Below are 121,896 nucleotides of genomic sequence, written 5' to 3' on the forward strand. Positions count from 1 at the left end.
CAAGAAACTTGCAGCAAGATGGCGCGCAAGATGGCGCCCAACTTCGTACTTGCATGCAACAAACTTGCATGCAAGCTTGCATGCAAACTTGCATGCAAGTTCTTGCAAGCAAATTCTTGCATGCAAACTTGCATGCAAGTTTGCATGCAAGTTTGCATGCAAGTTCTTGTATGCAAGTTCTTGCATGCAAACTTGCATGCAAGTTCTTGCATGCAAACTTGCATGCAAACTTGCATGCAAACTTGCATGCAAACTTGCATGCAAACTTGCATGCAAGTTTGCATGCAAGAATTTGCTTGCAAGAACTTGCATGCAAGTTTGCATGCAAGCTTGCATGCAAGTTTGTTGCATGCAAGTACGAAGTTGGGCGCCATCTTGCGCGCCATCTTGCTGCAAGTTTCTTGCTTGCACCAAACTTGCATTGCAAGTTGGTTGCAAGGTTAGTGTATAAACATTGCATACCTTACGGCGCATTGCGTTGCAAGTTGGTTGCAAAGTTAGTGTATAAACATTGCATACCTTACGGCGCAGTACCAGGTGCTACCTCTTCCGTGCATGCTCTCCTGGTACTTTAAATTCGGAAACTGGTAGTTTTCGAAGAAATTTTTCTCGACCAACGGGAAAGTTAGTGTTTAAACATTGCATACCTTTCGGCGGTTTTCGAGCAAAATTGCTGTACTAGGTGCTACCTCTTCCGTGGATGCTCTCCTGGTATCGGCAATCTGAAAACAGCTGGTTTTGTATGGAATTTCGTACCAGCTAATGGCGATCCAAGTAGTGGCGTTATCGTTATCCTTAGCGCATAAAAACGTTTATATATAGAGACTAGCTTACTATGCCCGTTTACAGGGCTACGCAACAGAACGCTGAGATGTACGCAAGGGAGCTTTCTTTCCAAGACTTTGCTGGTGTTGTTACATCATGTTTGAAGTACATCTCCCTAACACCGATAATGCCGTAGCAAAATTATGGGCCCCCTTTGAAAAATTCCGCCCTGGGCCTCCAAGGGGATTGATCCTCCACTGCATTAGAATATGGCTAAGACCACTCAAATGTACGTTTACAGGAAAATATTAAATAAAGGATTAAAAACTTTATTAAACAACCCCATTTCCTCTAAATACCGAACATCGATCGTCACACTAAGTCTTCTGTATCTCATTCATTTTCTGCAGGGCCTGTGATCCGATCACGGCGCATGATTCGCGAGATTTACGTCGAAAACTCAGCAGCATCGCCGGCGGTGCCGGAAAGTACTTCCTCGGAAGTTCCCACCAGCAGTAGCAACAACGGTAAGTCACAGTCGTATGCGCTACCGCCCGATTCGTTTCAGTCGTGGCGCTAGTGACGGCGAGGAGCGTATCGACACGCTGAATTTGGCTTAATAAAAGTGAAAACTTTCATTAAAATTCCTTCCATCTCTATCTTTCTTTTTCGCTCCTGTGCTTTCTCCACTTCGTTCATGCCATCTGTGGCCGATTGACCGATCAACAATCACGCTGGACTTCCACAGCAACAGCAAGTGACATGTGCCTATACGATGGTTCCTACATTGAGCGATCAGCGATAGCATGCGAGAAGAAGCACGGTTGCCGTGCGATTCAGAAGACCGGTGAATGCTGTCCGGATTATCAGTGTGGTACGTATGGGAGGAAAAAGGAGGGGACACGTTAACAAGTTAGCGGGATTTGGGTATGGTACCGAGCCCTTTACCCTTTAGCCCACGACCATGAGCATAGCTGTCCATTTTATCAAGATGGACTATATTTATGTTATTAATTGGAGTGTGTTATTAAACAAACTTTTCCTTGCATCTGCAGAGTGTCAACGAGACGGCAAAACGTATACCAATGGTGAGAAAGTCTTCGACCCGAATACCCCGTGCCGTGCCTGTTATTGCCAGGGTAAGATGAATATTGGTTTTAATAAGTAGTGAAGTGATTTTTTTTTAAACAATTTCAACCCTTTCCGTCATGTAGCGCGAGATATTCGTTTCATCACAGTATTTTAGCCAAGGGCCCTTGTTATGTTTACACACATCACTGAATAACCGCGATTCATTCTACTTTCCAGGCGGCGAAATAACCTGCAGTGAGGTGAGCTGCTACAAACGCAACGACTGTGACCCGAAGTACATCCCTGGTCGGTGCTGTCCCGAGTACGATAATTGTCCTCCGCTAGGTAAGTTGCGGGAGGTGATAAAAATTATCCCTAAAACTGGACCCTCCAGCTAGTACGGTCTGCTGCACTTCCAACACATCGCTGAACATCGGAATCAGTCTGAGATTAAACCCTTTGCTTTTTACAGAAAATTTCAAAATTACCGAGTCGAGCAAGAATACAAAGGATGCAGTCGATGCCGAGCGGCACGATGAAGAAACGAACGAGGTGAAGGGAAACTATGCGGCCGAGGCGGAAGACCTGGCAGGACTTCAAAAGCAACAAACATCGACAACGACGACGACGCTTCCACCAGCCGTTACGCCATCGATGGCCAACGATAACCCACTCGGTATCAAGATCAAAGAAATCACTAAAGCGGAAGAAATTCGTCTGACCGACAATCGTCCCAGCGCGGAAGAACAGCAGCAGCAGCAACAGCAATTGATAGCTAGCCGTGAAACAACCGCCCAGCCATCTTCAACGCAAAGTGAGGAGCTCGTGAATCTCGAACACTTAGACGTCAATGTACCGGACGACGATGGCGAAAATGGGACGAAAATTGTCCGCCACACTGATGGCGATGGGATGCGATCGGATCTAGAAGAAGAGATGAAGGATTCCAGTGTAAGCGAAGAATCGCTGAAAACTACTTCAGCGGAAAATCGACTAGAATCGAACGAAGCATCAACCGTTGGTTCGGTGTCATCGACCTTATCCGAATCGGACGAATGGATGGATGTGAAGGAATTTGCCGACTCGTCTACCTGGTCTTCAAGTTCATTCGCTATCAGCACCCCCACTCAAGCACCCTCATTGGCACCCTCAACCAGTGGACCCCTACCACGTGACGAAGAAGTCGTGTCCGAGGGTAACATGAAGCCATCGAAGCAGGATAACGCCCTACCGGCCGTAGTACAGATTGGCGATAAACTTGTGATTGTAGATCATAACCAGCCGAAACCCATCACCGTGATACAAGTAGAGGAGGTGGAGGGCTTACAGCGAGGGGAAGACGATAGTGTGTACGACCAGGAGATGTACACTGAGCGCAGTCTTCCTGCAGCAGTCGAGGGTGGACGAGAATCATCAAAGAAACTAAAGCTGCACCATTCGGCCGATTTAGAACAGGAAACGCTATCAACCCAGGCGGATTCTAGCGCGGCTTATGAAACGGTCTACCATTCTGGATCCACGGAACACGCTGGAGGTGGCTCGTCTGAGGAGATTTTTGAAACGCAACTGTACACCGAAGGACCGGAGGATGCCGCTGTTTCGGCGGAACGAAACGATACACAGCAGGGAGAACCATTGTCGGTGAGCAGAGAAGAGTTTCTTCACATGGGAGACTCCCAAGAACCAGCAAAGATTCAGCTGGAAGAAGAACACACGACTGCGAGTGCTGCCGTCATTGGATCCAGTACGTCCTATAGCAGCATGGAGGAGGGCAGTACAACAATGTCTGACCTTCCAGTTTCCCTAAGCTCCGAAGCGTCAGGCGATGAGATGATCTACGATACTCATTTTTACACCGAAGGACCAAGCGCATCTTCTGAGGATCATGGACCAACGCTTGGAACCGGTTCGGAAGAAACGTCAACTGCTGGTTATATTCCGCGCCATCCTGCTCCCGTAGCGGACGAGTTGGCTCCTCAGCACGAAACCTACATTGAAGATAACGAGCATGAACTCATTCACCCGGGATTTCAGCCTATCCCGGAGGATTTCAGTCTACCCCAACTGGACCAACCGGCCATGGACATGGAAATGGAACATCATGCTGCATCTCCCAAAGATGCTCCAGCGAAGCAAGAAAAAATTCTCTCAGGAGTGCTAGATTTGAAGCACAATATGACCTCCACAACTTCAGCTCCATTGAGCAGCTCGGAGTCTTCCAATGTGGAAGGTGTTCCATCAAGTCAGGAAGAAACGTCAAACTCTCCCGCTTGGTTGAAGGAAGATCCGCAGCCTCAGTTGAGATCACCTGGCGAACCGCTTCTGATTCCCGAGTGGGAACGGAAGAATGGTACGGGCGGCAGTAGCAATAGCTCCTCGGAGGAAGAACTGGATCAGGAGGCCAGTGGAGCCGGTAGTGCACCCAGTGATTTCCAAGTGCTCAAGATGGGCTCGGAAGAGTACGTAGATGCTGGTGAGGGTAGTGGGTCAGCACCCTCAACACCTACCACTACATCGGCAAAGACATCAATGGCCGAAAATCGTTCGGAAGAAGAAGAGGACGAAGGTAAGGCGAAGGAACCAATATCTGGTGGGCTGGAATTAGGCTCTGTGGCAAATTCTCTGCTCGATATCGATTCTCCAGCGTCGACAAACGCCACAGACGACCAGTCGGACAGCGTCAAGCATAATCCAAAGAACGATGTGGAGAGTTTGAAGTATGATGAAGACGAAAACAATGCCACTGCGGAAGAAGTCATCCCGAAGAAGGTACAGCAACTGGAACCAAGTGAACGAGAAGTGACTGGCGGTGTACATGCGCCCACGCTGACTAGCGTCTGAGCACGATTTACCCAAATCAGCGGCAATGCAAGCCATGCATAAAATCTTGGTGCCAGTTTAACATTCCCTCTTAACACAGTGACGCTCCTCAAATTTGGTAAGGAGCACCAACTGCTGGCTGGTGTATGTGGTAGTATTTCTGCTCCAACGTGCAGACGTGCCATCAAATTGTAGATTTCCTCTAAAACGGCAAAGCTCATTCACCTCAAACAACGAGTTGTAAGGGGAGGGATAGAATGTAAATCTGAAAAAATAGCGCTCTTTATCCGTTTGGCCCTTGCAAGGTGTATGTACAGTCTTGTGTGATTGGTTCCAATTGTTTAAGTTAAAACATTCTGAAAGCCTTGTGCAAATTATTTATTCCCACACCACACATTGTTCCATTTGCCGTTCATCTGTGTGGTGTTTATGGCAATGGTTTGCATAGGATCGTGCGACGGTGAATGGTACGTCATACCGGGATGTACTGTAGATAAGCATAAGGCATTATTTTATCAATGTCCACATCGGTGCCCTGTATCGTTGACGACAACGGTAACGAAACAGAGATCGTTCTGTAGAACAGCCAGGTATGTGATAAGCGTGACGAAGGATCGGATAAGAGTTATTGGAAGCGTTCCGTTTTGTTTTCCGTAGCCATGCATACCGGTTTTACTTTACACTTAAGAGACTGTTGTGTTAGGCGCTAGCAAGTACGTATTTATTAATTGTCATGCTATTTATATACCGCCGGTACCGTTTCATCAAAACTTCATCCTGCCACGGCCATTTCCATCTGCAGTAGTGGGTGGACCACAAATTTCCTTTAAATAGTTCTCCTAGGGGCTCCTCAATGAGCAGATCGGAGCAGAAGCGAATTTCCTAGACTTAAGGCTAAACTTTAAAGCAAATGATACGTGAAATCAGAAGTCATACCTTAATCTAACCGGTAGTCTCTCTGCGGGGAACGGATGGTAAGTTAGTAGAACGATGGATCGAATGTTTCTCTCTGTTGCCTTATGCATGTATTTATGCACAGGGTGAATGTTGCTGGTGCTGATGCTACTTCAATGAACGGTCCATGCAATTGAGGAAACATGTAAACAATTTCCAGTAAAATTGGGAAAGAGGTTAGAAAAGAAGCATTTTTTATTCTGAAAAAAACATTAAAAACAAACAAATTTTACTAGTTTCTGGAGCATAATATAAATGAAGCAAAATTACATATTACAATTTCAAGTATAGTTATTATCATTAGTGCGTAAAACAGAGGTATCCGTTGAGAGGTAAAGGAACTACATGCAGTAAATAAGCCTAAGAGCATTGTAGTGTAGACGAAGGGTAGCTAGATAGTGAAATTAGCATTATTCAAACAAACTGTAAAAACAATCTATGGCTACATGCGGAATGGAATAAATATTTCTATGGCAAGGTATGACACCTATACAAAAAGAAAAAGAAACTATTTTAATTCAATACCAATTAAAGCTAAAAATGAAATTGAATTGAGACAATTTTAATAAGGGTATTCAAACGGTTATTGTGGTAATACGAAAATATTGAGAGAAACGCTTAAAGAAACGCTAGAGGGTATGGTATGCATGATTGTATACTTTTAGGCGCTTATCGTCGTTGAAGAAGGTTCGTCGCTTACAAATTGTGCCCAAGTCTTTTGTTTCTAATTTTATTTCCAGCTAGAAGAATCATTGCGTAAAACATTCATTTTGCAATTATTTCGTGTCATACACATTATTTAAAATGCATAAAAGAACATGCTTTGAATGCTTCCGGTGTAATTTTTTATAGTGATATTTTTATGATCGCGTGAAAACAACATTAACGCTTCTACATTTAACCCTGAAAAATGGCCTTAGATGAAATGCATTACACAGTGCTCATCAAATGTTTTCACTCCCGCCTGAGGACGAAATAAATTCGACCGAAATGATCTACCTAATGTCGACTGATGATGCCCGCTGCATTATCTTTTGGGCCTGGCGTCTGCCCACGAAAGGGTAACTGAAAACTCTTCAACAACCACCAGCGGCATTCCATCCGCCCGCTAGGAAACCATGACTTCCGAACTTTCCGAACAGCCGCTCAACACCCGTTGAGCCAAACCATGAAACGCTACCCTTCGAGCGGAAGGCCGTGCCTTGGGTGGGAAAAATGAGAGTGAAAGTTGACAGTTTATCACTTTTTGGATCGTGATCGACGTACGCGATCGATCGGAGGGAACTCGAGCGATAGGGCAACTAATACATTCAAGCAGGTTGTGGAAGGGGAGGAAAATGAGAACGTGTGAGTGTTTTTTTTTTCAACGCTGTCGAACCATTTCCAGCAGCACGCGCCATATTTACACGGTACGCATGCACCAACCAGTGCATGCTGCGATTGGATTGCTTTGATGCTCCTCATATCCGTAGGCGCTCAATAGGCAAATCGTGACGTTTCGCTTATGTATGGGGAGGCGATCGGTGGTGTTTCGCTTTCATTCAGTCGCGTTTTCGCTTCCGTTCCCGCGCAACGATTGATTTGCCGTACCGTACAATTTCTGCGAGCTTTAATGCACGCTGCGTCCCATTGCTTTGCTTTGTGCCCCTTGTTCCGTTGAGGTAATTGTGAACGCAGGTGAAGTATCGCAAACAGTCGGTTACAGGTTTCGGTGGCGATTGCGTATTATTTTAACAGTCATTTTTTCCTGTGCTCCAACGTCTGCCACTGAGATTATGCAACGGACGGACCAATTCGGACCGTAAGCCACTTTAATGGGCGCTAATCCTACTCGATCGCATTGCCCATTTCTTCGCTGCGCTTTTGAAGGTCAATTACAAAGATAAGCAGTTCTTGATAGATCTACCTCGATCGATCGTTTGTGTTCGTTTGGTTTTGATGCCATTAAGAGCAAACTGGATGCGATGCAATGTAATAAAATTTCAAACATCCAACAGAAGATGATTTCTATCAAGTCATATAACCGGTCCGAGTTGAGCTTTAAAGAATTGCCTCAAAGAACAGGCATGCGTCACCACCTGTAGCCTAAATGCAGGCTGAACGTATCCTAATCTTACACATTTGCTAGCATCCTTCAGCATGGTTTTAATAGTTTATTTATACCTCCAATCAAAGAACATTGATTTGCAAACTTTGTCTTTTTACTCAAACTTTAAAGATGACACAATCTATGGAGCGCTATTTTGTATGGTACATTGGGATATTTTAGCTTTTCTCGCTCCATATTAAAATTCTTCCAAAAACCTGTTTACGAGTAGGAAGACGCCACGTCAAGTGTTGTGGCTGTAGATCCAAAATTAACTCGAGATGATGTTAGCCTTGATTTCCGATATAATAAGAATGCTGCGCGATGTTAGGTGAGAAGAAAACTGTCCAAGATGTGATGCGGTTGCTGCTAGATACTATGTTTAACTGAAAAGATATTAACATGCAAAATTGAACAGCTTCCATCCACAACACGCCCATTCTGATTTAAAAATTCGTCCAATTCGTGCCTCGCCAGAAGATCACAAAAAAGAATATTTGATTGTTGGCTAATGCAAAATAGCTGCTGGGAGGGATGACATGTGACATCAACAATCAAAATGGTAGTTAAAACCAAATAAAAAAGGATATTTTGAGAGACACTCTCTAATTCCACACCTATCGTGAATAGAAATAGATGATGTCACGTAGCAAGTGATTGTTGATTTGCCGTGTATGTGAGCGTTACTCTTCCGGAACAAGCCAACATCATCGCGCACCATAACGAGTTCCAGCGATAAATCATCAAGAACGTTGATCCCTACACACCATACTCACAGAGAAACGTACAAGTAAAGAGGATCCTCCCTGCAGACCGCTCCAAATCGCTTTGCAGACATTCCAGAACCACAAAGCAGCGGGAAGGGAAAAACGAAGAACGTTTTCGATGGAATATTTTATTTCCAGATATTTTACATCCTGCGGACCAATAAACTTTGTGCATAAACTAACATGCAAAAAAGGAAGATGCTGACAGAAAATAAAAATCCAGCACCACAACAGGTTCATCTCTCAGTTCCTCTTCTTGCACGCCACGCTAGCGCAAGAGGATCGCCTCTCAAAAAGACACCTCAAAGCATCTAACTCTGCGCTAAGAAGCTGCGCAGCAAAGCAAAGAAGAAAAAAAATATCAGCAAGGTTGAAAAAAAGCCAACTGAAGTATATTGGTGTGGCAGCGTTGGGTTTTCATTTAAAAATCTCATCAATAAACGGTGCAAACAACAGTGGAACAACAAAAAAACGAAACGAAACACAAACAACCTAAAACTCGCTCTAAATAGTCGGTTTTTGCTGCTTTCGAATATTCTTCCCACTCTCGTATGCAAAATTTGTCTTCACGGCGGTTCACAGCATTGGTAGCGTGTGGCTTCGCAAGCACCCATACTGTCGCAGCGTTTCCCTGATTCTTTTTTCTTGTTTTTAATTGATCTTGGAACGCTGAAAGATGCAAATTAACTGCTCGATCGTCTCGCTTCTGCCCTCACGCTCGGTGGGAATGATCGCGGTGTTTACTCTTTTTCGCTGCTTGATTTCGGGTTTCGGTTGTTTGAACGAAAACCGTCTTCAGACGAACTCATCCTCCCAAACACAAACACACACACACAACCGTCACCATATCATATCCCATACACGGCGGCATGATATCAGTAGGTGATCAAGAATTTCGAGAGTGGGGAGCGATTCATATAAAGCCATCTATCGGCGAACCGCTGTTCTATCGTTTCGGATTACTGCACTGGATAAGGTAGGTACATCGTTGGGTCTCCAAGTCACCTGGAAAACAAAAAGCGGTGGCCTGGCCATTTCCCATCGAGCGTGCGGTGAACGGTGTGTAACTTATCCCGGGTGTTTTCTGCTTCCGTTATCCCCAACAGTATCCTACAGACGATGAAGGTTGCCCTTTGCCTGCTAGCAGTGCTGGCCGTCGCACTGGCTAGGCCACAAAATTACGCCGCAGAGTTCTTCCCGGAGGCACTACAGCGCGCCCAACAGCAGGGTATCTTACGGCCGGACGAGACACTCGTTTCCGGGCTGCAGGTGGCGCCACTCGTTAACCAGCTCGAGAACGTGCCGTTCGAGCGGCCCGTATCGATCGACCAGATCGTTGTGCCATTCGATGAGCCGCAGGTGTACGCATCGCTGCAGCGCAGCGTGAGCGAAAACTTGGCCACCTACTAAGCCCGTCCAGAGCACGGGGAATCCTTCCCGACGCTCCACACACTCAGGTTAACTAGGCTGCAAGCTTTAACGTGCGACATGATGTGAGAGATGGCAACCAGGTCGCCATCTGCAAACGATCCCGATCACTGACAACCGACACCCGGCCAACGAGATGGATTTATCAACCGCTAAGAAACACTCACCATACCGTTCCATACGCATCGTGTAAGAATGTGAGCGATGGTGGATACCTGCCCTTAAGGATAAATAAGGAATCGATACAACAAACGCTGGCTTCTTAACTGTAACCGTCAACTGTACAAATAAGGTGAAACGATCTCTTGCCGAACGATGGGCGATGGCAGCACTGTCGGAGTGCACAGCCGGATAACATCTACGGACATGCTGCCGCCGTTGACCGGCTTTTGTCGTTACGATCACTGGTTTAGTATCAAAGATAGCAAATACTAGAAAGGGAAAATAAATGTATTTTAGTTGTTACTCTACTGCGCTTCTGGTACTGGTTTCATTGGAAATTGCGTTTCCGCGCCGAGAGACGCGACTAGTTGAAAGAAAAGTCTTCTTTTGCTGTGCTTTTTTTCTTCTTTTAACGAAGATCTCGAGATATTGAATATAAATGAAGCTTAAGCTCGCTTCATGGCCATTAAGCCATTAATGTGTGCTTCCCCAACATATTTAGCGTTCTTAACATCACAAGTTCGCTTTTTATGGGGTTTAGCATCTGCTTGTGGTTTATTTTGTAAAAGCGACAAATTTATGTATTTGCCTGTATGTAATATTGACTTCAAGATTCTCATCTACTTAGTTACCTTATTTATAATTTTAAACCCATTCTAAACGAGTGTCCACCAAAGAATGGGAATAAAAGTCAAATCGTATCGATTATTCTTTGTGGAATTTGTTGGACAAATAAATTTAATGTCCATTATACAAAGAAGATCTAACAAAATGTATGTTATACATCTAAGTAATATGAAACTTTCGGTTGAACATGCTTCCAAGGAGCAAAGAAAGAACAAAACTAAACATCCCTTTATAGCATGCTAAGCAAAACTAAGTTTTAGTACAACTGTACTAAAAAAGAACCTGTCCACAAAAGGGATATTCTTTACATAAGTTTCAATGAAATGTAATTTTGTAATGAAGGTGTTAAAATAAACACTTTTCTCTGTGTTTAATTGATTTGTTAAGTAACTTTTACCCAAGAAGAAATGAAAGGAATCATCAATCAATAATAGCTACCGGTTTCGGCAGGTGTCATCCAATACTGTGACAATCGGCGACTGCTACCGTGTTGCACGGATTGCACATTCATCGATCAACAAGGATTTAGAGTCGCATGTACAACTTGTTGAATTTGTCACTTAAACATCAACTCATTTGATCGTCCCGGAATGGTGGTTGTTTAGCACCGTCGCTTCGATACCGGTTAGGCATGATGTCGGAATGATTCATGAAAGAGCGACACTGATGTCTTCTTCTGAGACTGTTGGTAGCTTCCTAGTGCATTGTGTGTGTGATTTTTTTAAACTTCAAACAGTCAAAACACCTTGAAAGCACACAGTATCACATTCCAATTCGTAAGTATTGTAATACTCACCGAATCGTTTATGTGATTGATGGTTATTGATTTCACGGATTGTGTTCGTGAGGTCTACGGTGCTCCCCTAAAAAAAGCCATCGTCGGTCCCATCAGGGATTACAACAAAACCTCACATTTTCATGTGCTATATGTCTACAGTCTATTCCCAAAACCCTTTGGGGATTCCGCTTCGAGGCGAACTCCAAACGATCATTAGCATCTAAATGAGTTGGAGACGCTTGAAGGAACGATGGGATGAAGCAAAAACCACAAGCATAAGCATTGCTATCTTGTGTGAAAGAGTGGAAGATGCAAACCAGGCAACGATGGAGGAAGCACTGGGATAGCACGTCGACGAGGAGCCATCTCTCCCTCCGAAAAACCTCAACCCAAACGCACACGGTCACTGCTGCCGAGATGGTGTGGCAATGGTGGGGATCGAAGATATAAAACCAACCGTACCGATGGCGCCAACACTTTAATCGTTACCTATACCGTGCGCCGTCACAGTCATCTCGTAGTCGATCGTCTCCAGGACTTTCCACAGGTACGTATCGTTGAAGGGCAGTTCGACTTCTTCAGCGCGCTGTAGTAGTAGCAGTAGTAGTAATGTGGTTATATCAGGCGGAATAAGTCCAAGCAGCGGTGAAGTTAAGTGAAGTTTTCCGTAGTGTTTGTTGCTAACGATCACGTGGACAATCCTTGTACAACAGTTGATTAATGAACGGTTTGTGTGCCGGCCAGATAGGCAGAGATAGAGTGCGCAGAAATTAACTACTCTAACGTAACCCGCAACCAAACCATCGATCTGGAATCGCAGCACGGAATACAAATCCACGGCAGGGAGAGAGAAAAAAAAAGCATAGACCGCGTGAAAGCTCAATGCCATCGAAAGTGAAATTGTTCAGCGTTCTCCCGTATGGACCGGCGGGAGTTGTGCGATGCCACGACGAAACGAACGAACGAAAGGAAAAGGAATCGTTCGTGGCCACCGGGCGCCGGGTTCAGATGGCGAGGAAAGGAACAAAAAATACACTCACCTACCTCCAATGCTGCCGTCTGTCGACAGTGCAACATAACGGCACGATCGCAGGAAGCAACACAGGTTTTTGGGTTTGATGCTTGTTTTTCGTCGGATAATGATGATCGGCAAAGGAACCACACGAAGAGGAGTGGGACATCCAGCGAGTCTCGAACGCTCGATTATGAAACTCTGTGGCCCCCAGACGAACCCGTTCGATTAGCTGCTTCGTGCGTTCGGTGCATTGCCTCGGGGGGATGCCCGGTTGCTTCACCTTCTCGAAGAACCCTGCAGTTGATCGCGTATTCCACATTCAGCGTCGTTTTGAACATCTCGGCATGCTGTGAAGGGTTTACGACTGGCGCCATTTTTGATGGAGCTTAATTTCGTTAGCTATAGAATCGGCTGTCTCTGGTGTTATAATTGATGCTAATTCCAATTCCTTATGTTTTGTGTTCTCCATGTTCCGTAGGTCTCATCATGAAGGTTGCTATCTGCCTGTTCGCTGTCATTGCCCTGGCCCTGGCTGCTCCCCAGCGAGACGGAGGTGCTCTCACCGATGAAGCTATCCGGCAGGCACAGTCCCAGCAGCTGATTCCACAGGACGCACAGATCCAGGGCGTTCAGCAGGGTATCCAGGTGGCCGCACTTGAATCGATCCCCGGAAGCCAGCGCGTCGATCTGTTCCAGCTGCTCGGAGATCAGGTTCCGCGTGAGGTCATCACCAACCTGCAGTCGCAGGTCGACCAAGTTGGCCAGGTCTAAGCCAACTACTCCCACCTACCATCTATCTACGAATCCCACTTTTCGGAGCACCTGCATTCTCCTCGTTCAACAAAACGGGACGGGGATTGCTCTATTGCCGAGCGCTGGCTATTCTTCCACGAAGGTGCCAACTGAAACTGTCTAATGTATAAGACCTTTTCGTACATTTGTACTACGAAAAAGGGTGTGCGTGCGTGCGTGTTTGTTTTTTTATTATGTTACAAATGTTGACTTTTTTACACTTAATGAGTGAGAGATGGAGAAAGGAAGGAACAGAAATATGAAAAAGTCAGAGATGAGGATAAATTGGAGATGAAACAATAACAACAACACCGTTCAAACAACTTTCGATGTGTTTTATTTACTTCTGTGCAGAAATTACGTGATCGGATGGATATATTTACACGATACGATCATCAGTGCAAACATCCATTTGCACATTCGATTGGCACTCGTCGAGAACCTTGAACATAGCAAACTAACCGTTACTGGACAAACAGCATAATCTACGAGCGATGAGATGAACTTGACCAAGGAACTTACTTAATATTCCGGGTTTTTTTTTTTGGTCCATTAGCCTTAATTCGTCTAACAATGTCGTCTAAATATAAAACCTTGGAGAATTCTGCGGTTTTTTTATGCAATTCCTTTGCAGCTTTATGAGTCTTCATGACTCTTTAAACGTTCACTGTACTAGTACAACTGTTCCAAGTTTAATGCCCCACTGGTGGTTAGAAAATGTCTGTTTCTGTAGTTTTACGACAACGTCCTAGTCTTCATCTTAGACATTTATAGCTCCCAGCAATTTAAAACTGTTGCACAGTAAAGCTAAGGGAGGTTAAGCTCATTGTTGTGGTCTCAGCTGAAAACCACAGCCTTAAGCATGGTAGTAGTAAGCAGAAGACTGCAAGATACATTTGAAAAAGTGTCACCTTTACAGGTGACGTAAATTGAGCTCCTGCCGGAATGCCCCATAGGAAGACACACCGAAAAGGACGGGGTTTCTTCATGGTGCAACAACGGATGTATTAATATGCAACTTTGTGTTTCTTAACCGGAAATGTTACCATCCTGAGCATAAAGTCGCCCAGACTTGGTGCCATTTTGCTCTGTTACATTTAACGTGGAGATTAACTTTTTTTTCCTGAATTATGCGAATTTGGACGCCATACAAATTAGACTTTTAAATGAGCGCTTGAGCATTGGCAAAACAATAAGGAAGTAAAACATTCAGCTCTCTTAGCGTTGCAATTGCTTATCAGGGGCAGGAGTGTCACACTGATGTTGCACAAGATGTCAAACATTTGTCTGATTGATATCCAGGCTTAGTAGTCAAGGGAGATCACTTTCGTTGGATTTGAGTATCTTTGGTTATGGGTGGTGATGAAGTGAGAGTATGCCAATAGGAACAATATTAGAAGGAAGGCTCTAATTTCCACCGCGCAATTATTCAACCGATTGCACCGGTCCCATTTGGTGGAACCATTGACTTTACTTTCTATCCAATCTTTGGTGAAGGTGTTACCCGCTGTCTGTCCTTGCGATCTTCCACACTTTGGCCACAGTGGTAAAACTTGGTTTTATTTTTGGAAGAAAAGGCACAGCAGGCTCCGAAAATTACCATAATCCTCATCTATCCAAGCCAAGGGCAAGTCGCGCCTGCTGCCTCGATCTTTACCATTTCTCTATTTCTCTCTCCCCTCTATGCAGCCGAGCCAAACTACTCCACCTTTCACATGGCCAGATCGTTGAAATCAAAAGTTTTATTGTGCGCTACTGCGTCCATCAATCGTTCGGGCGTCTACGGTCACTTTTACAATTCGTGACGTTTGTTTCACCGTTCGCCAAAGATGATGGCTTTCCCCTTGGCCGTGGTCAAAGATCTAATTAGTTGATAGAATTTAACAGACTCGTCGCGTTCATCGCCGCCGTCGCCGGCGGTGGTCTCATGCCGGGTGCCATATTTTATGCTAATTAGATTTCTATCTGCGCGCAGATGCGATCGTTCACGCAAAGTCAAGGAAAAACTGGCATCGTACAGAGACATAATAGCAGACCGAGATGGTTTAGGTGGGGATTGAATTTTGTTCTTTGATGGTGCGGAACGTCGATGGGACGATACTGAAGCCGGTAGGTAACACATGAGACCGGCAGATGTTGGATCCGGTTTGGATAAGTTGTTTTTTAGGAATAAACTAGTGTCTTACATCAAAAGTAGAAGATCTAGTTTTTTGTAGATCTTCAATATTTTCTACATGATTCTTATGATGATCGTCTGTACTTTAAATTTCTACATCGGATGGATCGATGATATTCCTTCTCAAAATGGAAAGAAAACTATTCCGGTGCTAGAACTCTGGCTCTGAATCCAATTCTATCAGTAAAATTCTAAACAATTTTCAAACATTTTTATTTCAAACAGGTTTTGGTGTTATCTTTGTCGGCATATTGTTTGTCTTGCATCTGTGCGAGTGGCGCTATTTAACGTGCTATTGCAATACAGCATTGCCGAGTGTAACTATATGTCATAATTGATAGTGATAACATACCAACCACAACCATAAATGATAACTTTTACTACCTTTTTTGAAAAAATCTGTTCATCGTCGTTTTTATTTGTCATCCAGTCGACCAGTCGAGAGCACATCTCAATCAAACAGTGAACACTCTGCTATAAACGGATGGAAATCAGATGGTAATCGGGACATTTTGACAACACAGAAAATAACACACCAAATTTGCAAGAAAATCGTACGGAATCGCAAAATTTGCGAATAAATTTAGCCTCAAGACCAGAAATTATAGTGCGTATGGCGGCTATCTGTAGCCGACGTAATTGAAAAAGTCTTTCAAAATACCTTAACGTAATAATTACTATCACTTATCGCTTGAATTATTCGGTAAAAGTGTAATCTGAATTCCGAAACACTCGCGCGTGAGTATTGATAGCGTGATAGGTGCTGCAATCGCAACAATCGATACCTTGTGGACGGTGGCCTTTACTTAGTGCGAAGTTTGTAACGCTTGCCGGAACTCTCGAACTCGAAATAATCGCGGGGCCCATCGAGGAGCCTATGCTATGTTGCATAGCGTTGCCAGACTCCCGCTAGCGAACTATTTACGTTGCTGCACACCGACCAACCATTTGCGAAAAGTTTCCCGCACCGGCGGCTTAAGCAGCAGCCAACTCGGTTTTCAGCCTGCGACAGTTGACTGTTGTTCCCTTTCAACAAGTTCCCCGTTGCTGTTTCACTCGATTCCTTCACCGCCGGCATCACCCCAACATCAGCCTTCCCATCCCCTAGCGACAACGCAAGTGCGGTAAGATTATGTGCACAACACCTGCAGCTGATTGACGCGTAGTTATCGATTTTTCATAACTAATCAAAACTGTTTCTGTTTTTATCTTCACCCTGTCTCGTGACCGGAACGAATCCCTAAACTAACGAACTGTGACGAAAATATGGGGCACCTGCCACGGCATTATGCAACCTACCCGTACGTTGGGTTCTCCATTCATCGTCGCTAGCTCTTGCTCGCAGCATTCGAAAGGACCGACCAGCGGCATGGAAGCGAACTCAAGCGGTGGTGCAGCAGCTGAACCAAAGTTTACCAACCGATTGAAGCAAGAGAAATCCCCCTATCTACTACAGCATGCGCACAATCCTGTCGAATGGTACCCGTGGGGCGAAGAAGCGATTCAACGGGCACGTGCCGAGAACAAACTGATTTTCCTCTCCGTCGGCTACAGCACCTGTCATTGGTGCCACGTGTTGGAGAAGGAATCGTTCGAGAATGAGGAGGTGGCCAAAATTATGAACGAACACTTTATCAACATCAAAGTGGACCGGGAGGAAAGACCAGACATCGACAAGCTGTACATGATGTTCATCCTGCTGATAAACAATTCCGGCGGATGGCCAATGTCGGTATGGCTAACACCGGAGCTGGCCCCAGTTACCGGTGGGACCTATTTTCCACCGAATGATCGCTGGGGTATGCCTGGGTTCACGACGGTTCTGACGAAGCTGGCTAGCAAGTGGTCCACGAACAAAGAGGATCTCGTTTCCACGGGTCGTTCCGTAATTGAGGCGATTCGGCGCAATGTGGACCATAAGCGGGCAGACGAAGCGGATGATGTGACGAACGTGGAGACCCTGGAAGCGAAGTTTAAACAGGCGGTCAACATGTACCAGCGCAACTACGATCCGGTGTGGGGTGGATCGCTCGGTGCGCCCAAATTCCCGGAAGCGTCTAAGCTCAACCTGATGTTCCATCTGCATGTACAGGAGCCGAAGCATAAGGTGCTTGGAGTGGTGTTGAACACGCTGGACAAGATGGCGGCCGGTGGTATACACGATCACGTGTTTGGAGGCTTTGCGCGATATTCGGTGGATAAAAAGTGGCACGTACCACATTTCGAAAAAATGCTGTACGATCAGGGCCAATTATTGTCCCTTTATGCGAACGGTTACCGACTGACAAGGAAACCTTCCTATCTGACTGTAGCGGATGCAATCTACCGCTATCTCTGCAAGGACCTGCGCCACCAGGACGGAGGATTTTACAGCGGCGAAGATGCAGATTCACTACCAACGGCGGACAGTGAGGATAAGATCGAAGGTGCCTTCTACGCGTGGACGCACGACGAAATCAAGCAGGTGCTGCAAACGAACGTGGAAAAGTTCGGTGATCTGGGTGGAGTCGATCCGGTGGCCGTGTATGCCGGACACTACGACGTGAAGGAAGAGGGCAACGTGAAACCGGCCAGCGATCCACACGGACATTTGCTAGGCAAGAACATTCTCATCGTGTACGGATCGGTGCGAGAAACGGCAGAAAAGTGTAACACGACGGTTGAAATCGTGGAGCGTATCTTGAAGACGGCTAATGAGCTGCTGCACGAGGTGCGTGACAAGCGACCGAGACCACATTTGGATACGAAAATTCTTTGCGCTTGGAATGGTCTGGTCCTGTCCGGATTGTCACAGTTGGCTTGCGTGAAGGATGCACCGGGAAGGAGCGAATATCTTGCAACGGCCGAACAGCTGGTAAAGTTTATCCGCGCAAATCTGTACGATGTGCATGCGAGAAAGTTACTTCGCTCGTGCTACGGTGGTGCAGAAGAGACGTTGACATCGTAAGTTGCGTTGTTCGGAACATTGGGAAGACAGAGATTTGATGTAGATTGAATTGGTTTCTTGCTATGTTTTTAAGGGAACGACCCATTTACGGGTTCATCGACGATTATGCCTTTCTGATCAAGGGTTTGATCGATTATTACGTTGCCTCGCTGGACGAGCACGCACTGCACTGGGCGAAGGAGCTTCAGGACATTCAGGATGAGCTGTTCTGGGATCCAAAGCATGGTGCCTACTTCTACTCGGAAGCGAACTCTCCGAACGTGGCCGTTCGATTGAAGGAAGGTAAGAAGAATTGAATCCAGAGCGCGGAAAGAGATGTAACTTACAATCTAATCGATGGTGTTTTTTTTTAAAATCCACTCACCAGAACACGATGGCGCTGAACCGTGCGGTAACAGTGTCGCCGCGCACAATCTCCTCCTGCTCAGCGATTACTTCGAGGAGGAACGGCTCAAAGAGAAAGCGCGCACACTGTTCGACTACTTTGCGCACACGGCTCACTTCGGGTACGTGCTGCCGGAAATGATGTCGGCCGCACTGCTGGAGGAACAGGGCCGTAACACACTGATCGTGGTCGGTCCGGAAAGCCCCGAGGCGACTGCACTCGTCGATTCGGTGCGCGAATTCTACGTGCCCGGTATGATCACCGTACAGCTAAAGATCGATCAACCACCACACATTGTGCGACGCCGCAAGTCGCTGGATAACTTCAAGATGGTAAAGAACATGCCGACTGCGTACATCTGCCACAACAAGGTGTGCCATCTGCCGGTGACGGAACCGGAACGCTTAACGGAAGAATTTCAGCCACGCTACACATTCGACTACCAAGAGTACGAGAACTGATTCTTCGAGGCCTAAGGTTTTCCAAGTAAGTAGCATTCCACTCACGGTGCTGGGTTAAATGGGGGGAATCGACTTTGGATGGAGGACTGGTGGCCGCAGCTGGCGATATCAAAGGAAAAAAGGCAGACACATTTCGGTAAGCGAAACGACAAGGACAACACTAACTGTGGACAATTAGGCTTTATAAGAAAACTACATGTGATGAATAGAAACGCGAGTCGAATATCAAACTAACGAAATCGAACCGCCAAGGGGAACCGCGAAAAAAGGGAATATTATGGAGATCGGAACGAGTTTCATATTAGCTAACAATCGTACAGGATTGAGACACACGGAGACATACACACTTTGTTAGCTGGCATGAAATACTGCGTCGAGATTTCACACCAACAAAAAGCAAAGCTTCTTCGTTCGTTAGTTCGGCTTCCGTTGCGAGTTCCCAGTTTTCATTGACATAACTAACCTCAACGAACCACTGATTACGACGGGTTTTAAAACGATAGAATTCGCATTCCGTCGGTATGTTTCTTTTTGTTTTGTTTTTGCTTTCACTCGGCACAGCACGGGGAAAGTAAACTCTATTCGTCGTTACCCAAGAACGTCTTTCTGCGCTGAAGGAGTAACATTGGTTTTATCGTTTTATTGTTGATAATTTATTATGCCCTGTGTGTAGTAGCGTGTAGAACAGTGCACTGGTGTATGTTTAGTTCGTGACGAATTATCGCTTTAATTGAGCGTTCCACATGTGTACGCATTAGTGCACAGGCGATGTTTTTGCATATAGGATATTAAACTGGATTTGGTACGGATGGTTAGGTTGATGAAAGAGAAAAAAAACACCCATTGCCAAACATGATTCAGTAGAGTAGTAGAGCGCAATCTGCTGACCGCTAATGTGTAGTGATCGATAATCGATTTCTTCCCCCCATTTTCTTATAGTTCACACGCGTCTCTCCACTTATAAGCCAAACAAAGCTACAGATATTAAAAGAGATAGATTTTACCAATTGAACCCAATACTTACCAGAGGTTTTTTACAAGCAGTGATCCATTTTTTAAATACACACAATGTTCAAGTAATTAGAGTGCTTGATAGAGTAAAGTGATGCACAATTTTGTAGTGAGTTTTAAAATTATCGAAAAAAATACATAATCAAAATACAGATCAAATAATGGCTTCTAGAAATCAAACCACCACCCAAGGGTAAGGAATCTCTAAAGAACCAAGCACACGACGTTGCAAGCTCCTTAGCGATGCGTTTTAATCGTTTTTAAGTCAAGTTTTGTAACTTGTTATTAGCACGCGAGATACAAAACGTAACGAATGTGGCAAAACTAGGCAGAAATGATAAATAAGACGGCGAAAGTCTCGAACGGATTGAACGGGCAAATTACCTGATCGGGCAACAAAAACTGTCGTTTTATCGATGGAGAAAAAACAGAAAACAACCTCCAGTCAACACACGCGCGCTGATTGATATTAAGCGATTTTATCTAGTTTTTAATCAATTTCTATTTCGATACTGTGAAACAAAACCGAAACGTATGAATAAAAGAAATCAATCCGAAGAGATGGTTTATCGGTTTGGTAATTATTTTAAGTATAACAATACGTTTGTATTATTATGTACAACAAATATTATCAAATACCGGAAGAGTGGTTCGTTGCTTGTCTTTTCGTTTAAGTCTCTGAAATGTCCCCTAGCAATCAGCGCTCCTACCAGGCACACATCCACAATAGGGATAACATTTGACAATTTCGGAACAGTGTGAAGTAATTTCTTATGAATTCCTCATTAAAACGCAATGCAAAACCATTTAAACCACCACACCACCACTCAACGTTGAAAGCAGCAACAAAGGTTACAATAATGTATCATACATTTATTTATATTTTTCATCATTTGCATGCTGTTGTTTTCTCGTTTTGTTTGTCCGATCCTTTTTACGTTTTTCAGTTCACGTTCACGCTTTTTTTGGGGGAGGGTTACTGTAATTAGTTTTCAGTGTTTTGTGTGTTTGTTCCTTTAGTTTACCATTTCCTACACAACAATACACACTTGCATGTGAACACAAAAAAATATAAGCCACCGCAGTTAAGTAAAAATGCTATGTCTCCCTCTCTCTCTCTCTCTTTCCTTCTTTTCCGCTCTAGTTTACAACACTTCGGGTCATCCGTTAACATGTTTCTCGGTGTAATGTATCCCAATAATATATAGCTAACATGTTACGTGTTTGCCTGCTATTAAGTAGTTTGCTTTCTTACATAGTCGCTCCCCACCCCTTCCCGTCCACCTAAAGATTATACTATTATTATTTTTTTCTCCCCATCTTATAATACAACCAACTGGTACGAGGCATATAAACCTCAAAGAAAAATACCCGCGGGATAATGTTATGTGCAACGTCGTTACCATTTTCTATTATTGCTCATTCTATACCATCTTGTGAGTGTTTCACAGCAATTGCATAAACGGTGGCCATTTTTTCGCATCTGTGCTTTAATTGTTAAGTACCAGTTTCCTATTTCCGTAACTCAACAGATGAGGTAATGGATATGCAAAAGACATAGAAAGAAATCAAAATAATAAATTAAACTAAAAGAAAGGCATACAAAAATCACTCGAACACGAACGAAAGAAAAACACATGAAGGAAACAATTACTAGCGCTTCTGGTTATATTTTTTTCGCACATGTCTTACACGAGAAAGAGTAGTAAAGAAAGATGGAAAGAGTGGTGATTTTTTGTGTACAGCCCTTAAAAGTGTATTTTTTGTCCCTGGTTACACACTCTTGCACATCCTTTCCATTTAATTCTCATACTCTTCGGGGTTTTGTTTTGTTTTTGTTTTTTGGACGGAAAACAACACCAGATCCGGTGGCGTGGCCACACTAGAACTATTCTCCTTTCAATCCGCAACCGGCGCAATATCTCTTCCGTATATTCACTAACGACTAACCTCACTTTCCTCTTTGCGATTCTTATGCGATCGGCACAAATGGAACTTGGCATCCCGCGTTCATTAGGGGCGCGCACTAGGAACGGCATGTTATGTTGGTTTGTGTGTCTATGTGTGTGTGTGGAAGATCGTTACAGAGGGATCGCGGCTTCATTGGACACTACACACAAACGCACTACACGAACACGCTAGGACCGAATGTGTGTGTCCGTGGGGCAGCTAAACAATCGAGGGTGGAGTCAACGGCCCCAACCCTCTGCAACACCAACAAGGACACAAAGCTGCTGCATCCCAAACACGATCAACAATCAATCTATCAAGCCTAGTGTGCATCTCCATTCTACATGCCCCATTTCTGAATCGCTTACATCCTGTTTTAGTACCTATTTATGTGGTTGGATGTGTGATTGATATTTATATTGTATGCTTCCCTAAAAGTGTTCTGCGTATATTTTCTAGGTTAACTCATTCTGGGTTTTTATAGTTCTTTTACAATATTTGCCTGCACTATTTCTTTTCCTTTCTAAAGCTTATATGTATAGGTTCCTTCTTATGCCATCGTTTTGTTACTTTCGTTTATGTTTTCTCCTTGTTTAGTGTAACAGACTGATTATTTACAGGGTTTTCTTGTGGACTTTCATATCAACACTTCATTCATACAACACCAATTTATCTTTTTACGCTCAAAAGATTCGTTTTGATTGTAACAGCATTACATTGAGATTATACAAATGTTACGTCGATATCAAATTCCGGCATATTAAACCCCTTTTGCGTTTTTTTAATATAAGCTATAATGAGAGGCGTTTCAATGTCTTTTACTCTTTCATCCACACTGTTTTCACACCGTGGCGCGCTGGAACAGTATAAATGTAGGATGTTAGGCAGGATAATAACATAATCAAAACCTTATGCACGTACAATTATCATTACTTGTGTTAATGTTCTCCCCCCTTTTTATCCATTTTTATTATGCACAGCAAATGTTGTTTTGTACAAACGTGTATCGCGTTGATACGTCGATTTCGCTCCAACAAAACACATTCATCAGACCGCAGCAACACATCCGAAACAAACACTTTGTTTCACACGGTACGTTGCAATTTTTTCTATCATTCTTTCTCTAACTATATGTTGCAGAGCTATACGGTTCCATCCAGAAAGCCATTTAATAGGTTAAGAGGATTACGAAATGAATGGGGGATAGTATCGAATTACACTTTAATGGCCTTTCCCTGCCGCAGTTTAACAAACGCTTTCCAACGACACGTTAACTGTTCACTATCCTATTCCTAACCGACCCTTTCCCGCCCAAAACACCTTGAGCAACCGTATCGTGTCGTATCGATGTGTTCTAAATTGCTTTCTAAATAGTGGTTCCATTGCTGCGCGGCTCGCAGGAAAAGGATACCAGGAAGTAGTGGGGGAAAGCAGAGTGGCGGTGGCCATCTCGGGGTAGCTTAAGCTTTTCATCTTTCTACACAGGCGCGTGAATGCGCGCGCGCTCGGAGAAAACATTATGCATTTGCTCCATAGTTTTAGCATATTACAAATAAAACAGTATTGCGTCGAATTCTTAAAACGTAAAATTGATGGATGGAAGTAGATAGTGAGATAAAACCTTGTTTTTTTTTCATATAAAGCTATTACAATCTATACAATTCAAAAACCCTAAGCGCGAAGCATTTGCAACAGGGCGCGGCAAACGCTTCGCATCAAATAACACAATAACATAAATTAAGCTCTTGAATTATGAAAGACGCGCACACTCATGCCCCCGGAAAGGGTTGGGTTATGTTTGGCAACGCAACTGCAAATTGATAGAGAACTTTTTTCCCCCATCCTTTCAAACAACCGCGGGCAATAGCAATGGCCTGACTGCCGATCGTGTGTGCTGTTGCAGCGCTGATGACGTTAGTGTATCGGACCGGTTCTCGTTTAGGTCTCATTCGGTAGGTTCTTCTGGAAAGCCGGACACTTCCGTTTGCTCTTGCACCGGATTGCCGTCCGATTGGTACGATATTCGGAGACGCATCCTTAACGTTGCCTGTGTGTTAAGCACAAAACAAATGTATAAATATGTATTTTATCGCATTAAGAAGCTTCATTACCTTAGCTGTGCTAGTAACACGCATTTCCTGCGTTATCGTTCCACCAGGCGGTAACGTGGAACCGGATGGCGAAAGCATCTGCAAGGAGAAACTTCTCGGAACGGCCGCCTGTAAGAGAGGAAAATAGAAGTGTTTAATAAAGTTAACCCCTCTTAAGAGAGCATGTTGTATCGTAATTGCACCATACCTGGAATAGATACTGTTCGAGGGTGGTGAGTGAATTGTTGGTTGCCGTCATGAGAATCTGCAATGCACCGCCCGTATGCTTCGCGGACAGTTGCACTAGGATGCCATTTTTATCCAGTGCCGTCAGCAGCTTCGCATGTTCCTAGATAATTGACACCATGATAATTAATCAATGTTAAAGCGTGTTAAAATGTTACGTACATCATTATTATTAATCGCTGCCGCCGAAAAGTCACTAAACAGACTGGCGCTTCCGTTCGTGGTGTTGCTCACCATCGCCGTCGGTGAGGTGGGACTGGTAAGGCTGCCCAGTCCCGCCAACGGTGATCCCATACCGGGCAGGACCGGCATTGTCGGCGAGAGGTTGGAATTTAGCAGATTATCGAGGCCACCGAAGGAGGAAGAGTTGGCCAGCAGGTTTGGTCCGCCGGTACCATTTTTAATGCTATTGTCATTGAGACTATTTAGATCGAGCCCGATTCCGCCGACACCGATTGGTGTGTTTGCACCGAGCGACGAATTAACGGCGGCCGGTGGTGTACTCGCCGGCATATCTAAGCTGCCGAGCAGATCGAGCAGATCTTGATTGTTGCCGGTTGCGGTGGGTAGACTGCCACCGACCGCCGGTTTACCGTTGGTGGTGGCTGTTGTGCTACCGGAAATCAGCACATCTGCGGTTGGGGCTAACCCAAGACCATCGATCGGATCGTCACCTCCACCGAGTAGATCGAGCAGTGCGCGCTACAAATTAAACCAACAAACGTCGATTAGAGAAGCGTCGATTTTCAGACGGGGAAACATATCCTTGACTTACCGAATCTGATCCAATCTTCCCAACCATACCACCGGTCGTGTTGATCATTAACGAAGAATCACCATCATCGCCACCTTCGATCAGATCGATACTCGGTTGCGGATCATCAAATGCGCCTCCACCGTCAACGTCGGTACCGTTTGGAAGTGTTTTCTGTATTTTGGGCATTTTTTCTAGCAAAGCCGGTCGAAGATGACTGTAATCCTTGAACAGCTGGGCGAATTCTACTCCTCGTTGCTGTAGATCGATGTTCAGATGGGAACCGAACGCTTCAATCATTTGTTTCACGCGCGCTTCCCTGAAAACAGTAAAGCGGTGCAATTAGTTGAAGAACTGCATGTACTCATTGTTTCTCTACTTACTCTTCCTTCGATCGGATGCGAGTGCTTAGCTTAGCCAGTGATACCAGTGCGTACTGTTTCGTCGTCGTCGAAACCGAGGTAGACCAGAGCAGCCGCTGGTAGACATCGACGAGCTGATGTTCTGCAGGGATTTCAACATCTTTGCGTGTTTAAATACCAGATATAGGGACAACGTGTTGGTGCGAGGGATGGTGATGAGATAGCAAGCAGTACCATACCGTATGCGGGGGTGTGTTGTGATGAAACAGAGCATGGGAAAGAAAAAAACACAAAACAAATACTACAGGATTCGGCAACTACAAGGTAGATAATCATCAACGGGAATGGTTTCCTGCCGTTATCTTATGCACTGTAAAGCTTGTACGAATCGCAAACTATCGCACGGTCTATTACTAATCAAAACAAGTTACGCATCACAAAGGCGATACTGAGGACAGCTACAAAATTATCTAAACAATGTCTCGTTTCGACTGATACGGAAGCACGTGCGGGAACGTTCCACCACCAGGGCTGTGTTGTCGATGTATTCCATGAGCAAATCCACAGTTCGTTTTCCCCTTCTAGCCCGCCAAAACCTACCTTCGATCCGTTCGGAACTGAGCACTAAATCACCGTACTCTCCGATCGTCCATACGGCCACCTGCAGGAGTGGTTGTTTCTCCTCCGAATTGGCCACATTGTGTACCGAGCTCCAGAGTCGCAACCCAATGTACGCTTGCTCTTCCGGTGGACTGTTGAGAATTAGGTGGATCGTTGACGACACCACATCATCGCGCACGTAATTACCGGCCTACGGAAATAAACAAAGGATATGCTTAGCGACCAGAAAGCTAAAAAAGCCCAAAGTACTCCACTTACCGCTATCAGCACACTCAATAGCGTATCCAACCGCCAGCGAATGGAAGTTGCGTACCGTTCCGCCACGTGCACCATACGGCTACTGCACTGGGCCTTAAACTCCGGGTCTGCTTTCTCCAAAAACACGAGCAACTCCTTCGACATTGCCCGTATGTTCTGGGAGTTGATTAGCGCAAACGAAAGTTCCATCGCGCGCCTCCTAATCGAAACGTCCGGATCCTTCAGGCACTCCAGTATCGTACTCCGGTGGCGCTGCACGGCCGAAATGTCGGCATGTACCGTCCGCAACAGTGTGTTGAGCGCGACGTATCGAATGTTTTTGTCACTGTTCAGCAAGAACCGGCCAAGAATGTTGACGGCCAACACGCGCAGGCCACCTTCGGATCTGTTTTGTGCATCAAAGAGAAAGTAAAAACAGGTCATGTAAAATAAATGCAGCAAGCAATTTCCAACAAGTCCTTACTTTATATCCATAATGGAAAGCACCGTCTCGTACAGGATGGTGTTGCCAACGTTTTTGCTCGTTTCCGTGTTGGTTGCCACCTGTGCCAGAATGTCGTTCATCGCCTCCGATGCGTCCGGATCGTTGTGTCCGAGAATTCTTAACAGGCGAAGGATTTTTACCTACAAGAAAACGGAGACGAAGATATGAATCAGCGTTCGAACTCACCATGCAACGTACAGTTAAAAATGTTGCAAAGCTTACCTGCAGAAATGGATCACTAACGCCGCTCACGTCGTGCTCCGGTGAGTATCCGGCCAGGATAAGATTTTTCAGAATTCGTACCAGATTCGGCACAATCTGCAGCCATCGCCATAAAACGGGAAGAGAAATAACACAGAGCACAGGAAAAAGAGAAAAACGTTAGCGTTCAGTGTTGGATGGCACCGTGAAGGCACACTTGCAGCAGGGGATAGTGAGTCGCTTGAAAACCCGGTCGGAGGGGACGGGATAAAAACACACGTGAAGGAGCACCATTGCGCTTTTAAAGCTTTTTTCTTTGCATATCCTTATTGCCTCTAGACAAAAGATGTATCGACTTTTGTCTTTTAGAGAGATGTATGATTCTTGTATTGCTACGTAAGAGCCATGTGGAGCCAGGATGATGACACACAGACACAAGAATGAAGTGTCTGTCGTTTCGTTCTGTAGTTTCTGTAGAGGATTTTGTTTCTTCTCGCCGTTATCCTTCTGCTTTTGTTTTAGAGAAGGCATCAACATGCAGGTAAGGGCACATGACATTTACATAGGATAGAGTCACGAACGATGGACGAATAGTGTGAGGCTGTGCGAATAGAGTTCGTACGAGTGTTCAGGGCACTTGAATGAATGGGATGGATGTGAAGACGTTTAGATGTTCTGTTGGAACATTGAATTTTTATAGCACACATACGCGGCACGGATTCGTTCGCTTTCGTGACGGTACTTTACGGGCGGATAGGTTCCACCAAAGTGCTGCTATATATTCACATATTTTCAACTCCATTTTACGCTTCAAAGTAAGCAAAAGCCAATTCATTCTTATTGAGGTGCGAGAAATCATTGATTCGTTTGCATACGTAAATCATACTCAATGGTATGTTTGTACGCTTTATACAAAATGGAATTTCTTATCTAAAACTGATACACTTGTTCATTATAAACATAACACCCCCATCCACTAATTGACGAGGGAGAAAAGCAACATTAAAGCTACACCTATTAGAAACGTCAATACACCGGCACACTAGCAGATAGAGCTGACCATTTGTCGGAATCAAGCCAAAACTGAGCTGAGCAGACTGAAAGAAAAACAAATTGCAACCATAAAAGCAGAAAAGTGATGCAGCAGCAGCTAGCATAATGGACGAAAAGCATTAGCTTTAGGAGGAAGGTATGAACATGAATAAATCATACTATGAAGCAGATGAACTAGAATCGTCCAGCATGAAGCCAATGTGCACGGTTCAACGGTGGCGAAGCGGCAAAAACGTCGAAAGGACGAATCGGAAGACCGGGAACGCGATCGCAAACGAAATTTAAAATCAAGTCACAAAATAAAACCAACAAAAAAAAACTCGTTGACCATTTCATTCGCAGGACGAAACGAAAAACCGAACCGAGCGAAGGAAAAACAAACAGAGAGAGAGAGAAGGGAGAGTGAATAAAAAAGGACGAATTCAATGAAAAATGTTTTTCCAGCGTAAAAGCCTGTCTCAGAAGCAGCAGCAGCAGCAGCAGCATTGCCGGTAGACGAACCGACAAGCACGGCCAAATAAATCCCGATGAACATGATGGGGTGGTCACGGGTGGGGACAGACAGACCCGTTTGAGCATAACTCTTGCTGCTGCACACGTATGCATTGTGAAAATGATGAATATTTTAAGCGCATCAGCAGCCCACACGAGGCGGCACAACATCGAAACGATACTGAAACATACACACATGGCTGAATGGTCATGCTTATGCTCGAGAGAAGGTGACCGAAGAATTGGCATGCAATTGAGCGGACGGTGACCCGGAAACGCAACCAGCAGTAACGAGGTGTCGGGTGTGAGGAAGAAGTGTACTAAAGGGCCACTAGCATCGGTTTTGATTGATTGGCGTAAGCTATCAGTTATGACTGATCATGGAGCGGCGGCACACGGCATAAACATCAATTATCGGTGGATTTGCTAATCTACATTTAAACAGCAATCTTATTTGTATCGATAAACGATTTTAAAAGAAAATGACATGGAATAAGAGCTCATTTAGTTGGGGTGTGTTAAACGAAAATGGTATTTTATTTTTAAACACAACATTAAACCCGAATTTAAATACATTCAACACAGTTATACCAATCCAAAAAAAGACCCGACCCCCCCCCAACAAACGAATCAAAATCACAAAAACCGTACGAAAGCAACTTTTGGGAAGCCGTCCAGCAGAAACGGATAAACAACACCATAAACAAGCATAACAAACAATAAGTGGTACAACGCTACGGACAACACCCACCACCCCACCAACGAATGTCCTGTGCTGCGTGCACTGAGTTCGAAAGTGGACTGAGTGGAGTGGTAGTAACAGCGAAGAACTGAGAAAGTTTTGCAACTTTTTGGCTTAATCGAAAAGCAAACGAAAAAACGAACAAAAAAAACCTTAAAGCAACTTGAACTTGGAAACAAAACACTGTTAGTACATCGATTGTGGCACATCAAGAGCGTTGTTTTTTTACGGTGAAGTGTGAAAAGCATTTACGGAAATGCAGCAGTTAATTAAATAGTTAGTAAATAACATCAACATACATAGAAAAGCGTATACAAAGCTGGTGTTTGCTCTAGCAACATGAACAGCCCAAAATAAAAAAAAAGAAATTCTAACTTCTATTCCGATACGTTCCACAGCAATGCTCGTGGTAAGAACAAATCAGGCCAAGACAGTCTCGCACACATTCCGTTGAGTGATGGATGCCATAGTACAGCACAAAAAGCGTAGGAGAAACGAGAATCAACAATTCGTTTGTCTTAGAGCGGTAGAATGAAGATGGGTAACTATTGCTAGAGGCTATCGGCTTTAACTTCCCTGCCGGGTTTTATACACCGGGTTTTAAAGGAGCACACAGTCCATAGGGGTTTATTTATTATTATGTGCGGGATAGTTTATAAACGAAAGCACCGAGTCTCGGGACATTACAATGAAGGTACACTAACAGATGAGAGTATGCATAAAGTATCTCGAATGACATTAAGTAAGATCAGGTTAATAGAAAGTTTACGATAGTTTACGAAAGAAGGAGAGCGAGAGCGTATAGAAATGGAAAAGATATGTGGGGCATTACCTCTTGATTTCCACTATCCTGGCAAGCAATGAGCAATGGTTCGGGGAGGGATTAACAGCAAGAAAACGGTTAAAATACATAGTACGGATGATGGTTACTTGGTATTTGGTTCTGATTGTTTATGACGATGGACACATCGCATTATGGAGGATAAATATGTTCATCTATCAGTTCGTCTAGATCGATGAACGGCATATGTGTAGAGCAAGGATGCTACGCATGAAGGAGCAGTAGGGGTTGTTTAACTTCTCACCGAAAAAAAAACCGACAAAATGTCGCAAATTCCAATATAACTTTTGAAAAAATACCAATTTTCTTTTTTACTCCAATTTGCCCAAGAGCGTGGAAGAAGTTCAAACAAAAGCACATACCAGAAAACAGTTGGTAATAAAAAGTTACGGAACAAAAACCCAAAAAGCCACTGAAGAATATGAATGTAAAACGGAAACAAACACATTTTTACTAATTTCAAACACTACTTCATTACTGTTTGCTTTACAGATGCGTCCAAAAATGGTGTATGAGTGCATACTTTCTCGAACAAAACGTGTCAAAAATGTATGGCAATTAGTGTGAACTAGAAAGTATAAATAGGGAAAAATCACTATTGCTAAAATTACTACACTGCATCCATACACTACAGCACAAAAATTGTTGACGATCTTAAGGAAATGATTTGGTACATGTGCGTGTGTGTGTCGCAGAAAAAACGAAAGAGCAACCATTTGGTGGGAAAAACGTACACGACAATGTTAATGTAAGAAATATTGCTACTTTAAAAAAAAAACTAGCCCAAAATACAGGTAAAACTAACGGCATTGATTCTAATATTCTAAGGTAAGGTGCTAAAACCTTACGTTTTACCAAAGAACTATGCAACGGAGTTGCTACTAATTCATACAGGTCTACATTTCTTATTGCTTAGCATAAGTATCCATTCTGTAAAGTGAAAAAAAACAACTAACTCTAACATCTGTACGTTATGGTACGTGGTATGCACTAAAACGTCAACCGATTGAAGGAACGAACAATTTCCTCTAAAAGAAAACGTATATGCTCGCCAGTAGTAGCTATACTAACATAATTCAAACAAGATTGTTGCTATCGCACAACCATCAAGTTGTAACTAATATCACTTACTTAAAAGTCCACTAGACTAAAGAGAACAACAATATACCGAAAAACATGACAAAACCCAAATAAATAAGTAACGAAACTAACAAAAAACACTAAACAAACAAATTGTAAAACAGTACTCTTCAAGTAAAGATAAACAGAAAAGTCTCCATTGACCCAAGGGCTCGACGAGTAGAGTGCTCCAATAAAAAGGAATATAACATTTAATGGAAACTCTCCTTACAAGTGCAGCTTAACCGATAAACAGTGGGAACGGTATGCCACCCATTGGTAAACTGTGTATCGATGTGTGTCGATGAATAGAGGTGTCTGTACGGGAACGGTGAATAACGCGTGTGAGATGATATCGTTAAACATTCTTACCTTTTTAAAGTGATTCAAGGTGTCGGAACTCTTTTCGCACATCTCCGTAATAAGGGTAACGCCAGCGATCAGAATGCCTGCCGATAAAGGATGATACCGTTTAATAAAAAATAACTTTCTGGCTTACATGTTTAAGCTGTTGGTGCAAAAAAAATACTGTTTACACCACGCACCAATATGATTGCCACGATGCGCACATCGTAAAAGGTTTCACTTGTCTTAATTAGCCAGCATATGTCTGGGCGCAGGCAAACACACCAGTATCTTCTCTCTCTCATGGCTTCCGTCAACTATGCTGGCGGTATTGATTATTGCCTTAGCGTTAGCCACCAGTAATGCGGTGCTGTGGTTCGTTGGCTGCCGATGCACAAGCTAATTTTGCCAACCGTGCCCTAATGAATATATCAGCATAAATTACATCCCGCCTGATGCGGATGGAGTCCGCTGTTTGCCGGGTGGTCACATTTTACACCGTAGCTACCGACAACGGTTTCCAGAGATCCAGCAAACTTATTATCGTCCCTGGAAAGGGACCTTGTTTTCTAGCTCTCTTTTGGTACGTTTGTTAATTATCGGTGTCGGTTACGGCCGTAAATTGCTGTGTAAGGTAGTTACGTCACACCTTCTCGTTTAGTACCATTAGAAAACAAGATGCTGTTTTTAAAATACTGCCTTAACGATGTTGCTAGTTAAACGGACCAAATGAAATCCTAACTACCGTGCCCGATGCATCTCACTATTCTTAACATAAAATACGCATCCACAGCATTGTTACGTGGTGTTGCACAGCGGCAAATGCATTTCCATTACCGTGATTTTTCTCGTTCAGCAGCGACCGTGTAGCCGGAAGGAAAATTTCCATCAACTCCGGCACCCGCTTGATGATCCGGAACGCACAAAGGGCCGCCTTTTTCCGGATGTATGCATTCGGTGAGCGCATTAGCTTTTCCACCTCGCCCGCCAAATCCCGGGCCATTTCCGGTGAGGCGATTGCACCGAGCGTACAGAGCGCCAACCCCACCACGAACTGTGTCGGACTGTTGAGGTCACTGTGTGAAGCAGGAGAATTAGAAAAGAGAGACGAGTTTAATAGCTGGATCATATTCAGACCGTATCTTCCGGTCGCTAGGGTAGTACTTACTTCTTCAGACAGTTGGTAATCAGCAGATGAACGTCCTGCCGCTCGTCCAGCAGCAGCATCGCACCCAGATAGCCAATACGCTTGTCGGTGAACCGCGGACTGGCCGTCAGCTTGAGGCACTCGAGCTGGCCGAAATGGGCCGGATAGCCGAGCATGTGTATGTACAGCAGCTTGGCAATGTTGCGACATCGCCACACCGAATCTTCCTCGCGGAATGTGCTACGAATGTAGGCGCACTCGCGGTTCACCACGGCACGCTCTTCGGCCGCCGTCCGGGCGGCTCGGATCTGTCGGATAAGATCTCGCAGGCGGGTTGGCGTTGGTATACGTACTAAAAAGCGAAGCGTGTAAAGGGAAATGGAATTAGAAACGGTGTTTAAAATTGATATCAATTCCAAGTGCTAAGCTCTCATTCGTTATCACATTAAAGCGGACTTTAAATGAGTATCACCCGCGAGGAAATCTAATTTTCGAAATATTATCCAATCTACAATTCCGTTCTATTAATAGCTCATCGAAAGAACTTTTTCTGTACAAACAGGAGTTTGTTGTGCTTCTGTACGCACTACCACCGGAGAATATTAATTAGTTTCAATCGATATTATTATCAGACCCAAACCATCAACCCAAAACCTCAATGCACGGAGCATTGCATACAGAGAACGGAAGGAAACTTCCCGTCTGGCGGTTCGGTACAACGAACTTCCGGCGTGCACGAAGTTGTTCAATGGTGGATAATGTTCATTCATTGGTTTAATGTGGAAAAGCATTCGGTGAGCCATGGTGGTGATGGTAGTGGTCGTAACCAATGAGCCGCACCCAAAAATAAAATTCTCCATCTCCTGGCACGACAGACAGCGTTCCCCCGATGCTTAAAACAAGCTCGTTCAACGCGTTTGATAAAAAGCTACCGAGAGAAAAGGGTAGCAAAATTATATTCGGCAGCATTTTTATCCTCCACATACATGACGCTACTGGAAATGGTCCCACAGTTCTGGCTCATCGTTCTGTCCCAGGTTGACCATTGTCGTTCGTTTGGAATCATTCATCCGTGGCGTGTGTGTTTACTCACCTCGTTCTATCGTCTCGTTGATGGCTTGTCGTATGGTGGCCATATTAAACGCTGGATTGAACCTTTGAGAGAGCGAGAGAAGAAAAAGAGACAAAACACAATTTAAATAAGTATTTATGTAACAATATCGAACGGGATGGGGGTGGTGGATTCTTGGAAACCCGGCCATTTTATTCTGATTTAATAGAAAGCAAAAGGTCCCCCCTTCTGAAATCGGATTTTCCCTCTAAGAGTGCCCCATTTAATTACAGTACCAGGATGTTGCATGACATCACTAAATGGGAAGGTATCGAAAATGATAAATTAATAGTGTGGGATGGTAAGTAAGCTGTCGTGAACGATGTGGAACAGGTGATAGCGATGCAGGGAAATAATTAGGCAATTAACACCAGGTGAAACTATCCGGCTGCCGGTGAACGGGACCCTTCATTATCCAACAATGTGACCTGGCGTGCCATTAACAAGCCATAACCGGCAGGTATATTTGCAGCTTGGAATATAATCGACAATTAAATCTCGATGTTCATTCTTTAACCACTTACTTATTGACAGAATTAAGTAGTGTTGGGTAAATTTGATTCAGATTCATGAATCCGAATGAATCTTTGAATAGAATGAATTTATCTGAATCTCTATTCCAAGATGAATGATTCCTCAAAGAAGCGTGAAACAGCCAAGATGTAAGTATTCTTATTCCGCATCTAAACTCGCTAGACCCCTGTGGTAATCAAGGACCTCAAGAACATTTCGGCATATCAAGCGTGCGGCTAATCGGTCCGGTATGCATCATACATATCAAAAACCCATTATCCCCCCATCTCCCATTTGGGTGGCTGTAAACAGCATAATATTTCAATGATAATCATAACCCGTGTCGGTGTCAGTGTCGGTGGCGCAAGATCGATTGGTTTGAGGTGTTCAAGTGGAACCGATTTCGGTTTTTCACCAGGGTCACACGAACACACGCACCCACCACAAAATGCCACACTAGAAGAATGTCTGAGAAAGGGCGAAGTGTTAGCATTACTCGAACCTATATGCCCTTTGGAGAGCTGAGCTGAGCGTATGGGTAAATACAAGGGAAACACGATACGGTACCGGCCACGGAAGTAGAAAAATTGATGTCGATACGCACGAACGAATGGGAAATAAAGGTTTCCAAATTGTACCAACCGAAACACGATTGACAAACTGTGTGGAGGTGCCGAATGTGACAAAGATGTCCCAGAAAGTGTACAGCAAACCAAATTCCGACGCGATTATTTAGTAGAAGAGAAACAACATCCACATTGGCTTTGCGGGAGACGATTTCTTCACGGAAGATCGGAAGGCGCTAACATGGCGGAAGGTCACGGTAGCCATCAGATGCGCTGCACTTCATTGACATTCATGTTTGTGTGTTGCTTCAACTGATCACTACGGTCACGATCATTATCGAGGCAATGCAAATCAGCTTAAGCGAAGGAAAGTTTTTTAGCTGATAAATCAACTCTTGTCAGGAATAAACATTAATCATTAAAACAATGCCAAGAGTCATGCTGCTCCAAAAAAGTCTGCACAGAGTCTACTCCGCCGCAAACGAAAATCCTTGTGTCAAAAATGAAACGAACCCATGGGGCCGTTTTGATGCTCCACCAATCCACCAGAAGTGTAATACAATCCACAAGGGACGGTCCTCAACCCCCCGGCACACACTTGGCTGAACGAGTGCGAACCCCGGGGACCAGACCAGCTTTACCACAAGTTGATCTAAGATTATTTTCCACTGGGACACCTCGGCTGGCGTATGTGTATGTCACTTACTTAGTCTCCAACCTGCCGTCCATGTAATCCCTTTAGGTCACGGGGCCATCCAGACCTCACAACCAAACGAAACACACTCGACTCGAGGACCTTCGCCAGCGTTACTACTTGCGTCCGTATGTCCTTGGAAAGCAGCAGAAGCTTTGGACGAGCACACGACGAGCTAGGGAAATTTTAATCACGACCGAATCCTGTCCGGGTCGTCCCAAATCCAGTCATCGTCACGTACGGCACGTAAAATCAAGGTGTGTACGAGACGATGATGATGATGCGGTTTGGTGAGTAAAACTGATACAAAAAAAGGACCAAAACTAGACTAACCATACACCCGTTTTCTATGCCAGGAGGTAAAATTTGATGATGATGATAAAGATTACGATGGTGGCGTTATGTTTTTTATTTTTTTTAACGTTTTTTGGGGCTAGCCACCTGGCGTGTTGCCCACACCAATTCGGTAGAATTCGGTGTCAATTCATTTTCGACCCACGACAGAGGCACGTCCCATTCTGAGCTGAGGAGGAAGCTTTTGAAGCTGGCAGATACGTATAGGTACAGTAGGGGTTTCCTTGAGGCGAACAAGGAGTTTTTTATTAACTTTAAATATTAAATTTCTGAGCATATCATCAGGAGGCATCTAACTGGGAGGGAAGTTTCACATCTATCTGAAACTGACACTAAATTAAGGGCTTTATCTAGTGGATTATGTACAGTATACTCTTGTGATTATAAACAACAAGGTGAAAATATTTGCTTTTCAGTGGCAAATATGCTCAACAATTCTTCAAACATCCCATGAATCATTCATAGAACCAGAAACGCAATAGACACATCAGTATGGCTGCTACTGGTTAAACAAGTTGTTTGGGTCGTTTGAGATGAATTGCACTAGTGTATGGGGACCATTCTAAAGTGCATTCTATATTGCTAAACAAAATTCCAATGTATTGTACATCAAATCACAAATAATCTCCTGGTAGCAAACGTGCAAACAAAAGCTTCTAGATAAGCGACGCAATAAATCACACTTGTCGTGGTGGTTAAATAATCGCTTTATCTCCTTCAATGCTCCCCTTCTGCACACTATGCTTCTCACGTAGGTATCCGATAAGGTGTTCAGCTGAAACCGGAACATGCCTTTAAAATATAATCCAATAGTCTACCTCCTCCCAGTACGGCACGCAAGGGAAGGAAAGCTTTAAACAATATTATTTTAGCTGTTGAGAAATCCGCTTTGTTAACATTGCGGCGATATACCCTAACAAGAAACGAAGACACAAAGTTTGTGCACGTTTTACCCACCTTATGCATTAGCTCCCGCTGGATGCATTTAATCAGCTTCCATCCGGACCGGGGTTCCGGTGTGTAGAACAACAAACCACCATGTACACAAACACCAATACAAAACCGGTAGTGCATCTGTTAATGCCTGCTTAAGCTGACAACACAAGTCGACCGAAAGCCCCGTGCTTGTTGCTCATATGCCACAGAAAACGTAGCAACCGCCTTCCTCCTCGGTGCTCTCGTTTCCCGTGGCAACCCTTTCACAGTCACAAACCCCGCGAACAAGTGTTGCAGGGTTGCGGGATCCACAAATACAATGCATTTATGGGAGGAAAAATGGCATACGGATAGATCTATCAGACAAACAATACCACAGCTACAGTGATATCAGTAGCAGTAGCAGTAGCAGCAGCAGCAGCAGCTGATGTAACCATTGAAGGTTGCGTTGTGAGACGTCGTTGTACGTACAGCACTGCAAATCAGTGGCCTCGGTGAGAAATTCTATTCTATTGGAATTGTAGCGTACACCTTACGAGGGAGATGCATTACGCAGCATCAACGGTATTGTGTAGACTAAAAGCACCAATGAACTTACTCAAAAACATATTGGTTTTATTTTTGGTAATTGTTTTGAAATCAGTAGGCGTTGCTTTATCTTTCCATAACTCATAGTACGGTAATGATAGGTGATCCCACCAAAAGTATTTTAAATGGTGCTGTGCCTAATTAATCAGTTGAGAAGAGTGACTCTCAAAAGATTCATGAATCCTCAAAGCAATGACGATTCATGCCTCTTGGAGCCCTAAAGTGGAAGATCATTTAGGTCCATTCTTGGCAACTCATGATGACCCAGGAGAGGAGGGAATTTATTCATTCGATTCTAAGATTTATTCAGATTCATGAATCTTTGTCAGATACACCCAACATACATACATGAATTAGCCAAGATTTGCTGGTCTGTCATGTACCAATTATTTGAACCGTAAAGCTAAATCGACTTGATATATCACTCGTCTATAAAAAGCAAATACGGTAGTTCTAGTGTTAAATTACGTAACGTACTCTGAATACTGAATATTCAAACTGAATAAATTTAAGATGTATTTAGCAGATTCTATTATAAACCAATATGAACTAATGTTCAAAACCATGAAGATATTGTTACTGTTTTACTGAGTTTTGAAAGTTTGTAATGTAGTTTATGTTCAAGAAATGTTTAACCCACTCCCTCTAATACAATGTGCATTGATGCCTTTTCCCCAGGAAATGGATTTTGCGAAATATAGAACATACAAGTATGGAACCAAATTTGGGCCAGCGCTAAATCAAAATGGTACGAAAAAGCTCAAAATGGAACATTGGTATCTGTACGGAGCGGGAATTAAAACGAAATCCAATCCACCGAGACACAACCACCCACATACGTGTTTCCACTTACCCATGATCGGAGGCATTCATCCTGGCACTTGGGCCCTACAGCAGCCGTGTCTAACTTATCGCACGATGATTAATGTCCGGCGGGGGTTTGGCGCTGAACGACTTCGCGCGGCTTTGGCCAGCCTTGCGGGGCCCAGCAGGTAGTTGCAGGTTCGGAGGATTTCTTCTCAATATAGCTGACTCGCTATTTCTGTTTCACTAACTTTCACTCACTATACACTCACATACACGTGCACAAGAAAATAAATAATAAAACAAAACGCAGGAAACGGAGGCACTGTGATACACTATTGGACACTTGCCACCGGAAGTGAGCGATTCCGGAGCAAAATGATAACTCCTAACGAACCGAAGGTTAACACCGGCCAAGACGTTCACATGAATGGGGTAGGGGGGTTTATCTCTGTATCGTCTCTAAGTAGGCCGGTAAAGGTTGCACTAAACTCCTTTTCGCTACAAATTAAGTAGAATGTAAAATAAAAATTCAATTTAGTTTTTATTCGTCTCGTGATACGTAATCTCCTCCCGCATAATATTTCCATTTGGTTAGACGTGCGGTTAATTGGAATGACTATGGCGTTTGTCGTAAGTTTCTCCCCAAGGAACCCTAATAACCATAACTGGAACAGCTTTAATTTGCCGCGCTGATGCGTAAATCTTGATGCGTTTGATTGAAATTTAACGACAGCAATGAAGCAAATCAATTGCTGACGGGAACTTTAAGCGTAGTGCCGTGCCTGAGATGCATCACATTTAATTGGACACAAGCAGTACCAATAGGCATCAGTGTATGGCTCTCTGTGATTTGATCAGTGCACGTGACTTGATACAATTTTTTGCACGATATTATTCAATAATTTCGACAAGGTTTTCTAGTTAAGAGCATTTTCAATAATTGTACTGAAACAAAGCCTAAATCTTACAAAGCCTGTTTGAAAACATAATTTTGAAGGTACATCACAACTTGGTCCAAATATCTGATATCAAATGGGTTCTCCTTACATAGAACAAGTACATAGGCAATGGAGGATCAATCCCCTTGGAGGCCCAGGGCGGAATTTTTAAAGGGGGGCCTATAATTTTGCTAAGACATTATCGGTGTTAGGGAGGTGTACTTAAAACATGATTTAACAACACCAGCAAAATCTCGAAAAGAAAGATCCCTTGCGTACACCTCAGAGTTCTGTTGCGTAGCCCTGTAAATGGGCCTAGTAAGCTAGTCTTTATATAAACGTTTGTATGCGCTAAGGAGAACTACAACGCCACATTTTTTACGATTTACGTACATTTACGAATCCTGATTAGTCCAACGCCTTCTACGATTTTTTGCCCAAGGTACAGTTTTCAATCGGTTTACTTTACGGTAACAATCAGAGAAATTTCTTAGAAACCTGTTTTGCTCATGTTGATGTTTTAGGCGATGAACAACACAATTGTTTTAGATTTTCGATACCAGAAAAACATGTTTTTCAAGAGGTGACACCTGCAGTGTGGAATAAATTAGCCCATCACTATTGCATTGCACACTATCAAACCCGTGAGAGCGATCGCTAGTGTAAGGAAGATGGATGAAACTGAAAGCATCCTTCATCTCGCTCAAACTTCCCATCGACTGGTACGAAATTCCATACCAACCAGCTATTTCAGATTGCCGATACCAGGAGAGCATCCACGGAAGAGGTAGCACCTTGTACAGCAATTTTGCTCGAAAACCGCCGAAAGGTATGCAATGTTTAAACACTAACTTTCCCTTTGGTCGTGAAAAATTTCTTCGAAAACTACCAGTTTCCGAATGTATGGTACCAGGAGAGCATCCACGGAAGAGGTAGCTCCTGGTACTGCGCCGTAAGGTATGCAATGTTTATACACTAACTTTGCAACCAACTTGCAATGCAATGCGCCGTAAGGTATGCAATGTTTGTACACTAACTTTGCAACCAACTTGCAATGCAAGTTTGGTGCATGCAAGAAACTTGCAAGATGGCGCCCAACTTTGTACTTGCATGCAACAAACTTGCATGCAATCTTGTATGCAAGTTTTCGCTGCTGCGATATGCTGAATAAATGAGAATGAATGAGCTATATTATAGTACTGAGCTTCATCAAATCCTTACAGAGTTGTGATTCACAAATAAATATAAATTTAAATCTCGAAATATGTGTACTACTGAATTATTATTTCCCTTCGTTACTGCTATGCCATACGTGTGATGATTGCATGACCATCTCTTGTCTATATTCATAACCTTCCTTCCCAAATTATATTTGTTTAACACTCGAAAGTCCAGTGCCAAATGACGTCAGGCAGCTGCTTCTGGAAATGAAACCCTTCCCGTTCAACGTCCTCCTCCTTCCGGCTTGCGTCGTCTAACCGTCTGTGCATTGTAACCCGCTCAAAGGTGACACGTTTCACACATCAAAATGACAAATCATAAATTCTCGATCGCAGCAACACATTGCAAACATTCGGTTTGCTGCTCCATACACACTGCACTTTTACACTTGGGTCAGAAAGAAGCTTTTCTTTACTTCCAAACCTCTATACACGGACCAGATGTTTTACGCGTAAATGGAAAGAACTTCGTCGAGGGTTGGCTCTTGTTTGTAGTGGTTTGTCGCTTAATTTTCATTAGCGGTTAGCGAAACGGAACCACCCCAGTAAAAGAAAATCAGCAAACGCAGCACCTGTGTCATCCTTTTTGTCGCACTTTACACTTGTTCGCCCTGTTTCGCACACAACTACACAGCGAATGACGACAATACACGAACACCGTGTTTCGCACTAATCCTTTGACTTGGGGCTTTATGCTTTTGCTTTTGGCAGCACGTTATGCACATTATCGGAATGGGGTCGTTTTGCAGCATTAAACGTGAGTTGTGAATTCGTACACATACTCACTGCTGGTTCAAAGGATATTGCACTGAATATTGCATTTCAATATGTACACAGCTAGGCGTCTGATGGATGGTGGGGTTTTCCAATGCTCAGGGAAAGTGAAGGCTATTCATTTTCCCCCAACGATTGCATGGTGAAACACTTCCCAGCCCGAGGTCAATATTCGCACTCTTCATTGATCCTTCCGTAGTGACCTGTGCGGGAGGTGTTTTGAGTAGGTTTATGGAAACAAACATTCTGAGCGTTAACATACACTCCCTGCTGGACACGCAAAGTAGGCCTTTGACAGCCAGCAGACACACCAACACACACGCACATGCGCGCATACCAACACACACGTCAGCAACGCAACTCTTTCCACGGAACCCCGTATGAGGTGTCTTAATTTGGAGTGATTCGTGCCTGTTCCAATCGACTTTACCATGGCCAACCTTCTTGGGAGGGAAAACCCTCAGGGTGGCTCATTTCCCTGCCACTAACCACAGCTGCCTTTTCGACCAATCTTCTGCTGGAAACTTCAACTACAGCAAGCAGGTCACATCTTTTCTTAGCTTCCTTCTGTTTCGTTTCAAGATTTTTTGCAAATCTTATGTGACCCCCAGGATCAGCAGCGTTGCAACCCGCGCACACTTACACGCGAGATGCGAGATGACCGGATGGTGATGATGATGACCGAGAGAATTCCACCCCTGCCCACCGTAACTTGCTCGTGTGGAACGTTTAATCTTCACTGGTACCGAGCAAACTGCAAACTTCCGCTATTTGCCAGGACACCTGAACGCGAATCGGCCCCGGAACAACTGGATGTTGAGCCAAGGAGCGAGCTTTTGCAGCAACGAGACCGATTTTTGGCAATAGTCCACGCAAACACACGAGAAGGCAGAAAAAGAGGTTTCGTTTCTTTTTCTTTCCACTTTCTCCAAAGTGTGACAATGAAGGAGGCTCATACAATACTGTACCGACTGACATAAGCCAACTGTCAGTTGAACAATCATTCGGAACGTTTGTGAATTGATGACGTGTTTAGTAGTTAAAATACGACTTTTCTACGAGATTTTAAATTTTGTGCGTTGTTTTAAAAATGAACAGATATTTTTACAACCAAAGATAAAACAAAATCAGTGCAATTTACCTTTGCTGACTGCATTTTATTTACAACATGAACCAGCCTTTCGTATGATCAACTTGCAATTTTGCAATGACGTTGAATGACAGCTGTTGGAACAAAGGAAGATAAACAGGACATTGTTGTGGGTTTGAAATGCACAATTTATTCATGTTTTTATCAAATTTTTCAAAATTGTGGATTGCAAAGTTGTAAAATAATTCAAGCTGAAAAAGAAATAAACCACAAGCGTAAGGTCTAAAGGCTTCATAATTCGCTGTAGTAAGCTCAATGATGTTTTCGAACCTTATATAAATAGTACACATGCTTAATATTGGTATGGAAACATTTCCGTTTATTGTTTAAACGAGCATTAGGAAAGCGCTTAAGTGTTAAGTCCTTTTAAATCCTTTAGTGCGGGCGTATGTATGTGTGTGATTTGACCATGCAGGAGAGTACTTAGCAGCCTCATCTCGAAAAGAAATGCAGGCGATGCAACATGAGGAAAACTTAAAAGGAAAGGAAAGTATGCTTGTTCTCCGACCTGCCAAATGGTTTGTGTGTTAGTGAATGCAAGAACCTATCATAAGTGTTGCAGATGCGTGCGCGTTGTGTGAGAAATACGTAAGGAATATTCTCTCCTTCCCATTTCGAACTTAACGATCGGACGGGGTTCGCACATCATCGATTTTCAGAATCATCTTCACAAGCTGGGTAGCGAGAACAATCTGCTGTTTCTTCGAGTGCAGCGATTCGATCACGTGATGATCCTTCATGTCGGAATTGCCCGTCAGCATGCAGTCCACACCGAACGTGGAACTGTTCTCTGTTCCTTGGCGTGCCTTCAGCTCAGCCAGTGTTTCAATCGGCGAAAGGCCACTGTTCTCCGCCAGAGCCAATGGGATCGACTCGAGCGCAACACTAAATGAACGGAACGCATACTGCTCCAGCGTGGACAACTGGTCGGCTTCACGAGCCACCGCCAGGGAGCAGCTGATTTCTGCAGCACCACCACCATAGACGATACGCGAGTCACGAATCAACGAACGGACCACACATAGCGCATCGTGAATTGAGCGTTTCGCTTCCTCCGTAATCATCCGATTACCACCACGGATCAATACCGTAACGGCTCGCGTATTCTTACAGTCCTCAATCACCAGCATCTTGTTCGACGTCGTGCCGAAGCTTAACTCCCGAACAACACCTGCCGTTCCAAGTTTATCGGGCGTCAGCTCTTCAAACCGCGGCACAATCCTTCCACCGGTCGCAATAGCAATCAGCTCAATTTCTGGTCCACCAACCCAACGGACGGCGGGCAATTGCTGCTGTAGCAACAAATGGTTCGCCTCATCATCGAAGCCCCATTGACAGATGGCCAGGGTAGCACCGGCATCCTTCACCTGCTTTACCATCTCCAGGAACTTTTCCTGCTCGTACTCGCGCAACTTGCGGTAATCGTCCGCGGACGTCACATCGAGCTTATGCTTGGTCTTGGGCTTCGGTGGCTCGAACGGGCAGGTGAGAATCGCCAACTTCACGTCCTTCATCACGGTCGGCATCTGCGTGTGGCTCATTGTTTTATCCACCACCACACCCTTCACCAGACAGGTGTCCTCCATCCTTCCGCCCACCTTGCACTCCAGCTTGATCAGCTCGAAATTCACGTCCTTTTTCTCGAGGTCGGCCACCGTCAGTACGGCATCGACCGCAATTTCGGCCATCTGCCGGTGACACTTGTTCACGATCTTGCTGCCGAGCGTGGTCATGGCCACACGGATCAGAGGTTCCTTGTTGTCACGTGACACAGGGAAGGGTTGCGCGATCGTGTCCAGATGCTTCACGGCACACTGTGCGGCCAGTTCAAACCCATCCGCAATACGAATCGGATGAATGCCCCGATCGAGCAAGGATTCGGCTTGTTCGAGTAAAGCTCCCGCCAGCACAACGACACCCGTCGTTCCATCGCCGATTTCATTGTCTTGTGATTGACTGAGCTGTACCATCAGCTTACCAATTTCATGGTCCACATCCATCTCCTTCATGATTGTGGCACCATCGTTCGTGACCATGACATCACCGTCGCCACTGACCATCATCTTGTCCAAACCCTTCGGTCCGAGCGACGAACGAATGATGGAGGCAATCTGCTTCGCTGCCAAGATGTGACTCTGCGAGGAATTGGGTGCGTAGGTTGAACGAAAAAACAAAGTGAGGTTAGGTTTGATTGCGGTATTCCGGCTGTGTGTCGAAACAGTATTTTAACAAAGAAAATGACTACAAATGTGTCATTTTGCGGGGTATATCGAAGGATATCACCAGAAAATTAAATATCACGTGAATATATACAGAATAATCGCAACTTCTTTTGCAACACAACAGCATGATCAATTTGGGTAGACTCGGTCACGGGATGAATCACTGCAAGCGAAGCAACACCCGGACAGAATATTACCTTAATGGCCTCGTTGCCGGTTAACCGCTTCTGGTTCTCCTGGTCGCGGAGCACGATAAACGGGCGCCCATATTCGTCACAGGCAAACGTTCCCGGTAAGGACATCATCTTGAACGATTTTCTCCGCTACTAGCACACTGCAATTGCAGCGGGGTACAGAATGAAACAAACCACGTGAAATTAGTACTACATATGGCTCAATTTAATGAGACATGATTAAGCGACGAAACTGTAACATACCAAAAACGAAAAACGAACTGAGTCACACTTTTTGGGGAAATGAAAAACGAATTTTCCTTCCGGCAAAAAAGCAGAGTGTGGTCGACTGGCTGTTTCCACTCTTTCGGTTCGCGTGATTCTTTTTGTTGTTCTTTTTCCCCACTGACGGATGGTGGCTAAGTTTATATGACGGAGTGCAATACTGCGTTTTGGTTGGTTTCCTTCGGGTTTAATTAATTTTTAACCACGACCTGCACCATAATTGTAAAGAACTAAAATCTATAAAACAGATGTTGAAAAATATGTTGATGTTAGTTCACCGTTTTACTAGAATGGAATTGCAAGAAATAATAGTTTCGAACATGGACACGTTTTGCCTCTCTTCTAATTCCATCAGTGTATCTCGCTCTTTTTCGAACATGATGACGATTTGACAGATCCAGATGATAAAAAACAAACCCTAGCGCAACGAAACAAGCGACACACAACTCGCCTTTCGGTGAAATTGGGAGGCATTTTTCTATTGTTTTCCGATTCGTTGTTGCGTGCGGTTGCATCGTGAATGCACAGGTGAAGTGCCCTGCTGCCGTACAGGTGAAGTGAAACAACATTCTTTCCATGGTCCATGGTGTAAAGTGCGCAGAAAACGTGTTCGCAAAATTCAGGCGTCAAAATCGCGGAACATAAAAAGTGAGCAAAAATCAGCATTACTATGAAAAGGAGGAGTAGATAGAAAAAAGTGGGTTTCCATCTTTCGTCCGGAAGAAGAAAACGAGTGTTTATTCGTGTATTTGCGTAAAGCTGTGGAAAAGTTGCAACCCGATCAGCCTGCTTCGGGCCCGGGGCCCCCGTGGAAAGTGGTTTTGTGGTGCCAAAAAGGTGAAGGAAACTGCTTTTCTCGCAGCAGCGCCACGATTTCCACCCGGAATTTGGAGGGCAAAGCGCTCTCGATGTTGCTCAATGATGATGATAGGGTGAGATAGTGGCGTTTTATTGTTGGAGGTTAGTGTCGGAGTGGTTTTCGAGTGCGTATAGTGTTCTGTTTCGTAGCGAAAAGTGCGTGCGTGTGAGTGCGCGGGGGTTTAAAGAATTTATTCTTTTTGCAATCGTTTTCGGTAAATCGCTTGAAAGAGTTGGTTGTGTGCTATTGCTTTTTGACCGTGTCCGTGCCTGTACGTGTTCGTTGTGTGAGTGTGCGCGCGTGCCCATCTTGCGGAAGATTGCATATTTCCTCTTCCACCTCCGAGGTATGATGTTGGGTTAAATTCATTCCGTAGTCCAATGTTTACTGTGGTGGTTTAGAATTAGAACATTGTTCAATGCAAACATCCGCACCAAAAGTGTTTACTGTGTTTTAAATGCACCCTGGCGTTAATGTATTGTTGTTCCTTCAAATCTCATAAATCGTTGCAAGCTTTGATAAATTAGCGAATAATTTCGGTGGTAACTATGATTGCAGTGCCAAGGTTAATGGTATTATCTAGTGTTTGTTTAAGAGTTCGGTAAACGAAAACCGGAAGAAAACAAATGAAGCGGTTCCAAATGTTCATGAGGAAGTTTTGCGTTTCGTATGCATCAGCATAAGAAGGAATTCGGCTTCGGCTGCGTACAAAAAGTAATCGAAAATTGTGTGCGGATCATGTGCACAAACACTAGCGAAGTAAGAGGACTAGGCAGAGTAGCAGCACCCCAGCAGCAATAGAGATTTCGTACGCACGCATACCAGTTGACATTCCGCGTTTTCCGTTCTTGCCAGGGAGCAAGGGAACCGAGGGAAATGGTCCTCTTTTGGAGGATGGAAATACTGCCCTTTCTCTCGACCCTATCGTTTGCATTTCCTGCACCATGAGTTTGGATAATTTTCTTTGGTGCGTTTGCTCCAAAGTGGAGTTACGTCCAAGCGCGTGTGTTTGTCCGCCGGTTTCGATGTGTGCGTTAAAATGGTATCGAATTTTTGGATAAGAAAAATAGCATAGAGAGCAGACAATTTTCACTAGGGAAAAGGTGACGCCGATGAAATAATATTTTTTACCCTCGGAATTACGTGTCTATTAGTTTTTTTTCTCCAAAAATTACAACGGAGAATATATTTGTGGTAAAAATACTTCCGCACCCGGCATTTCACCCCCGGTTTCGGATGCTTCCTTTTCCGTTTCATCCCCTTTCTTTGCTAGTGTGAGTGTGTTCATAGTCCCTCCACCCCTCTTTTTAACACGCACACACACAACTGACGAAAAGCAACCCGGTATCCCCCCTACTCCACGCAAGCAAAGAAAAAGGATACACACCATCAGCGTAGGGTTCGCGCATGTGTGTTAGTGTTGAGGGTCCCCTTGCCTGCTGCTGCTCGTGTCCGTGCGTAGCTCCACTAAGGGACAGAGAGAGCAGTGAATGGTGTGAATGAAATTTTGGGAACACGGAACACGACACGAAACAGTGCTCCGGGTTTTCCGTCTCCGGTTTCTATTTTTTGGCCTTCCGTCGCCGCCACAACGGCGTTGTTGTTGTCGTTGTCGGTGTTGGGTGGAGGAAGTTCGAAGGATACTGACGCCTGTCCCGCGATGGCGGCGTGTTAGTGTTTTGCTGCCCGCGAGAATGCGAGGACCAACAAAATTGTGATCATACAAGCCATTTGCTACCCCTGGGTGGGAAATGTTTACCTTCATAGAGCGTTAATAATATTTTTTTCTTAAATTGTACTCTTAATTTGTGTAATGAAATAGAAAATCTAAAAATCACACCGTGTTCTTCCTCGGCCAAACGCATTCCACGCGTTGGAAGATTGAATAACGAGATTGATTGCAACCATTTTAGTGTGCATCTGTGTGCGTGCGTGGATAGTAAATCGAAAGTGGAAGATTAACGGTGGGCCGTGAAAATCCTTCTTTTTTTCGAGTGAGACACGCAAAAGTGAGCAAACAATACCATCGCAAACCCCAAAACCACGTAATCAGCTCACAGCTCGTTTTCCGTGATGGCATCCCGTTTGATTGTGTGTACGTTGCTGCACGTTACCTTCTGGGCGCTTGTATGTATGCAAGGCACTGCGTTGTTTACTAAAAATGTAGATTTGTGTCCCAAATCGACCGCATCCTAAGATATTTGTGCGTAAATATTAAGGGCGGTATGAGAAGTGTCGGTGGTGAGATAAATATCTCACCCAGCCAATTCGGAAGTGAGTAACGTGATCGATTCGATGTTCAGCAAAAAGTGATGTCAAATAAGGAATTTCCAACCCCGCCGGAAGTACATCCTGTGTGTGCATATTCTTTTGTTCCGCTTGGTGACTGTTGGCGAAAGCAAAAGTGTGATTTAAAACGTGAATTACAAAAATTAATGCATACATAGTTTGTGAGTTGTTCGACAGAAATATAGAAAGCGTAATAAAGCTTGTATTTAATTTTCAGTAAGGAGTGTATGTGTGTGAAAAGTGAGATATAATTAGTTGGAATTAGAATTGCCCACACGCGGAAGCAGCCCGCGAGCAAATTGATCATTATGTTGCTATACTGATTCCCAAACAAGAAAAAAAGTGTTCGGTTTTGGAAGCCGTCCAAGTGTTGAAACCGTGCAAAAGAGCATAACAAATCTTAAAAGAATAACAGGCAAAAAAGGTAATAAATAGTCCGCTACAGTGATACGCACGCAAAAAAACACACATACACCGCCGGCTGAGGTAGATGGCGGGGTGGGCGAAGCGAAAAAGTGGTGGCGAATAAAAATAAATAAAAGTGCTAATCTTTTCTGATGAGCAAAAATTGTCGGTGGTGCGATCGCGAGTTCGAAACGTCTTCGCCGCCGTTGCTGTGGTTCGTTTCCGGTCGCCGGTGGCCGCCGGCGAAACCGAGCCAGCAACCGTGAACCGGAGCAAAATCCCTCAAATGACGCAGATCGCAAGCATTACCACAGCGACGATCGTGATTGATCGTAAAGTGGAAAAACGTAGAGCAACCACCCGTGCCGGAACGATGTGGAACATTGCGGACGGGTTGGACGGTACGGTGGGGCACGCGGTGGCGGCAGCAATGAGAAGACGAAGAAGCCAGAATAGTCGGCGGTTGCACCAGTGGACGGTGCTGTCCGCCGCTACCATGATCCTGCTGTTGCTGCCGAGCATTAGCGATCGTAGCTCTGCCAAAGGTAAGTGGACGACACTCATAAAACAAAGTCTTGGAGGGTTTGGATTAGAGATGAGGTTTTGAGTCCTAACCGAGTTTGTTGTTAAGATACACCTTGTTGTTGTTTGACTGACACTTGATCTTCTTAGGGTTTCTTTCTAAGACTAAAACATAGTTTAACTGTGGTTTTCCACAAGTCGAACGTTGCTAAGACACACGTCCAACCACACTCACCGTTGTGTAAAGATTCGTGTTCACAGTTTGTGTTAACTGTGGAAATGCTCTTGACTTTCCGAAGTACGGCAGGAATTTGGTAAGAGTTTGATAGAAGTTTCAGTCTTTTGTGGAAATACAGTTTTTCATATTTTTAAAAGAGCAAGTTCGATAAGAGGTATCAAATGAGGCGACTCATAATAAAATTGACTGATAATATCTTCTAATTTATTTCTTTACAATCGCTTTCGATTTTTTTAATTTTTTCTTCCAATAACTCGCTTGAAATGCTGAATACATTACGAGCAAGAAAGGAATATGATTCTGCATCATTCAAATATTAACGACATTTCAGGCCGATTCATTATACGCCCAAATGTCGCATAATTAGGATATCTCGCACATTGTATCTAATTCTGGAACTACCTTCACTGGGTAGTTCTCATATAAAAGTAAGACGCTTACTACTAAAGCTGATACCAATTTGACTAATTCTAAGAACTGTTTAAATTCTACAATTAACAGACCATTGAACATTGAACATTGCACATTGATCTGTACGCTAATTAGTTTATTTTTGATTCTTACATTTTGAAATTATTACTGCGCAGTGGTTCTTATAACAGGACCTTCGTTTTCGACTCTACAAATATGATCGGTTGTGGTATCGCTATGACATAATGTCTAAATGGGAGATATATCCTGAATGGTGGATTCGGTGATCAAAGAAGTTCTCCTAAACCATTTTCGATAAAAATATATTAACACCCCTTTTACCATAACCATCGATAAGCCAATGCATAATCAAGCGCCGATAGATTGTAAAATCCCGACCACCATTACTACTAGCCCGATACGGCGAACGCCATTGCTCCGGCACGGTGAGCTTTATCGAAGCGCCAAATAAATAATGACCCCATGCTAATCACCCTTTTCCCTAATCAATCGCGAAGACGCGAATCGCCGTCGGACCGGAATGGGAATCGGTTTCGATTTCACTCGCCTGCAGCCTGCCTGCCTGCCTGCACCTGCCATCTCCTGGCAATCGAATCGGAATATCTTTCCGCTTTTCGCACGCCTGTTCTAATCCCGCCGTTGCGTCGCCAGACGTTTGCCGGTGACGATATTTTTAGCGATGACGGGTACGTCGATGGGCACGCACATTGTATCTAATTCTCCACATGGAAATGGATGTGCGTTTGTGTTGCGTGCGAGTGTTTGCGTGTGTGCGCCGTGTGACCCGCACGGGCACGGCTAGCTGTCAATCAGTCGGTAAGGGTGGTGGTTGTTTATTGTTCGACGTTGCTCATCATTAGGTGACATGCATTTTTATTTGTTGTTTTTTTTTCGCTGCTCGGTTCCATCCACCTGTGGTCATCAATAAATTCTGTGTTGTGTCTCTGGAAGTGTAGTCTCTCTTCACAAAGGGGTTAGTCCACTCAAAATGACATTTTTTACTGGTTCAGGTTGTTGTACGGAGTTTAAATAATGCATTCAAACTATTTACTTCGAAATGCGAGATTCGAGCATCTCGTTGATCTGGGATTGTGTTCCCATCCATCGTACTACCATGTTTTGGTTTTTCAAAAGCACTTCCGTTAGAGATTTCCTTTGCTGCATGTTTTTTTTGTTTTCGTCATACCAATTTGTCCATCGATAAGGATGTTGATATCTTATCTTGTGCTGTGTGTTTGTGGAGGAATGCGAAACCGAGTTCGCAGCATATGTCGTCTGCCCAGTTTTGTCCACGTCGCATTGTTGAAGTTACCGATAAATATGAGATTTCCTCATCATTTAGGGTCATAAATATTCCAGGATGTAGAAAATGCAATTAATCGTACCTAGAATATCGTTCAATTTAGTTTTAATCCGCTTATCGTAGCTGATCTACAAACATGGATGAAAATAAGGGCATGGTTGATTGTGTTAACTCATTGCTTATGGTGCAATTTTTATGAAACGTTCATGATTTTTAATGTTACCATTGGAGGATTCAACTCCGGTAGGATATTGCAAGTCAAACATCAAAGTGCCATAATCTTTTGTGTTGCTATTTTTGGTGGGACCCATCGGGAGGTATGGTATTATGAGCTTTTCATGCATAATAATTCCTAAACGTTTGTGTACAGAATTATAGATTTCGCACAACAATACTTCACAGAAATGGGAAGACAATTGCAATGTTAGCATTCCAACTTTGAATATCTGTTTGATCTTTCATGATCGTATCTGGACGGAAATGGATCGAACGCAAACCCGAGAAACGGGGTAGGAATAATATCTTAGCATTACTCATTCCTCTCACAACGGTTTCGCACCTCGTATTTTCTCTCCACATATGGAGTAGGTACTACACGATCAGATCGGTAGTAGATGATCAGACGGTCGAAACGAGATGCAAGTAACGTCCAACCGGGACGAATGAACTGCAATGACCCAGTTTCTGACGCGAACCCTCCTGGCTTGGTTGTCGAAGTGCCAGACACAGCTCTATCTTGAGATCTGTACCAACGTTCACTAGTTGAATGGTGTGAACCGTAACCGCAGTACGCCAGTCGAGCCCGGGGAACGCGGGTGGACTTCGATTGCATCTTGCCAGCAAGAATGCACGTGTCGAGTGCATGTGCGTGCGTGCAAGCGCAAACGTGCCAATCGGTTTGCAAACGGAAGCAGTCGCAGTCGCGATAGCAGCAGCTTCATCATCGGTCAACTAATGCGCTCCGGCGAGCGGGGGTTGAAGTGCAATTGAAGCGATCGTGACCAATTGTTTTGTAGGCCTTGCAGTTACATGAACAGCGGCTTGGAGAAGGACTATAATTCCGATACTTTCGTATCGATGATTGCAAATATTCCAAAGCAGCTTGATCATTTTTTAATTAATCTGCAATTGGGCGAACAACTTTCGCACACAAAAAAAAAAAAAAGCAAGAAACGTCTAGCCTCGCGGTAAACGAACGAAAACATTCAACAGGCGCAAACCGTATCACCGTATGCGCGGTTTTCCAAGTTGCTGCCCGCACACTGCACATTTCGTCACCGGCACAAATTCCGACGGTATTTTATTTCCCTTCCGAACGGGTGTATGCGCATGTGTGTGCTGCCATGTACGGCAATGTCTAGTTCATAAATCGATCGAAATCCGTCGCAGCCAAAAAATGCAAATGTCTGCAAGTTGGGCCGCTAGCGCTCGAGTCGCGAGTTCAGCGAGTGTTTTTTTTGGGGCGGCTGTTGTGTAGAAAGTGATCGTCGAAACCAGGGAGGCAGAGTGTTGATCGTCTAAATGGGAAACAGGTTTTCGGCAGACGGCAGCTGTCTGGTCTTGGTCTGCATTCACACACGCACTCGCCTCCCCGTTCGTTAGGGGTGTGTTTGTCTCTCTTTCGCTAGTCTCCTCGCCAGTCTCGCTAAGGGTTTGTGGCTTTTTCCCACCGTAGCCGTCGTTGTCTTTGCCGTGTGTCTAGCTTTGCTGTGGTGACGATCGCGCCTAGACCGGCTTTCCGAGGGCACATTTGTTATGTAGACGGTGTAGTTATATGCGCGCAGACTGTGCGGCTCTGCTGCCTGAACGTTGCGACGGAATGTAGGAAGGGTAAGCTTATGATGGTAATAGGAAAATGTGGCATATTTCAACATATTTGTCTGTGCATCACGTTAGACGATCGCGACGAGACGATGTTGTTCTTGCTGCTCTTGATGCAATTGTGATAGGGTTGTAAGGGTTTTGGATAAGTTTGTTACAGCCGTAAAATGCTCTGGTGTGAGTTTTATTGATGCAAATTTTTAAGTTTTCTTTAGTGACAACAATTTTTTTTATATACGTTGTCTATTATATTCGTGTGATTTATGGAAATAACATGCGTGAACAAATAAAGGAAGTCTTTTTTTAAAGTTACAGTAATACATTGAGCAAATGTAACTGAAGCATGTACAATTATAAGTTAAAGCGTCAATTGATATCGAATTACGTGCACATTTTAGTGAATGGCATATGTAGGGGACTTTTATAGTTAAGATTTAAACCCTGTTGGTGTTTTGTATATAACGGTGATTTATGATGGGATTAACAAAAATCAATAATATAGGAATTTGGTATTTTGTTTAGTACCAAACTACTGAGGTTTCATGAAAATTCATGTTAATAAGATAAACAAAGTAAATAAATCGAACAAATAACAATAATCGTTTGAATCTTGGTCATTCCCTCTACTGTACATGCGTTTATCACATTCGTTTGCGGGATTCAATAATGTGTGCTCGCTGTATTCTATCCATTGCGGTTAACTACACTACTCGTTTGTGAGCAATCGCTGTCTTTCTGTAAGTATCAATATTTAAGCATTGCTCATTTTTATTATGATTCAATCTCATAAAGACTAACCTCCTTAATCCCATTCCCAGACAGAGACAATCGAATTGAACCCTTCTCTTGGCCCCGCGTACGATGCGCGTTCCGGGTCTCGTAACCGGTAGGAGATCGAACACGTCATTTCGGTCGTCAATATACGAGGGTGATGGATTGTTTATGCACCTTGAGAAAGGAGGTATGACAAACGACAACGAATTGGGGTCGCCACAATGTTTGCGCAAAGTCTGCGCAACAATGATGGATTGCAGCAAGGAGGGAAGTGGGAGAGTGGGGGGAGGAGTGGTGTTTGGAAGGCGGTGGATTATTCTTACGGTCGATACTTTCTCTTACCGGGGCGCGAGAAACTGGTTATAATTGAAAAATGATTATTTTAAACATTTGCTTTTCATTAAATTAGATTCCGCGGTGGTGATGGTGGAACTAAGCTGATAAAGTGGCATCAAAAAAAATTGTTTTGTAATTTATTTGAATCATATTTTTATCACGCTCCAATATTGTGCGCCATACGGTCACCAAGGTATGAAAGTCATCTTTGTTGCGAAGGTAATCCACTACGACGCGACAACGGTGGTGGGCATATGTTCAAGGATCACTTCCACTTGTCTTGAGACGTATGACAAATTGGTCGGATTGTCTGAATACGATGCGCGAATAATTCATTTTTGAACCATAAGGTTGTCCGTGGTTGGTTGGTGTTTTACATTTTGATGTACAAATTATTTTTTCAATTCTAAAGTACTTTTTTTAAACATCAGTTCATATTACTTTACAAAAAAAAACATTATGTTCTTTACGGACAGTAACATTACTTTTGAAAACAAACGCAAAGAAATCGCCACTATAAATAACATAATCTTTACTTTCTTCTCCCGTGAGAGGATCGTTTGAGTGGGTCGTTTGGAAGATTAATACTAATAGCGTCTAATTAATCTCAAACCAATTACGATTACGATTGCATTCCATTCTTGGCCAACCCAAACCGCGTCCCGGCCTCCTGACACCTTCCCGCCATCCGATAGCCCACATAAATCGGCAACCCTGCCAAGGTTTAACGACCACCATCGATGCAACGCTGATGCAAATCAATTAAGCTCGCCTGCCTTCATTCGTCTTCAGCTTCCCTTTTCGGTGGATGGGAGGAAAAGGAGAGGTACGGTGAGAAGGTTTCGGAAGGTTGCTCATTTCCTTGTTAGTACAGCCATCAATCGAAACCAATCATGAACACAAATCGCCTTCGCGCGTTGGCGTGTGCTTGTGAAGTAAAACAAAGCGAAAGAGCAACAAAAAAAAATGTACACGGACGGCAAATGAACTGCTGCTGCAGGTTCTTACGTTGGGGGTTTTCATTTACCCCACTGCATTACCACCATCTCGATCCTATCCCAGGGCATTCCATTGGTACTAGTTTGCAATTACTGCTTTCGCCTTTAGTGGATGAAGGAAGAAAACGTAAATAGAGAATGGAATTCCGCTTACACTTGTAGACGGTTGTGTGTCACAGGATGGAGAAGCATGATGGTATAAAGCGGTGATCCTATGATGTTGTTGTTGATTGTGTCTCACTGGTAATTTTAGGTTATTTATTCGCCCTTCCGACACATTTTTGACATCTTTAGTGCATCAATTTGAGGTTGTAAAACGTTTTTTCGTTCGTAAACGTTCATCAGGAATGAAAATGGTTATGATGAAAAAAAATCCGACACTTCCGACACATTGTTTCATCTATCTGTCGCGAGTGTTACAACCGTCTTTTCTGTTATCCAAGCCACCTGAATATAATTTCGAGTTCTTTTTTAATAAAAAACGAACATTGCCAGAAGAAGCATGATGATGTCACTTTTTGTTTGCAATGCAACCCGCTAATGGTGCAAGTGCATTCATTCATAATCAATTTAGTTCTTATCTTTTTCAAGGGTACGGCTCGCCACGGTGTTCGTGTTTCGGGTTTGAAATCAATGCATTTATTGCCCTTTTATTTTGCACCCTCGCCGAAACTGATGAAGGTGACTTCAACAAAAAAAAAGGGAACGCGACTGTTTGTGTATCGCTCGCACGACCTGTTTGTTTGTTCGAATTGCACCCCTCTGCCCGTTCGCTTTCCACGCTCACCGTTTGTTTATTTGTTTTCATAAGGCAACGCACCGTCGCTTTCCTTGCCCGTGCCTTCCCGTCCGTCCGTCCGCACCTGTTTGATCCGGTGGCATAGAGTATTTTAATTTGCGATGCTATTTTAATTATTGCTCTGTTCTTTTTGCCGGCACGCCCGCTGTATGCTGCACAAACACCGCATATGCAACAATCATGTCTCAGTTGTGTGGTAGTGTGGTAGTGTGTGGCGTCTGTACTGTATCGGGAGAGAAAATTCGCTTAAAAAAGGGCCAACAAAACAGCAACAAACACCGTCGATGGCGGAGGGCGGAGGGCGGAACAGGAAGAGCTTGGAAGGTATCCCATAACGTATCAAATTATATGGCAAACTAATTGAAACAATTATTAGTCGAGTGGAGAGTGCTAGTTTGTGCGCATATATACTGGTCCGGTTGTGATTGGAGTTCATCCGCTCTGGAGGTTGGTTGGTACTGTTACGATTTAATTGAATGCGGGATGGATTTCGAGCGAAAAAAAAGGTGATTTGTTTTGCGTTTTGTGTGTGGCCTTTTAATGCGATCGTTTTAGGTGGGTGCATTGTCGAACCAATGGGCTGCGGTTTAATTGATATCGTGCGTCTTCTGGTGGTTTTAAGTGAGCTAGTAAATTAATTTTACAGCTTTAAGTGTATTGATTTAAAATGCAAATCAAAGTCCGATCGTTAAGTAGTGCCTGTGGCACAATGAAAAGAAAAACAAAATCATACTCTCTGGGCTTTGTTTTGTCTAAAGGGAAACGATCGAGTGCAGCAAACACGATGCGATCATGCGAAGAGGAAGAATCTTCCTACCCCGGTCTTTATCCTAATTAACACTCTTTTACCGTGGTTTGGGTCGTAACTGCACCCATTACAATGCAGTTGAACCAGTCGAGAGAAACGTAGCATAAAAAACGGACACCGGACACATGCACACACCGGGCAGGGGCTGTGGGACTCCAACGGTTGGAGAAAAGTCTACAGCAGGGGTGTGTTGTTTTAATCCGACCGATAACAGACGCCACTGTCGGCGTTGTGATTGATTACGTGCGTTTGTAGTACACGCACAAGAAAACGAGTTCCTTTTAGCCGTAGTTTTTGCTGTTGTTTGGTTTCGCACTGAACACCGCATTGGGTGGGAAACATATATAACTCGGCACAGGTAAGAGAAGATGTAGCCGTTTTTCCTTTGCGACCGTTGAGAAATTGCATTCTTATGCACTGTGAAGGGAAAGAAAATGCTTATTGGGAATGGCAGGGAAACATCAAAACAATGTTGTAATCTAGGCTTAAAACCAAACGATGCTATCAATCATGTACTGTGTGTCTGCTTGGAGCTTCTCAACATCCGCTGTGAAGGGTGAAATGAATAACATTTTATTCGGCTGTTACCGTTACGTTGTTTGCTGTAATGTGATCGAACTGGTTAAACATAAGCTTAACCCTAACAATCTGTGAATAATTTAAACGGTTTTGTACACCTTATGGCCTGGCTTAGTAACAATTTTAGTGGAAATATTGAATATTCCACTCGATGGAGCAGATAATTCAATTATTTCTTTTCCTTTCGGGTTTGTTAACTCTCAAGCAGCTTGGCTAGTTTAGTTTTCCACGATAGTTGCGTGTTCTGGCGGTGTGGGTGTTTGCCTCATTGCATATTCCTTCTGCTTGAACGTTTACGTGAGGCAGAGCAATTAATCATCGTTGTATTCAATGATATACACCAGCATATTGTTTTCGTTTCATTTCCTCGAATAGAAAACATTACCTTTAATTGACACGGCTCAAGTCTTAACGAGCTTTTCCAACTGTTTATTTATTGTGTAATATAGTTACCCGGTGGTATTATGTTCCGTTTGCATGAATGAACATCAGACACAAACATTCGGATACAATTTTTTAAATAAATGTTTAAATCCAACTTGTCAAAAAAGAGCTTGGTTGATAACTTCCAGGTATTTAACAAGAAAAGATTGTATGCACCCTTTAATAAGTTCAAATTGAAGGAATTTATTCAGATTTTTAAGCCTAATTACTAAATTCAGAGTCGTTTCCTCTTATCGAACTAACTTATTCCGGCCATAGTCGGTTGATCTTCATTGTATTGGAGCGTGAACCATGTCTTCAATTTATGCTGGATGCTTGTGGTTCGTTCCCGCAGTAGGTGGGTTGATTAATTCCCGAATAATTTATGATCTCTGTCTTTTCTTCAGTTTATGGCTGGAGGCGCATTGGCTTTGAGGCCTTGATCTGCTGCAAGAGTCGTCGAAATCATCTCTATATGGGCCTACCATACCTACTCTGTCCATGTGGACTCCTCCAACTAAAAAAAACTTTACAGGTAGGGTCTCCCGGTGTCTTTTTCATGACATGATCATCCCGTCGGAGCCTGACGAGTATACTTCGCTGTACGAAATTGAGTTCTTTATTACATCTCTAAGAGTTCGATTCAATATGGCGCCCCAGTATTTATTAGTCTACATGAGAATATGTAATTTATTTTAGCTTTCTCCATAAAAAAGCTAACCAAAATTAAGAAACAAGAGCTGCAAAAGCCAAGACAAAAATCTCCTGACAAATCACAAAGAACGAGTACTAATACGACCGTCCGAATAGATTCAAACTTGAGTGAAGATTCCTGGTTACCGGCAAATTTGTTTGAATCCAGAGAGACCTGGAATCCCACCCGTTCGTTCATTCCGGTCTGTCAAACCGAATGCGGCATTCATTTCATTTTCATTTGATTGGGAAATCTCGTTCCGCTTTTGCCGACCGATCGGTGATCCTGGACCGACGCAATGGGACATGGTACCATTTTCGGTGTATTTTTATTCTCTCTTTTTTCTCTCTCTCTCTCTCTCTCTCTCTCTCTCTCCCCCGTCTAATCTCGTCTTTTTCTCATGTTCGGTAAATTTGCGAGGGAGTTTCACAAAGCAAAGACGCCTTGGAGGTGGCGTCGAAAAAAGAAAGAATCGCCACCACTCGGAAGGAGATGTCCTTAAATCATTAAGCACACAAACATACCCCACCTACTATGCATACATATTTTCCCTACGTAAACCGGAGGCTGGCGCCGATGGCAAGGACATCAATAAAGAAACTAAAAGCTCTGTTGAATTCCCCTGACGAGGGTCGCCATGGCTGTCCTGTGGGTGGCCCTGTGTGTGGGTGAGTGTGTGTTGTGTGGAATCGTCTTCGGAAACTCATCTTCCAACCAGCGAGCGCTTTTTCTTAATTTCATTTTATTTTTTTTTGCATTTTCTTGTCCCCCCCTCAGTTCCACTGTACAAAGTGTATCGAAGATCTTGGTCTGGGAGGGTTCATACGCGTGCTTTCATTACCCGAAAAAATCCCTAATCACATTTTAGATTTCACTGGTGTAATTTCTTTCGTTTGCCGCCAGGGGAGTTCTGGGGAGGTTGCTTTTTCTTTCGTGGTATTTCGTTACAGTTCTTTTTTTTGTGACGATCATCGAATGCTGACCAAAGCTACCCACGGTTATTGGAAAGCTGGTGCGTTTCCGTAATTTACTTTGACTGTTTCACCCTTCTTGTGTGTGGAGAAAGTTTCCTACCTTTTTTTTTCTTCGTTGGTAATTCCTTAACGTTGATGAGTCAAAAGCTGGAGTTTCCACCAGGGATCATTGTACTTTCTGGGTATATTCGGTAACGTGAAATACCCTGGGCATCTTCTTAAAAAGCAATTAAAGAGCTTTATTTAACATAAAAGGCTTATAATCGATTCGGTGTAACTAAGACAAGAACTTTGAGGTCGAGCTTGTATGATACGATCCAAGTTGTAAAGTACCGTTTAAGAGTTCTTGATACTTTGATATTAATGTGGCAATTCTTTAAAACCTTTAAAATAAATGGCAAATTTCACGTAGAAAATTCTCAAAATATTTGATTATAGGAAAGATTCTAATATTTCCTAAGTTAATTCTTTTAGTCTAATCTACCTAATTATTGAACCAAGCATCGTCCAAGTTAATTATTTCCTTTTTGTAACTTTCGCAAAATGTGTCTATATCCTGTAATTCACCTTGATTGTGTGTAGAATTAAAGTCTACGGTGCAGCATCATTAACGATGTCTGATGCACAACTCCTCCATCAGCTCTGTCACTGTTTAGTCGTTCATTTCCTTGTTTTTTCTGCATCCCTTGCAACATCCTGGTGCGTGTATGTATCCTGAAACCGTCAGATCAGTGATGCGTATGCCTTACACATACACACCTTCAACAGCACGCACACTAAACACTGTAAGCATCGTCTCCACCCCCCAACGACAGCATGACGGATGGCGTTTGTGAAAGGTCATTTCCCTTTTGTTCCGAGCTCTAGGGCGCTGATGGGTGACGGCGTCGATGACGTCGACAGTTGTTCCGTCCGCCTTCACAAGGAGTTTCGCTTGCGTAAACTTTTCCTTCCTTTTACACCAATCCACCCATCCGCGTTCTGAGCAGTGAAACGCAGCTGCAGCGGTGGCGCGTTTTGGAGCCGTCAGCTACGGGTGCCCTTTTCCCTGTCAACCCTTCAGGGGCCCTAGTTGGGAGTGAAAGCTGTTCATTTTTCCTGACGTGTTTCGGATCGATGCCGTTCCCTTGATTATGCCGCCGGGCGTCTCTGAACGGTGGTGCGTTTGTTTATGTTGTTGTTCTTGCTGGATGGGATGTGGGTGCTTTTTTCGTGGATAGCGATCGTGCGTGTTGTAAGAATATGTCTGAGGTTGACTCTCCTGATTGTGTTGCTTGCTCTGTTGGCCGGGAGTGTGTGTTAGTGACACTACTGCAAACTGAGGCTAAATTCAACTAGTTCCGTTTACGTAACATTTAAGCTTGGTTTTTAAACGATCGATAAGCAACGATTTTGGATTAGTTGAAATTTTGTGCTATAAACCATGTACAACGCAGAATTCCTAAAATTGCAACCGAAATATAAGCGACTCTGTTGTTCTGATGCATCGCATTTCATTTGGATGGAAAATTTCATAATCTTTTTAATGACACGCAACAAAAGCAATGAATAATGCATGAAATATGGCTTTCCATCTAAAAACCATACGTTGCATACGTATTTTCCATGAATCAATAATTTACTCCAGGCAGAGAGCACAGAAGATGCATTGCAGGAGGGTTGCGCACGAGATCTACTCTTAATTACTCCACATCGACTCCGGCAAATGATGCCGGTGTTTCACGTTGCGAAACCCTTCCAGCTGGATGATGAATGATGGAGAAATAATTGCTCGCATTAACACATATACGACTAAATGGCACAGGGATTTCTTCCCAATTCGGTCTAGGCCTATCCGCGCGCTATCTCTGCCACCGGCGTACGGTGTGGTTCTGCTAGTTTTACGCTACAACACGTGCCTCCCGCAACACGTACTGTCGTACGAATACTCACAATTCTTAACGAGTACGCGCTTATCCTTTAGCGTAGAAACGCGAGATGAATCGCTACATCCCGTGGTTCCCGTTCCCGGGATTTGAATGAAAAAGGACACAAACACACCCACGCACACGCGAGAGTGTGTGCGTTTGCTTACGCTTACCGGTTTGTCGTATGCGTGTTATGATAAAGCGATTCAAAGCGATGTCTGAGCGGTGGGAGATTAAAGGGAAGAGCAAAACAAAAAAAAAAACAAACCCCGCTCTATCCCATTGATTCGAGATGGCGTGTCTGCAGGACATTTAGATGCGCAAAGGTAACACACAACACAGCTCAACCCACCGGAAATGGAGACGCCCGGTCGCTCACGGCACACACAACGTTGCGGTTGGGGCGCGTGCGGGCCACGATAGTCTCCGCTTCGGTTTAATTCGTTTTTATAATCATTTTCTGTTTCTGTTCCAATACCCACTGCCGGTGGGAAAAAGCAAAACAGCAGCATACGAAATGCTCTCGGCGGGATAAAAGAGGTCTCGCCGTGCTGTGGGATTGGCGGTCCGGGCACCAGGGCATCATCTCCGTGTCTTTGTTCGATTTATCATAGAGAGACCGGGGCGAGACCGCGCGAGAGAGTAATGAACGGGAAGTCGTTCAAATGCGGCCAGCCTCGGAGCTTACTGTGCACGAGGTTGATTTACGCTACGGGGGACGTGCTATAGAAGGGCATAGGGTAAATACGTGTACACATACGTGTGCAGCCCTTTGGGGTTCGCTTTGGGGTTATCACCTCTGCCGTGCCCCTGATGGGAAGGAACACCGTGTACGATAGGTTCTAAATATTCAATCATCCGGTCCCGATGGGAGGTGGGCGGATATGTGGGGAATGTGTGTGGTGGGGGAATGGAGGGACTGGAAATGGAAAATTAATTATTCTTCTGATGGAGCGCTTCATTTTGCTTATGGGTGCGATTCTTAGAGTTCATTATCCGCTTTATGAATTTCCGTGGGTTTTAGTGGTTGGGCTTCTCATATTTCATTTGTTCAACATATTTACCGCCGTACCGGTCAGACAGTTTAATGGAAATTCGAAATAGACTCATTGGCGTTAAGCTTAAGAAGGGCAAATCTTATATTATTTCTCAAATACACAACGCGTACTTTATTCTACGAATGTATTATGGTACTTGTGTTGAAAATATTAAAATATTTAATGATATATGTAAATTTTGAAACCCAAATTTTGAGATCTCTTCAAATTTGAAGGCACCAATAATATGCCTTTGTCTGTACATTTGATGGATTTAATATTCTCTCTCTTCTTAAGGGTTAACTTACAAATGTTTGAGCTTAAAAAAACTAACAAACAAATAAAACACCATGATCCAATAAGCACAATCAGCATTTCGACATTTGGCCTTCATTGTTATGTTGCTACTGCAATGTCCCTCCTCCTCCCCCCAAGACCCAATCGAAACAAGACACTAAGCTTCGACAGATAAAAACATATTACCATCACCATCACAAGCGGTCCACCATCGTTCCGCCATCGCCATCGTCAAGTCCACTGTTGGAAAAAATATATGTCCTTCGGTCCAAAACAACCCGGTGAACCCGAAACCGGCAGTCAGATAAAAAAGCACCAACCGTCACTTTATCAGCTGTGAAAGCTACCAGGAAGAAAGAGAGTAAAATGAAAGCATAAACATGTATGTTGTAAAAAAAACGAAACAGAAGTCACAATGTGTTACGACGGGTTCGGGGGTGAAAAAAAACCCCGGGATCGATCGTGGAACGGTAACCGGTCAAGTGGGGTGTTTGGTAAAGTGTAGGCTCTTTTACGCCCGTAGTGTCGAAAGATAAATAAAATAAAATATTTAAAGTACGGGCAACCGTGATTTTCGGCCGATATTCCGTTGCGTTTGTTTTTGTTTCATCGCACTCCGTCCGCTTTGCTTTGCCAACCTAACCTGGCTTATTGCGGTACTGGTGCTGGGCTTATGGGAGTTTGTTTTGGTGGCACAAGCGACGTCCAACCCCGACACTGTTGTGACAATGTTGCAATAACATGAGCCCCGTTGACGATCTGTGAAAATGGATAGGGGCACCTGAAGATCGCGTGCCTAGGAGCTTGATGAGGGGGAGAGGAAAACCTGTCCACAGAAACAATCCCCTTCCGTCCCTCGCTATTGAGACGAAGCGGAGGTCTTCCGCGCGAAAAGCGGAAATATAAGCGGCACAATATTTTGCCACGTTTTATCTCGTCTTTCATCCCGTTTAGCGCGCGGATATCCGAGAAGATATCCTTGCGCTTTTGTTTTATTTTCTCTCTCCATCTTCGCCGTACCAACCGATGCCGCCTGCCGCCGTTTGGGTCGCCTTTTTTTGTGCCGGGTTGTGGGTAAGGAACGATTGTCTCTTCATTTTTTTTTGTTCACTCACCCGTTTTGTTAAAAATCGGATCTTCGTTTTGAGGCGTGCTTTTTTTCCTTCTTCTGTTGCCTTCCATTTTCCAGCAAAAGTGATGTTTGGTAGCTTCAACCGTTCGAACAGGTTAAAGGTCGTGTATGTGTGAGGCGTCCATGTGTCGCACTACAGCGAAATGCGTCTGGTTTATTCATGAACCACTCCACCCCTGGTTGCCGCATTCCATGCCTCCTCCACCGTAATCTCCCATCGGCCACGGAAAAGGGTAGCCGGGAAATAAGTTTTCCCAGCTTTTGGTGAGAGCCCCAAGTTTTTCCTCAGATGCCGCATTTTTTTCGCTGTTTGCAATTTTTTGCTTCTCGATTTTTTCCTTCTTCCTTTTTTTTTTGTTGTTTTGCGAACATTTCCCTTACTTTGATCGTTGCCTGTGTAACTGTTCGTTCGTCGCTCGCCTCGTCCCGTGTTTTGCCGGGGCCTGCATACGGTCATCCGGTATATTCCGTCGCTCGTCTCTTTTGCGCGCCCATCAATTGCAAGAAGTTCGGTAGCTTTTCTTGCGCTTTTCGCTTCACGCCAAAAAGTTCCTACCCCAATCTCCGGGGGAAGGAACTTCAAGCGGTCTCATTTCCTTCGTCTTTCGGCACCACCGGCCCCTCCTATCCCGCGGAGACCGTCCCGACTGCCTGCGGCCCGGCATTTGCAAACATGAGCTTCACATACCTTTGGAGAGATGGTGTGAAAAACGGGTGCGTTGCTCAATTTGGCTTTTATGGGTGTACTTTATTATCGGACATTAAGAATACACAGATTCACTCGTGCTGCAGTTTAGCGCTTGACAGTGGAAAGAGGGTTAAGGGAGCGCCGGGCGGAGTGGGGAGGAGTTTGATGGGGCTCGAATGGACAGAAGAATTTCGTATTTCCCTTCAAAAGTATGTACCATAATTTACTCCTGCTCTTTGCTGCTTGCATATAAGCGGTGCTGCTTCCATATGCTCCAGTGAGGAAGAAGGTGATTTGTATGTGCCCGTGCTTGTGTGTGTGTGCATGTTGGAACCGATTTGTGGGAAGGGTCCTTTTTATGTTTATGACATTGGAGTGTGGTGTGGTCATTTGTGTAAAATATGAAACACGAAAAGGATAATTAATTGAGCGATGAGATGTGCTGAAGTGTATTTTTGATAAATTTTGAAGCCGGCTTAGGTTTTTGAGTGTGATGTTAGTAACATATTAACGTACATGATAGTTTTTTGTATAACTTTGTTGATTTACAATGTAATGAGATACATGATATACTTTCGAACTTTTTTAGTAAATTTGTATCGTATTTTGTAACTGCTAATAGGATACAGACTGGATACATTTTCCCCTTTGTCTGCTTTTCACCATCGATTTTCCATACGATGCACTTCGAAGGTTTCCAATTTCTCTTCCATTCGACACAGACACTCACACGCATGCACTCATACCAGCTTCCGACAGGCAACCTTTCGGTTCGAATTCTTTGTCCTTGGTCATTGCCATCGCGTGGCGAGGGATGCCGGGGCGAGCTGTTTAGCTAGCCGTAGGGCTTCCGTCGCGTGAGTGTGTGTCTAGGTGCAAGCACGGCCCCAGACGGTCGCGTGTGAACCGTGGCGGCAAGTTCAAGTATGTTTACATGAGCCTCCCCTGTCGGTCTGCTGGTTTGCGGTGGTGGTGGATATCGCGGAATGCATGGCTAACGTTGCCGGTGTGCAACAATAATGCACGCCAGCGAAGAGGATTCAGCAACACGCGGATGGGATTGTAAACAAAGCGCAACTATTGGTATTTCTAATAAATTGAGAGATACACGAGACAATGCTAGAAGCAATCATCGTGTTTGCTATGGTGAATTGTTTGGATTGCAGCAGAAATAAGTCTACCTTTTCTGAACATTTTAGTGCAGATTGAAAATAACTCAGAATAATCAATTTTGGTAGATAATAAAATGCAATTTTGCCCTAAACCTGAGCTCCTGAAGCAGTCTCAATAGCGCAATAGAATTAAATCTTTGTTAAGAACATTTCATTACCATAAAACATATCAAATTGAGTATGCTTCCTCGCAAAAGAAAATAACGCACCATTTGCCTGAACGCAGTTTAATTAAAGAACTCCGAATTTCTTGCCGAGGTCAACATTATTCATGAAATATAGACGATAACGTTAAAAACAGCATCATAATCGTTGCATAAATTGCTCCAACCAATCAAGGGGACCCGCGAACCCGGCGGACGCCGAAAGGAACAAAAACAACCGAATCATCAAACTAACTGCTAAAACACCGCGACGCTTCCCATCTTCTAGGCCACGGCACACACCGGTGTACCGGGACTCTACACCCGAAACCCCCACCAGGCACGGCAGGCAAGCCCCAGTGCAACAAACTAATAATATCAATCAACGTAACGACTAAATCACCGCACAAACAAGACGAAACATGACGCGGATCGCAAAACCTGGACGCTCCTTCTGCTCTCCATTTCTTATTTCCTTCGGCATGCGTCGCAGCACCCCCGGCACCGGAAGCGATCCCCGGCGGTGGGTTTGTGATTTCTGCAACGCAAACATTTGCGGTATTTGCGTTTGGTTTGGGTGTTGCGATCGCCACAGTAACGTTTTCTCGCTAATGGTTTCCATTTGTGTTTCCTGCCGAACGTGGCACGGCGGCCGAATTAGACGAGTGAAATGAGTGTGCATTTGCTGAAAGTATCGGTTGCTTTTAATAAAAGGTTTATTGAGAATACCTTCAAAATAACGTTAACAGAGAAGTTTTCTATTGCGTTGAAGTTTTAGTAATGCGAATTTGTGCTGATTTATTGGGAATTTTTCGAGCGCTGGAGAACAGCGTTCAATATAAAGGTGAAGTGGAAAATTCTCTCAAGAAATGCGTAAAATGTTCACTTTATACGACATCTTTAAGATACCTGTGATGTCATCCATTCCTGTTAGGTATTCCATATGAAAGGAAGCTGATTTCGTATGCAACTTCAACGCCGTATCGTCAAAGATGATGCTTCAAGCGTGTTGGAGTCGGGCAAAAAAAAATTGCCCGTCTATAAATAGCTACAACTTTTCCATCTTCCGATGATGTTGAGCTAGCAGTCTGTCCCCTGGTTAGCTAATGTAGGTGCTAGAGCGCTGACTGCATTTAAAATGTAGCCGACACGACCCCCCCAGACACGGCCGAAAGCAATTTTCAAATGATTTTTAATCCTGCCCACCACCACTCTATGCAGGAATGATTTGACGAAGCCAACGCTTGTCGGAGAAGTGTCGGATAATATGGAGGCAAAGATTCTCTACGTTAACGTCATGCGGTCTTGTGAACTTTGTCGGGGTTAGTTTCACTTAAGTTTAGGGAAGTTTATATGGACTTGCACACCTCGTGCCCAGAACACTAAAACACACACACACTTAGGACGTGTTTCCTTCCCTCTTCGCTCCAAGCGTCACTTTCTAATGGAAAACTCCACACACGCGATGGAAAGGGCGCGTGTTCCTTCTTATGTCATTCACGCACACACATGTACCATGGTCTGGATGGTTTCTGGAGCTAGTTTGTCAAAGTGACTTCGCTCTGCCGTCTCCCGCGTGCGGCTGCCTGCATCACAAAAAGGACAATAATGCGGGAGCGAACAAGCGTGCAAAATAAATAAGAAGGCCGGGGAGGATTTATTGTTGTGCTTTATTTGCAAATTATTTGGACAAACTTTGCCCGCGTGTGATGTTTGTGTGAGTGTGCCCTCCGGTTGTACGATATGTGGGCATGATGCTGCTACACTTACGAAGCATCTTAGGCATCAACGTTCACCGGGAATCGCACATCGGCAAGCGACGGGTTGTGACACGGTACGGGCAGGAGGGACACCGAAATGGCTGGAAAGTTTTCCTAATTTACCGTTAAGCTTTTTGTAACGCATGAATGAAATGTGAAGTTCGGTGAACTTGTTCGTGCATTGCAATCGTTTTTTTTTTATTAATTAAAGGGTCATTTTGTACAAACACTCACACACTTTACTTAATAGATTTTTACTCAATAAATCAAACAGTGTAATTTAGGGCTTTCATCAAGATATTTCGCTTGGGTTATCAATTTTTCGGTACGGCCATCCATAACGATGTATGTGTGCAGGAAAAGCGTCCCTATGCAGTGAACAAGCAGCGATCGTTAAATTAAAAATAGCTACATCTCCAGTAGCATGCAGCGAAATTTACGATAAGAGCCATTTAAAAAATAAATTGCTAAACCTCCGTGACACTCCAATATTCTGCCTGCAGTTTGGTGGGTGGTTTGAGTTTTCCGGGTGGTGTGCGTGTGTCAACAGTGTCAAGTGAAGTTGTTTTTGCCGAGGGGGGATTCGATTTGCTCTCGGTCCCGACTTGGTCACATTGACCTTCTCATCTTTGCCACTGCCGGTGCCGGTCATGCCGGGCATCTTTTTCCGAGGGGTCGAAGCATTATAAGTTCATGCGAATGCGCTCTCTCATGTTCTCTCGTAGGGAGGAGGAAAGCGTGAAATAGAATAAAAGTCATAGGTCATCGAAACAAGCGCGTCCACTTCCTCCAATCGTCGAAGATGTGTCGTGGGAAGGAGGCGATGTGTCTCTCACCTTTTTGAACCCACTTCGGCAGTTTTGCATTCCGCTTAGACCGATAACAAGCATCCGGGTGCATCCTAGCGCAAACCGAATCGGAATGAAGTGCACGAAATTGTTGCCTTGGATGGAGCAGAACTTGCGTGATGCTCTGCTGTGAGACATTTTTCCTAGCACCAACACCAACAAGCCCGGAGAATGTACGACACCGCACCGACGTGGTGCGATCAAAAGGAAAATGACACGTATTTCCTTAAGGTTGGGTCCATCCACATTCACCCCTGTGGCTACTTTCGCTGCTCTGTTTCCTTCGGTGCCTGGGAACTTTTTTCACATTTTGCGGCATTCTTGAGCGCTGGGCCAAAAGTTTGATTTTGGTGCCCAGGAATGACCCGGCATTTATTTATTCCTTGATTCATTTCGTACGGGTGTGCATTTTTTTTCTATTAGTCAGAAAGGTTCAACTTTCTCGTTGCGGTCGTTTGTTAGATGGACATGGTATGGAAAAAGGAAAAGATACAGGCAAATCGAGCCAAAATCGGGCAATGATTTCTGTTTAACGCGTGCCTTCCGAGCGAGTTGGCTGAAACTGCTCTGGACCGGCAATATCTCCTGCCCCAGCCGTTGGTTGTCGTCGAGGCACGCTCCCGGGTATCGATAGGGGTTTGGTGGAAACTTCTGTCGAGTTTTCACGCCACCGGCATTTTCATGAACATCGCAAAAATCATTTCGCATCAGAACGTGCCTGCACGCGCTGACGGTACTACCCTTGACGTCGAGGCCTGGTATTGCTTTGAATTTATGGATGTGTTTTAAATTATTAATGTTTTACACGCGAAAAGGGTCTTCCCCGGGCGTGTGGACAGGAATGGCAAAGTGTTTGCATTTTATTTAACATTTTCATGATAGCATGCCATCTTCATCCTTTTCCTTATTGAAATGGGCAGCGCTGGTTTGGTGCAAATATTGGTTAATATTTTTACCTGAGTTTTGAAAGGTTTTACTTTAATTTTAAGAACTCGTTGATTGTCTTATTGCTTTCTTTAATTCTACTTTATACACTCACTACAAAAAGCATCTTGAAAATCATTCTAAGCATCCCGGTCTGCTTTATACATTATTTATGCGTTTAAGTCAGCATTTTTCAACTCCTTTTATTCATGGCCCTTATTTGCTGTGTAAAATACATCAAGGTTTAAATAAAATCACAACCACGATACGATCGGTACCAAATCAACCGTAGAAGACAAAGGCAATGCAAAAGAGCATAAAAATTCAAACAAATGGAAATCCACAATTCAAATCGTGTTCAGCAAGAAAAACAAACCCTGAAAGTGTGAGAAACCGTGCTTGCTTCCTCCTTCCCGACTTCTGACGATATGATGAACTACCGGTACGATTTGTGACGTTTGGTCCCAGTGGAACGATTTTCCCTGCCATCGGTGTTCCTGCTACCGTTCCAATTTCCCACCACGATGGGGGACGGGTTGGGCTGCGAAACGGCCAAAACCAGCTCCACTCTGCTCCATGAGCATGAAGCTATTCGGATGCAGGAAGTGACTGGTGCAAAGTGGCTGCTTAAAGCGATGGCCACGTACACACTCTCAGGCTTTTATGATGTAAATCTTGTTTGACGATCGTTTTGCACGGATGCCGTGGTTCGCCCGAGTCGATGTGCGCTGGGGGGAAACGGTGTTGTATTTTGAAAGTTTTATTTCCTCGGACATTCAACGTGCCATTTTTTTATGGCAAAGGCAAAGGAATGTCTTGCCCACCGGTAGAAGAGACGATACCCGTTTCGCAGATCCTTAACCTTTAGCGGGAATGTCTGCACAGGGGAAGATTCGTTATCGACCTTTTCGTTTTTGTTTTAAAATCGCCTGCGAAAGAGTAAAACCTTCGCGTATCGGAATGATAAAACAGCGATATAAAGATTAAGCAGCAATTTTTATGATTGTTTCCCTTTCCTGCTCCGGCCAGTTCGGCTTCATTTTCATCTGGATAAAGGACGCAAGATGCACACGCGCTGACAACGGTGTTATTATAATGATCGTTGTTGTTCTTTTTTTTTGTCGTTGCTTTGCGGATCCACTCATTGCTATCATTATGCGTCGACGCGTTGTTGCTTAGTCGTGTTCTCCGTGGCGACAAATTATGCTAACTGTCGGTGTTTGTGTCGTCGTCGGTTTGGTTTGGTTTTTTATTTTGCTCGCTGCTACTGCTGCTGTCCAAATCCTTCCGTTCCTTTCCTTTGGGGTGGCCTTCTGTTGGAAGAAAATATACAAGTAATACAATCTTCCGAGAGGTCACTTAGCTTTTAAGCACAGGGTTTTCCCTATCCCGGTATCGTTCCAGCCATCCTTCCGTAAGTGCGACAAGAAGTGCGGCTAGGAAACAAAAAAAAACCGATGAAAATTATACACCACAGGGAAAGGACGTGGGTCGGTAGAAACGGAAATGTAAAGTGGTTCATTTCTATTTCGACCAAACCTCCGACCGGTGATGGTCGGTTTTATTCTTGAAGCATTCAAAACCGAGCATTTTTGGTATGGTTTTGTATGGGGGGGAGACGATTATCATATAACCGTAGCCATTATCATAATCATAATATTGCTCTGCGTCAGCGTTCGGGACCGATGGATGTGTTAAAGTCTTCAATTTGTTGGCAGTTTTACCACGGTGTTGTATGGTTGAGTAGCTGCTCTTGCTTTACGCCGGCGCTTTTTGTTTGCCATTTTGGATACGTTTCTTGAGAGCCACTTGCCAAAAGTTTCCATAAGAGGGCGTACTTTATACGTGTACGGGGAATTTTAGTAGTTTTGTGGAAAACTAGCACTACTCTTAAGGGATTTCTTTTAACGGTTAAGGGAGTCCTTTTAGTTGTAGTCCAATTCGTATGTCCATTCCTTGGCTTTTATTTGATTTTTGTGTGTTTAGCCTTAGCTTTTCGTTATGAAAGCCACAAATGGCTCTCTGTGGGTATTACGACCTACTGTTGAATAGCTCAGTTCTACGTATAAAGAGGAGGCAATGTTTATCAAACGAGATTTGAACCCAGACTAGTCGTGTTGTTAAATAGTGCCTTACGACCTTCACTATTCGACCGGCTCATTTTTTTCTGTCAGATGCATAATATACAACGTGCGTTACAATTTCTAACATTGCATCACCTCATTCAAACCGGAATATAAATGTTTGTATAAAGCGAAAAAAGATAACAAATGTATTTGCTACCTCCATTAAATCTGTCAAATCGTATATTCAATGCGGGTAAGTAATAAAACCCCATAATCCATTATAGTTCAAAGCTCGTTGCTGAGTGCACAGTTACGCAATGACAGTTTCGAAATAGACATGAAATCCAAATTTAAACGATCCCACCGTTGAGGCAATCTCGCACAACCTGTTTTACCGTTTGTTGAAAAGATATGCAAATCAGCTGAGATATGAAGAAAACATCAAGCAAATAAGGGGTTAATAGGCGGGGTAGGCGCTCAAGGTTCACCCCCCCGGATAGTACGAACGTATGTTGTTGTCTTCACGGATTAATACAATCTATTTCGAGTTGCGAAGAGCAAACCAAAACACACACTGCATTGGGATGGAGAGGCAAACTTCTAATTCGTTTTGTCCACCACTTTGGGCGAACTGCGAGCTGCGAACGCTGTGGCCGCCGTTGGGCCAGTTCGGATGGATGGTGCTTCGTGAGAGAGGATCGTGTGTTCAAGCACTGTCTACAACGATGCTCAAATTGGTAAATATTGATCGATAGTATTTGCGCGATCCTCTGGAGGTCGCTGTCACACGGAACTCTTCGAGCGCACGAGCAATGAGCTTTCGTGCTGTGCAAGGTTGAGCGGCGTCATCGAAATGGTTTGAATATGCAAAACCTTCACCTAGGTAATGGAATAGAAAATGGAGCTTTTGTGTAGTAGGTTTAAAATATGCGAAACTGGATGAATAACTCATATTGATCCTGAAAATCTTGAAGATTATGACGGCTCTTCGCCGTGTTATCAGTTGAACATGTAGTAGTCACATATTAAAAAAAATTACTCAATACATGGATTTGAGTGAAAGATTACGTTTGTTTGTTAGCTTCTCGCTGTATTAAAATACCTATTCCTGCTGATTATGACATCTTCCAGGCGGTAGTAGTGTGGCACACTTCGCCTTTTAATAAACCCTTCTCGCGCTTACAACACACTACTTGTGTGTCCACTGCTAAAGTGCGCTCTTATCACCAAGAAAACACAGTTTCTTATCATGTTGCCGAGAAGCAAACAAGCGATGCGCGCTAAAAACCTCACAAAACACAAATTCATGAACAACGCACGATTAGAAATGTCCAAATGTTGTGACCCTGAACGAAAGGAAAGGTTGCTGGAACACTGGGTCCAAATTTCTTTTTCCTTCAGCGCTTCGTACCAGACGGTGGGCGGAATGTTTTAATTGAGTTAATTTGTTAGACGTACCTAATGTCTGCTGGGAATATTTGTTATTATTTCAACTAACGGGAAGGATAGTTAGAATTCCTCTGACAAATTCATTCGTAAACAAGAATTCACTGATTGCTGCCCTTCGTGCAGGGGTGGTGTGCGATGGGTACACTAAGCAGCACCGTTAAACGATTACACAGCCACACCATAAGTGCTTTGTAATTTATGGGCGAATCCCACGATTATCTTATCACATGCCCCCTCTTATCGCTGTGGACGGGTTTGACTAGTGATTGTAAAACCATTTTGCTCCTGCAATACATCGCAACGCTCCTGTGTACGGCTCGTTGCGGTAAAATGCTCACGAAAGCGTCTTTAATCGTTTGTAGGGTGAAGTTGTCGCTATGGTTGGCTGCCGAGCTATCAACAACCGCAGCTAGTCACGCTTTTTTGTTTAATTGTTTTGGTCATCCGAAGAACAGGCCGAACTGAAGTGTTGCCTTGGTCAGGGATTTATTGGTCTAATTGATAATGCTTCTGAAAATACACACCGAGAACTGTGAAACTCAAAAAGTCTTGTCATCGTTACACTTTATCTTATTACATTTTTTATTTATTCGAAACCCATCAACAATCAACAAAATAGAAATGTAACACCATTGTATACAAAAAGCAAACGAGCGTGTGCTGGCTGATTATCAGCGAATGTCAAGCCGTTGATGTCAGCTGTTGTTGAAGTTAAAACAACCTGCACGACAAACCAGGGGGGGAGCACAGGATATTTATCATGCGGTACTCCATACGCTTCTTCTGCCTGAAAATACATACAAGCACTCCGAACGAGATAAACAAGCCATACGCTACGATAATTGATGACCACCCTCGATCCGGCCAACCGTCGGGGTGTCCAACAAGAAGCGATGCATTTAAAGTTCATTATCATTCCGGTTTGGTAGTTGATGGATGTACTCGGGTAGCCGCTCTTTCACGTGGTGAAGGTGGCTACTTCTTCGCCCAGCGCCTTTTGCATTCGCTTCGAGAATGCGACAATGTTTTAAGTACGTTGGGAAACAGTTTCGTGTAGCAGCTCGCCTTGGTTTGGTTGATGCATTCCAGAACACTGTTGGACCGCTTGGACGCACAACCGCGCAACTATGTCAGGTGAAGCGATCGTCCAGCGGAAACAGCTGCCCTTGTGGTCGATGGCGGGAGAAAACCAGCATAACAGGCGCCCATTTCCTGCGACCATTAATTTGTTGATGTGAAATTTATTTAAATCCCGCACAGCAAATAAAACAAAAGCGGAAGACCGACCGAAACACTCGCTGCCGCTCACGAACCCTCGAGTTTCAAAAGCATCGATTATTCCTCTACAATATCCCTCTCCGCTACTTTGTAGTAAACGCTCTGGTGTGTGCGGTTCGGGTTTGTCTTGCCTGTTTTGTGGTCTCGCACTAATGTTTGCAAGTAGAAATTTATTCAAATCTTGCCCCCCAGGCAGGCAGGCATTCAGAACGATTCGAAACAATGGAAGCGTAAAAAACGAAACATACACAAAATTTCTCATTCCAAACGATCGTGTATCTGGCGCGGCGCTATTCTCGGGAGCATTAGCCAAAACAGACGCGCGGCAGCTTTGCCCGAAAAGTGTTGGTTTTTCGCATTTGTCGCGATTGGGTGTAATTAATTTGATTCTGCCGAGATCACCACCACCGAACCGAGCCCCAGTAGCGGCGTGTTTTAGGCTGCAGGGAAATGGTGGCAAAATTAGGCACTGGCGCGCGCACAGGAGTGTCGCTTCCGTTGCTGGGTGAAGTGTTTCAACGAAGGAAATCGTTTTTCCCTGCGGTATGTTGGTCGTCGATGGGTTGATTGTGGGGTTTGTTTTTTTTTCGTTATGGTAAGAGTTTTCTTATGCGGGGTTTTCATGCGACTGTATGGTTTAAAGCACTTGCACAACTTTCTGCGTAAGATTGCAGATAAATTTTTACATCGTTTCTAGCTGACAGCCGGCAAGTTTATTCGTTCTAATTGCTCGGTGGAAGTTTGTGAAACGAATCAAACGCCGCAAGGGCGATCCTTCACGAAAGCCGCCGGGGCTCAGAAATAAATCCACCAAATGAGTTCCAGTAAAAGCGATTTCTACCCTCGGCAAAATCCTCTTAGCTTTACCTATCACACCCGAAAGACTGATGACACGCTGGAAATGCTAGAATGAAGTAGAGCCTTTGCACATTTTCACCCAACGTGTAATATGGTTTCAAATTTCCACATTTTCCACCTCGGCCCTGCTGCTCACCCAGCTCATGTGTAAGTGTTGCTTGTCCGCATGAAGTTAATTGCCATCGAGGGCACACATACACACACACACACACCGAACGCTGCTGGATCATAAATTCAACGCCCCGGCAAGCTGATGAGCGAAAAGCTAAGCGGGAAACCGTTTCTACGCTGGCTGGGTCGGGCAGTTCTGGAACGCCTGTGGTAGACTGTTCTTCCATTTTTGGCGCCTGTCTTAAAAAGGGAACTGGGTTCCGCCTGCCATCGACACTCCTTCAAATTTGGATTTTTTTTTGAGTCGGAAAGGAAATGAGCCAAACGAGGAAAGTCACGTTGCGTGTGGGGCGAGATGAGGGCGAGAGCCCGATGCTGACGGTGGCATCGAGTTTGATGGTTTTATCGCACGTTCACTAACCTTCTGTTGACATTGAAATTGAGCACCGAAATCGAGATGGAAAGTGGCAAATGTTGCGGTCTAGTGATGCGATGGCCATGATCGCATGTGATGGTACAATAGGAAAGCGTGAGCACCCAAAATGTAAAAAAAAAAACAGTCGCAAAGTCATCAAACTACGCTGTTGATTTTGATGGTTTTATTTTAGAACAATGTAAGCGTTAATATGCACGAAAATGGAAACACACGCACGTTTCCATTACGCAACGAGAAAATACGAGGGGTTTTTGATGGAATGTCCTGGGTTTTTTGGAGTTGTGGTGGTTCTGAGGACGGGCAAGTCCCTGTTGGATTTATGGTGAATGAGTGCTGGGAAATGAAATTTGAATAATATCCATCCAGTCCAATAAGGAGGAAAATGACAATATGATAGCCATTCCGTTCGATGCATTGCTGTCATTATTTGAGATTTCAGTTAGAGAACACGCTGACTAGTTGATCGCCATACGAAAATGGACTTCAAACATTACTGCTAACGGCTTACCGATAAAATTGTTTAATAGACTTTATATTTTTATCTTGTTTTTGAAGTTCCCCACCAAACCAATTTGCTGCGATACATTTCGAGGAATTGAGAAATAGATTGCGCTTTCGAGGAATATCAATTCTGATAAACGATCAATACTCTTCGATAATCGACTGAAAATCTTATAAAATTCTAGTGTAAATTGAAAAAAAATCCAACTCAATAACATAATCTTTTCTTCTTCGGTTTTGACGTAAAACGGCAACCGCACTTCAAAGCAATTCATAACAGCAATGATTGAATTTTTCCAACAATTTACAAATTTTAGAATCCTCCCGCTTTTTGGCGCGTTGGGTTGGGTAAACAAAATTGATATAAATCCTGCGATCGGATCGCCATCTTTTCCCCCTTATCTTCATGCAAGCCCGTGCGTTGTACGATATATAATCGCTATTGATTTTCCCCCTTTTTTTATTCTTTCCTCTCTCGTTCCATGTGCTACCTTCGGCGAATATCGTGCCGTTTTCGGGCACTGGCGTTAATCCATCAGCATCGACGATTCACCGACATACGGCCGATGATAACGATACGTCGGCAATGGTGCAGCAGGCGAAGGATCAACAGCCGACGAACGGGAAGCATTCCAACTCGCACGAGAACTTTCCCCAGCCGGCGAACGCCAACGGTGGTGGTGCCCTGGCGCCGGCCTCCCTCCAGGCAGCATCGCCCCAAACGATGACACTGACGGCGGATAAAAATAAAACCAGTAAGTAAAATTTGCTCTCACGTCACGGCTGTACTGGGGAACTCTAGGGGGAAAATATTTTGCACAAGTTTTGCTTCCCCTCAAAATCGAAAAAAAAAATTGTCGGTCATACACCTAGCATTATACACTAGAGGCCATATTTTCTTTGTTGATGTGGTGAGCTGCCAACAGTCGAGTCAATTTTCTACACTCCCAAAAGCGGAGGACGTCAAATGGAGGAAGTGATACGATAGAGCCTCTCCGGGGATATCGGGCAGATGACAGAAAAGTTGTGTAACCCGCCTGAATGGGTGATTAACAACAGGTTCTGATGCGAAGAGCATCCGCACAGGGTGATAGACAGGAGTGATGTGACAGTGACTCCTGGTTCGGGCGGGCAAATGCGGCTTACATTGCTCTACCGTCGTACCGCTCGTACACAACAGGAGAGTTTCTCAGGCTGTCAAAAAAGCGTCACCCAAAGACGCAACGCACAAAAGATTCGACGGGATGTACATTGAACGCGAGGCTGCTAAGGTCAGAATTCCGGCGAGACAGGAAACTGGATTGTGGGTATGTGAATTAACGTCAATTGAGGGCGGAAAACAGTGTGTCTGGCACTCACTCCCCGAGAATCGAGAATCCATCCTGTTTGTCCAAAAAAGAAGGTTTGGAACAGCTTCTTCGACAACGCCACCGAGACGTTAATATTGAACCCCTGTGCCCGGTGCCGGTGCTGGTGGGATGGAATTTTCCCGGGTCGAAAAATCGTTATTAATTAATTTCTAAAATATGCTTTTCGATTCTTAATGAGCTTTTAAATTGGAGGAGATGAGCGAACGGAATTATCATCGTAGACAACATCGTTCGCCCATACCGCGCCCACTAGCGGGTGGGGGGGAGTATGTCCTTTTGGACGATCTTTCGAGATCGCTTCATCTATAGCCATCAACCCAGCGGTAAAAGAGCGGTTGCAGTAAAAATACGTTGCCACAGGACATTAGCTTCAATTCAAACGGAAGGAATCAAAAAATGGAAGAAGCAGCCACATTATCTACCCAGAACAAAGTGTGGGTAGCAGTTTTAAATATAAATACGTTGCGTGTCCTGTGCCATACCGTAGAAGTTTATTAATTTAAGCCAACAGTGCAGGATTAATTTTGTATTTAACGTTTTCGTTCTTCTCGCAATTCGTGCCGTTTGATCGGTGAGCGTGCTTTAAAAGCGGTGCGGAATTACAATTACAAGACATCGTTAGAACGCATTAAGATTTCGCTCGGTTTTAAGTGAATCATGAATAGCTTAACCCCTTTAAGTACGCTGGGTCGTTTATGGAAGGGACAGCTGCGATCCAGCGTTCAATTTTGCCCGCTAATGTACCGTACTGGAGCTCGATTAGAATTAGCGGAACGAGCGGTGCTTGTTTTTTGTAGAGTGAAAGTTGAAATTATTCGGAAGACAGTTACAGTTTGTGAGGTTTAATTTGCAGCATTTGTAAAATTTGAATACCTGAAAATATTTCAATAACATGTTGAGACTGAGAAATAACATTACAGTTCACAAAAATAATTAAATTTAATTCAATACAACGTGCTCAGTCAATTAATAAATTCAATGATAGGAATATTCGTGGTGAGTCATTCAAATCAGTAATCGACTCTCAAAAGATTCAGGAATCCTCATAGATTCATTATTAATAAATTCTCTTTCTTCCTCAGTCATTTTTATATGTAAATCATTAATTTCAAAAAATAACCACTAGCGCGAATCTATGAAAATTTATGAATTTTTAAAATTGAAATTTAGATTATTTGCTCCATTTGAAAGATTCATTCAGATTCATGAATCAGAATCAGATTCACTCAACGCTACGTTACACTGTACGTAATTATGTGTAACCGACTGTACACGGGTCCATTCGCTTGTCATCCGTGCGTTCGCGCGTCATTGCACCCACCTTAAGCAGCTCGTTGCTCTGACAATTTCACTCGATTAAAACGTTAATTTGAAGCGTGTGCAATCCGGTGGAAAAGTGTCGATACCCTCTTTTTGGCGAAGGGCCACGCTGAGGGCGTTGCCGAGCAAAGCGCCCTGTGTGTCAAAAAGGCGTCTCGGGGTTTTGTAACTCTAGTTAAGAAATAACACTTAAGTGAAGAGAGCGCTGCAGCTAAAACTTGGGTTGGATCGGCGGTCAAATACGATTAACCTTTTGCTGCAGTATTGCTGCTGGTGGCACATCGACATCTGTTGGCGTTGGGTCTTTGGGGGTTGGCCTTATGTAAGCCCCAAGCCCAAATGCCTTTTAGCCTGGCAGGATGAAAGTCGTTTGGGGAAAAGAAAACACACACACACTAGAGCAAACAAAGGGAGGGAAGAATTAGTTAAATGGCCAAATGGAAGATCCTTTAAGTCGTTGGTACAAATTCTTTGGTAAATTAAAAACCATAAATTCTACCGAACAGCGAACAGAGCGCTCCCCGGACCGGTGGTGTTATTTGGGATGTTCCCGAATCTTTGAAGAGGATCACAATCAAAAGACTTCCACATATCCTACCAGGCCATCACATAACCTTCATCTTTCTAGCCCACCCGTTTCTAACATTCGTTTCCATTGCTTTCTCCCCGTTACAGAGCTACTCAAATGTCACTGTGACATTTGCAAGGATGAAAACTTCGTGTGCGAAACGGACGGCCTTTGCTTTACCTCACTCACGCGCGAAGCGAACGGCACACTCAAATACTCCTACAGGTAGGGTTTTATCTGCATCCAAATATGAATCAAAACGTGTTCACCATTTTATGCTTCACATTTCATCGGATTGGTTCTCGTTGATCGTGTCGTTTTTTGTCTCAAATGTATTTGCCCACCTCCCTTCATCCCCTGACAACCCTGATTTCTCAGTATTGTTTGAAAGGAAACAAAGAATATCTAATGTTGCTCTAAATAACCTAGTCATTGCCGTCTCCCTTTTGTATCGTCTGTCGTTTGTTCTTTTGTTTCCATTCCACCACTAGCATATCTCACCGTACGACCCGTTTCGATCATCGTGTTCGTTTTTCAGTATTTCTCACCCTTCAATGATTCGCGATCATCACTCAATTTCATACAGCCTTTCGCCTTCGGTCCAGTATTTCATTTCCATCCGCCACATACACTTCCTCAGCGTTTGTCGCACCGTTTCGTTATCGAACGCTAGCAGCTACAAATCACGGCCCACTGAACCGGGATGCGATGCAAGATTAACCTCGCGTGGTGTCAAGCAAAAGGTATCGCGAGGATCGAAAATAACACGGCTAAAACAAAAAATCATCCAATTCGCCATCATCTCTTTTTATTCCACACGATCCTTCCACTAGCAAACGCGCGTGTGTACATCTTGAAAGGAAATGGACATTTTCCTGCTTTGATTTTTTCCTCCATCGAGCGCGTCACGCATTTGTTTTGTGATTTGTTTCGAAAAAAGAACGAAGGTTTCTTGCCGGTTCGTCGTCTCCCGCCCATTTGTATTTACTTGCGGTGCCCTGTTTGGTGTGACTTCAACGAGGTGGTTTTCCGTGTTATCCTTTTTTGTTGCTGCTGCTGTGTTCACTGTCAGCTCGCCGTACCGCGCGTTGGCAAAGGAACGTGAAACAGTCGCGTCTTTCACCGGAATCCGGTGTAATGCTTGTAAATACTCGTTTTATTTGCAGTATACCGTAAAGGGGTTGAGAAAACTGAAAGCCGGAAGGAACGCACGGTTGGGAAGGAGCTTCCTTTTCCTTTCGGTGCGAGTGTGAGCACACAGCAGCCGTCTGGGGGATGGGTGAAGAAAAGTGGACAACAACCGTACTACACACGCTTGGAAGTGGAATGCTTCGTACGGGTGTGTTTTCCCCGGCAAGCAGATGGAACCGACCGACGCAACCCTTTCCCCTTTTTGTGGAAATCGGTCTGTTTGTCGTGACCCGTGTGTCCTGTGTAGAAACCATCTGCAGACGGGACCGGTTTGCAAAATCATAATGCCATCGGACCGGAACGGACACGAGCAGTTTTTTTTTCTGTGGTTGTTGTTATGCCATTTTTCCTTCAAGAGTTGAAGTTGGGCGGGAGCCTTTCATTTCTCCTGTTTACGCGTGACGCTGGACGAAAAATCATTCCAAAAGCCTTTTTATTAGGCGTTGTTTTGAAATTTTTTGTTATTAGTTGTTTTCCGATTGAAACAAAACAAAAACAAGGAAAATTTATGATGTTTTCTCTCTTTCCTTATGATTTAAGTCGGAAAAAGTGTTCTGGTAGGTAGCAAAAAAAAAATAAGCAAAGTTTCGGTAGCGTGACGAAGGTGAGGGAAAATAAACCAAAACCTTAGACGAGCTTTTTAGACACCAAAGCGGAATGGAAGAAAAATTAGACAGGAAAACTGGAAAAATCTGTTGTTACCATCCGGTGCGGCCCAGGGTCTTTGTATTGTCGTTTCACGGTCATGGTATGATCCTATTACTGATGGTTTGGTGTTTCCTTTATTAGTATTCAACTACCATCGTCCCCCCAGGTGTGGATGGGGCGCATGTGTATGTGCGCGCTAAGGATCCTTGGTCTCGTTCACTCCCTCCTTATTGTCCTGTTCCCTGTGCCTGGTTCCGTCCTTCAGAGTACTATCCGCATCTAAATTTCCGTAGAACGCGAAGCGTTTTAATTAAATCCAATAATAATTTCAAGAAAATTCATGTCGTCATGTCCCCTTTCCTGCTGCGCCCCAAATTCACCTCCGCTCTACTACTACTTGGCGCCTACTCGCGTCGGAAAACACTACGATTTGAATCATTATTCGTGTCTCCTACACTCGAAGAGGCGTTATCGTGGTCGTTTTTTTTCTTCGTTTATTTGCTGTTGTTGAACTACGGTCGTCCAACCACCCTCAACAATTCGCATTTTGTGCAGAATCGAAGAAGATTGGTGCCCGTTCCCACGTGCTATGTGTGTGCGCCTTCCTCGGTGTGCTCCCGGCATGTTCCAACGGCGCAGCACATGAAAGCACATCAAACCCAATCCTACATCTGCTCCGTATGATTATTTCATACAGCGTGAACTGTTCGTTCTCTCAATGTCCGCCGCCATTCGCTTCTGTGCCGGGGACTCTATTCCAGGCACAGGTTGTTCGTCCCTGGGCATCGTTTCGTGCGGTAAGCTTTAACTGAAAGCGCTGACCGGAATAATGATGCGCCGTTTCGGCCACCGATGGTCAACAGATTCTTATGTGTTTTTTTGTTGTTGTTTAGTTCGGGTACCTTTCGCTCGGGTCCATTTTTGTATCTTATTTGGTGTGTACGGCTGTGTTTCAATACCTTTGCCCTTCACATGCTGGGCTATATCAAGCGGAGACTTCTGGATATTACTGTTTTTCCGACTTCCAGTCCTACTGGATTGAATTCGGTATTCGAATTTTTTTTTATATTCATTGTTATTTACTTAACTTTTATGAATGTTTTAAGTTGTTTTGTTGTATTCCTTCTTTTCATATTTAAATTAAAGCGTAAAGAGCTGTTTATCTTGTTTTCGTTTTTAAACAATTATGTCGAATGAAAGATGGACGTAAATTTAAGTTGTGAACCAAGAACCAAGGCTTTTGTTTAATTTACGTTTTGTTCCTTAATTCCTTACTTAACACGTATCAATATTTTGTTTTTATTACAGTGCTTTTACAACTACAATTCATCAATTTATTTCAGTGCATTTTCTAATCGTATCGCCAACAATGAGTCACAAGTTAATGGTTTATTATCATCCTTTATTTCGTAACATTGTTTTACTTCAACAAAATATAAAATAAACCTTTTAAACATTACATTTAGACTGGATTTTATCATATTTATTAGTTCTGGCCGTAAATCGCTTTGTTCCTTTATTTCCTAGCAGTACAAAATTATAATTTTCCCGCTCCATTTTCACATCTATTTTTATGTTGCTTTATCGTATCATTCACTCGAGAGTGTTCCATTTCCCGCAGGAAAAATACCTTTCCACTTCATTTCGCTAATATTTATTTTACGAGCCCATAAAAAGGCAATGAAATTGCAAAGTTATGACACCGATTTCAGCTCGAACTGTTTCATCTTCGTTTTTTTCCCTTTTACTTCGAACGAGTTACACGAGGGACAAGGGAAGATACATGTACATAAAAAAATGTTGTAGGAAACAAACACCAAATTAACCCTTACCAATCACGACCAAAGACACCGCCAAAACATACCAGTTTACAGAGCTACAGGACACAAACGATTACTAGGGAAAAAACGACAATTTTCCAGCCCATTCGATACATTTGTTTTTTGCCCTTCTTTCGATCGCTTCGATTCTGGCCATAGCGGCGTGGTTTGTAGTTGTTGTTTTTTTTGCTCAAAATTCCATCGTCAGCTCTGGAGCAGCTTTCATCCAAGCGAAGCAAAAAAAAGCTTCAGAGTAAAAAGCTTCTTTCACGTTCATTTCATGTCATTTGCAAACGGCGGTGTATGATCGGCGTATGTGTTGGGGTGTTTTGTTGGGAACAAAAAAAAAAACATCCCCAAAATAATTTCGACAAACGCGAGGCGAGTCTTTGCTATCCAAATCGTCGGTGTAAGCATATGTGGCAACATTAAAATCATACTCCCATATCGTTGGACGTTTTCTGCCATCGTTAGTGTTTTTATTTCCCTTCTTCTTCGATCGCTGTAATGGCAGTCAAAAACAAATCGAAACCGAAGATTGGGTGGAGTTTTTAGTCAGCGAAATCCTGCTACCGCTGCTACTACTGCTGAACGGTTCCAAGCCGTTTGGTAATTTTATGGCATCGTCGCAAGAGTCGCAAAATTGAATTCGAATTGTAATGGGATGATGGTGTGTGCAAGTCTCTGTACCGGGGCTACGTTTGGCTAGATTGTTTCCTATTCGCGTGTCCCAACAAGACCCGCTTAGGGAAGGTATGCGAGTGCGCAGGAATTTTGCTTAGAAGCTTTAGTAATATGCTATTGATAGGAAACCGATACGTGTGATGGTCGGTACTTTACACGATCTGCTGGTACGAGGGGATGGACATTTTCAAACAGACATTTATGAGTGTGTAGTTTGAAATGTATGCGTTTGCTCGTTAGGATATAATTGTATTCTGCATGTAGAGCAACACCCTTTCTATGAGCAGTCTTTTTTGATAGCATTTATAATCACTTGAAAATCCCAATATTAATATCTGGTGGGATTAAATTGGAATACTGTATAACAAGTTGCAGGCGTTATTAGACGAGGAAAAATGAGGCATAGTTAGAAATAGTTCTGTTACTGTTAATAGACTGTTCTGTTAATAGTGTTACTTATTATTGAAATTCGATACCTTGTGAGACACCCAGAGAAATGAATGTGGAGCTTATCGTTAGCAAGATGATTCATAAACTGCCAAAGAAGGCAGACTTAATATTTGTTTGGAAATGTTTTAATTAACACCAAAAGCGGTGCTAATTTTCATTTCTTAATTCCTTTTAATCAGTTAATAAACTAATTTAGCATAGGTTCCCAGTCAGGATGTGGAAAGGATACTTAATTCACGCGAATAATCAACAATTAACTAGATCGAACACAGTGGTTTGTTGTAAAGTGGACGGATCATCCATAGGTGTTTTCCGACAGCATTACTCCGAGCTCGCAGCAATGGACTGTGAAATTTTAGCTGGGATGGCATGCTACCGTGTGGTCAAGCCTTCATGTTTTGTGTTCCCCCTTTTAAAATAGTGCTTTACGCTTTACACAGCTGACTGGCTGTTAAAACTGTCTATTTAATGGAGAAATTGATAGCCGTCCAGAGGCTCCGACCCGAATGCTTCTGGGGTTGGGTTTTACTCCGAGGTCGAGGGCCCGATAAATAGTCTGCTAATTAAACGGAAAGTAGTTGCTAAACGGGGGTTCGGTCAAAACACACCGTTGTGTACACTGTATGGTGGACATCCGTGCGAACGAAGGCAGCGAACAGTGGAGTATTATTCCTTTGCAAACGTTGAGAGCTTGGGTTTATTTAAATCTGGCCAACAAAAATAACTTGTTTTGGTCAATGTTAATGATCGTTACATGCGCTGGTAAAAGTGTTTGCATGTTCACTCGCCTGACCACTGTTTATATTTATGCTAGTTATGACATTAAATTAATTGAAAGTTAATGGTGGTTGGGATTCTGCCATTTTCTCAAAATCATTAACAAATGATAATATGAAATCATACCAGTTGTTTTGTGGTGGTGTAATTGTAACCAAAATCGGCTTTCACATAGAGGGATGATGAGGGACTTGATGTTGATGTTCCACCGTGAATTAGAAATAAATCAAATTAGAACCATTCGTGCCATTGTGAAGCAATATAAAATATAAATGGATTCCTTTTATGCAACATTTCCGCGGAAAATTGTTCTAGCTCATTATTTGCTCGTGTCCGTGACACGGGCGCAACCTTTGATGATTGGTAATGAGATTTCGCTCTGAAGTGCGGCGAACTCAGTAAATATATTCTATTTGTTTGATTCATTTTCTGTGATTTCAAACGTATTTGAAATCGTTTGTGCGTGTGTGTGTATGTCGGTCTGCATAGATTTTGATTTTTGAAATGGAAACCACACATAATGTGCCCCAAATGGTTGGATGCTTCTGGGTACCGAAATAAATGTTTTGGAACCATGTGGGTTCTTTTGCGGGATGTTTATAGTGTGTGTGGGCAGGGTACAACCATCGTTTCACAGAATTTTGCAGATGTTTGTTTGCGCTGCTGCCAAAATTGTGCTTACAACGGATGGAAGCTGTTTATGTGCTGTAATAAAAGGCAACAACGATTTCATGTAGGCAAATCGCCCTTAATATGAGCTTTCGAAATTTGAATGGTAAATGACATCTCAAAGCCCTGCAGACGAAGTGAACGACTGACTGAATACCGATTAACCCAACATGAACAACTAAAATGTACTGACAGTGGAATAATGCTAATTTCGCTCGCAATCTTTCCTGAAGGTGCTTCGATCTGAAGGACCATCTCGGTCCATTTACCTGGAACTGGTGCCGTAATAAGACGGATGGTACGCCAAACGATCACTACTGTTGCTACGGACCCGACTTGTGTAATTTGTCTCTCAAACCCGCGACGCCAATGGTGGAAGGTGCGCTTTGGTCTACATTGTTTTTACTTCTTTAATTTTATTATCTTATGTTTTGTTTTTTTTTCTGTTGTTTTTGATTGTGTTTTGATTTTTCGTTATAATGTTTTTTTTTTGTTTTTTGTTGCTGTAATGAATTCAAATTAAAAATTTTATTTATTTAATATTCTTTTCTGTTTCATTTTGAAAAGTTGTTAAAAAAAACAAAACCCGTTCTGTTTTGTTGTGCCTTTTTGGTTGCTTATTTTTTGATTTCAGTTGATTTAACATTAACATCACGCGTATATGTTGTTTTTCGTTTATAAAATTGTCACATTTCCCATAACTTTTTCGCTATTCGGATCAACAGATTTAAAGGGTAGCATTTGACCTACGAAAACAATACGAAACTGTTGACGTTTGATTTGTTCCTGATATGCTTATGAAGGAACTTGACATAATTCACACTACCACCATCACCAACACCTCCACCGATTACGTACAAGTAGATAAAACGTTTTGAGTTGTCTAATCCTTCAAAGTTAGCTTTTGTTTGTGCTCGGTCTTGAATGAACTTTGTTTTGTTTTATCACGTTTATTTTATTACCTAAATTTCTTTTCCCTGCGTTCCTCCTTGTTTTAAGTTTGAGACACTAATTTTGTTATGTTTTCTTCATGTTTACAGCAACTGACGCTAGTACTACCTTCCAAATTTCTATCTTTTCCTATTTATCGTTGCTTTTTACATTTGTTTACTATTATGAAACGCGTCCCCCTTTAGCACTGTTCTTTGCTCCCGGAAAAAAGGGAATTGATTTTTGTGGTTGTTTTTGTTGGTTGCAGAAGTGTTTTTCTGGTATTATTTTATTCGTAAAGTTATCTGTTTTATTATCAAATTTTCTGGCAAATTCTCCGCGAGTCTCCTTGTTGCTGTGTGGTCATTTGAATTCTTCGTCGACTGTTCCCAATTTGGATGAAAGTGTCTTACATCCTTTGTGTCCTTTTTTGTACTACGATACGATGCAACAAAATTGAGTGTCGCATAAATGATTTGAAATGTTCTTATCCCACTATCACTTGTTGTTCCATGTGCTCATAACATAACTATACTCTTATTCTTTTCTCTCCCCTTTTTTCTCTCTTTTTCTCCCCTGCAATGCGTTGTGTCATTAAAATCGTCCAACCTAATGATAAACATAATTGTTTGTGGTTTCTGATCCTCAATCACTGCAACGACGTGTATGTCATCATGATTTCCATCATCACCATCACCAACCACCACCAACTGTGATTCTCAACCCCACACCCCCATCATGCGATTCGGTATCGTGGCGGAATAGCTGTAAGACGAAAAAGTACGACCTGGCCGATCGGTTGCCCCTGAGTTGTCTAACCTCAAAGGAAAAGAGTACCTCCTTCATGATCGAGTGTTGTTCCACTGACTTCTGCAATAATAACAAACTCCTAACACTGCCTACACCAGGTACATTTGGAACCGTTAATTTTTAACCTGTATTTCCTGCAGTGCTGTTTTAGTTCGTATTCCGTTTCCCAAATTAGTTTTTCGTTTCGTTGCAATGGCAGTAGAAGATGTCGTAGAATTGAAATGGGAACGTTTATCTCACGGCAGGCTAAAGTTTTCGTGTCGTAATATAGATTCAAAATTTCGCACTCCCATACACACCGATTCTGGCGATGGATATGTCTCCCAGAATACTTGTTGAAGTTCGCATAACGACCAGCTTGTTGATATTGTCGCTTACTCTTATATGTGTCTACCGTATCTAATTGGCAAAGTGGTGTATCGTTGTACAGTGTACTAATTTAAATGTGTTTACCTCGCGTATGATTTTGCCCTGACCACAAAACGACGGTTAAGCAGTGAACAATTTCTATCTCTCCTATTGTATCTATGCTTGCGCTAATTTTCCTCTACTCTATCGTTTGCTTGCGTACAAAGTGTTTATGATTATTGTAAAAAGTTTCCCTCCGGAATGCTGTAAATTATTCGTTTGATTTTTGGCTCATTTTGTCCAACTTTGCTTACATTTTAGCTTTACCTTTCTTTGCCTTTTCCATCTGATAACCGTTTTCGCCACTTTGCTTGTACAAATATTTTGCTTATATTTCTTAATACGCAATTTGTTATTCGAATGAAATGCCAGCTTGAAAATATTGCATGATTAGGAGTAGAGTAATTTTGTTTGCATTTGTTTTTGAAAAGTTCTTCACTCTCTTTATTATTAGTAGCTGTCTTGGTTGGTTAACCATTACGGCTCTTCTAGGTGAACTAGTCTGAAAAAGAACGAAACGCGAACGGCAGTTCTTTCGTTCTTTTTTGTATGACAATTTTTTATCCAACACTAAACCACTTTAAAATTCAGTCGCAAATCGTCTCATTCACGTCTCAAATCGGTAAATTATCGTTACCTGTTAAGGCGGAAAACAATCCCTTGTTTTGATGCGATCCGCTCTCCAAACGTCCACTCTTTTTTAAGAACCCAGTTCATTCGTTCTCGTAAAAGAATCGCAAGAAGTTAATCGTTTTTTTCAGCACAATCATAAATTAAACGTATAATTTCTGACACTAAGAGATATTCTATATAACCGACTACTAAAGTCCTATTTTTACAATGTTTGACTGTATATTTCATCTGGTTCGAAGCAACTTGTGGCACCAATAATTGGCCTAGCACAAATGAACCTTTTTATTTTACCGCTCTAAAATGAAGTTGAATCTTAATGGAAAGATAAAGTCTAGCCCACCGCTACTTCCCATTTCCGATAACAGCCGTGCGACTGCGTTTGGTTTTGGGCGTTCGGTACCCCATTTTGGCAATTCCTGACCGGCATGTGCTTGTTGCGGATTAGAGCGAGGTTAAGATGGGTGGTGAATTCGGTAAATGAAGCCAAAGTACACTTACCGATAAAGGAGGTCAGCAATGAATTCGAAATTTGATTCTACCCCTAGCCAATGGTCCGTTCATGATGCTACGGTTGATTCGATTGGGCTGGAACGGAGAAAATGTGGAGAGAAAAACAAAGTTTTTGAGGGGGGGAAAAAGGACGAAGGGAAAACGTTTTACTACGTTCCTTTTCCATCAGGCGGTGTTGAATAATTTAATCGAATTACTGTAACTAAACTTCTTAAATATTTATCATTGATTAGGAATGCTCTTAAAATAAAGAATTTTACACTCGCCCTCGGGGTGGGGATGTGGGAAGTTTGTTGTGTTAGTGACACCTGTGCAGGTGGCGGTTGCATCGGATTTGCACGGTGAGGTAAATGGTGGCCATGAACTAAAAATACCATTGATCGTGATGAAACTTTTCGTTTGTTTTATTCCAACAAAAATAGAAAATTTTCGCTTTAAACTAGAGAGTAGAATGGAGGAAGTGTACTAAAATAATTACGAGATGTGTACACTATTTAAACATGAAAATTATTTAAATTTCGAAAGTTTTGATAATTTTTTATTACGATCGCGTATTGGTTCCAAGCTTCTGTCGGTGTGAATATATGGTAAAGAAGGTGATCTTAAAAATGACCAGGCGTCTCCATTTCTCGAACAAAAATACCATACCAGTACACCGAAACGGGAACGAACCTTTTCGTTTTTCAGTTGACCGTTGTTTTGTTTCGTTTATCTCTCTCTAGGGTTCGCTCAGTTCATCGCGTTCTCTTGCTGTACGTCTTGTGCGAGGTTTTGGGATCACCTGCTTGTGCATTCCATTGGAGTTGCTTATCGTTATCGACACCCCCAAGCGATGCCGCGATTACCGACCAAGAACGGACGGACGAACGGAACTGAATTAAAATACCTGCCCCGAACGGTCGGTCGAATGTTGACAGAGAGATAGGACGGTGATGATTGGGAACGCCGGTTGAAAAACGCCAATGTCTGGTTGTTTCCTTACCCGTTTCCGACCAATCCCGGCGTTGGCGTTGCTGGTCACGCAGGAGATATCGCATCGATGGTTCGGTAATTTGATAGGCAAGCCGCTACGAATTCTCGTCCTGGGTTCTATTGCAGAAAAGGGTTCCGTCCTATTTTTTCTGGATTTCTATCTAGCAAACCTATTTCATCCAATGATGTGCCCATCTTGTACTGAGATGATGGGTTGAATGCTGTTTGATTTTTGGATGTTTTGTTTTTTCCCCCTTTTTGATTGGTTGTCTGGGTGAAGATCGCTTTAAAGTCTTCCGCTTTTATCAATACAACGATTCGGAGACAGAGCACGATCGTTCTGTGTACAGAGGAAGTTATAAAATAAAAGAAATATTTACCGAAGGATGCCCACCTTGTGTTTATAAGCATAACACCCCTTCCACCTGATACGTAATTCGTGGATTTCCTTTTCGCGCGTAACTGAAGATAAATGAAATGGAGGGAACGAAAATTGGGAAACCATATCTCTCTTACCTTTTTCATCTATGGAGCCACGGTGACACAAGGAAAAATACTTTCCGCATAGTTTCTACCTAACAACTGTCTGCTATTGTCAGGCACCATTCGAAACCATCGTGATCGGGGTGCAAGACGACGTGCGTTTGCGTTCGTGCGCAATATAACCCATTCGATGCGATTTAGTCTTCTTGCTATGTGGTGTGTTCTTGGACGGCTCTAACTCTAAAAAGGACAAACTCCCCTGATAGCACTTTGTGTGGCTGAAAAAAGTACTTTCTTTTTCAGATTTTTGTGCGGTGTCCCTTTCCTTTTTTCTCTGCCCTTTGACCGGAAATAGGGTAAATGGTGATAGCGCTCCTTACTTTTTAAATAAAAAAAGATGCTCCTGAAAATGCCAAGCGCGCGTACCTGGTGGAATTATGTGTGCCACGCAAGATAACAGATTAAGGAACGATCGAGAATGTGTGTCTGTGGGCACGATCGTGCCAGTCGGATGCTGTTGGATTGAACAACAAAGAAGTGTAAACATTTTACAGCTTTTTTAATATTTAAAGCCCAAGCGTTCTTTCGTCCAACGGTACCAGGCAGTGTTGCGAAATGTTAAAAACAACGACACGAAATGTAACGCGTCGTGGGTAATAAACGGTTCGCAGTAATTTCGGTAGAACACATATAAACATTAGAAGAACATTTAAAGAACCCTTCCCATTTCGAGGTTTTCGGGGTGGAATGTGTTCCCGAACCGGATCTTAACCTCGGTGAAGATGGATAACCTTTCGCGTGTATCCGCGTTTACGAGTTCGGCTGTGCGTGCCCTTTATCCGTCGAACACGTGCGTGGCAAGAGCGGACGGACATAAAGTGCAATTTGTTCATTGAAGTCGAAGTGGATATTTTGTACCGTGTGTGTGTTTGGAGGAGACGGGGGGGATTGTTCGGTGTGGGTTGCGATAATGATGTTTTGGCGCTAGCATTCCAGAAGCCAGTATTGTGGAGCCCTAGTGACGGCACTCGTGTCTGGTGTGCACTGTCCCGATGCTTTTATGACGGGCACACAATCGTAAAAGTAGCTGTGAAACGAAAATGGCTACGTGCATCCAGAAGGACTATCCTCTCCACAGCAATGGACTCTGGGACAGCTGGGTGAGGGAGTTGACCTAGGATGTAGATGTATCTTTTTTTTCTATTTTTGGTTTTTTGCGTGTGTGTGTGTGTGTGTGTTTTGTTTGAAGAAGTCATTCCAGGAAGCAGAGGTGTGACGTTCCGGATGAAGCATCATGTTAGCTGTGGAGATAAAACTTCAAACTGTGCGCTTGTTTTAATGGTCAATTTTTGTTCTTCCATTTACACAAGCACACAACCTCCGTCATTGGTTGTGATGATTGTTTACTCCTCTGCTTCAGCCGGCCTGGGTGAAGTGTTGTTTCAGTAGCATTATTTAATTCTGCCCTTCTACCCTCTGTGCAGCTGAGCAGTGTCACATCAAACGAAGTGGGTGGAAAAAAAGTCGCTTGTAAAGTTTTGTTTCTAACGAGAATTCTCGTAATCGAAATTGTTCAACATGGGAAAGATGGGTTCCCGGGTTTGTCCGGGGGTTTGGTAACGAGAATATTGGTGTCTGGTTAATTGGTGTCTGGTTTATAGGTCCGTTAATTTTAAGCGAAATCACACGCTACGATGAATCCATGCTAAGTGAGAAACAAACGGTCTTATCGTCTGGATTAGCCAGGACGAATGGCTTCAGAATCAACTGGAAGCTTTATGATATCATCTGCGATAAAGAATGATGATGATCAATTTCCGCTCGCTAGTGAATAGTATCGAACAAATTTTGGATTTAATTAGCATGGAACTAAACGAAGATTTTATCTTACGATCTTTGTTTAGTCCAACTTTTAAATGCATGGTTCGTTTCACCACGCTTCAGACGTCCCTTGAAATGTTTCGATTTGGTACAGCAACCGATTAGCAATTTATTTATAGGTTTTGTTGTTGTTGTTTGAATCGTTTTTCAAATGGAATGTTCTGCGGCTTTTGCTGGAGTTTGGAACCAAATCTGTGCTTTAACAAAAAAAAAACAATGTTCCAATCTTCTTGTTGAAGCCCCCTGTGAAAGTTTTTCCAACTCGCAAGGAAGCAACAAAAAAGGAAGGAAAGAAAATAATTGCGGCCTGAGTTTTCACATGATAAAACGCAAAAACGAACACACACACACCGCATCGTCACCAGAAAGTGTAGCAGCAGCAGCAGGTTATCTGTCGGCTGTGTCTGTGCTGTAAGCGATCGGTACACAAGGAAAGTTTTCAGACCGTAATCTGACACCGTATCCTTCGTCGGTTTTGTTTGGAGCATGTTGCACGGCAATGCGTTCTCGATTTGGAGGAATGTGCCGCGGCGGGACCGTTCGATGTTGGACCATTGCAGCACACAAAAGACGAACCGTAGGCGACGAACGTGTGGGCCCATATTCTATTGCTATTTTTTTCCTTAAATATGTCTACAAACGCGCCAAGTCCGTCGGGTGTGTGTCTTCCTTGTTGTGGGGGGAGTAGAATTTCCTTCGTACCGTAGCGACAAGCGAAGATAAATTGTTACCAAAGTGTAAAACTGACACCAGACCAGATAAAACTGAAACCCATCATAACCCATCAAAACCACTCTCGCGACGACATATTCGGACCGAGGGGTTTCGTAGGTAGCCTTGGTTGCCGAAATGCGAAATCCAGCGGACCCATTTGCAGCGTGAAACCGAAAATATCGTTCCAAAAAATCTTCCATTAATGTGTTATCCTCGCCCGATGATGGCGATATTGAATAACACGGTCGTCGTGAAGCGGAATCCTTAGCTGTGCGATGTTAGTTATAACACGTTGTTAAGCGTTGCACGAGAGATATGAAGTGTGTTGTTGGTTCCAAGGATCACACTAGCTAACTCTTTATTTATATCGCCCCTTTTGTCGCTTCTAAGAAGGCGTTGGAGAGGGTCCATTAAATGCGTTGACGATGCTGGGATCGTATTAACCGACGCGCCAAACAGCGGAAGACCGCGGAAATAACCTCCCGGGCACGATTAAGCTAGTCACGGCAGTTCGGAGCACCCGGATTTAGTTTCGTGTTCGCAGATAACCCATCTCCGCAAAGCCACCCATAATGTTCGTTATTAGTGGCATGGACGAATAACATGAGGAAGAAAAAAAACATCACCACCTCCCTGTGGACGACATCGTTTGTTCCTGGCACCGGTGAAAAAGAGAGATCATTGGCACCTTTTTCCCACATCCGGTACCACACGCACCCAAACTTCCCCGGAGGCACTCGGATATGGGGCTCCATTTTATGAGAGTGACCCATCAGAAAGATATTTTATGACTTCCCGTTTGCCGCATTTGTTGGTGGTGATCCGGTGCAAATGCTCCAAGGGCAACATCAACTTTTCTAAATCTTCTCGACACAAAGTCGGGATGTCAGTGAGAATTCAGGCTCATCCTGGGATGGTTTTGGAGTGTTGGGAGGGTCGAAAATCGACCATAAAACAGGAACAAACCTCCCCACTGACAACGGCTTTTCGCTCTCAGACGGCCGTTACTTTGGCATTGATCCCTCCGTAAAGGCGGGCGAGTTTTCACCGGGCGGAGCCTGGTAGTTCCAGAATTACACCCTTCCGCCCTGCTTCCCGGCAATCCCGGCCATGTAATGGTCCGAAGTTAATTAAATCAACACAAAGGTGTCACATTACCTTTCGGGTGTTGCTGCTTTGTGTTTTATGTACTTCGCCTTCCCGTTTTTCCGGTGGCTCGTTTGCTTCCCGGTTTGACCGGTGCAGTAAAATAGGAGAGCTAAACGTGAACCATTTTTAGGGCTCGCTGTCCTGTAGCCCTGCTCTTGGCCCGATCCTTATCCATTAGGTCTGGTCGAAAGTCTTATCGAGCCAAACGGTCTGCGTGTGGAAGCCCACCGATAGTGAGTGTGCCGGCGGTTGTAGGTAGAATAAAAGTTAAAGGAAGCGCAATAAAGCGTATCAAAATGCCTGATCCTCGCCTCGAGTCTCGCTGCAGCTCTAGTGCGAGAAATTTAATTAGCATGTCTTGCCGAGCAACTGGCTGGCCCGTCTACCGTCAGCCGGCACGGGTAACTCACGGAAGGGGCAATAAGTCTGTAAGAGGAGATCTTTGAAGATCCTGACATTTGTTCGCATGGCTTTTTGTACCTGGCTTCTGTGGGGACGTTACGTACAGAAATGATTTTCCCACCCTTGCAGCCAGGATCAACTTCATTTCTAAGGAAACGAACTTTGGGAAGCTTTCTTTGGGGATAGCAAAGCCCAGCAAAGGGCAAGATTGTTACGATGGTTCGCTCGAAATGAAATGGACGGCTAATGAAATTTCCTTTCTCAACCTCAACCTTGGTTGCAATTTTTCGATGCACACACAGACACACAATGGAAAGGTCGATGTGTTTGTTGGTCCAGGCCGTGTGAAAGGTGCATCTAAGTAAGACCCATTCCTAGACGGTGGTTCATCCACACCGGTAAACGACTGCCGGCACGTCACGCCGGACATGTCCAACCACCGCACGTGAAGGAAAGACTCGTGCAAATACACCCACGGACGACCGCCTTGCAGCCAGCAGCAAGGATTGGCGTGTCTTGCCAGTGTGGTGAATGGTGGGAATCTTATTTTAGCTACAATGTGAATCCTTCTGCGGATGCATCAAATCGCACTATGGCACTTTGAGTGTGTTTCCCTTTTTTTTAAGATACTGAAGCAAGTTTAGCTTGCTGGCTTAGAGCATATATTAGAGCATCCGTTCAGTACGGTCCCTCGCTGTCGTAAACTGGTCTTCGAAAGGGCAATATCATGAAATAGACAAAACAATGGTTAGCACTTAGGAAGTTGTTAGGGTTTTATGTGCATCCGTTTTTATTTCCAGACGGAGGTCTTCGGATGTGATTTGTCTCTTTGAATTTTAATTAAACATCTTGCAACACATGACGACGGGTATAGAGTAACCTTAGTTTAAATGTGTATGGACGAGTTGCTACAAACGCGTTCCGATGAAGATTGATCCTAATGTAGATTTTTTTCGAAATTACTTCCAATCCACATTATCATTCTCAGCGGCAATGCTTGCCATTAGGAAAAAATGTTGCATACAAACTCAACTGTCCACAATAGGATGTTGTTAACTGATTTGGAAACAAATATCAAAGATTTCGTTCAATTGAGTTGTTCATTAAGAGAGAACCTCTTAAACCACCACCACCTTGGAATAGTTGCAGGCGTAAACTTCTTTGTTCCTTCGGGTGCTAACTCAATTGTATAGGTCGTCCAGCCGGACAGCCAACCGGGGTAGCAAATAACGATGGCTGCGGTGGTGTTTCTATCCCAAACCAAACTTTCCAACCTTTCCCCCCCAGGACGGGCAAGTACCGCGGCCGACAGTAAATTTTGCCGTTTTTGTTTTTTTTTTTTTGAGTGAAATTGTCCTCCCTTTTTGTGTTGGAGCAATGGACTTTGTTCGCGTGTCCGATTCGCGTGCCCAGGAATCCTTAAAAGTCAACAACGCGAGTCACAGCGCGGGCGATGCCGTTTTTGGGGGTGGGTGTTATGGTGGTGGTTTTGCCGGTATCAAAATCCTGCCCCAAACTCATTCAATTTGAAATCGAGTTTAAATTTTGGAGACAATTTTCGGTACACTCTCCGCCCCCCCTGCCCCAAATCGCCATTGCAAACCGGCGGAGCTAACACCCTCGGAGCTGGACGGTAAATGTTAGCCCCGGCGAGAGTGGTAACGTTTGCCGAATATCTTCTAATTCTAAAGTGGTATCTCGTTAGCTGCTTGTTGAGTCATTGCGACCTACGGTGGTTCTCCTGCGCCCTCCGGACGCTCTGTCATCGGCCTGGAACGATGTGAAGTCGTGCGTTGTTCTGCGGTATTAACGGTGTGCCGCAGTACAAACCACACACAGAAGCACCTACAGAAGGCAGGGCAGAAGTTTGCTCTTTTCCGTGGTACAGGCAGAGCGCAAGGGACGGTTTCCTTGTTCTTACCGCAGCACCCAAACCATCCCTAATAGTGCTCACCTACCTTGTGCGGTTTCCATTTCGTCAATGTTGAAACATAGGATCGAAGAAAGTAAAAAATGGTTGGGGAAAGGAACAAGCGCATAAGAAAGCGAACCCTCCCGCACTCCCAATGCTGTCTCCCTTTTTCGAAGCCGGAAAACTTCACGGCGGTGATGAAAATGCGTGATCAGAATCTCTTATCAAATCGAGCCATCGTTGATTCAATTAACCCGAGTTAAGCCGGGAGCTTTCCGGTACGTCCGGTTTTCTTTATTCCCAGAAAGTATGTTTTCCGCTCTGTGTGTATATATATGTGTGTGTGTGGAGGGGGGGTTGTGTATAGAAGAGTTTACTTTAGTGTTTTCGACTTGACTTTCGTGCATGGTAACTGCCATGTCGTCTTTGTTTGCTACCGTGGGGAAGGGACCTAGAACGTTTGGACCGATCGGTAGTTCATTTCCATTCTGTCCATCAGTAGCAATGGGTTTTTCCTGTTCGTTTGGCTAGCACTTAAAAAAAATATGAGGAAACTTTCCATTCCATTCCAACAACACTTTTCCGGAGCGCGGGGGCTGTTAAGCCGAACAGCATCGACTTCGAGTTTGACTTTGAGCAGCCAATCTTCTCGGGCGGGCGCCACCACGATAATCGGTCTCCCGTTGGCGTTGGGCAGTCTGAAAGAAATTTGTTTCACACGACCGTAGCCGACCGGTGGGAAATTACTTATCTTGATCCTATACCAACACCGATCGGGAAAGGATTTGTTTGGATAAGGGATGTTTTTCCCTATCTTACACTACAATCATTTATTGCACGCTTAAAGGGTGCTTTTTTATGTGATTTTTTTATCCGTAGTTTGATAGCGGACTGAAGAAATCAAGCTACAAATTGATATGTTCCTCCAAATGTTGCTCAAAAACTCGAAAATTGATCATCCTTCTTCACTGGAAGTGGATTGATTTGACCTTGCCGTACAATCCAACTACTCGTGGTAACAGTAGGAGGGAAATTGAATGCGTCAATCGCATAGACGAAATTCATTCCGAGTTCTAATACGACAGCAGCATCTGCCTTGCGTTGTTTATCGTAAATCGGTGCTATCATTTAGCCGGTAAAAAAAGTTTTTGTATGACAAACCTTTTATCTATCCTAAATCGTTTGGAAAAGTTATATGCCAAAAGAGACCATTACGTCTAATATGTCAAAGACCTCCAAACCAGATGAGAGAGATAAAAAAGAGGTAACACACTCTTAATTTTCTTGATTTGAACGCTATTTGCCGTAAAAAAAAGGTTCTCAAAAGGCAAAAACCTTTCCGAACTTCACCTATTAGTTACTGCTGACTTCTATTGCGGCGCTGTTTCATACGGATGTGCTACCCATCATCGTCACGCGTCTTTTTTGTTTGGTCTGCAAGCTGACGCCCGCAAAACGCCCCCATCTTTTGTGTGTTAAGGATTGGCTTTTTGTTTCTCCACACGACATATGTATCGCTGGCGATCGGTCATACAGGATCGAGAAGAAAATGGATGGGTGGAGTTGAATGTTTCACTTTCGGGACCTTTTCTTTTTGGGAGGCAGCAAAAGTGCTCTGGAGAACTCTGTTAGACATTAGAGCATTATGGAAGCTGAGATACCTTTTAAAGGTTTTTTTTTGGGGCAATGTAATAGAGTGATCCGATTGTCTCTTTGTAAGAAGTATAGCACTAAGTTTGCAACCAAGACCCAGACCCCACACGTAAGGTACCAAAAATGAAACAAAATAAAATTCGACCAATACCATCCATTTCGTCGAGCTCGTGGACCTTTAAACCACTTCCCAAGCACCTTTTCAAGGGTGGTCTCACCAAATCGTTCCTTATTTCATCGAGCACACACTCCTTTCCGGTCGTTTTGTTGTGGCTACGATTGGGCCATTCCGGCGCGCTACTGCAGGAAAAAGAGTGTATGCAAAGTCGGTGTCGGCCCCCCAAAATCGACGGGCATAAATAAGGAGTGAAGTAAAAATTGCCGTGTGATAAAAATTAACGATACAGTTGCCCGATCGTCACCGTCGTCGTCGCCGGTTGCCACGTATAAATGGCACGCAACCAGACCACAGCGAGGGTCGGTGTTAAAGTAGAGACGATGCGCATGCATGCAGTTTGCGCAGGCGTATCTCTTCCCGGCTAAGAAGAAGTAGCGACAACGGTCGTATTGAAATCGATTAATGTTGACGATGACGACGATAATGGTAATAACAGTAATAAGCTATGGCGATGATAAAAATCAATAAATGTGATGTGAGATCATCATCTGTGCAAGCCGTTTGGGCCAAGGGGCATGAGATGTGCTCGATCGTGTCAGGAGTATTCTGGTTTGTTGAATATTGGTCAAGCTTGAAGAGATGTAAGTTATTAATTCAACTTCACAATCGATTTGAGACACATTAGAGATATATCAGATAGTATCAATTTCAGTTCTTGTTTCCCAATTTTCTTTCACATCAAACTGAACTGAATATTCTAGCTTGCTCTACTTTATGTCAACAATTGGTTAGTTTCTGACTGAGTTATTAGATCAATTTGTACTCTAAAAATAAAATATGTCTCAGTAATTCAAGACACTTACAGTACATGATACACACGAAATGGTAATGAACCGAAACTATAAGATATCTCTGTTTGGCACCTAAAGCAAGGATGAAATAATGTTCCGCAGTTTGTTTATTTATCTTTCCACCTGCAATTGCACTTCCCCCAGAGGTGTTGACTCCAATACGCGTATAACCAGTGATTATTGATGGTAATTTTTCTTTTCGTTCACTTTCACCACATTACTCTCGGAGATGCGCTCTGCTTTATCCCCGTTCCCAAGGGAATGTGCAGGACGATGACGCAAGAGGTCGTCCGTACGAATGTCATCATTGCGTCTTTCTGCAAGGTTAAACCCATGAGAGCATACGGGAGACAATGGTAATAAAGATTAATGATATAGATTACAGAGAAGGGTGTAGTTTCACCATTTCTTCTCGGATGTTTTGCACAGCGTAGGATCTCTTCCCGTAAATAAACTCCCAAATACATCGTGCCGGTTGCTCTGTTGCATTTCCATTGCTTCGAGACGAAAGTTGGCACACCGGTGTCATCCTGTTCTTCTAGGTTCAGATATTGGTACTAAGTAACAACATATTGAACCATCTTTTGGATATGCATCAGCTCGACTTTACCACAGCAAAGCTCGTTATTTGTACTTTACACTGGCGCACTGTCAGTATGGTGGAGTACGATAAGCTATTTGATGAAACAATGCGCCGAAGCTAGTGATGTTAGGGCCTTTTGACATCTACCAAACATAGCCAAGGTCTTACGTAAATGTTGGTCGTTATCAATCAGGCATTCTTGTTGCTTTTTTATTGTTGTTTTTCCACTCTCTCGATATCTAGAAGTTGAAGCGAATATATTGCATTTAAGAGCCAAAACAAATTTGCTGGAAGAACAGTGGACAGTGGAGTAAGGTTTAAGTCATCAAGGTGCCACTATCGACGCCGGAACTTGTTTTACTTTAATCGCGAATCGGGAAGATACGGACGGATACTTCATTTATCAAAACCGGTCATTTGTCAACGAGTCGTTAAGCAGTGCGGATAGCTTGCAATCGATGGCAGCAGACAGTAACGCTGATCCAGTTTCTGCTTCTGCCTAATGATCCGTAATAAAACTTGTTTGACAGGATCAACAGTGTGAGCTAATTAATAGCACATTAAAATCTTGATGTAGCGAGAAGTTTTGCAACATTATCTTAAACGAAATAAAAAAACTCCAAGTAGAGCTGCCGATAAGCTGATTAAGGCTGAAAGCGTAATCGGATTCAAGGAAGTCTTGCAGTTCCTGAAAAATCTCGTTCCAAGAATCACTTAATGTCTAATATCATGCTGACGTCCATCTCCGGTTGCTGACTGGCAGAAGCTGTTTGAAATTATGCTGATGTAATGCCGGATCGACAAACAAAGTTAGCAAACATCATCGTCCGGTACCTGGGTGCAATGCACTGAGCATTCCTAATACATTAATGCATTCTCATCGAACGGGAGTGTGTCCGTAAAGTTCTAATGGAGTCTGCGGGAGAATAGGAACACAATAGCAAGAAGGTGTCGTTCGTTCCACTTCAAACACTCGCCTGTCTGCGGTATTTTTGCTGATCGATGACTTTTCTTTTCGATCTCATGGAGAGAAGGATGGAGCCTGCATGGAGTATATAGTCGTGTGCAGGAGGTCTAAAACCAGATCTAAGCTGGACAGACAGAATCCCCGAGGTTATAAATAATACAGTGGTTTGAGTTCTTAAACTTTTTAGAACACATTGCTGCCAAAAAAAGCTGATATCTGTTGGAATTCTTCTCGGAGACCCTCTCAAATCTAATCCCTCCAAATGTCTAGAGTTGTACGGGAACTAACACAGAATTGGATGTGAAATGTAGGGAATCACGCTTGAATGCTCACACTCGGTCGGGAGCAAACGATATGATAAGACACACTAGAACAACAACCGAACCCGGCCGGTTGGGGAACCTCCTGGAGGCGGCAGTGATTCTCGTAATTTCAATTTTCAATTCGTTCTCGTTACCCTTCAGACCGGTCAGCTACCTTCGGCGAGCGGTATCCCGAGCTTCTTTCCGGTCGGTTGCGCGTTCCATCGCCACCGACATCTCCCCTTGCCCAAATCACCGGTTCCAGTCGTTTTCCGCCCTGTCATAGTCACGCTCTCGCATAATGCACGGTGGGTTGGTTAGTGTCCGTGCCGGTTGTCGATTACCGTCGCTCTATCGGTACCAACCACCGTTCCTCCAAAGCCCGTCCAGTCATCGGCAGCAAGGAATTGCGTTGTAATGTATCGCTCTCCCGCTTGCATCACCCGGCCGGCAGCAGTGTTGTTCTGGCCCATGCCTATTTGTTTCAAGGCGCGCGTGATTTCAGGGCGTTCTGGCTATAAAATTCAAATTCGAAATAATTTGCACGCATATAAATTTCATGATTCTCTTGCACATGGACATCACCGAGCGACGAGTTCGCTGCCAAAAGGCACCACCGGTCTTTGGCAAGTGATGAGATTTAGATGATTCGGGAAAAAAACAAATCGAGTTAAGAAGCAGCAAGCTCGATGTATTTAGGTGTAGGCTTCACTAGCAGATGTGTCTTTGTTGTTGAGCGCAGAACTTCCACTCCAGAATGGTGTGCTTCATCGTAGCAAAATTCCGAACCCGTCCGGGGTAAGAGTCGAGTGCACTGTACCCCGGGGGCGGGTGTCTTTTGTCAGAATCATCTAATTTGCCGTCTCACGTGCCAATGATTGAAATTTGCCCATCGGCAAAAAACGCAGCCACGCGCAGCAAACGAACATCATAACAAGCATAATTGTTTCCATAGTTTAAGGTTGTCGAAGTCCCCCACCCCGACCACGGTGTGTGGCGGCTGGTTGAAAGAGCAAGGGACACTAGTGATTCTTCCACTTTGGTAGGCGATAGTCATCCCGCCAAAGCACTACCACCCCGGGTGGCGCGCGGTATCTTCGGTGAGGCAGTCGTGTGCACCGAATACGACAAGCTTTTCAGCGGGCTTATGGCCAAATATGGCAATCATCATCATCACACTCAGAGCAAAGGAAGGCGACCGTGTTCGAACCGTATCGAAGTCAAAGTTTTTCGCCTTAGGTTTGTGTGTTTCTCCATCGTGGCAAAACACACAGCGCGCAAAGGTTGCTATAAAGTTGCGCCTGTTTGGATACACTTTAATTAGTGCTTGTTATAGCTAAAGGGGGGGAGGGGGAGACTTTTGGATGTGAGTTTTTTAAGTAATGATAGTTTTAGGCAACCGCCGACAACAAGCGGATGCAAATGGGATGGGGAGTATTTAATATTTTAATGAGACCATAAACGGCGCAGCTCTCTTACACGATACAGAAGTGGGCTATTGGTTGGTGAATGACTAATTTATGCGTGGCATCAGATGTCTTATATTTCGAAACACTCAAGGTATCATACAGCAGATATTACTACAGCTGAATTATTATTTCGTACTGCACGAAGTAAGGCCAATTTTTGTTGCTTCTGACACCAAAGAAATCACAAAAGCCTCATTGAAATCCATTAATAACGTTAAGCTACCTTCGCGGATAACACGTAATGTTAGGTAACTTTTTTTTCTTCTTCTAATTGATCCTGAGTGGTTCGTCCTTTTCGCAACGCTTTTCCCCGTTTAATTTGATTGCCAAACTTTCCTTTAAGTCTTGAAACTTCACAAAGAGGCTTTTTCGTACTGCATTTATCTTATCCTTTCGCTGCCTTCCAAGCACCGAATGATGGAACTCGCTATCCTTCATCATCATTTATCACGGGCCATTTCTCCGAGGAAAACGAATGGATTCGGTAAAGAGAAAAACAGTTTCTTAACAAGATTTTTAGAAACTGCTATAAAAATCACGCTCATAACTCATCTTGTTTTTTTTTTTGTTTCGACTCATCTCGCAACAACCATTTTTGATCATCTTAGCCTTCATTGATCAGCGAAAAGATCATCAACTACTTTCATCTTCATCATCATCATCATGAACGTGCTGTGTGTTATGGGTAATCATCCTATTCGGTGAACGGTGATGGATGGTAGCGGTGATAGCAAGTAAGCTCGTACAGAGTTAGTGCATGAGGTGCATCCAAGGTGTGTGGTCAAAAGCGCACACACCTTAGTAAGCAGCTAGTAAACTTCTAAATTTCCCCTCTATTTTTCGGATCCACATCTCCCCAACACATTCGCCACCGGATCGGTGGTTGTTTGCTGTGCCCCGTGCCTTCCTCTTTCGCTTCCGGCTACCACCCTCTTTCGGACACACAAACAACAACCCAAAAATCCCACCTCCTTACAAACCCTGCACGGTCGGTGTGCTCTGTGCTGGGGCGAAATTACCCCGCCCGTTTGTAGGTGCTTGGAACGTAAAGCGCTTAATCTGAAGCATGATCCTCTCTGGTGCCGGCAGAAGACTACCACCGAACCACACTGGATGGGTTGTTGCAAGGAAGACCTTTGCAATCGGCAGATCGAGTTTAGCTATCTGGCGCCAGGTGAGCATGGGCAGATGGTTTCCGGACTTCTCACACTCACTGTCTCTCACGCGGGACCGGACGTCCTGTGGTGGTCGTCTCTTTATTAAGGACCTGTAATCGGTGGGGACTGTTGTGTTGTTGTTTTTTTTTTGCGTATTGCTGGTTACGGATAACAGGCCTACCATGTCCTCTGTGTGTCTCTATTCTCTGTAACCTCTATCAGTGTGGTTCTGTTGCAAGTACGAAACATCGTCTGGTTTGGTTTGGTGATCGTCCTGTCAACGTTATTGCTATAGGCTGCAATATTTGGGATTACTTTACTGTTGTTGGTGGGGTGAAGTCATCATCAGTATCCTTGGTAACGTCCCGGCTACTTAACTGTTAAACCACATTCCAGGTATTTAATCCGCATTCGGTTATATATTATATGTGTACTCGTTTATTTACAATTCTGCTCGAAAGTATTGTGTTTGTGCGTATGTAAGTGTGTGTGTGTATGTGTGTTGTGCGTGAGCGTCATTCATCCATAATCGAGGAGTTGGGATTCATTAAAGCTATTCTGCTCCTTAATCATACTCCAATTCTGGGGCGTATTGCCACCATAACTACTCTAACTCCTCCCCACACTAGCCCAAGCGTTCCAAGAATAAACACCAGAAGAAGGCAAAACCGGCCACGAAATGAGATCCATCCATTGCCATCGGTGATAAACCTTCATAGATGTGTCCCACTGGCCGCACCAGCTGGGCACCACCACCCATCCTGTGGGAAATCAATTCCACGGAATTTGCTGCCCAACAACTTACAAACAATGCGCCATAAATCCATAACCGTCAACCGGGTACAGTCGCCTTCATCAACTAGATAAATATCGTTGGTTAACTTGCGTCATGCTACTGGGGGCCCGTGGAGTGATGGCCACCCTCCCCTTCGAGGACCTCCCCTCCCAGCCTAGTCTAGAAGCCTCTCAAAACGGCAACCGTCATCGGTTGCTATTTTCCCGGGTTTATATTTGCGTGTGCAGATTCGACATCGTGTCCTTCCAGGAACGAAACACAAAGGTTATCGTCACTACGGATTGTGGCGTTTAGTGGCCGCATTGGGATATCCGGTTCGTGGCGACCTTTGCCGTTTGGAAATAGCATTGACTTATGCTTTTTTTTTACTACAGGAAAACAGTATTCTTGCACATGGCAATGTTCATCCGATGCTTTGTTTACTGGTACGCTCCGGTGGTGGTTTTTATGGTTTTGCAGAGGAAGTAGGTTATTTTTAAAGGATAATTGGATATTAACGCCACTCATGGTATGAATTCAACAGCATGCAAAACTTTAATTGATTGATTAGTGTCTGCACAAGCGGAGAGCGAAAAACGGATAGTGCCGGTTAAAAATAATCGCACAGCATATAATCTGATCATTTTTGGATTTGTTTCAATCATTCACGTGTTCCCAAGAATCATATGCATGTTTTGATTGCATGTAACACGAAACTGCTGCGATGTATAAATATTTTTCATTACCTTGCATCGTTTGTACCCTTGCAAAACACACAGAGCCCCATGTTTTGCGCCGTTTCGGTTGTTCGCAGAGTGGCCTGACCGCATACAATATTTTATCGAGTTTACGAGCATGCCGAAAATCAGCTTCCCTTTTGTTGTTCTTGAGGGTTGTTGATTTTGTGTGTGTTTTTTTTTGCGTTTTGTTTTATTCGAAATCCGTGTTTGTTATTTATCGATACATTTGGGGCCAACACGGGAAAGTAATCATTTATCTGAAGGTTTTCTTCTTGGGCGCTGCGGAAAGGAATTTGGCTGGTTTGGGGGAGGATACACTGGATACCCTGTGGTAAATAATGGCCATTCGACTGCTGCGGGTAAACTAATGGGTTGTCGTGGATAGTTTTGTTCGGGTGTCGCTCGGTAATGCGAACCAAGGATATTTGCAAATTAATGAGCATTTCATTGCAATCGAGTAGAAAATATTATTTCCTCCCAACCTGAAGCTTAAATGTGGTATTTGGTTTTGTGTGGGCGCGTGTTTTTTTTTCCAATCGTATAACAATCATCGCATTTAACAACAATTCATTTCGCCGTCGTCATTTGTTTGTTAATATTTTGGTTCGGCCTTTTTGGTGGTAAAAAGCTCCATTTTCTGTCAATGTTCCACAAAAAGTGTATTAAATTGCATAGCTTCAGGCGCAATTACAGATCCTGCCGTACGAAGAAGTGCTTGTTACAGTGTTTGAACTTCAGCCATTGCTTTGTTTTTCTGCTCACCAATGGAAGAAGATTAGTTTATGGTATGTGTTTTGCTTCTTTCGATCGACTTTTCCTTAATCGGCTTCGGTTTTGTTGGGCTGTGGATTGGGGCAGTTTAGCATAAAACGAGGTTGGTAAAAGTTACCCCATAATCGTTAAGCTAAACGCGCGATTCCACGAAAGAGAAAAAGTGTCACACGCACTACACGTGTATTTGTGTCTGTACACGCTTGTATTTGGGACGCACTGGACGCATTTTTTTTGTTGGGTTTTCCATGTCGATTCTGTGTAATTCTAGTACCATTTCTTTAACTAACTTCCCACAGAAAAAAAAACCAAACGCAAAAGTGTGTCGAGAGATGGAGAGAGTGCTATTAATGATGTCTATTTACTGTTAGTAATGTCCACTACTCGATTTTTCGGCTGTGGGTCACACGAAGTTGGTAGTTGTTTTTGGTGCCATTCGAACGGAAGCAGTGTTCTCACTTGGGACATATTTATGAAGTTTACCGGTGGTCGAGCGGCTAGTGTGTGTGTCTGCATTTCGCTTGATGGTAGCATATTTTAATGCTGATGTAAGCATGTTTTAAGCGGTCACTTTCTCCCAGACGGACCCAATCAAATGGTGGACGACTGACAGCAATTGGATATCGTTACCGGTTATGGGTTGGTGAGTCCCATTAGGAGTGAACTGTAGACGAAATATGTTGAATAATCCTGGTGAAGAATTGTGTAAGATTTCTTCCACCTTAAAGTGGAGTTGGAAGGTTCTTTTGCTACGTTCAAGTAGCAAGTGTTTATACTCTGGTGGCTCAACGAGTGTCATGTTGCTGTTAGTGTATCATTTATCTTACTTTCTTCGGGGCAGCAAATACAGGAAAGTGAAGAAACGCACAAGTGTTGTCCACGTACAAGACCAAACCCACAGGTCTTGTGGTAAGCCCCAGTAGACATCAATCACAAGTCATCCGGTAGGAACAAACATACTGACATATGGACTTCCTACACACCGTTGGTGCTGCTGTACTCACGGCTCTAGTTGCTTGATGGCGCACGTTTTTTTCTCCGCCATTTTGTCACTTCCGAGTAGAGATTGTTGCCTGTGGAAATATCGGTGCAGGAGGAAAGCGAAGAAAATTATATGCTATGAGTAGATTCGGCTCCTAAGCTCCAAGGTTCTGAGCGCTTGAGCAGCTCAACCGAATCTGATGATGATTAATAGAAGTGCGTATGTGTATTTGGGCTCATCTAAGACAGTGTGTTGTAACGTTCCGAGTATTTTTGTTCAATTCTTACTTAGTTTTTTTTTGTGAAAAAATGATTAAGATTATTATACTGATAAACAATAAAACACAATGTGGAAGATGTAATCAAATAGATCTCTATTTTGGGTGTCAAAATTCTATCCACCTATCGAAGTTTTGAAAGTTAAATACAAAAAGCACCTTTTCCTTAACTTCACGCCTAATTCGTACCTATCCGTTTGCGAAGAATCCATCTGGAATCGTCCCTAGGATGGGTCGACAAAATCAAAACGGGAAAAAATGTAAGAAAACTGCCGAAAACACTAACACCAAAATCGAACAAAGCCGAAAAGGGCAAACTAATTCTGACCTCTGCTCGAATATGCTAATGAGCCTTACGAAACTAATAGTCTGCTCACAAGAAAAGCACTTCATTTCCTTTCCATAACTTGCCCGTCTTCCCTCTGTCGGTGTCCTGGCGCCTGGGCGATGAGGAATTTTCCCTTCTATGTGGAAAAAGCCAAAATAAAAAAATAATATATATTAAGCATCAACTCGATGAAATCTCAGACGGCCATAAAGCTTACATCTTCATTCGAGCGCGGGGTAATTGTGCTTGAGCGGGGTGGCTTTGAGAGTGCGTGCTGGGGGTAAGTTTTTTTTCCTTCTTCATTCCATTGATTGTAATGAAAAAAAAATGTGAGTGAAATCGGCAGGAAGCGGGCTAATAATGTTGTTGATGAAACAATGCGGTACTGTAGTGGGATTTTTCTTTGTAAGATAGTTCTTATGGTGTTTGAATATTTGTCGTTGGAACATTCAGTGTATTTACCTCTCGGGTTTTTTTTTCTTTTTTGAGGTTAAATTGTTTCTGTACGATTTAATTTGCCTACACTTTGTGTTGTGCTCTTTCTCTATGCTCTATATGTTTTTTTTGCATTAAGTTTTAACATAAAGTTTCAGTTTTGTTGTTTATTTTCCTTTATGAAAGTTTTGTTTTGTTTCAATGTTAAGCTTTAATTACATATCGCTTTTTATATTAATTTTTTTCGTTTTTAATTTTCCTTTGCAAATGTTTTCTTTTTCATCTTTTCTTTTTTAAATGTTAGTTTGCACTATTGCTATGTTTTACTTTCTTTCGTGCGTTATATTAAAGCAATCTTGTACTGTCGTTCTTCCTAGTTTGCATGATATGTTCATGTTATTTCTGGGACTGGTTTACTTACGCCATTTTGGATCCGTTTGTTTACGCGCATTTCGCCATGGCGAAGAAAGATCGAAAGTATATGAGTAGGAAAACTGTTCCTGCATAACACAGCGCCCACTAGCGCGCGTTCCACGGAAAACCTTATGTTGTTTATGCACGCTTCGTTTTATTAGTTTATATGTGGCTTGCCTTTTTTACTTCCTTTGCTGCTTTCTTCACCGTCTTTTTTTTACCTAAAACGGTACGACGATGTTAACTTTCCGGGGTTTTTCCTATGCCATGCATGGGTTATAAAAATAAGATGCTGAATAAATATTAAACCCATCCACTCCGAACACTTTTGCGCTCGACTGGGGAGAGCGTTGAATGGGATGTGCGAATGGGATGGTTTCGACATTTTTCCAAACCATGGCCAGATAATCGTTCTTCAGCTTGCTCACGCGTCAGAACGATTTTTCTCAACCCCTACTGGCTGGAGAAACTTTGCCCTACCATCGTTCCCATCCCATCGGGTGATAGTTTCGGGGGCAAAGGCTTACACTATCTATCGTACCAGAGCACAACCATGTACAGTGTGCAGGTTTTCCTGTTACTATTTCGTAGAACTATTTTCTTCTTCTTCAAACCCGTACAGGGTGAAATGGCATAGAGGTTGCTGTTGAAAATATTAGCATTTTTATTTTTAATGGATGCGATTATATTGTTTTACTGTTTAAAAAAACGCAAACACACGGTACGGGTTACGGTAAGCAATGAAGTTTAAAGAAATATGTTTATAGAACATACTGTATAAATAATTTATTTCGCGTGCACATCACTGTATACCCTTATCACACTTTTCCCCAACAGCTGCAACGCAATGTTTTCCTATTTTGCGGGAAAACTTTATTGTTTGCGCTTTTCCGAGCGCACATACACATACAACTCGTTCCATTGAAGGGTAAATTTTCGCCCGCATTTCCTTGAAGCTGTTTGCTTTCCTTTTTTTCTCCTTTTTTTTTTTTTCTCCCAACATAACTAACAATGGACAGCGGGTAGGGATGTTGTGTGTGTATGTGATGGATGAAACCCCCACAGTCACCCCATGTCACGGCTTCAACCTAGTGCACATTGGACTCCAACTGCAAGCACGAGAAAGATGCGTTCCACAGAATGTGAATGCAATTTTCCAACCCAACAATCCATCCATTATCTACTTTTACTTTTTGCTCTTTATCTGCGCAACACGTATTTTCTCGCACTAAAATGGCTTGTTCGTTTGAAACCGTGCTTCTTATTGCAACCGGCCCATCCTGCAGCATTACTTACGCTTTGCTATTAACGGCTTATGCATGTTTTAATCTATTTTCGAAACTATTGCCTTCCCTGAGCGCATCTAATGTGACCGAGAGTGCGCGTTTTTTTGTTGCTGCATGAGCTTCTGATTGAGTTCCACTTGTATGCGGGAATGGAGAAGAAAGAAAGTGCAAATTTGTATGTGTGTGTGTGTGTCTCTGCATGTATGTGTGCGTACGTGTATGTGTGTGCGTCACTAACTGTTGGGTGTATAATTTCGGTGATGGTGGTTATCGTCGTCCTCCCGGTGTCACGGTCGTTGTCCGTCGTAAAAACACGTGAATAATACTAATCCGCTTGTTTTGCCCTGTATCACGCCAGCCCTTCGTCCGCTACGAGGGGTTTAGTTTTTATTTTAACGCTTCACTAACTTCGAATAGGATTTGCACAACTTTTTCGCTTGTCGTCTGTGCCTTTAGTCTATTGGGCCACTGTACTGTACTGTGTACCTATACGCTTCTAACCAGGACTGAGGTGGTAATCTGCTTGTGCTGTGTAGCTTTATGTTAGTTAGTTTATGTGTGTGTGGGTTTTTTTTTTGGTTTTTTGTAAAACTTGTATCTTTTGGGTTATCGGTATTCGCAAGTGTGTTCATAATTTTACTAGCGCCATCGAATGAGGTTAGCAAAATTATGTGAAACAATTTACGCCCATCCACAAGAGAAGGGCACAAAAAACCGTGCAAGTTTTAACTATTCTACGACCTCGGCTGCGATGGCTACGTAGAGCCAGATAAAATTAAATGATTTTCTACTGCCTCCCTTTTTTATTTGCCCTTCCCATCATCCTTGTACACCTCCTTCCCACGGATATGAATAGTTATGATTTGATCCTTTCCACGCACACTGGGTTTTTCGCAACAATTTCTAATAAAACTTTTCCCATTTCCGTTGCCGACGTATTCCACCGTCTGAACAACCGCCCACGATCGCACTGCACTATTGATTTGCATTTGGCAATCGTCCGCGCGCTCGCGTGTGTGTGTGTGCTACAGCCCAAGAGGACGAAAAGTTGTCACGCTCGGTATTCATCACACTGTTAGCGATCATAATCTTGCTGTTGGTCGTGTTTGTCACCTTCCTGGTCTTCTACGGACGCCGCAAACGTAACAGTGGCGCACGGCAAATTCTGCCGGAAGATTCGGTGTGCGGTGCAAGCTATCCGATCCTGAACGGGCATACCACCATACAGGATTTCATTGAGATGACCACATCCGGATCGGGTTCTGGTACGTAACTTGGTGCACTGAATAGAGATCATTTGCTGGCAAACGGCTTCACTAATGCTGTTCTCTTTCTTTATAGCTGGACTCCCATTGTTGGTGCAGCGCTCGATTGCTCGTCAGATACAGCTGGTCGAGGTTATCGGCAAGGGACGCTTCGGTGAGGTGTGGCGCGGTAGATGGCGGGGCGAGAATGTGGCCGTGAAAATATTTTCCAGCCGTGAGGAATGCTCTTGGTTCCGGGAAGCCGAAATCTATCAGACCATCATGTTGCGCCATGAGAACATACTTGGTTTTATCGCCGCTGACAACAAAGGTGAGTTTGAAAAGGAGCAAATATTTGTGCAGAGCTTGTTGCACTACGGTTTATTTTTGCTTTATTTTAGATAATGGCACCTGGACACAGTTGTGGCTGGTAACAGATTATCATGAGAATGGTTCACTGTTCGATTTTCTCACCGCGCGCTGCGTCGATCCGGACACGATGCTGGAAATGGCGTACTCGATAGCGACCGGACTGGCCCATTTGCACATGGATATTGTTGGGACGCGCGGTAAACCCGCGATCGCTCATCGTGATCTAAAGTCGAAGAACATTCTGGTCAAATCGAACCTCACGTGCTGCATCGGAGATCTCGGGCTGGCGGTGCGTCACATTGTAGCCACCGATACGGTTGATATACCGTCGACGCATCGCGTCGGTACCAAGCGCTACATGGCGCCAGAGGTCCTGGACGAAACGATCAATGTGTATCAGTTCGATTCGTTCAAACGGGCGGACGTGTACGCCCTGGGACTTGTACTGTGGGAGATCGCCCGGCGGTGTAATGTCGACGGCATCTACGATGAGTATCAGCTGCCTTTCTACGATGTGGTGCAACCAGATCCCACCATCGAAGAAATGCGAAAGGTGCTTTAGTTATGGTGTTTCCACTTGTTGAAGTTTAATTCTTAATTCATCTACCTCTTTCTTCAATGCACGGTTTTGCAGGTTGTCTGTGTGGATCAGCAACGTCCTAGCATACCCAGCCGATGGATTGCCTGCGAAACACTGCACGCAATCTCGAAGGTGATGAAGGAATGCTGGTATCAACATCCAGCCGCCCGTTTATCAGCCCTCAGGATCAAGAAAACGTTGGCAAATCTGCGCTAAAACGCGAACAGGATGGCCCGAACGTTGGCCAATCACAGGAGAAAACACTGTTTTTAACAAACGTACTATTTAACATAATAACGCCCGTGTGGGTGTGCGATACAGCAGCGAATGGAAACGAATACAGAAACGAATGAGCAAAAGTTTCGCGAAAAAACGATGAGATAAGGAGACAAAAAACTAGTGACAGAGTGAAAACAAACACACAGCTAAGCTAAATATAAAATCCATTTTTAATCGTAAGCAAGTTTAGTTGGATAAGTAATGTGGAGTAGTGGTATATGTTTCGTATAAGTACATAAGGCAAACATAACAAAGCAGGGCATGAGTGGGAAGTGTGTGTTTGTGTAAAGTAACATGGATACGATTAATGCATGTTCGGTACTGAGTGAATGAGTATGATTGAGAGAGTTAAAAAACAGAGGCATATTGCCAATCTATATATACACAGATACACCCATGCTACTAGTGGCGAGAATTCTAATCGAAAGTACGTCGCGTGCATTATTATTGGAATAATTTTCTTTCTTGTGTATTGTCGCCAATCTTGGAGTTGCGTAAAAGAGAGCTATTGATTTTTATGTAAAATATGATTTAACAAAAAAACAATTGTTTGTTTTTAGTTTTAGCATCCTACTTGCTTGTATTAAAACAGTCATCATGATTGAATTTAAAGAACAAAGACTAGAAACATATCCACTCCTTTTTTTAACAAACAAATCGTCAACCTTAATAGCATAGTGCAGACAACTAAATTTAAGGATTTTGCATCACACAATGAAGTAAACGAACAGAACAGGATAACAAGTTAACGAATCAATGCCACAACTACATGGCACATAAAGTCAAATACCCAAACACACATACACTACAAATCATACATGCAAATCTATGACGGCCAATTAAACGCAGCAACGGCTACAAGGAACATTGAACAAAAAGAAAAGTAAACGAAGAAAACACTTCAATACCTCCAGTTTTGTTTAAACAGATACAGCTACATCAATCGAATGACGGAAAACGGTCCCGTTGACAAATGGACGTTTCGAGGAAGTAAAGGTAGATTTAACTATTTACGTGAGGTAGTATTGGTAGGTTATAGCATGCGTTAGTAAAACTTGAATTCATCAGAAACTTACACTATCCAAACGCTTTTTGTTTGTGCATACTAAAACTGCGTGCAAAATTCCGTGTATGTGAATCCACCGAATTTCATCGAGCCAAGGAGTGATCATCCAATGTTTTGATAAGAGACAGAGAGCTTTTGTTGTGTGATTTATCCATTTCATTGGCTTTTGTATTCAGTCCACCCCAAAAAACGGGTTTTGTATTGCTAACATTTCGAGAGGCACGCACACAGTAGTATAAGTATTGTAACCTAAAGCGAGATGATGTATGTGGATCATTTCCCTGATAAAAGATACCTGGTGTAAAGAAAGTTTGTTCACTCTGCATTTAGATTGCAGATTTGCGTCAGAAAGCTATCGAAAGTGTGTGTTTGTGTGTAGCGGCAAAGGGAGAGAGGTCATGTAGGGTAGGTGAAGAATGTAAAGATACAAAAGTCTACAAATCTAAACAAAACCGGAACATTACCTGTATCGATTGCTTCCACAGAACATACATAAATACACACTCAAAAAGAAGTTAAGAATAAACACAAAAGTGCACAATACAAAGGAAGGGAAAGAGACAAGATTAAAAAAAGGAGTCTAATAATGCAATATAGAAACACTCTAGAGTACTTTAGATGATGAGGGTGTAAAAAATGGAGCAAATTATTAAAGTAAAGAGAAACAATACCAGTGAGCAAAGGAAGAAGAGATGTAACTACTAAAAATGTACCACGTACCATAATGATGTCGCCGATACGGATGACCACAGAAGCAAAGCTGAAATCTGCTCAGATGCCCTTCAGGTTCAGGTTGAATTCTACCCCTACATGCATATGCCCTGTGTGTGGTGGTGTAGAACGAAACATAAGTTCATAAAATGCAACATGATACTGCCGTTTGCATCAAACACGCAAACAAACACTAATCCAAACCCCCAAAAGCACACATACACGTATGAGATTATAGAGGAATGACACTGAAGAGAGGAGCCGTAAAAAGACAGATTTGGGCGGATTTTCGTAGGATTGTGGAGTAGTGAGTTGTGCAAAACTACCCTGCAATATTCAGTGCATTCTTCCCCTTATTCCGTTCAGGTTATTCAGTTCAAACGTAATAGATTAGTAAATTCGCGAACTCCCGGCCATCATGATGGTGTGTCGAGAGCGGCAGCTCAACTCCTTTTCCGCCATTGAGCGATAATAGGATATGAAGAGAGGTAGGAAAAACTAGACACATTTTTCAAAGACACCTATGTTCTATGGAAGGGACATACGAGAACATTGCTAGTGGACGCTAGAACCAGTGAACAATCAAACCGTTTGCCAAACATTCTTCCAGATCAACAACATGAAACCCTCCCGTTCCGCAATCCACACAATTCCTGCCACGTCACACTAGGAATTGTTTGAGTGTGTTTTTATTTGCATGTTTACTCCTGGAGACAGTTTTATCTACGAATAACTAACGCTACTAAAATGTTCCGAATCAGTAGTAGAAGCAAGCAGAGAGAGAGAGAGAGAGAGAGAGAGAGAGAGAGAGAGAGAGAGAGAGAGAGAGAGAGAGAGAGAGAGAGAGAGAGAGAGATAAAGAGAGAAAGAGTACAAGAAAACAAAAGCGAGTGAAAGTAATCGAGATGGGGTCTGGTAATTAAAAGCGATAGATTTTTCAGGGGTTGGTTGATGAAACGCGGTTGATGAAAGTAATGCGGTTGATGTAATGCGACCCAACCGGTAGAGCATTTAATCGTTGAATATCGACAGGAATGGAGTGCAGCTCGATAGATAAACAGCAGTTATGTATAGAAACGCAGGGAAAGTTGGATGCTACTGTTAAGGTGGAAAAGATGATAACGATTAGCGCAATCAGTGCGTTTTACATGAAAGGAAAAGCACTAATCCTTTATATATTGTATAAGCTAGCCGGTACACACCTACACTCGTATGATTCCAATAACGTTTAACTTTATGTTACAGTTGTTATGTTACAATTTTCAATCCAAACTACACAAACGCATGCGTTACGCTTTCTTACCCTCCTCACACCAAATATGTTCGACAGCTCCATTGTCTTAACTCGTAGTGTAGTAGTAACTCATCTGTAATGAGTATGAGGAAACGATCGTACATGGTTTGTCCGGTGCGAAAACTGGTCAGAAAACTGCACGTTTAAAGCTACCTCGAGATGTACGAAACAGGGAAGTACATAACAAAGGCTAAATACTTTGCTGAAGTTAAGTTTTCGTTGAGTAACTGGTGAATTGAACATTTTAATTGCATTTACGTTCTGAGCATAATCCTGAGTCATTAAAGAGAATAATGTTTGCTTTTTAATTGTCCTTTCGTTCTAATTCTTCAAACCAAATTCCTTTTTTGTTTCTTTGAGAAGCTATCGGTTTGTGTATTTTGCATTGTTTTGGAGCCTTACACCGATCGGTACAAAGCTGTAGTTCAAATAGATGTTGGTGTGTGATAGCAATATTCAACTGTTGAACAACTAGACGAATGAACGGAAAAGGGGAAAAAAACAAAAGAAGGCGATAATATATGTGCCAGATCGTTGACCAGACGTTCCGCACGAGGACAAAACCACTGTATGACATCGTACGGCACACGGTAGACAATGGGCTATGTTTGTTTCGAACACCGGATACCATACACTACACTCTCACACAAACACAAATACACCAACAAACAAACTAACCAAGCAATAGTATTAGGTGTGAAGCACACCGTCCACATACCAATAGAGCAACCAGAACACTTCCACCACAGCATTACCATATTCTACAATATACAAGCACAAGAACCAATACTAATAAGCACCAACCGCCCATAGCCAAACACGCAACCGAAACAATAGTTTTTGAATGTTTATTTTGTTTGTGTTTTTTTTACCAAGCAATTTTTTGTTCCAAATGAAAGTGTGATCAATCAATTTTTTAATAATCTAAGTTTATTCGTTGCCTTTCACGCATATTTGTAATATTGTAAGCAACTTCCCCCATTACGCCTTTAATTAACTGTGGCCAATCAACGGCAAAAAGAAAGATAATCCTTTTATAGTTACTATAAGTTTACATGCATAGAACTGGTTTAGATAGAAACCAGTTAAACACTACACATACTATCCTTGTAAGTATATTTTGCGTATGTTTATCTTTTTTTTTTCGTTTACTTGAAAAGGGGAATAATACTGTTCACATGCAGTAAAATCCAACTACACAAAACAATTAAAGAGATTTTCTTGTAACATTTACAAGAACCTTAACGGAAGTACCTATTTGAGTTGATTCCTTTTTTCGATGTAAACCTTTAAGAAATAGTTGCTAACTTTCTTTACAATCTGAGAATGCATGGTGTATCTTTTGGAGGTATCAGTGAGAGGAAAGTGCAGCGCAACAAAAATAGACCTGATGTTCATTAATTGTTCTAAACGAGTGTTTGTGTAATAAACGAGGGAAAAGGAAGATTGAAGCAAATGAAACAAACACGAAAATGGTTGGATGGTTGGAAAAAAAATGAATTTTCATATTTGAGAAGAAACGAAACGAGAGAGAGCGAGAGAGAGAAACAAAAACAGAGATGAATTAAAAAAAGAGAAAAGTTAGTAGGAATTGAGTTGGTACGCGGAAGCGCAGAAAAGGGCGTGCAGTTATGAAAGAAAACAGCAGAAGTAAAGCATAACTTATGATAATACAGTTTGCCCTCGTCCTGACCCGTTCCCTCCCCCGCTCCGTATCCTTTTCTCCCCAGAGCATCTAATTCACGTGTGTTAAACAAACAACAACAAAAAGTCTACAAAACAAATCTAACTTGAACACAAAGAAAGCAAGCAAGATACAAACAAAAACATAAATGGATGTAAAGCTAATGCCCAGATGTAAAACAGACAAAAACAAAATGGAGAAAGTGAAACGGTAGAAGTGGAAGGAACACAAAGTGTGGAAGGAAAATTATATAACAAGCAAATGTAACACAAACAAACACACAGAAAAAGCTACAAAGTTGTTAAAGGAGTAAGAGAATTTTGAATGGTAAAAGTAAAGGGTGGGGGAAAGAAACAGGAAGCATTACGTTCGAAGCTATTTAATGTGGGGAAAGCTGCGGTTACAGAAGCATACATTTGAATATGAGGTTAAACTACCTTTTTGCTTACATTAGAACGTGCTAAGAAGAAACCGCTATTGATATGGATAGAAGAACGGGGGAACAGTTTGTCAATGTTTAACGATTATCATTACCTTACTTACATTGGAATGTTTCTAACACAAAGCTGAGTGAAGGGAGATGCACGAGAAGTGAAGGAAGGAAGACAGCATGTACCCAGTTTGCTCAAATAATTACCGCCGTTTGGAATGAAATGAACCTTCGTCATTTGGTAATCCCTCACCCAGTCGAGATTAAGTTCAGTTTCCTTCCATCTGTTCTTCTAGGTTTTGAAACGACTCAACATACGTTTAATACATATTTACAGAATGATTTAATTGTTTGTTGGGTCAGTAATACCAAATGCCCCCCTCACACAAACACACACATACACACAATATCCCACGCGTCATATCTAGCCCGCGAGTGCCATCAGTGTGCGTGCTATTGTCGCAGTACTGAAACCACAAAACCCCGCAAATAATGTTATGTTCTCCTTTTGCAAACGATATAGAAGAAAGTAGCAGCATCTAGAAAGGGAGAAACAAGAAACTTTGCTTTGAAAGATGGCGAAAAGAAAGATGTCTCCCAAGTTTGGTACTTTACTACTTTGGGTAGTTGTTTTGTCCCCTAGCGTTTAGAGCAGATTAGGTACTGCTGTATACTTCTTGTAGGAATGTGTCCCCTAGGAAGGAAGCAACATTAGTTCGGAAACCTAACCTATCGCTTAGAGCACAGTGCGACACAGTGCGTAACCGTAACTAATTTAATGATAATATTGCAGTACGGTTATGGTTTTGTTATCATCCTTGGTTTGGTTTTGCAAGATAACAAAACAAAACATACAACACTGGAAGGAGCAGGAAGGATAGCGTTAAGTGTAGACTGTAGTATATGTACGTCGGTTATAATTTACTACCTCATTTGTTTGATAATTACTGTTGTACGTTCTTTTTAGTCGTACGATTGTGTTTCGCTGAGTGTGAAGAAAAGATAAAAGCAAGACGGCTGCACGATAATGGTTTTATTTAAGGTTATTTTAAAACCTTAAGCCACAGACATAACCACACGTATACAGCATACCCTCGTTCACATCTATAAGTATATTCATATCATTCATTGTGGAATAAGTTAATATGAGTTAATTTCTTAAAGAAACTAAAACCATTGAATTCATATAAAACAAGCACCTCATTCTTTAAAAGGAAATAGCACGGTTTGGAGGAAGAAACGAAAGTAAACACAATGGGAAAAGAAATCAAAATTGACGGATTTGGCTATAAATAATGGAAATGTTTGTCTAAAAACAAGAAGAAAACAAAACGTACAAAGTACGAAGAAACATAAGAAACGTTGTGCTTATCATGATAAACACAATAGAGAAGAAAACAGAGTGATTAACTCAGCAAAAACAAAGGGAAACTCCAACTAAAAGAAATGAGTAAAAAATAAGGAAACGAAATTAAAAATGCAATGGAAGCGAAGCTTTGGACAAAAGGATATCAGGAAAAAAAGTCTGCAAAAAACAAAAGAAGAAAATAGCTGAAAGCAAAAAATAGCATTTAGAGAAAAAAAACGGTTGGACAAAATCGTTTACCAAAAAGAATTCTTAAAGGATGTTGTAAGCGGGCATGGGTGCCGCCAAAGGTGAATGATATTTTTGCTTTGCAAACTTTGTTTTTAACCGTCTCTACATGGCAGCCAAGGATTGAAAATGGAATCACTTTTGTACAATTCCCTACTGATTTATGATTAAACTAAGCGCACTAATTACAATGAACTGGTTAAACGAGCAGATGTAAACTGTGTTGCGTATGTGCGACTATGAAGGAGAGGATAATTGTTCTGTCTCTACCTTTTGTTCTTGTTGGGGGCAGATAAAATACTGTTCCCCGGTACTGCTCATTATAATTAGCTTATCAGTACATTTTGAATATTATAATTATGGAAATTATTATTGAACTCTTACACGGTATAATGATTGCATTACGTGTACACTCAACACACCCTACACTACTGTGAACCCCAACAATATACTACTATATATTATTGTCATGATTATTCTAATTATATTATAATCCTATATTTAGGTATGAGAGATACAGAAAGAGAACAGATACATAGAGAGAGAGAGAGAGAAATGAAAAGATAGTAAACGAATGGAGTAACTCTTGGTAAAATGCTAATTTACACACGGCAGACTCGCCAAGATACGCATGCAAAACGAACTATTCTCTTATTAGTATAAGTGAGAAACAAAATAACAAAAAAGGAGAAGAAAAAAATCAACAGCTATACAAAAACAAACAAACACAAAACAAACATGTATGGTTGACGGAGTAATACGGGAATATGGAGAATAAAGAAGAAAACAAAATCGTTCGGAAACTAAACACAAACACTTCAAGATAAAGAGCGATTCAGCCAATTACAAACGATAAAACCAAGGTAAAGATGGCCGATGTCGCTTTACCGATTGCCGTCAGTTGGTGAACCGGATGAAGATTAAATCTACTGTATCGTTTTGTTTCTTTCATCCTCTTCCTCCACCAACACAAACACACATATATACGGATAAAATGCTTACAATAAAGCAAGAAACATGTAAAGAAAACTAAGTAAGGTGTAAAACAGCAAATTTTGAAATACGGTCGGTATGTGACAGTGATGAAAGAAAGGAAAGATAAATATTAACATAGACTGTAGCGTAAGGAAGAAAGATTGAACACATAAGTTAAAGAACGAAAAACAAAAGGGATAGGAAACACAAACATTAAAATAAAATAATATAACAAAACACCCCCCCCCCCCCCCCACACACACACACACACACTCTGAGAAACGAAAATAAACAAACTCGACATTAAACGAAAATAGCAACAAAAAGAAAACTACACGAACAATGGAGAATGAAATAAATAGTTTGGGAGAAAATGCAACACAAATACAAAAAAATTTGCAAATTTGTGTAATTCAGAGTAAAGGATGATAAGAAATAATACATACACACAGACATACAGAAGAATGAAAACCGTGATCGATTATTGTCTTTTTGTAAAAAAAAAATGATTAAAAAATGTGGAACATCCAAACATCCGGACGTATTTTTTTTTCTACGCACGGGTCTTGCATTCAAAAAACACCTAGTACTGCAATTTTGCTCGAAAACCGCCGAATGATAAACAATGTTTAAACACTAACTTTCCCGTTGGTCGAGAATACCTCTAAGTGCTACCTCTTCCGTGGATGCTCTCCTGGTACTTAACATTCGGAAACTGGTGGTTTTTAAAGAAATTTTGCGATGGTTTTCGGGCAAAATTGCTGTACTAGGTGCTACCTCTTCCGTGGATGCTCTCCTGGTACTATACATTCGAAAACTGGTAGTTTTTTTTAAGAAATTTTGCGGTGGTTTTCGAGTGCTACCTCTTCCGTGGATGCTCTCCTGGTATCAAGAGCTTGAAAAACTGGTAATTTTTGGCGAGTTTTCTGTCTCGATTAACACGGAAAAAGCATCCTCCTGCGTTGGATGCTCTCCTGGTATCAGGGGCTTCAAAAACTTTTCATTTTTGGCGAATTTTCTGCCTCGATTGACACGGAAAAAGCATCCTCCTGCGTTGGGTGCTCTCCTGGTATCAGGAGCTTGAAAAACTGGCCATTTTTAGCGAGTTTTCTGCCTAGATTGACACGGAAAAAGCATCCTCCTGCGTTGGATGCTCTCCTGATATCAGGAGCTTGAAAAACTGGCTATTTTTAGCGAGTTTTCTGCCTAGATTGACACGGAAAAAGCATCCTCCTGCATTGGATGCTCTCCTGGTATCAGGAGCTTGAAAAACTGGTCATTTTTGGCTAATTTTCTGCCTCGATTGACACGGAAAAAGCATCCTCCTGCGATGGATGCTCTCCTGGTATCAGGAGCTTGAAAAACTGGTCATTTTCTGGCGAGGCGAGTTTTCTGCCTAGATTGACACGGAAAAAGCATCCTCCTGCGTTGGATGCTCTCCTGGTAACAGGAGCTTGAAAAACTGGTCATTTTTAGCGAGGTTTCTGCCTCGATTGACACGGAAAAAGCATCCTCCTGCGTTGGATGCTCTCCTGGTATCAGGAGCTTGAAAAACTGGCTATTTTTAGCGAGTTTTCTGCCTAGATTGACACGGAAAAAACATCCTCCTGCCAGCGGCGGATTAAACGGTAGGCGGAGTAGGCGGTCGCCTAGGGCCTCGCCGTGTTGGGGGCCCCAAACAACTTGTGCCGATTGTGCGATTTTTGGAAATTTGGCAGCAGAGTTAATTTATAGCACAAAATCTAATTAAAAAGGTAAACAATTGATCGAAAATATCCTTGGTTATATAAAACATTTGTTTCTATTTGATTAGCTACATCGGCCCGGTTACACGGCTACGCAAGAGAAGTATGCAGTGTACTCAAACTCCTTCTTCTTTATCGGCACGACATCTTCAGGATGTTTAAGCCTGCCATTTCCATATTTTTTTACTTTATTTACCCGTAGGATAGTCAGTGCTGCGTACGGAGGTTTGGTGGTCCTGATGAAATTTTTCCGTGGTTCTGTCTTGTGCAGACCGGGTGCGCTACCAATACACCTTCTGGCAGCCCCGTGAACCCTTATATGCCCTTTTACTTCAACCTATTCATGTATTCTATTTCTTGAACGGGATTTT

General features: G+C 43.2%; 6 protein-coding genes across 8 annotated transcripts in view; 4 read left to right on the forward strand and 2 right to left on the reverse strand.

Annotated features, from left to right (window-relative positions):
* Positions 1–6,091, forward strand: part of LOC128300311 (uncharacterized) — an 11,849-nt gene extending 5,758 nt beyond the window's left edge. The window contains exons 2-6 of the mRNA XM_053036330.1: positions 1,176–1,292; positions 1,514–1,639; positions 1,821–1,904; positions 2,074–2,181; positions 2,309–6,091. Coding sequence (XP_052892290.1) covers positions 1,176–1,292; positions 1,514–1,639; positions 1,821–1,904; positions 2,074–2,181; positions 2,309–4,677 — 2,804 coding nt within the window. The 3' untranslated portion in view covers positions 4,678–6,091. The remainder of the gene's footprint in view (positions 1–1,175; positions 1,293–1,513; positions 1,640–1,820; positions 1,905–2,073; positions 2,182–2,308) is intronic.
* A 6,868-nt stretch (positions 6,092–12,959) lies between these two features.
* LOC128300332 (uncharacterized) lies at positions 12,960–13,588 on the forward strand. Its single transcript, XM_053036351.1, has one exon. It carries the CDS (start codon positions 12,960–12,962, stop codon positions 13,242–13,244), a length of 285 nt encoding a protein of 94 aa, XP_052892311.1. The 3' UTR covers positions 13,245–13,588.
* A 2,426-nt stretch (positions 13,589–16,014) lies between these two features.
* Positions 16,015–20,804, forward strand: LOC128300316 (spermatogenesis-associated protein 20). Its single transcript, XM_053036334.1, has 4 exons — positions 16,015–16,565; positions 16,774–18,384; positions 18,462–18,670; positions 18,756–20,804. Exons 1-4 carry the CDS (start codon positions 16,324–16,326, stop codon positions 19,232–19,234), a joined length of 2,541 nt encoding a protein of 846 aa, XP_052892294.1. The 5' UTR covers positions 16,015–16,323; the 3' UTR covers positions 19,235–20,804.
* A 342-nt stretch (positions 20,805–21,146) lies between these two features.
* LOC128300310 (AP-1 complex subunit gamma-1) lies at positions 21,147–42,323 on the reverse strand. 2 transcript variants are annotated; one of them, XM_053036329.1, is made up of 16 exons: positions 42,095–42,323; positions 38,566–39,017; positions 34,044–34,105; positions 32,972–33,302; positions 32,641–32,879; positions 31,831–31,907; positions 27,233–27,328; positions 26,990–27,150; positions 26,527–26,911; positions 26,248–26,458; positions 25,669–25,789; positions 25,307–25,604; positions 24,694–25,233; positions 24,494–24,634; positions 24,307–24,414; positions 21,147–24,242 (listed from the first exon to the last, which is right to left on the reverse strand). In XM_053036329.1, exons 2-16 carry the CDS (start codon positions 38,583–38,585, stop codon positions 24,141–24,143), a joined length of 2,892 nt encoding a protein of 963 aa, XP_052892289.1. In that variant the 5' UTR covers positions 38,586–39,017; positions 42,095–42,323; the 3' UTR covers positions 21,147–24,140. The 2 variants fall into 2 exon arrangements, with proteins under 2 accessions (XP_052892289.1, XP_052892288.1); XM_053036328.1 differs by having other exon boundaries at positions 25,669–25,807.
* A 445-nt stretch (positions 42,324–42,768) lies between these two features.
* Positions 42,769–45,373, reverse strand: LOC128300319 (T-complex protein 1 subunit epsilon). Its single transcript, XM_053036339.1, has 3 exons — positions 45,261–45,373; positions 45,021–45,157; positions 42,769–44,736 (listed from the first exon to the last, which is right to left on the reverse strand). Exons 2-3 carry the CDS (start codon positions 45,126–45,128, stop codon positions 43,222–43,224), a joined length of 1,623 nt encoding a protein of 540 aa, XP_052892299.1. The 5' UTR covers positions 45,129–45,157; positions 45,261–45,373; the 3' UTR covers positions 42,769–43,221.
* Positions 45,374–45,693: 320 nt separating this feature from the next.
* Positions 45,694–120,040, forward strand: LOC128300317 (TGF-beta receptor type-1). Of its 2 annotated transcripts, none has more exons than XM_053036335.1 (9): positions 45,694–45,833; positions 48,647–49,379; positions 76,682–76,897; positions 79,508–79,625; positions 87,335–87,477; positions 110,583–110,816; positions 110,893–111,126; positions 111,197–111,720; positions 111,802–120,040. In XM_053036335.1, the coding sequence occupies exons 2-9, from the start codon at positions 49,121–49,123 to the stop codon at positions 111,961–111,963; spliced, it is 1,890 nt and encodes a 629-aa protein (XP_052892295.1). In that variant the 5' UTR covers positions 45,694–45,833; positions 48,647–49,120; the 3' UTR covers positions 111,964–120,040. The 2 variants fall into 2 exon arrangements, with proteins under 2 accessions (XP_052892295.1, XP_052892296.1); XM_053036336.1 differs by lacking the exon at positions 45,694–45,833 and adding an exon at positions 45,880–45,929.
* Positions 120,041–121,896: the final 1,856 nt, after the last annotated feature.

This window comes from Anopheles moucheti, chromosome 3 (genome assembly GCF_943734755.1).
Source record: "Anopheles moucheti chromosome 3, idAnoMoucSN_F20_07, whole genome shotgun sequence".
NCBI lineage: Eukaryota > Metazoa > Arthropoda > Insecta > Diptera > Culicidae > Anopheles > Anopheles moucheti.

Coding starts and splice junctions, on each gene's coding strand:
- LOC128300332 (XM_053036351.1), top strand. CDS start 12,960: ATGAAGGTTGCTATCTGCCTGTTCGCTGTCATTGCCCTGGCCCTGGCT.
- LOC128300316 (XM_053036334.1), top strand. CDS start 16,324: ATGTTGCATAGCGTTGCCAGACTCCCGCTAGCGAACTATTTACGTTGC. Junction 16,566..16,773: donor CTAGCGACAACGCAAGTGCG/GTAAGATTATGT, acceptor CATCGTCGCTAG/CTCTTGCTCGCAGCATTCGA. Junction 18,385..18,461: donor GCAGAAGAGACGTTGACATC/GTAAGTTGCGTT, acceptor TATGTTTTTAAG/GGAACGACCCATTTACGGGT.
- LOC128300310 (XM_053036328.1), bottom strand. CDS start 38,585: ATGAATGCCTCCGATCATGG. Junction 26,912..26,989: donor CTTTCCATTATGGATATAAA/GTAAGGACTTGT, acceptor TGCACAAAACAG/ATCCGAAGGTGGCCTGCGCG. Junction 25,605..25,668: donor CGCATCCGATCGAAGGAAGA/GTAAGTAGAGAA, acceptor TACTGTTTTCAG/GGAAGCGCGCGTGAAACAAA.
- LOC128300319 (XM_053036339.1), bottom strand. CDS start 45,128: ATGATGTCCTTACCGGGAACGTTTGCCTGTGACGAATATGGGCGCCCG. Junction 44,737..45,020: donor CCGGCAACGAGGCCATTAAG/GTAATATTCTGT, acceptor AATTCCTCGCAG/AGTCACATCTTGGCAGCGAA.
- LOC128300317 (XM_053036335.1), top strand. CDS start 49,121: ATGACGCAGATCGCAAGCATTACCACAGCGACGATCGTGATTGATCGT. Junction 76,898..79,507: donor GGCGGATAAAAATAAAACCA/GTAAGTAAAATT, acceptor TCCCCGTTACAG/AGCTACTCAAATGTCACTGT. Junction 111,721..111,801: donor CCATCGAAGAAATGCGAAAG/GTGCTTTAGTTA, acceptor ACGGTTTTGCAG/GTTGTCTGTGTGGATCAGCA.